Consider the following 144179-nt stretch of genomic DNA (forward strand, 5'->3'; position numbering starts at 1 on the left):
CTAGTGTTATTTTGTTTCTGTACTATTATTGCCTTAGTCGGCTTAGTCTCAGTGGTTTTTAGTATGTTCTTAGTGAAGAAATACTATAGTAAGGTACTAAGGTGTTCTTGTTTTAGTTTTAGTTATGGGTTGGTTGTAGTAGTAGAATATTGTAGATCTACACTAGTGTTTGTGTAGATCTAGGTCTAGTGTAGTAGTTGTAGTGATTTAGTTAGATAGTTGGTTTGATCAGTTTGTGTTAGTTAGTTGGTTTGGTTAGTTTGTTGGTGTTTGTAGTGGCGTAGAATTAGAGGTTTTAGTTAGTTGCTGGGTTCAGTTGTAGTGGTTAGTGTGTATATATATTAAATTATATTATATTTTATTATTGATTTATTTTTATGTAAATAAAGTTTCGTTTTGTTTATTTATCTTAAACTAAAGTTTCGTTATCTTGCTTTCATTTAGTATAGTCTAGTTGTCTGGTTGCTTAGGCGACTCTAGCCCCTTGGTCGCAGACTGAGGTGTCACAGATTCAGCCCACCCATTAGCGCTAACATCTGCCTACTGTATAAAATTTAATGTTGAGCAGAGAAAAGGTTTCGCTTAGCGCTTCCTGACCTTCTCACATAAAAAACACTCCCAAGGTCAAGACAGACCCAATAAAAACAAAGAAGGTTACCATGGCCATTGCAGTGCTAAAGAACAAAAGGGCTAGACATGGTGTCAGCAGAAATGCTAAAACATGGGGGGGGGGGGGGGCAGTGCATTGTTAACAGAATGACTGATCTCTTAAATCTCTGTTGGCAAACTTCCAAAGTCCCCGATGACTGGCAAAAAGGAGTGATTGTAAAGCTTCCTAAAAAGGGCAACTTGGCAGACTGCAACAACAGACAACTGGAGGGGCATTACTCTCCTCTCTGTTTCGGGCAAAGTTTTCAGCACTATTCTGCTGAGACGGCTTCAACAGTTTGTAGATAAGAGGCTCAGAGATGAGCAAGCAGGCTTCTGAAGAGGCAGATTATGTGCAGAGCAGATCTTCGTTCTACGAAATATCATAGAACAAAGTCTCGAGTACCAATAACGGCTAGCGATCAGTTTCAGACTTTAAGAAAGCGTTTGATAGTGTCCACAGAGAATCACTACGGAAAATAGTTAAAGAATACGGTATCCCAGAAAAATTCGTCCAGATACTACGACACCTGTACAGTCAATCTAGTTGCTGCATTAAAACAAGAAGGATCAACCGAATTTTGTTTTAGCATCGAGACAGGGGTGCATCTTATCTCCCTTCGTCTTCCTCCTAGCCATCGATTACATAATGAGCAATGAATTAGATTGCCTTTGGTATTCCATGGCGTGAACAAAACCGAATGACGGACTTGAACTTCGCAGATGACGTTGCATTACTCGGGGCTACTAATAAATGCATACAAGAAATGACGAAGAGCAGGGCCGCCGCTACCTATTGTGCAATGTGTGCATCGCACGCAGGCGCCAAATGTAAGGGGCGGCCAAATCATTATTCCAAGGTTCCTTTTTTTTTTTCAAATTTAGTAAATAAAATGTAAAAAAAAAAAAAAGAAATATTTTAATTAAATTCTAGTCATTCCATTATCCGTTGAAAACTTAAAAAAAAAAAACTATATTCGTACATAGGATATTATTTTGGAATCTTTAGAACAAGATAGAGCAGCGCGCGAGGGATTCCCATGGATTTTTCCATAGGCGGCTACTCATTTCTGGCCTTGAATTTTTCGCGGGTTTTTAATATCTGTTTTGAGTCAAATAGCCCGCCATGTAAGTAGATCTAGTGCCAGTAATTAAAAAGTCAAATCTATAGACATTTTGAATTTTATTTTAAATGGATGTTAGTTTAGCGTAGAATATTATTGACATCAAGTTCTTTTGAGTTCTAGGAAAATTCATTTTAATGTTCTTTTCGTAGTAATACTTTTTCAAATCAGTTAAAAACTATAGAATATCTGTTTTTTTTTCCTATTAATATTAGATCTATTGTACCGGTTTATTTAATTATATATAAGTATTTAAATCTCTTTTTAGCGTTTTATTTTTTATAATGATACAGGTATTCTATGTTGCATTATTATTTATATTATTCTGTTGTGGATTATTGATCATCTGTATCTTTTTAAGGGGGAGGGACGTCCTCGTATAACTTGGCGCCACACCTTCATGGAGGACCTCAGAACAGTGAACACTAGGTGAGAGGAGGCTTCAGACATTGCCAGTGACAGATCTTTGTGAAGACAGCTTTCCGCCCAATACGCCGAACGGGGTCCATCAGTTGTTACACTTGCCATATTCTTCCAAGCCAACACAAAACTTTCAACACAGTTCTTCATAGCATTTAATGTCTTCGTATCTTTGAATGTTTCAAAAATTGCCTATAAGAATAGTCTTCGTTTATTTTAAACTTTTTATAATGACATGTAGAGACAATGTTTTTTTTAGCCTCTTAATCGTGATAAAAATCAGAAGTTGTATTAATTTATATAGATATTTAAATGTATTTATTTGTAACATATTTGCAAGTTTGATATGTATAATCTGTGGGCTCATCTGATTTCTGTAGGTGTCCGCGTGAATGTTATGAAGGCAATGTAAGTAGGCCTATTGGAGGAAGAAGAAATACTAACTTGCGCTTTGTGGATGACATACGAAGAGCTAGCTGACTAGGTGAAGCGCATAGACAAAGACTTCTGCAGCATATGTTTTGCAACTGGAGGCAAGTGTCAGTAGTTTTAAATAACTAAAAACTATCATTTCAGATTAAGGAACCAAACCTGAACTATTGGCCAGAATTGCACAGTCCACATGAGCACTTGAAAAACTCAAAACAACATGGAAAGACAAAGGCATAGACTTGACACTAATATCAGACTGATATGATCCCTAGTCATGGACACATTATTGAATGCTTGCAAATCTTGGCAATAATTGCAGTACTAGAGAGGAGAATCCTCGCAATGGAATTGAGATACTATAGAACAGTGATTAAAACTTATTAGAAACTCATGGATCTAGTACTTAATTAATTAATAGGATATTTGAAGCTTATTGGAAAAAGATTTCTGAATATCCAACTGTAGAAATGAAATACCAAGTTAGAGCGCTGAATCTATATGTTCGTCCGTCTTATAGGAGTGATTCCCCTTACGTAGTTTATATAAGGGCATGTGGACCGTATTTAGTTGCCACTTGCTCATGAGTTACCAGCTTGACCACTGGAGCTGTGTTGTAAATAGTATTTTTTCTGTTAGTGGTCGTGTGTTTTGGGGTACTCGGGAGAAGTGTGCCCTGCTCTGGAGATCTTTGGGCTAAGTATATCTTTAGTCATTATTGTATTTTATATAATTATAATGTATTAATTAGTAGATATAGCTTCAAATGATTTCCAGGCAGTATAATATGTTTTACCCTGATGTTCTGCATCCTGGGGTACTCCCAAATGTGTCATTTTTATAGCCTTGTCTCTGAGGGATTCAACTCTGTATTGAATCATCAGATAGGCTTTACCGAACGGATGTCTATAGGTGGGATTCTATGAAGCTTGTAGGCTCATAGGTTTCCTTGAAGCTTATATTTCATCATGACCCTTTTGTTGTTGTTTTTTGGCTAAAAATGGCTATGTCAGCCTGACGCCTGTGACCCCGGAGTGGCCAAAAGTGGTCATGTGTTGACCTGAGATGTGTGATTCCCAGAATGTTACGATAGTGTATATAATATATTATATGACTAAGGCGGTGTGCCATACTATCTACTGAAAGAAGTCGAAACATGTCTTGACCCGACCCGATATATGAGAAAAAAAAAGCAGTATTTCTCAACCTTCGGCGAAAAAAACAACAAAAAACGGTCATGTTGAGGCCTTTCTTTTGCAAGCTTGGGTGTCTGGGGGAGCGCTGTAAGCTTCCCCAGTGGGTTTGGGGCAAAGCCCCGACTCTAAAAGCGTTTTCTTGCATTCTTCACTGCAGAAACGCATTCTCTTGACCTAAAGTTCATTATTCATCGTATTAAAAAAGGACCTTTTGAGTAATGTTGTACGTGAAAAGTATTTTAATTTGAATTTATAGGCCCTTAATACATTGCAAATAAAACCGATTTTTTCCTTGAAAAGATAAGATATCCCACATATTTAGATTAAGGCTTTGAGGATCGCCGCCGAAAAGAAAAATTCGTTAAATAATATTCAATATTCAAGCATAAATTGTGAGTTATAGTCCCAAATTTATTTAACTAGAAAAATATCAGATTGAGTAAAGGTTGGAAAAAAAGCGACTAGGAAAAGATTATCTGGGTTTAGTACTCATCTCAATCGTGACTCTTATACTGAAAAATTTCGTTTGAATTCTAACTTTTCCAAAGCAAAGTCTTTCTTAAAATAAGCATGATAAATTCATGTGAAATTACATAAACTCTGTCTGGAAAGTGGTAGAATGAAAACGATTAATCCTCGCTCCTTTTTTGTAATTTCTGCTAATGATTGCATTTGGCATTAAAGAATAGGGGTGGGGCGACTCGATATAAGAATTTAATTTGTAGCATATATAAATTATATTAGTGACAGATTTTTGTTTTGTTTTGTAATTTCTTAACTTAAATACAAAAAGAAAAAGTATTGGTTTGTCCGATTTGGGAAAGGCGATGACATGTATCGCCCCTCCCACCAGGTACAACCCTTTTTCATTGTATATTTACTAATCATCAAATTTGAGATTAGAGTGTGGTGCGACATAATATACAAATGGGTTCACATATCAATACGTAGTTTATATTCTTTAGCTATTCAACTAATTTTGTTCACAAACTATGATTTCTCCATAAAAGTAGGAACGACCCCCCCACACACACACACTCAAAGGGTTTAGGTGGGAAGGGCAGTAGAGGTATTCGCCCCCCCCCAATCGGCCAACAGGGGAACGACATAATATAAAGATGGTTGAAATATCAAAAACAAGTTTTAATCATATAGATATTTAATTGATTCTGTTAGCAAGCTGTGATTTCTACAAATAAATTGGACAGCCCCCCCCCCATTCGAAAGTTTATAGGGGGGCGGGCGAATTGATGCCATCGCCACCTCCCGACCCCACCAAATAGGCCAACATACTAGAGGGGGGGACGAAATGTGAGCTTGCGCTCCCAGAGCTATATTTTTATGTATTCTATTTTTTATAGGCTAGTGCCAAATTTATTATTTGTACTTCCGCTTTTTGTGTAGGTTAGGGCGGGATGTATATAAAGTGATCCACGTTGTTTTAAAACATTTCAGTGTACAGTTGACCAGTGGTCAGTATAGTATGTCTGTGTGACAGCCGAAGATCTTTGTGGTCAGTCGTGTAATTATTTTTTATTTCTGTACCTGGGACGGCCTGCTATTGTTGCTGCTTTTAGCTACTGCAATTACACTGCTGTTTTAACTGCTGATTATAACTGCTATTACTCTGCTGTAACCTCTTGCGGTAGATCTAGAATCTAGTGTTATTTTGTTTTTGTGGTGTAGCTTTAGTGGCTTAGTAAACTTAGTTATAGTCTGTTTCTGTTCTTAGTGAATGCTAATAGTAAGGTACTAAGACTAAGGTATTGTTGTTTTAGTGTTAGTGTTATGGGTTGGTTGTAGTAGTAGGATATTGTAGATCTAGACTAGTTTATTGTAGTGTGTTTGTGTAGATCTAGGTCTAGGGTAGTAGTTGTAGTGATCTAGTTAGATAGTTGGTTTGGTTAGTTCGTTGGTGCTTGTAGTAGTGTAGGTTTAGTAGCATCGGGGTTAGTATTAGTTGTAGTGGTTAGTGTATATATTATATTTTTTATTATTGATTTATTTTTATGTAAATAAAGTTTCGTTTTGTTTTATTTATCCTAAACTAAAGTTTGTTATCTAGCTTTCATTTAGTTTAGGTTAGTATGTCTGGTTACTTAGGCGACTCTAGCGCTAACATCTGCCTACTGTTGGTAAATTTTAATATTGAGCAGCAGATAATAGGTCTCTCTCACTCGCGCCTGCCTGAGCTGCTCACAGAAATAATCTAAAAATAGTTTGAAATATAAATAATTAGTATATTCTATTAACATAAGTAATAAATTCGTATACAAATTGTGTGAATTCTATATTAAAATTCGTCCGCCCCCCCCCTTCGGGAGGGGGTGGGCCGTGTAGGGGGAGGACGATCGCCCCTACCGCCCATCCCCTGGATCCACCAGTGCTTGAAATTTGGGGATTGTCGTCTGCATTATTTTTTTGTTTTGTTTAATAGAAGAGGGGGATTTAACTGCAAAACCCCATTGGCTGCGCTAGAGCAAGTATTAAAATCTCACCAAAAATAAACAAAATCAAAGCAAAAAAAATCAGTCCCTAAATTTCGACCACCAAACCCACCCTGGCTGCGCCCATGATATTTATATATATATGCCTGGTCGTACGGTTTGTGCGCTGGACTGTCGTTCGGATAGATCGATGGTCTAGGGTTCAAACCCTGCCCGCTCCCATCCCCCGTCGTCCTGCGGGAGGTTTGAACCAGGAAGTAAACTATTTTCAATTCTGAAGGAACATCCGAGACATGCTGGACAAACACAAACAAACATTCTTCATTTCTTGTTTGTGTCATCATATTTGTCTTTTGTGTTGGTTTATTATGCCATGAATAAAGATTTTAAAACAATTTTGGTTCTTCTTTGATTAAGTTTAATTTTAGAATGAATGAACAGAGCATACAAGTCTTGTATAGTACATTATTGTTTAAATATGTTGACATTATAGCTACATTTATGTAGATCACACACTGATTGTACCAATGTGGCTTCATTTCTACTAAGCCATTGAGCTGCATCTGAACAAAAAAGGCATAATAAACAAAAAATTAGTTATGAATTGAAGAATAATAAAGATCATCCCTAATTAATTAAACCAATATCGACGTGATAATGGGTTATGATGGTCATCCCTAATAGAAACCCAATAAAATTTATGTGAGCTTGCGCTCCCAGAGCTATATTTTTATATATTCTATTTTTATAGGCTAGTGCCAAACTTATTTGTACTTCCGCATATTTATATAAGTTAGTGCGGGATAGTATAAAAGTAATGTACTACATGCTGTCTTAAAACAGTTGAGTGTACATTTGACCAGTGGTCAGTACCATATCTGTCTGTGTGACAGCTGAAGATCTTTGTGGTCTGTTGTCTAATTATATTTTCTAATTATATTTTTATTCCTGTACTTGGGACGGCCTGTAAGTGTAGAAATACTTTATATTTTTTACTAGATCTATACTATGTGTAAGATAGTGTCCACCGAGAATCACTATGGAAAATAGTTAGAGAATACGGTATCCCAGAAAAATTCGTCCAGATCCTACGACACCTTTACAGTCAGTCTAGTTGCTGCATTAAAACAGAAGAGGGAACAACAGAGTTTTTTACAATCGAGACAGGTGTGAGACAGGGGTGCATCTTATCTCCCTTCCTTTTCCTCCTAGCCATCGACTACATAATGAGGAGAGCAATGAACCAGACTGCCTTTGGTATTCCATGGCATGAACAACTCCGATTGACGGACTTGGACTTTGCTGATGATGTTGCACTACTCGGGGCTACAAATAAATGCATTCAAGAAATGACAGAGAGGCACCCAAAATTGGCCTCCGCATTAACTTGGATAAGACTAAAATTATGCGAGTGGGATATAAGGCAAAGGGTGTCCCCGTCAGACTTGGCGAGTTAAAGCTTGAAGAGCTGGACAAGTTCACGTACCTTGGCAGCATCATAACAAATGATGGAGATGCTTACCATGATGTAGCGTGCCGAATAGGAAAGGCAGGGAGCATTTTCTAAAGGCTGCAGCCTATTTGGACTAGCCAAGCCATTGGACTCGAGACAAAAATACATCTTCTCAACACAATCGTCATTCCAACTGCTACATATGCATGTGAGACGTGGAAGTCATCTGTCAAAATTGAGAAAAGACTAAATGTGGCTCAACAGAGATGGCTGAGACGGATTTTGGGAGTCAGTTACACAGACCGGATCTCAAACAAGGAAATCATATGCCGAACTGGAAGTCGAACACTTAGTGAGGTTGTGACTGAGCGTCGCATGAGGTTTGCGGGACATGTTCTACGTCAAAATGAATTACGTACACCAAGAGTTGCGATAACATGGAAGCCAAAACGAGGAAAGCGCAAACAGGGACGTCCTCGTATTACCTGGCGACACACTTTCATGGAGGACCTCAGAACAGTGGACACCAGGTGGGAGGAGGCTTCAGACATTGCCAGTGACAGATCATTATGGAGACAGCTTGCCGCCCAATGCGCCGAACGGCGCGGGAGGACCTAAGTCTAAGTCTAAGTAAGTCTACTTGGACTATTTGGCATAATAGTTGGCAACATGCTGTATTGAAGATGGCGGCGTCCATCAGTCCTAATAGAATATAATATAGTTTTGCATTTATGTTTTGCAGGCTATTGTTACTGCTTTTAGCTGCTGCTGTTGAATATTACTGCTTTTAGCTGCTTATAACTGCTGCTTTTAGCTGCTGCAATTACTCTGCTGAAATAGCTGCTGATTATAACTGCTGTTGTAGATCTATTCTAATTCTAGGGAATCTAGTGTTATTTTGTTTCTGCTATTGATAGTTTTGTTATTGTTTCTGTAGATCTATTCTAGATCTAATTCTAGGGAATCTAGTGTTATTTTGTTTCTGCTATCGATAGTTTTGTTATTGTTTCTGTAGATCTATTCTAGATCTAATTCTAGGGAAGCTAGTGTTATTTGGTTTTTGTAGTGTAGATCTAGGTCTAGCCCTAGACTCTAGGGTAGTAGTTGTAATGATTAAGTTAGATAGTTGGTTTGATTAGTCAAGTTAGTGTATATATTATATTTTATTATTGATTTATTTTTGTATGTAAATAAAGTTTCTTTTTGTTTTATTTATCGTAAACTAAAGTTTGTTATCTTGTTTTCATTTAGTCAAGTTAGTATAGTTAGTTGTCTGGTTACTTACTTAGGTGACTCTAGCCCCTTGGTCACCATACCGAGGTGCACAGATTGAGCCCACACAGTAGCACAAACATCTGCCTACTGTTGGTAAATTTTAATGTTGAGCAGCAGAGAATAGGTCCTCCCACTCGCGCCTGCCTGACCTGCTCACATTTACATTACTAAACCATTGGGGCCAGCATCGGCATGATATTGGCCCAATAAGGGTTATCCCCAATTGAGCGCTAATAAATTTTTCAATTACTAAACCACTGGGGCCAGCATCGGCATGATATTGGCCCAATAAGGGTTATCCCCAATTGAGCGCTAATAAATTTTTCAAGTACTAAACCACTGGGGCCAGCATCGGCATGATATTGGCACAATAAGGGTTATCCCCAATTCACTGGCGGATCCAGGGGGGGGGCGGTAGGGGCGATCGCCCCCCCCCCACTCGGCCGACCTCCCCCCCCTTCGGGGGGGGGGCGGACGAATTTTAGTATAGAATTCACACAATTTGTATACTTATGTTAATAATATATACTAATTATTTATATTTCAAACTATTTTTAGATTATTTCGCCCCCCCCCTCTAGTATGTTGGCCGATTTGGTGGGGTCGGGAGGGGGCGATGGTATCAATCCCGCCCCCCCATAAAGTTTCGAGTGGGGGGGGGCGGTCCAATTTCTTTGTAGAAATCACAGCTTGCTAACAGAATCAATTAAATATCTATGTGATTAAAACTTGTTATTGATATTTTAACTGATCTTTGTATTATGTCGTTCCCTGTTTGCCAATTTATCCCTACTGCCCTTCCCTTTTGAAGGGGGGGGGGCGGTCCTACTTTAATGGAGAAATCATAGTTTGTGAACAAAATTAGTTGAATTAATATATAGATTAATATTATGTCGCTCGCCTTCTTGTATCTTGGCCGTTTCGGTGAGGTTGGGGGAGGGGGAAATTGCATGTACTGCCCTTCCCACTGTAGCCCTCTGAGTGGGGGGGGGGCGGTCCTATTTTTATGGAGAATCATAGTTTGTGAACAAAATTAGTTGAATATCTATATAATATAAACTACATATTGATATGTGAACTCATTGTATATTATGTCGTACCACACTCTAATCTCAAATTTTATCATTAGTAAAATTTAAATGAAAAAAGGGTTGTACCAGGTGGGAGGGGCGATTCATGCAATCGCCTTTCCCCCATCGGACAAGCCAATACTTTTTCTTTTTGTATTACAGTTAGGAAATTACAAAACAAAAACATCCGTCACTAATATAATTTATATATACTATAAATAAATTCTTATATCGAGTCGCCACACCCCTATTCTTTAATGCCAAATGCAATCTTTAGCAGAAATTATTAAAGGAGCGAGGATTAATCTTTTTCACTCTACCCCCCCTCCCATTTCAAGACAGAGTTTATGTAATTTCACATGAATTTATCATAACTATTTTAAGAAAGACTTTGCATTCAAAAAATTAGAATTCAAACGAGATTTTTCAGTATAAGAGTCACGATTGAGATGAGTTCTAAACCCAAATCATTTTTTCATAGTCGCCTTTTTCTAACATTTACTCAATCTGATATTTTTCTAGTTAAATAAATTTGGGACTATAACTCACAATTTATACTTTGATTTTATTGAATATTATTTATCGAATAATTTTTTTTCGGCGGAGATCCCCAAAGCCAAAATCTAAATATGTGGGGTATCTTATCTTTTCAAGGAACAAATCGGATTTTTTGCAATGTATTAAGGGCCTATAAATTCATATTAGAATATTTTTCAACTACAACATTATTCAAAAGGTCCTTTTTTAATAGTATGAATAATGAGTTTTAGGTCAGAAGAATACGTTTCTTCTGTGAAGTATGCAAGAAAACTCTTTTGGCGGCGGGGCTTCGCCCCGAACTCCATTGATAAATAATGAGTTGTAGATGTCAGGAGAATGCGTTTCTACAGTGAAGAATGCAAGAAAACGGTTTTGGTGTCGGGGCTTCGCCCCGAACTCCACTGATGAATAATGAGCTGTAAATGTCAGGAGAATACTTTTCTGCAGTGAAAAAAGCAAGAAAACGCTTTTGGCGTCGGTACTTCGCCCCAAACTGCATTTATAAATAATGAGTTGTAGATGTCAGGAGAATGCGTTTCTACAGTGAAGAATGCAAGAAAACGCTTTTGGCGGCGGGGCTTCGCCCCGAACTCCATTGATGAATAATGAGCTATATGTCAGGAGAATACTTTTCTGCAGTGAAAAAAGCAAGAAAACGCTTTTGTCGTCGGGGCTTCGCCCCGAACCCCACTTGAAAACCTTATAGCGATGCCCCAGTTGTTTTGTTTTTCACCAAAGGTTGAGAAATGCTGCTTTTTAAAAATTCTCATATATATATATATATATATATATATATATATATATATATATATATATATATATATATATATATATATATATACGCACGTTTATGCATAGGGTTAGGGTTTACTGGGCATTAGGGTTAGGGTTTGGAAAAAAATCGCCCCCCCACTCAAAAGTTCTGGATCCGCCAGTGCCCCAATTGAGCCCTAATGAATATTTCATTTACTAAACCATTGGGTCCAGTATCGGAATGATATTGGCACAATAAGGGTTATCCCCAATTGAGCCCTAATAAATATTTCAGTTACTAAACCATTAGGGCCAGCATCGGACCGATAATGGCACAATAAGGGTTATCCCTAATTGAACCCTAATAAATATTTCAGATACTAAACCATTAGGGCCAGCATCGGATTGATAATGGCACGATAAGGGTTATCCCTTATTGAGCCCCAATAAAAATGTCAGTTACTAAACCATTAGGGCTAGTATGGGCTTGATTACGGCGCGATTCTGGAAATCCCTAATGAATCCGGAAGTGGTTTTACCCATTCTGGGCCGATATTGGCACGATTAGGGTTGCCCCTATTGGCCCCTAATGACGCCAATGTGCAAACGGTACCCGCTCCCATTAGGGCCCAGATGGGGCTATTTAGGGCTGCAATTAGGACAATGGGGGATAACCCTAATCAAAACTGATATTGGGCCATAATGGGCATGTTTATAGGGTATATATATATATATATATATATATATATATATATATATATATATATATACTAGACATATGTTACCCGCGGGTCTTTATTTGCGCATTACTGTCGATATAGTTACTGAGAGTGTTTTGTAAACAGTTAAACGAAATAATAATGTAATGAGTAAAGAGCGAATGTGTCGATGTAAAAATAGTGTGAATGAAGCTATCAAATCAAAATAGCTAATAGGCTTAAATCCATTTTTCAAATTAAAACATTTGCTTGTAGGCCTACATATATTTGATTAAAATTTGAGATGAATAGACTTAATTTTGTATGTTCATGTGTTAAAGTATAAAGTAGATCTTGAGGTAGACATAGATCTAAATCTACACTAATCTAGAGTTAAAAATTGGCTTTTATAGAGTTCATTCTGTGTTGCGCATGCGTGACCTTTTTTCATGAATGAATATAGGCCTATCTCAACACGGCTACGCAGCTTTATTTAGCGAACAGCGAACGAATGTATTAAAAATGCTTTAGAAAAACAAATTTGAATGTTAATTTGATTAAAATATGAAATGAATGGACAATAATTAGTATGTTTATGTGTTAAAGCATAAAACTATCTTTGCGAAAAGAAGTTTTATCCTCTTAGAGTTCAATAAGAGTTTTAGACCTAGGCCTAGGAATAGACTCAGTATAGACATGTGTTAAATGTGTTAATCACTGTTAATGTGTAACCATTTGGTAATGTCTAATGAAAAAATGTTCGCCAGACATTACCCGCGGCCTGCTGGTTTGTGTTTACTAATCTAGTGGATTGGATTTAGATGTATGTTAAACTTAACTAATGATCCTTTCAAGTTTTTTCTCTTTCGCTACGAAAATAAAATTAGGTTTGCGAAAATGGGATTACCCGAAGCCGATACAGTCATATCTATTAAAAACGAAAAGAGCGAGAGCTTTGTTAAATGAATGGGATTATAAAGTGAACAATTCAACGAAATAATTTTTAGTCCGCGATTCATGAATGAATATAATAGATCTAGGCCTATCTCAACTCGGCTTCGCAGCTTTCGTAGACGAATGTAGCTTTAGAAAACCAAATTTGAATGTTTATTTGATCAAAATATGAAATGAATGGACTTTAATTAATATGTTTATGTGTTAAAATAAAACTATCTGTGCGAAGAGGAGTTTTATCATCTTAGAGTTGAATTAGAGTTTTAGATCTAGGGATCGGGAGTATAAAGTAAACAATTAAACGAATTAATTTTTAGTACGCGATTCATTACGGTATTGTCTAATGAAAGAATGTTCGTCAGGAAATCTGTAGTCACAGATATATAAGGAACTAATTTATGTAAAAAATGCTTTTGAAACACAAAATTGAAGGTTAATTTTATTATATAATGAAATCAATGGACCTTCCTTTGTATTTTCATGTGTCAAAGTAAAAAACTATCTGCGCAAAGTGTATTTCTTAAAATTATATCTAGATCTAAATCCTTTCGATCTTTTCTCATGTCAACATTGTAGACATGGCCTAGATCCATAAAATACTATAGCTGTAATAGAGTCTGACAACTTTATTTTTTTTGAGGGTCTTAAGTTTTAGGGCTACAATACATACACTACGGTCTAAGTTAGTACCCAAGGGACATTCCTGCCTAGTCTTATCAAGATTGGTCGAGCGGTTTTCGTGTCTATAGCCTAAGTAACATACATCTCACATTCTACTTTATAATATAGATATATATATGAGAATTAAAAAAAAAGCAGCATTTCTCAACCTTTAGTGAAAAACAAAACAACTGGGGCAGCGCTATAAGGTTCCCGACGACAAAAGCGTTTTCTTGCTTTTTTCATTGCTGAAACGCATTCTCCTGTCAAGTACAGCTCATTATTCATCAGTGGAGTTCGGGGCGAAGCCCCGATGCCAAAAGCGCTTTCTTGCATTCTTCACTGCAGAAACGCATTCTCCTGACAAGTACAGCTCATTATTCATCAATGGAGTTCGGGGCGATCGAAGCACCGACGACAAAAGCGTTTTCTTGCATTCTTCAATGCAGAAACGCATTCTCCTGACCTAAAGCTCATTATTCATACTATTAAAAAAAAGACCTTTTGAATAATGTTGTACTTAAAAATATTCTAATATGAATTTATAGGCCCTAAACACATTGCAAATAAAACCGATTTGTTCCTTGAAAAGATAAGATACTCCACATATTTAGATTTTGGCTTTGAGGATCGCCGCCGAAAAAAAAATTCGATAAATAGTATTAATTCAAGCATAGATTGTGAGTTATAGTCACAAATTTATTCAATAGAAAAATATCAGATTGAGTGATTGAGTAAAGTTTGGGAAAAGGACTCTATGTAAATATCATTTGAGTTTAGAACTCATCTCAATTATGACTCTTATACTGAAAAATTTCGTTTGAATTCTAACTTTTCCAATGCAAAGTCTTTTTAAAAATAATTATGATAAATTCATGTGAAATTACATAAACTCTGTCTGGAAATAGGAGGGGCGGTAGAGTGAAAACGATTAATCCTCGCTCCTTTAATAATTTCTGCTAAAGATTGCATTTAGCATTAAATAATAGGGGTGGGGCGACTCGATATAAGAATTTAATTTATAGTATATATATAAATTATATTAGTGACAGATTTTTATTGATTTGTCCAATGGGGGAAATGCGATTGCATGTATCGCCCCTTCCACCTGGTACAACCCTTTTTCATTTAAATTTACTAATGCAATCGCCCTCCCCCCAACCTCACCGAATCGGTAAAATACCAGAAAGGGGGCGACATAATATAAAATGTATATATTAATTCAATTAATTTTGTTCACAAACTATGATTTCTGCATAAAAACGGACCGCCCCCCCCCCACTCAAAGGGTTTATGTGGGAAGGGCAGTAGAGGTATTCGCCCCTTCCCCCAAGCAATCGGCAAACATGGAACGACATAATATAAAGATCGGTTAAAATATCAAAAACAAGTTTTAGTCATATGGATATTTAATTGATTCTGTTAGCAAGCTTTGATTTCTACAAATAAATTGGACCGCCCCCCCCCCACTCGAAAGTGTATCGGCGGGGGCGGCGGCAATGATACCATTGCCCCCTCCCGACCCCACCAAATCGGCCAATATACTAGAGGGGGGGGCGAAATAATCTAAAAATAGGTTGAAATATAAATAATTAGTATATATTTTTAACAAATAATAAATTCGTATACAAATTATGTGAATTCTACAATAAAATTCGTCCGTCCCCCCAGGTGGGGGGGGGTCGATCGCCCCTACCGCCCCCCCCTGGATCCGCCAGTGATATAGATATATATATGCCCTATGTATATGTATTATTAAATATATTATATAATATATATAGACAGTGCTTTTTTTTAAAAAAATAATATAGAGGTATGTAATTAAGTATAAATATTAATAAATAAAATATAAGTGTATTTTACAGAAAACATATACGCCTATGACAAGTGGCATAAAGACAATTTAAGCGGTTTCATCATTTTGGAAGAAAAATAAGAGTTAATTTTCCCCTTCTATTTTTAAACAAATCACAGAAACATTCTACAATTTTATTTAACATAATAAATACCAATAAATGTAAATACAAAATCATATTTGATAGAGTTCTTCATTATTCACACGATATTATTGCAGTATGTTCCTTTTGACTTGCTAGGTTTAGACAAAGCTTCGAATTAGGCTTGGATATATTATTATGATTTATGTCATAGAGCAAAACTCCAGCAGGATGTCAATTATTGGCAGCGGTCAATGTTTGAACCTGAGACCACAGAGAAGACAGTCCGGAGCGATGGCTGCCTAGCTGGTCGTGCGGTTTGCGCTCTGGACTGTTGTTCGGACTTATTGATGGTCCCGGGTTCACCTTCTGCACTAGCTAGGATGGCGGTGTGCATAGCAGGGTTTTAACCATGGATAACTTATAACAGTACCATTGTAGACAAGGGAGATCAATCTTTAATTGTAACTTTGTCAACAACATCACGAACACTAGAAGTAAAGTGCGAAGTTCGAGCGCATTAAGCCCGCAGGCAGCAATTTTCAAGTTTGGATTTTTATAGCACCGTAACGGTCTTACCTATGACAAAACTGATGGTATTTTTGAATTCCTCGTCTTTTTTTCTATAAAAATAGATTGGATTTAATGTATCACTAGGCTTAGTTAAAATTAAATATGAAGTCAAAGAGGTGTAGGGTAAGTATCGACAAGCGTACTTTTCCACGAGCGGATTTTTCCCCAGTTAGTAAGCTCGATCGGGTTGATGGAAGGTTCGAACAGATCAAAGAAAATATATCTAAAAACATGTTTTGATATTTAATTTTTACTATAAAGTCATTTTCTTTTTACTCCAGCGCAAGAACACCATCCATTGCACCATTTCCCACCCTCCACAACTTCAAATAGTCTCTTTGAGCTGATGAGCCATCAGACTTAAAAATAGCCCTAAGCCCATTACCCATTTCCTTCACTACCGGGTAGTAAAAAAGAATAATTCCACACCTCCTGAGTTTGACCTCACCATGAACTTAGTCTTTACAAGAAAAAGAGTCTTTACAAGAAAAAGGAAATAGTATGTGTCGGAAGTGAAGAAAAAAGGTGCATGCGCAGTAGCAATATAGTCTAGTAGTAATTTGGTAAACATTCAAATAAAAAAGTTATAGCAATAAAAAGTGAACTGTTCGAACCTCTTGTCAAATCGGGACTGCTCGAACTTCGCACTTTACTCTATGATCAGATCTTACCCTAGGCCCTAGATTCTAATTTCTAGATCTATCCTCCGGTTCATCGTATCATTAGATTTACCTAGATAAATGTCTACAGATGTAAATAGATGTAGATATACTTAATAATTATAATTATTTATTACAAGTATATATATATACTTAGACTTATACTACCTACTCTGACTCTGGTAAAGATCGTTACTTATAGATATACTAGTATACTATGAAGTATAGAGAGTCTATATTTATATTCTATAGAATATAGACTAGATCTAGTAAGCTAGTATAGTAATAACATATTAATATACTTAGATCTATATTGTCATAATATAGTATTATAGGCTTATTTAGGTCTAGTATAGAGTATAGACATATTAGTTATAGTATAGTATAGAGTCAATAGAAATAGAGTTTTTATAGAGTATTATAGAGTAGAGTATATCCAGTTCCAGATCCTTTACAGTACTAAGTGTAAGATTTAGATCTAGTGAGTCATCTAGATATCTTGATCTAGAATTCTAGTAGAATCTTATCTAGACTATATTAACTATATAGATCTAGATCTAATAGTGATACTATTCATCACTATTGTGTAGATCTAGACACTATACAGCTGCACAATACTTTTCCTTTATATAACTTTATAATTATATAGATCTACATCTCTAGTATTTTAGTAGAAAGAAAATAATCTAGAATCTAGAACAAATAAGATCTATACTTCTATAGATAGATAGATTTTAGTTATATTAGTATACACTATACAGTATTACTCAGTATACAGACTTAATATAGATCTAGATTTAATAGCTCTAGATCTTCTTATCTTATCTTATATAATACAGACGTTACTTCATAAAAGAAGATGATTACGTCCTACGCGTTATGCATTTAGTCATGCATATTAACCAATGACTTAAATTCTGCCAAGTCACTGGTTTTCCTGGCTAGCTCAGGCAACCCATTCCATGCTCTAATAGCACTAGGGAAGAAGGAGTATTTGTACAAATTTGTCCTAGCATATGGGACGAGGAATGTGCCTTTATCTTTGTGTCTTTCAGAGTATTTTATTAAATTTTGTTTTTGTATTTGAAGATTATGGTTCAGTGTTTTATGTATGATTGCTACTTTACTTTTGAGCCTTCTGTCCTGAAGGCTTTCTAAATTTAGTGATTTTACTAATGGTGTTACTCTATTCAAATGTGAATATTCGTTTGTTATGAATCTCACTGCTCTATTTTGTGTTTGTTCCAGTTTCTTAATGTTTTCTTGAGTTGAGGGGTCTCATACGGAGGATGCATATTCTATTATTGGCCTAACCAAGGTTAAATAACATTTTAGTTTTATGTTCTTATTTGATTTATAGACATTTCTTTTAATAAACCCTAATGCTTTGTTGGATTTTTTAAATAGTTTCATCAATATGTGGATTCCATGACAGTTTTTCATTTATTATAACACCTAGGTATTTTGCGTTTTTAGTCTGTGTTACTGGTTTGCCATGAATAAGATAAGTGGCATTAATTTGTTTTAGTTTTTTTGTTACTCTTAACAACTGACATTTTTCTGGGTGGCAAGACATGCTCCAATTTGATTCCCATTTCTGTAATTCATCTAATTCTCTTTGTAAAATATCTGTGAATTGTGTTATTTTTATTGTTCTATATATTATGCAATCGTCTGCAAATAATCTGACTTTTGTTCCTGAACTAATGCAATTTATTTGGTAAATCATTTATGTAAATTAAAAATAGTAGTGGACCCAAGACTGTTCCTTGCGGTACACCTGAGTTTACTGTTGATCGGTGTTGATTTAGAGTCATTTATTATTACAGTTTGTTCTCTCCCTATCAGAAAATCTTTAATCCACTGATGCAGTGGACCATTAATGACGAAATATTTTAATTTTTTAAGCAAACTATGGTGGTGAACTTTGTCAAAAGCCTTAGAAAAATCTAGTAAGATGGCATCTATTTGTTCACTATTATCTAAACCTTTTGAAAAATCATCAATTAGTCCTATTAGTTGTGTTTCACATGATCTATATTTCCTAAAGCCATGTTGGTATGGTGTGAGGACATTATGTTTGTCTAAGTGGTTTATGATGTTGCTACATATTATGTGTTCTAGGATTTTACATGTGATGCTGGTAAGTGATACTGGTCTGTAGTTTCCTGGGTCAGATTTTTCTCCTTTTTTAAATAGGGGGGTGACATTAGCTTCTTTCCAGTCCTTTGGTACTCTGCCCTGGTTAAGCCATGCCTGAAAGAGTATTTTGAACACTGGGGCTAGCTCATTGCTTAGTAAACTTAGTTCTTTGAGTAATCTAGCTGGAATACATCAGGTCCAGATGCTTTATTTGGTTTGGTGTTGGATAATAGTTTTTGAATTCCATTTTCTTGTACTACTAAATCTTCTATGTTGTCTACTTGGTTCAAATTAAGTAATATGTCTTTGTCTCCTGGGGCTGAGAATGCTGATATGCAAAGTATTTGTTTAGGATGTTTGCTTTAGTTTCATTATCATTATGTATTATGTTATGTTCATCTTTTAATGGCGCTATGCCTGTTGTTTCCATTTTCTTAGACTTAATGTATGACCATAGGTTTTTGTTGTTATCTTTAGATATTACATTGTTTATGTATTCACTCTGCAGCTGTCTGCTTACTTTTTGGGTTAGGTGTTTAATTTTTATATACTTTTTGTAAACTCTTTCTGCCATAGTTTCTTTAAATTTTCTATATAGGTTTTCCTTCTGTTTACAAAGCTTCTTTAGTCTATTATTAAAACAGCATTTATTTATTTTGTTTGATGTGTATTTAGTTGGTATATGATTTTCTATAATGCTTTTAAGATAGTTTTTAATGAAATTCCAGAGGTCATCGACTGGTTGGTTAATGTCTTTTTCTAATAAGAATGTTTGTTGAAAGTTTAATGCAGCTTGGTGTAGTTGTGTTAGGTTACATTTATTCCAGAGTAAGATTTTTCTTTTGGGTTTTGTATTGGCTACTGCTTTTATCTGACTGTATTTTTATGATCTCATGGTCTGATAGACCAGGGATAATATCATAATTAACTATATATGATTATTAGATTATTATAGATTATCTTAATCTAGACTAGGTCTAGTAAATTTAAGTATTAAGAGTGTTTATATTATCTTTTTATCTTATCTTATAGGCCTAAAATACAGATGTTACTTCAAAAAAGAAGATTAGGCCTTTAATATATATATGTCCTAAGCATGTTCATAGGTCAATCAAGTCATGTATGTTAATCAATGACTGTTCTAAAGTGTATCTAAGTCCTAAGTCCCCAAGTTAAGTGATTTTATTAATGGCAGTAATGGTGTAACTCAAATCAAATTGAAATATTCGTTTGTTATAAATCTCACTGCTCTATTTTGTGTCTGTTCCAGTTTCTTAATGTTTTCTTGAGTAGAGAGGTCCCAAACAGAGGATGCATATTATTGGCCTAACCAAGGTTAAATAACATTTTAATTGTATGTTCTTGTTTGATTTGTAGAAGTTTCTTGTAATAAACCCTATAAAATGCTTTTTGTTTTATTTTATGATAGTTTTTCATTTTTATAAAACCTTTGTATTTTGTGTGACTGGTTTACCATAATTAAGATTTGTCTAAGTGGTATTTATTTATTTTAGTTGTTTTTTTGGACATTTTATTCTGGGTGAAAAGACATTCTCCAATTTGATTCCCATTTTTGTAATTCATCTTATTCTCTTTGCAAAATTTCTTTATCTTTTTTGTTTTTATTGTTCATTATATTATGCAATCATCCGAAAATAATCTGACTTTTGTTCCTGAACTAATGCAATTAGGTAAATCATTTATATAAATTAAAAATAGTAGTGGACCTAAAAGACTGTTCCTTGAGGTACACCTGAGTTTACTGTTTGTTCTCTGCCTATCAGAAAATCCTGAATACATTGTTGCCTAAATATTAAAATTTTTTAGCAAGCTATATATGGCGGTGAATTTTGTCAAAATCTAATAAGATAGCATTTATTTGCTCATTATTATCTAAACCTTTTGAAAAATCAATTAGTCCTATTAGTTGTGTTTCATATGATCTATATTTTCTAAAGCCATGTTGTTATGGAGTATGGACATAATGTTTGTTTAAGTGGTTTATGAGACATTATGTTTGTCTAAGTGGTTTATGATGTTGCTACATATTATGTGTTCTAGGATTTTACATGTCATTACAGTGATGCTGGTTAGTGTGTAGTTTCCTGGATCAGACTTCTCTCCTTTTTTAAATAGGGGAGTGATGTTTGCTTCTTTCCAGTCTCTTGGTATTCTGCCCTGATTAAGTAATGACTGAAAAGGTATTGTTATAACTCTGCTGCTGTCATGCTGATGCTTATGGTGCGTATTATTACACCATTTAACAAAAGTGATAGAGGACATGTTGATACTAGCAAGAAAAATTATTGAGATCCGGCTGAACTGATCACCAAGAGAGCTATCTGGCGCTAAGGGCCATCCTTCATGCTACCAGATAACTGGATTAAGGACCTTGGCTAATGTTTCAGTGGTCAGTCTTAAGATTTGAGTTGGAAAGGACTGGTGGAACTAAAGACAAAACTCCTGTGTATTGATGGCTGAAGTCACTGTCTGTGTGTTTTATAACTGTTAATATACACAATATCTATTGTTCACGTTCTTTCATTGAGTCATTGCCTTATATTTATTTTGTATTTTGAACACTGGTGCTAGCTTTTATTGGTTTAATGTTTTTTAATAGCTTTTGGATCCCTTTTTCTTGTACATATATGAGTTTTTGAGTTTTTGGCACATCTGCACAATTTAGGCCATGTCGTGGTTGTACATATATATCTCCTATGTTTTCGAGTTATTTAAATTAAGCTTTATGTCTTTGTCTTCTAGGGAGAATGAGAATGTGGATGCTAAATATTTATTTAGAATGTTAGCTTTAGTTTCATTATTATTATGTGTTAATTTATTTCTCCTTTAATTGTGCTACTCCTGTTGTTTAATACCTACTGCACCTACACCCTGATCTCCAGATACAGTTTGGAAAAACTTTTGAATGCGAATACTAAAATGCTTCTGGAAATACGGCAACAGAAAAATGGGAACAGCTTAAGTCCACCATACAAAAGACTTCCCTAGAAATCTTTGGGAGAAAAATTACAAAACAAAATGATTGGTTTAACTCTAAATCAGCTATACTAGCACCTATCATCAGAGCAAAGAGATATGTACTCTCTACATACAAGGTGAAACCTATTAATCTATTACCTCTGAAAGAAGCTAGAGCCACTGTGCATAGGACAGCACAGATCTGTGCCAATGAATACTGGGTAGAGCTCAGTGAGAATATTCAGCTCGCAGCTCAAGCGGGCAATATAAGTGGAATCTATGAAGGAATCAAAAAGGCTCTCGGACCTTCCCAAAACAAGTCAGCACCTCTCAAATCAAACACTTTGGATATTATCACAGACAAGAGTGAACAAATGTACAGATGGGTTGAATATAACTCCAAACTCTATACCACTACAAGCTCAGTCCCTGCTTCAGCCCCTAACCCTATCAACCAATTACCCACAATGAATGAGCTAGACGAAGTACCCACCCAAATAGAACTCAACAAAGCCATAGACAACATGACTGCCAGCAAAGCTCCTGGATGCGATGGTATCCCCCCAGATATTCTGAAACAGTGCAAAACTACACCAAGCCGACCTCTACACAAACTGCTTTGCAAATGTTGGCAAGAAGGTGCTGTGCCACAGGACCTGCGGTATGGTAAGGTCATCACCCTATACAAGAACAAAGACTTATTTGTAATTAGGAACATTTGTAAGCCTAAAACTTTTCTGTGACTTGGCAGAGTTCAAGTCTCTTATTGACATGCATGACTCGATTAACACATGTACCGGTATATGTGCAGGACACAATGTTCTTTTATTTTGAAGGAACATCTGTAATCTATAAGTTAAGAATATAAGAGAAACACCTGATATTACAGCTATTGATGTTAATTTAGAACATTTCATGCTTAGTTTCTCTCAGCCTTTTTAGTGAAGTAGAAATATAGAGCGATTTCATTTTTTCTAGTCTGCTAATAAGGTAGTAAACATCTTATTATATGTGTTGAAGACATCTACATAAAATAATGACTTTTTTTTTTACTTGTTTGTAAATTAAAAAAAAAAAATCATCTAAACTAATAGTTTAGTTTCATTTAATCAAAATTTCTTAAAGCCATGTTTTTGATTTGTTTAGGTTGCTTATCATGGTTGTTAAAAATGTCTAAACATATGGATTCCAATAATTTACAAGTACTGCTGATAAGTGCTAATTATCTATAATTTTTGGATCGAATAAAAATAAGCCCTCTTTTCAGTCTACTAGATACCACTAGCGGATCCAGAACTTTGGAGTGTGGAGGGGGGGGGGGTGGCGTTTTTTTCCAAACCCTAACCCTATGCATAAATGTGAGTACAGCATATATATATATATATATATATATATATATATATATATATATATATATTTATATATATATATATATATATATATACACATATATATGCGAATTTAAAAAAGCAGTGTTTCTCAACCTTCGGCGAAAAAAACCCAGTCATGTTGAGGTCTTTCTCTTACAAGCTTGGGGTCTGGGGGAGCGCTGTAAGCTTCCCCAAATGGGGTTCGCCAAAAGCGTTTTTTTTTATTTTTCACTATAGAATTGCATTCTCCTAACATCTACAGCTCATTATTCATCAGTGGGTTTTGGGCAAAGCCCCGATGCCAAAAGCATTTTCTTGCATTCTTTACTGCAGTAACACATTCTCCTGACACTATTCATCAGTGAGGTTCAGGGCAAAGTCCCAACGCCTAAAGCATTTTCTTGCATTCTTCACTGAAAAAATGCATTCTCCTGACCTAAAGCTCATTATTCATTCTATTAAAAAAGACCTTTGAATAATGTTGAAAAGTATTCTAATAAGAATTTATATGCCCTTAATACATTGCAAATAAAACCAATTGGTTCCTTGAAAAGATAAGATACCCCACATATTTAGATTAAGGCTTTGAGGATCGCCACCGAAAAAAAAATTATTCGATAAATAATATTCAATAAAATTCAAGCATAGATTGTGAGTTATAGTCTCAAATTTATTTAACTAGAAAAATATCAGATTGAGTAAAGGTTGGAAAAAGGCGACATGGAAAAGATTATCTGGGTTTAGAACTCATCTCAATCGTGACTCTTGTACTGAAAAGTTTCGTTTGAATTCTAACTTTTCCAAAGCAAAGTCTTTATAAATTATTATGATAAATTCATTTGAAATTATATAAATTCTGTCTGAAAAGGGGAGGGGCAGTACAGTAAAAACGATTAATCCTCGCTCCCTTTTATAATCCCTGCTAATGATTGCATATGACATTTAAGAATAGGGGTAGGGCGACTCGATATAAGAATTTAATTTATAGCATATATAAATTATATTAGTATCAGATTTTTCTTATTTTGTAATTTCTTAACTATAATACAATGGGGGAAAGGCTATTGCATGTATCGCCCCTCCCAACTGGTACAACCCTTTTTAGCGGCCCCCGTAAGGGAAAAAAAGCCGCTATTAGGTTTGTGCTAAATGTCAGTCTGTCTGTCTGTCTGTCTGTCACACTCAGATCTCAAAAACTAGAAGAGATATGAAAAATATTATTTCATCATTAAATGCGGCTTGAAAAGTTTAGGTGCAACGGCTACTTTTGGTTTTCTAAAAGCAAACCGTTTAATTTATAAAATTAATTATGCAAGCGATTTTTTCATAAAAATACACCAATTCTAAAACAATTAGGTAAGTGTAAGGGAGGCAATGTTACAATATGCTAACAAAGATGGACAATTCTTGTCTATTTTCAGTATCACTAAGTCAAATATATTTATAAAATGTACAGGAAATGTTTACAACAAATATAAATAATAGTTAAATGTGTTTTTTCTGGTCAACTAGCTGCTAAAATTAAAAGAAAACATTTCTGTTTGTTTATTAAGGCTAATAATGCACTTTGTATGTAAATATCACGCACATTTTTTAAAATGGACTTTTTATGCAGCGACTTTCGTGCAGTAGCGTAACGTCACAACATGTCGAGGTGCTAAACCAATTCCTTAAACTTTAAAAAAAAAAACATTTTATTTATTTTTTGTTTAGTGCTCCCATCCGAATAAAAGAAGATTATTTTTGTGTGTTTTGTCTGTTGGTCGGTCTGTTCGTCACGATTAGATTAACATTAGAGGCTATTGTAAATCTGATTTAACCTTTAATTTTTCATTCAGAAATATTGCAATAGTTTTAAGTATCTATAATAGATTGTTCCGGATGTTTTGTGAAAAACAAATCAATGCCAATGAATATTTGTTTGCTCTTCTAACTTATATTAGATTTTATTTCCATGCTTAAACGTTGCAAGAAACACACGATCTTTAATATATTGTTCCGGTTTTTTAATCTAAATAGCATATAAATGCTAAATAAAAATATCTATACTGATTTATATTTCATTAACTATAAAGTTGTTCCGGATATTGTTTTATAAAAAATAAATTATGTCAAATGATTGTTTGAAATCGCATAATTGACTAATATTACACATATTCTTTGACACTACGTCACTATAGTTGATTTATCAATATCAATTGTTCCGAATTTTTAATTTAAAACAACTTTTTAAAAAAAATATCGACAATAGGTTATTCAGGGTTTTAAAATAAGAAAGTAATTTACTAGAAACGATTATTGAAAATCAATTTTTAGACTTATTTTACACTTAATTTTCTTGCCGAAGCATAATAAAAGTTGTTTAATCGGTAAATAATGTTCGGGATTTTATTTCGAAAAAGAAATCGACTTAATTTTCTTACAAATCTTCACCAAAAATGATCCGAATTTTATATGAAAAATTTAATAACGCTAATAAATTTTTGAAATCCCTCTTCTAATAAATAAAACAAATAATTTTCTCATTTAAGAAAATTGGTTGTTCCGGATTTTTTATGAAAAATAGTTTAACTCTATTTATGTAAAATCGCAAAGTATGGTTTGAAAAAAATCTCCATAAGGCTATGGTACATCTAATTTTCATAACAGACCATCCCACAAATTTAATTAACGGAATTTGATTAATCTGGAATTCTTATTTTCTCTCACTATAAATATATAAACATCCGGAACAATCTATTATAGAAACTTAAAACTAATGCGATGTTTCGGAAGGGAAATTAATTTTAATCAGATTTTCAATAGCTTTTAGTCTTTTTTTTCCTCGCTATTAACATAACGGACAGACAGACTGAGAGATAAAACAAAAAAAGTGCCTTTAATCCTTTTATATATATATATATATATATTAAGTCTAACTAGCCCATCAAATGAAAAGCTAAAAGAACAAACTCGGTGCACCAATGTCTATGATCCCTCGAGGAGAAGCTGCTCGTAAAGATGACATTTTTTAGTCTAACTAGGACGTGTGACGTAATGGAATTTTTTTCCTTTGACGTTATATGGAGTTAATTTTTTAAATGAAATGCTAAAAGATCTCACTCGGTGCACCAATGTCTATGAACACTCGGCAAGCTGCTAGTATAGATGATATTTTTTAGTCTATCTAGGACGTGTGACATAATGGAGTTTTTTTCCTTTGACGTCATATGGAGTTAATTCTTTAAATGAAATGCTAAAAGAAATCACTCTGTGCACCAATGTCTATGACCCCTCAACAAGCTGCTCGTATAGATGATATTTTTTAGTCTAACTAGGCCGTGTGACGTAGTGGATTTTTTTCCTTTGACGTCATATGGAATAAATTCTTTAAATGCTAAAACAACTCGGTATAGTAATGTTTATTAAACCTCGTAATGTTACTCGCATTTTAAAAAGACATAATAGCTAGATTTAGATCTAATCTAGATTTTTTTGCACTAGATCTAGATTTTTTTTTACACTAGAGCTAGATTTCTAACACTAGATCTAGGTCTAGATTTTTTTTTCTTACACTACAGCTAGATTTTTAAAACTAGATTTAGATTTAAGTTCTAATTAAAATCATTATAGAATCTAGATTTAGAATTTCTTGGTCTAGTTTAGAATGTTTGTTGTTTTTACATGTTTCGGATGTTCCTTCAGAGTTGTAGTCCAAACCTCCTGTAGGACGACGGGGGATGGGAGCGGGCAGGGTTTGAACCTGGGACCATCGTTGAATCCAAACGACAGCCCAGCTTGCAAACCGCACTACCAGACAGCCATGATTTAGGCTAGATCAAGATCTATAATTTTAATTTCTAGGACTGAAGTGTAGATTTTTATTTTTAAAGTCTAGATTGTCAATATGTCAATATTGCAATGTTATAAAATACTAAAACTAATCTACTATTTTAATATAGTAGATATAGATATTGAGAGTGCTAAATTAGTAGTTTAATTTAGGTAGATTTACATCCTCATTGTAGTTTCATTTAGGCCTAAATGAAAATGCTCAATACCAAAAGATTATCTAAAATCGCTCTTCTGACATATTGTACATATCCGGTAGTTGTCAGTCCGTAATGTGTAGGTATATTATCAATAGTAGACTATTAGTTTGTAACCAGTTTGTCATTAGATTAAGAGCAATGCCTGGTCGTGCAGTTAGGGCGCAGGACTGATTATCTCTACAGTCTTGGTTTCATGCCCTGCTCGATGCCATTCTCAGTCAATCAGCGAATATGCGGATCCGACAGAGATCCGTCTCCCACGGGGGCCGCCTCTGAGTTTGTGTTGCAACACAAACTCTCTTTGTAATCTTGTTCATTTTATATTTACTAATCATAAAATTTGAGATTAGAGTGTGGTGCGACATAATATACAATGTGTTCACATATCAATACGTAGTTTATATTACATAGATATTCAACGAATTTTGTTCACAAACTATGATTTCTCCATAAAAATAGGACCGCCCCCCCCCCCACTCAGAGGGTTAGAGTGGGGAGGGCAGCACATGCAATCGCCCTCCCCCCTTACCCCACCGAATCGGCCAAAATACCAGAAGGGGGGCAACATAATATAAAAATTATATATTAATTCAACTAATTTTGTCACAAAGTATGATTTCTTCATAAAATAGGACCGCCCTCCCCCCCATCCCCCAGAATTGATGCCATCGCCCCCTCCCGACCCCAGCAAATCGACCATCGTACTAGAGGGGGGGTCGAAATAATCTAAAAATATGTTGAAATATAAATAATTAGTATATATTATGAACATAAGTAATAAATTCATATACAAATTGTGTGAATTCTATACTAATATTCGGTCGGCCGAATGGGGGGGGGGGGCGATTGCCCCTACCGCCTGGGTCCACCAATGCTAGATAATCTACATTAATAAACTGAAGCCTGAAAAATTATTTTGAATTATGTTGGTAATATGTTGTGTTTTTTTTTCTTTGAGAAAAATAGCTGGAATGTCATCTGGTTCAGAAGCTTCCCAAGTATGCATAACACATAAACAAAAAACATGCAAGCGCAAATTTCCTGGTCCAGCAGGCGTTTTACCACCTTCTGTAAGTGTCACTTGTTACAAAGCTTTTATCAACTCACTCTAATAAAAGCTTGTACACCTTATTTCTTCCAAATCAAATCTCAGATCAAGCTGAAATTTGACACAATTATTTCTTTTACCTGACAAAACAGCAATAAAAAAAAATTACCAAACGGTTAATTAACTATTGGTAATTAATTATTTTGTTTCTATCAAACAAAGGAAAAAAATGTTGAATTAGTCCCCTTTATACTTTGTTGAGAGAAATAGTCACAGCTTTTAAGTTTGAAACTAACAATAGATAACTATGAAAATTTTATTTTCATAAGCACTTTGCTGGCACAATGGTTGGCGTGTTGACTTGGGGAGGATTGAGCTGTCAAGTTTGAACTCAAGTCATTCAATTTTTAAATTGTTTAAATTATAAATGCATTTGAAAAGCAATCATGTTAATATTCACTCATATGCCCCCTTCTTTCTCCCTCCATCCCTTACCAAACTTGTCCAGACAAGTGATAGGATCATAGCATATTGAAAAAGCTAAAAGCTTGAAATTGTGCTAAACAAAAACAATTGGTAAAAACTATGATAAAATAAGACAAAAATAATAGATGTCTGACTGAGGAAAAAGATGTGATAAGAAGATTTACTAAAAGTCCCTGCAGCTTCCAACATTGAGGAATATCCTATCTTTACTTGAAAATAGCATCAGCTGTGAAAGCATTGAAAAAGGACAAATCTGCTGGAGTGGACAATATTCCTGGTGAACTTCTAAAGTCTGGAGGAAAAAACATGATTAACACCTAAAGTCTGGAGGAAAAAACATGATTAACACCAAGCCCTTCATTCATGGAACAGTACCAATAAAAATAATAAGAGGCAGACAGATAAAGGATGGGAAGATAACATAATAGAATAGATAGGCCTGTCATTGAATAAATTCTATCCAAGGCAAAAGACAGGAATGGAGAAGATGGTCAACAGATCTTGTGTGATGCCCCAACAGTTCAACAGACTTAAGGATAGGTGCAGGTGAATTTTTAAAGAATAATCATTTAAAAAATTAAATTTGGCTTAATAATTATATTGCAAACACACGTCAATGGGAATTCCAGTATGTATTGAGTTGAAGGATGTAAAAAATTTTCCTTTTCTATTTATCATTTATTAAGAATAAACTGACATCTGGACACATTTCCTGAACACCCTAGTTACAGGCTAGAGCTAATCAAGCAAACTTATAAGATATGACCTCTAACAGTGTTGGCATGCTGTCTTAACAAAGTGCATTAATCTCTTCTGTTTTAATGTGATCGCATATCTATATATAAACAATGTGATGGACTAAACAAATAAAAACGGGAAAGGGGGGGGGGGTTTCAAATTTAAAGAAAGCACTAAATTATACTTTTGCCTATCAGGCCTACTATCCTGAAATGATATCCGCCAGGAGCCGGAGCTCAGCTATGGTGCAAACCTAATCAATATATATATATACCGGTATATATATATATAGAGAGAGTAGCTGTACACACTAACTATGCCCATTTGTTCCCAGGCTTAAAATTGTTTTTATGGCCGGAACATCCCTTCCTTATCTTTTTTTTTTTAAATTTAAATAAACAGGCCACATCTTGATGAACTCTCCTAACACACTTTTTAGCCTATAAATTAGTGTATTAGTTACAATTTTTTGACCTAGAGAGCTCAGAGGGTAAGGGTAAACAATGTTATATCTAATGAACGCATAGTTAACACAGGGGCGCCCCAGGGTCTGTGACATCGCCATTGTGGTTCATTTTGTACACCAATGATTTTCAATCCGATAGTTCTTGTTGCTCCTTCACAAAATTCGCTGATGATGCGGCTCTTCTTGCCCTGCTCTCAGAGAGCTCAGACGTAAATGAGTATTTCAAAGAAATAGAACACATTGAAAAATACTGTAAAGATAATTTTTTTATTATTAAATGTAAAAAAAAAAACAAAGAAATGATAATCGATTTTCGTAGGGACAAGAAGGAAAATGATATTGTTTCTGTAGCTGGAGAGACTATTGAAATTGTGCAAACCTTTAAATACCTTAGTACTATCCTAGACAATAAACTAAATTTTACTGCAAATACTGATTATATCAGCAAAAAAGGGCAGCAAAGATTACGATTACTAAGAAAACTGTCCTCGTTTAATGTTAGTGAAAAGGCCTTGGCTATGTTTTATCACGCTCACATCTGCAATATTTTAAGTTTCAATATCACTGCCTGGTATGGCAATCAGCATTAAAAATAAAAATAAACTTTATAGAATCCTAAATGCTGCTGGCAAAATCATTGGCAAAAAACAAACCCCATTTGGGCAGTTGTTTGAGACAAACATCTATAAAAAAGCTAACAAGATCCTCGAAATAAAGAATCACCCTTTGTGTCAGGATTTTGTGATTTTACCATCACAAAAGAAATACAAGACACCGATAGCAAAGACAGACACAAACACTCTTTTGTTCCCCTGGCAATCAATTCATTAAATAAGAACAATCTGGTATAAACTTTGTCACATGTAAATTATGAGTGAGTCTGGTGTGAATGTACACTTTGGTTTCTTATAGTTATAATGTTTTTTGTTTGGTGTAATGCACAAATTGTAAGACAAATTTCCTTACGGATAATAAAGATGATGATGATGATGATTATTATTATTATAATGTTTTTTGTTTGGTGTAATGCACAAATTGTAAGACAAATTTCCTTACGGATAATAAAGATGATGATGATGATGATTATTATTATTATAATGTTTTTCGTTTGGTGTAATGCACAAATTGTAAGACAAATTTCCTTACGGATAATAAAGATGATGATGATGATGGTGGTGATTATTATTATTATGTTAGAAATGAACGAGTAGTCATTCTCTGGCGCTGCCAGGGTCGAGTTTCGCTAAAGAGAAACAAAATTCATCGTAGTCCCTTTAACAGTTTCCACTGAGGAATTTTCTGGTGATGTGGCAGGTCTGCAGCAGTACCGCCCTCTGACAGGCAACGAAGATTTTCCTAGGAATGTTAAGGGCCTTGAAGGTGTCTGTGAGGTCAGTTGTTATTATCCCCTCGGTTGATATAACAATGGGGTATATTGTTATTTTGGACAATTTCCATAGACGCTTAATCTCCAAGCCTAGGTTCCCATATTTTCTTTGTTTTTCTATCTCAGTTTTTCTTAAATTATGAGACAGTGGTACGGCGATATCGATAATGGTAGCGGTTTTTTCTTTTTTATCGATGAACAGCAGATCCGGGCGATTGAAATCTACCGTTTTGTCGGTCAGAATAGGCCTATCCCAGTACAGCAGATGATCAGTAGACTCGAGAACCTCTTGCGGAGAGTATTTATAATAAGGGGGAGTGTCCTTATCGATCAATTTGTACGTCAAAGCCAGGTGTTGGTGTAATAATAATAATAATAATTAATAATAATAATAATAATTAATAATAATAATAATTAATAATAATAATAATTAATAATAATAAATAATAATAATTATTAATAATAATAATTATTAATAATAATAATTAATAATAATAATAATTAATAATAATAATAATAATGAAATTTAATGGTCTCTTTTTATAAAGCTTGTATCAACTCACTCTGTCTGTCTGTCAGGTGAAAAGTACACATTATTTCTCCCACACCCAATCTCAGATCAAGCTTAAATTTTGCACAAATATTTCTTTTACATGCCTATACAAGAATCAATAAAAAAACAACAATTAGTTGATTAACTATAGTTTATTAATTATTTTGTATTGTATCTGGAACAAGGAAAGAAATTTTCCTTGACTGATGTAGTAGTATAAGTTTAATTAGTCCCCTTAATGGTTTGTAGAAAAAAAATTTAAATAACTATCAATTACTATATTACCTATTTTCTTAAGCAATCCCCTGGCAAGGATTGGCTTGAGGATGCTGATGAGGCCTTAGCTCTCAAGTTCAAATTCAGGTCGCTCACTTTAAAAAAAAATAAATACATTTAAAAAGCGATGACCCAGATACCCCCTTCTTCCCCCCCCCTTTTCCCTTTTCAACTGGTCCTGACAAGTGATAGGATCATAGCATATTGAGAAAGCTAAAAGCATGAAATTATGCTTAACAAAAAATAATTGGTAAAAATATTTGTTATTGTTAATCTAGATCTATTACAAATTAATTACATGACTGATCCAGACTAATTGATACAATTACACTTAGTAAAAGCTTTTTTTTTTTAAAAGGTATTTTTTTATATATTTTGCATTGTTGTTTATTTTCTCACCCCGAGCATTGTAATTTTTCCTACATAGACCTTTGACTTTATCTAGAGAGGTTCACTTTTTAGAGCCCTCCATATGCACATATGCTTTTAGCCCATGACTTCAAGTATCACTGTTATTTATCTGCTTTCCCCCCCCCCCTCAACCAAAACAAAAACATTAGTCCTACATACAATCTCTGACTTTTCTTCAGCTTCTCATCACCAATGTTGTTTTTTGACCATTACCCCCTCTCATAAACACAAACAACTGCTTTATTGTTCTTGGCTTTTTTTTTTATTGCCTAACAACTCTTAATTTTTGTAGCCTCATCCAATTGATCGACCCATCAACACACACTTTTCAGCTTTTGAATCTATGAATAGTTTTAACTTTTATTTTTAAAAAAATACTTTGATCTATCTTTCTACTGTTATTAGGATTGGTGTTACAGCCTCATTTGACATTGAGTGTTATTTGTTCACCTTGGGTCAAGAAGGCGAAAGCACCAGAAAACCTCTGAGTAGAAAGAGGAAGTGAGAATTTTTAAACTCAATTTAAGCAGTCTTTCTTCGGTACTTGGAGCAGTACACATGCATTAGAGTTCCCATTGTTACCCGCTGTGATGCGGACATGATGTATTATTATAGTTGTACTTAGTTTGAGATATACTTATTCTAAAGGATTTATCTTATCTTATCTTATATAATACAGACGTTACTTCAAAAAAGAAGATGATTTAGTCATGCATATTAACCAATGACTTAAATTCTGCCAAGTCACTGGTTTTCCTGGCTAGCTCAGGCAACCCATTCCATGCTCTAATAGCACTAGGGAAGAAGGAGTATTTGTACAAATTTGTCCTAGCATATGGGACGAGGAATGTGCCTTTATCTTTGTGTCTTTCAGAGTATTTTATTAAATTTTGTTTTTGTATTTGAAGATTATGGTTCAGTGTTTTATGTATGATTGCTACTTTACTTTTGAGCCTTCTGTCCTGAAGGCTTTCTAAATTTAGTGATTTTACTAAAGGTGTTACTCTATTCAAATGTGAATATTCCTTTGTTATGAATCGCACTGCTCTATTTTGTGTCTGTTCTAGTTTCTTAATGTTTTCTTGAGTTGAGGGGTCCCAAACGGAGGATGCATATTCTATTATTGGCCTAACCAAGGTTAAATAACATTTTAGTTTTATGTTCTTATTTGATTTATAGACATTTCTTTTAATAAATCCTAATGCTTTGTTTGATTTTTTTGTAGTTTCATCAATATGTGGATTCCATGACATATCATTTTGTTATCAACTGTGATGCTGATGTAGCTACACCTAGTTATACATTAGATTGTGTTGTGCATCTTGGAAGTAATTATTTATCTAACCAGTGATTTGTAACTCAATGCTTGAAGTAGATGCAGTATTTTATCCTGTGTTATTTTTATTAAATAAAAGTAATTTTGTCTGCTGAAATTGAACTCAAGTCTGTGCATAATAGTTATGTTTGTCACATACTAAATGTTTAGCGCAGCGATGCCCAAACTACAGCCCGCGGGCCAGATCCGGCCTGCGACATGCTTCTATCCGGCCCGCCAAAGCATTGGAATTAAATGTAAAAAAATATATAAATAAATAAATCAAGCATTTAAAAAAAAATTAGAATTGAAAAAATATTCTCTTTAAGTTAGGATTCTCACTCATTCTTTGATGAATTCCATCTTTATGTTTGGTATTCTAATAATCATAGTAAATATTTTTTTTATTGTAGAACACAAGTGTTGTTTTGTTTTTTTCAATGACGATAAAACTAGACATCTATTTTTAATTCTTGGAAATTTCCACTACTGTCTTGAGCTAGCGGTGTTCTTGACACCTTGTGTGTGCAACACAGAGCATATTGATGCATCGTTTCGTGTTCTTTTGATGTCAAAGCTATTGGTACCGTATTTTTTAACGCTTGTGATTGCCAAGTTACGACTAGAGATTGGGGGATTGACCAGAATATTTAACAAAAGAAAACAAGAAAATGAGTCTGCGATAAGGGCCATCTACAGAGTTGCTCACATCTTAAGTAGAGCAATGAAGACTTTTTCCCAAGGCTAATGTGTTAAAAGTGCTTGCTAGCAGTGATGGAAGAAATATGTCCTGAAAAGAAGAATACAGTAGAAGCTGTCAGCCTTTCTCGCATGACAATTACAAGGCGAGTGGAAGATATGGGAGTAAATCTTCAGTCACAATTAAAAGACAGAGCAGCAGAATTAAAAATGTTTTCATTGCTTCTGACGAGTTTACTGACATAACTGATACCTCGCAACTGTTGGTATTTATTCGAGGTACAAACAGCAATTTTGATATAACAGAAGAGTTAGCAGCTATGAGGAGCATGCATGGGACTACAACTGGAGAAGACCTGTTTAAAGAAGTGTCAGCCATCATAGAGGACCTTGCTCTTTCTTGGAATAAATTAGTTGGAGTGACTACTGATGGCGCTAGAATAATGGTTGGATGTCACAGCGGAATGACAGCAAGAGTTATTTAAAAAGTTGTTGAGTCAAATGGAACTGAACCCCTGCAGCTTCACTGCATCATTCACCAACAAAATCTCAGTCGAAAGGTTTTGAATCTGGACCATGTGATGATGATTGTGCTCAACACTGTAAATTTCATTAAATCACAGACGTTGAATCACAGAACTTTCAAAGATTTTCTGACAGAAATAGAGTCTGAATATGAAGAGGTTCTATTTCACAGTGAAGTGCGCTGGTTAAGCAGAGGAAAGGTGTTAAAACGTTTTTTTGATTTGAGAAATATTTATGACCGATAAATTAAAACAAGTGCCACATTTTAACTACCCCTCATGGTTGTGGGTTTTGGCTATTTTATGTGACATCACATCACATCTAAATGAACTCAACACCAAACTACAAGGGAAAGACAAATTGATTTTGCATGTGTATGCAGACATATATGCTTTCCAAACAAAATTGCAACTCTTCATTCAACAGGAGGAAAGGGTGTATCTTGTCCACTTTCCAACCTGTACCACTCTACAAAATGATAAGCAGCTAAATATGTCTTTCCCTAAAGAAAGAATGATCCAACTTCTGAGGCTCTTGATGAATAATTTTAGAGAAAGATTTGTGGATTTTCAGAATTTATAAAAGGAAATCCGTCTTTTTGAAAATCCGTTTGCTGCCGATGTGTCAAGTGCTCCGACAGATCAGCAACTGGAACTGATTGACTTACAAAGCCAGACATCCCTGCTTGACAAATTTCAAGTGATGCAGACCATTGACTTCTACTCCATGTTACCTGCAGAAGCGTTTCCAAATCTTCGAAAACAAGCACTAAGGATGATCACAATGTTTTCAAGCACTTATTTGTGTGAACAAACTTTTTCAGTAATGAAACGGGCGAAAACCAAGTTACGTAATCGCCTCATGGCTGAACATCTAGATTCAGTGCTCTGAGTTGGTGTTTCATCTATGCAGAAGATGGTTTTGGATAAACTTCATGCATCACATTAATTTATGTAAGTAGTTCCACAAATAAAACTATTAAAAATAGCTTATTGTATTTTTTTTTCTTTTTGGTGTTATGGCCTGCGACACGAATGCCGAAAATTAAAATGGCCTGCAGAGCAAATATGGTTGGGCATCACTGGTTTAGCGCAACTCAATAGTCACAGCTCAAAGACTGTAGCTAAGACACAACACACAGACATTCAGACCATTTTACATTTTGGTGACCAGTATTTTATATTTTGATGGCCAGTAAGTAAACAAAAATCCAGATATTTATAGATATTTTAATTTTGTTACTACATATTTTTCAGAAATAAAAAATTCGCATACCTTTATGGGATCTGAAAGAACTGAATAATACAATATCAATTTGCTCATCTTTCATGAAATTTTGAAGTGACCAATTGTATTTAGTTACATGATTTTTCAATGTTTATGGATTAAATGTATAATTAAATTGCATCTTTCAGCAAATTTTTTTAACAGAAATTTTTGTTTACATTTCCTTTTTTCCATAATCCTTTAATACTTAATTGAAAAAAAAATGTAATTATAAACTTTTGTTGTCAATTCATTTACATTAAAATACATTAAAATATATTAGATAATATAATTAAATGTAAAAGTTATTTTAGTTTTAGTAATTCTACACCTTGCACATTTTTGTTTATCCAAGAAAAGTCTTTTTTTTTGTATGAACTTGAGTTGAGAATTTGTTCTATTCTTAATTTATTGAAAGTATAATATTTTTAAAAACATTTCAATAGCAATATTTATAGATACCTGTTAAAGTGTCATTTAAAAAAAAAAAAAGGAAAATAGTTGTCAAAGGAAACAATCCAAAAGTGTTCTTTTCAAATAAAAAAGACCTATTTCCAACATATTTATTTTAAAATTTGTGTCAATGGGACAGACATTTAAGAAATGACATACTGTTTGTAATCTTTAATTTTTAATATCTATAGTTTAATTTATATCACAATGTATTTTCATACAAGTTATCAAATAAACTATTACCAATATTTTATTGATATATTTTTTTAAAGTCATTGCTCTTGCTTCTCCAGCAACAAAAACAGGTACCAGACCTTGCATATAAAAACAAAGCGCCTTTTAGAATATCATAAGAATCTATTGCACCTATGAACATATCTTTTTAAACACAAGAAAATTTTGTTGCTGGTTGTGTGTATCATTAAACAGTAGAATATGAAATTATGCTTCGTAATCTTGTTTTAAAACAATATGTAGGTGTTTACAAGAAAATTGATATGGTATTTAATTTTTTAAACAAAAGATTGTGCTTTTAAAGAAACATATGTAACATTTGTATTTATTTTGAGCAAAATGAAAGTGATATAAAATTGAATTTTCAATATGATTTTTAGTTTTTGAGGTATGTTCCTTGTTCACAATAAGTTTTAAAGGTGTGTAAATAACATGTATGCTTAATTTAAAAACAAAATTGTTTGGTTTTAGAAGACCACCTATATTGAGCACAGTGCAGGTGATGGTGTAATCAGATTTTTAGCAGCACTGGAATAACAACTTTTCCTAATGGAACAACTATTGCACACAGTCAAAACAATTAATAAAGATAAACACATTGAAAAAAATATGTTAATGTAAAAAAAAAATTGTCATATAATAAACCTTTAAATCCATACAGTGCCAATATGCCCTATATCAAAACAACCTTGGTGCCAAAATGTATGTGCTCAAATTTCCTGTTTTGGGCTACTTATAATCATTTACAACATTGCCCTTTTTTATTCTAACTATATTTAAACAGTGTTTAAAACAAGGAGAAAAAGGAATTTTTTAAAATTCAAAAGCCTTATCAGATCTTAGTTAATCTAAATATTACATGTATCTTTAAAATCTACACAATCTGATCGCCTGGCTTACTTATTACTTTTCAACCATTTTATTCATAAACTATGCATAATTAGGCCTAGTATCCATTATACATATCACATACATTTACACTAGCTGATTACAAAACAAGTTATTAACCTTTTTTTTCACACACCATTTTTCTCATGTTTTCTATGTTTCTTATTACTAACAGTAATATACCTTTGCATCTGACTGCCTAGATAAATTTCTAGTTCACAATATTATTTGAAAATAACATAGGAATTTAGTTTGTAAAAACTTTGTATTACTTGTTTTTCTTAAAGGTCAAATTCTTTTTTAGGCTACAATTTATTAACATTAGTTATACTCAATATATATTCATTGTTTTAAAAACTGATTAGCATACATTATTTTCTAACTTTGTTTGTTTTAGTTTCCAGACTATGTTTTAAAGGACACTTTGAATAAAACAGTTGATGTCCTACACATGGCAAACAATAAGAAACTGAAGTCTGAAGATGAAGTACCGGTATTAAAAAAATTTCCATTTTAAAAAATCTAAAAATAGATAAATACAATAGATGAGCAAAAAAAAAAAAAAAAAAGCAGTATTACTATTATTATTATGTAAGTTAAGTAAAATACCCTTTCAGACCTTGCAGTCCATTAAACAAGGTTATATGACCAGCTCAATAATCAACTGCCTTTACTTTCCCCAAATACTGTCAGGCAGGTGTGGACTGGGTGTCAAATTTGGCACGGGCACTACCACAAATTGATTGCATATGATATGCATAAAACTGAACGTAGGTATGTGAATGTGGGTTTCTGTAACATATTGTATTTCTACATGTAAATATACTTTAGGACTAAAGGAATTCTCAATTTAAAAAAAAAATCTACAGCGCAATTGCAATCTTTGGTAGCCCCCACTGGTCCATTTAGGCACCAGCCCACCAGGAATTAGCCCAGTTGCCCATATAGCCAGTCCTCCCTGATGTCAGGCATCCATTAGAGTTGAGTGCACTCAGGGGCATAGTAAAATCCTAATATTCCAAATATTGAAAATCCCAGTCTTCACAGAAATTTAAAAACAAGGTCCTCCATACATGCACCTGTTTATCTATGTAGGTATCTATTATTAAAAATAATGCCTTAAAAAAACACTTTGTACAGTTTCATTTAAAAGTGATTATTTCTATGAGCATTAATATATAAAGGACATGACTATGTAATTATCTGAATAGAAATAATATAATGGCAACAGTGAAGTTTGTTTTGTCACGCACTGAGGCAATAACTAAATCTATTATTAATGTATCAATGTGTAAAAATTTGAAACGACTTTCCTGGAAGATCAAACCGTAATATGATGTACAAAGACATGTGAAGGTAGAAGTTTAGAAAAGTTTAGAAATAGCTGAGTGATTTCTATTAAGACAGGCTCCCCTAACAAATAATAATTTACTCTTTATCTTTATAATTTCCTCATTTTCTTAGATCAAACCCAGCACCTTTAGCTTATCGATATTGCACATCACCACAAATTTCACACATACTTAAATGGAAAAAACACTGTTCAAAATCAGTTATCAATTTCAGTGTTAGAAATTATTTTTTTTTCTAAATAAGCTTACATTACATTCCACTCTGACAGAAGTCCAGCCCACATCTAATGTCACTCACTCAGACACAGCATCTATTTAATTTTATTAATGCCATTATTTATTTCCCTTTTCCTATAACGCTAAAATACCACTACCACCCCTTTCACATTTTCTTATTTCCTTTCCTTATCTCCCCCTCCAGATAATGAGAAACTTTCTTAATTCTCTCATCTCCCCTTGTTCAAATTAATCAGTACATCCTTTGGAGGAAGGCTAAGACACACGACCAACTGTACTTTGCCCCTCTCTCCCTTCATGACAGTTAGAAAGTCTCTCCTCTTTTACCTCTGTCCCCTTTTCGCAACCAGCACAGAGTTCTGTGGGCTACTTCAAAGGGTAACTTTCATGGACCTCTGCTAAGATGTGGACCTCTGCCGAGATGTCTATGGTGTATTCCCTGGGGCTGTCTTGTAGACTAGTGCAGGGGTCGGCAACCTTTTGAGTCGAAAGAGCCAAAAATTACAATTTACAAAATTTTAAATTTTAAAGAGCCACAAAGTTTTTCTTGCAACAATAAGTTTTATGAAAAAAAAAGTTTATTATATATAAGTAGTGTTTTTTTCACAACAAATTAAATAATATATATAAAGCATTATTAGATAATTATTATTTTTTATTTCGGTAACAACTAAAGCAGTTAAACATTTGCTTACAACACTAAGTTGAACTTCAATAACAAACAATTGAGCAAACAAATTTAATGGGACCGCTGGCTTCGCATGGTTTTAGAAAGTTTAGATACATTTGGCTCATAACTTGTTGTTTTTAGTTTCAAACACGACTCTAAATTTTCAATTGTTAATAGGCTTCTTACTTTGCTTTTAATTATATTCATGAAAAAAAAAAAAACGCTTTCTCTCACAAGTATGTTGATCCGAAGATAGTCAGCACTCCAAATGCCAACTTCTTCCCTCTTGGTAGCAATCTGGAAGATTATTCCATGCGCCAAATCAACTCGCGGCATTTCTTTTAAAGCTGTCCATTTTTGTTGTGTTACATACATACATTTCTGGAATTCCAACTCTTGCTTTTCAACTCTGTAAATTTTCTACCCCATAAAGCTTTACTTTCTAAATCAACCAATTGCATTTTTAGAGATTCAGTATCAATTCCAAATGGATCAATGTGGATTTCTTAACTATTTATGTTGAGAGGATTCACTAGGAATGCTAAAGGTTTTGTTGGTTTTAAGCTGCTCAAATCTATCAAGAAATTCATCATTGGTTTTACAAATGTACTGAAGTAATTCGTGTCAAAAGTTGCTCTGATTTTATCGCGATACTGCTTTGGACATTCAAAATGAAGTAACTTACAGCTCTGAATAAATTCTGCAAGAAGAATTAGTATTTCTTCAAAACAAACCAACTATTCTACCAAAACATAGGATGGGTTTCCCTTTCCTTGCAGTTTTAGATTCAGCTCATTTAATTTCTCTGTTATATCAACCATAAAATAAAATGTTTGCAAATATTAGTCGTGCTCTAATACAGGGAGATTAATGCCTTTATCATTTAGGAATGTATTTATTTCATTCAAGCACAAAGCAAAATGTTTCAACCTTTGGAAAGCCATCGCACTTTATTGGGAAGAAGTAGCTCGGAATACTGAGTCTCCATTTCGTTTAACAATTCTTTAAACTGGCAATTGTAGAGTGCTTTTGACAAGACGCTGTTAACAATCTTGATTACCTAATTCATTACTGCAACTATTTCAGTCCAAATCGTTTTGGGCACAAAGCGCTTCTTGGGTGTATTATTCAGTGAAACATAAGAATTTCATCGTTTATTTTGCTTTGAAAAATCGTTGTTGCCCTTTTATTTTTTTCATGTCATATTTCTGGCTCCTTCAATTGCTGTTGAACCAATTTTATTTAAATCGATCTAATTTTTTCCAATGTAATTTTACATGGCATGCACTATATCTTTCCCTCTAGTTTGTTCCAAGAGAGGTTGCAATCCTTGAAGTTCCTCTTTTGGACCTTGGGAAGACATTTACCTAACGAAATGGGCAACTTGTGCCATGTCTTTATGTAGGAAGATTAGCAAGTTATAGGACAAAAGAAAATTGAATATCTTCCACCTGTAAATATGTTACATTTGAAGACATTTTAAATATTCTACCTTGCAGTGTTTTCGTAGATAGTGACAAATCTTTGATTTTTTTATCAAGATTTCTGGTTTGATTTTGAAATCACGGAACAGTTCTTCAGATCCTTGTAGGAAGCAGTCTTTGACATACTCACCATCTGTAAATGGTTTGCCTTTTTGTGCATTTTCGAGTGGTACCGCAAAGCCAGCCAGATTAGCATTACTTGTAGATTGCTTCTAAGTTTGAGAAGATAATTCACTTCTAACTCATTTACTTGAAACAACAAACTTTACGTCACAGCCAAAGCACATAGTGAAGTCGCAGCGTCCAAAGCGACTTGAACGCTACATAGAAACATCCGACAATGGCGTCATTAGAGAGCTTCTGACGGACTGACAACAGATTCAGAACTATTTAAAAAAATGTTTTGATAAAATAAATAATATTTGCATCTGTGTTAAAGAGCTGCAGCTTCACACCCAAAGAGCCGCATGTGGCTTGCGAGCTGCAGGTTGCAGACCCCGGGACTAGTGTCATGATTCCATTCTCTACACCTTGGTTAAGCTCCAGCCTTGCACCCTCTCACCTTCTGATCTTCATCCTCTGAACACCTGCACAGACAGACTTTGAGACACCTTCTCTCAGGTCACCATCAACATGTCATGTTTCTCAGCTTAAGCCTCGTTTCTCTTATCAAGAGACATTTTGTCATGGAAAATGTCCTTTCATCATGCCCTCTCCTTCACCATCTCTTGGCCATCATCCTTCGGTCACCATATCACCCAAAGGTATCTGCCTATGTATTAATTACAAGCCAGCACCAGATATCAGAGCTTCACCTCACAATTATGCCTGAACTGCTCTTAGCCTTTGTTCAAACCACCTTCCACTAGTCAGTTTGCAATGTGCCAAGCCTAATGACCATTCAGCAGTAGCAGCCAGCAAGTGATGACAAAATCCTAAATTATATCATAATTTTGACATTGCATTTTTTTCTCTTTATTTCCAACTCATTATATTTATGAATAAATATTTGCATTTTCTGTTTATAAAAAGGAATAGTTGATTGCCTGTATCATTATATCTGTGCCTATTAGAATTCATAAGTTAATGTGCAAGTGTAGCTCACCTAAAAATTAGACCCTAGACATCCTACAGCAAGCAGACACATCATACAACACACTACACTTGTCACTTCAACCATTTCTCTATACTATAGTTTTCATTCTTACATTCACTATTTAATAAATAGTTTTTAAATGAGATATCTCTTATATCTATTTAGGATGTCAACTCATACTTGACAGCTACAGATGATATATTTACATCTCAAGTATGGAGATCATTACTAATTGATTTAGGGCCAAATGCTAGCACAGTACTTGATACATTCTCAATCAGAGCTTCACTTTTGAAGGTAAAGTATATTTTAAAAACAAAGAATGTTTTTTTACATAGAACTATTACTTTACTTTTAAAACCCATTTCTACATGTATAAATGTTATTTTTATAATAAAGTATAAATGGAAGCCAACAATCAATCACTTTCTTTGGTACTGGAGAAATTCTTGTACCTCACAAATAACAGATAAATGTAGCCCCTTTTCATTGTTGATCATGAAAAATATTTATCAATCAAAATTATTTATAAAAATATCTGAAGATTAAGGAAAAGTATAGAATTTTACATGACTTAACAAACACAACTAAGATCACAATATTATTGGGGGGGGGGGGGGGGGAGGGGGAGGGGGGGGGGCGTGAGGTAAATTTTTTTAAGTCTCAAAAAGTATGTGCTGTGGTCTTTCTAAATGTTCTCGATCCCATTTGCTGTCAGATGTTGTTCTCTATATCAGTAAGAGCTAGCATTTCACTCATTCTTTATCCTACACAAAAAATTACATTTGACCATAGGAACCTCCTAGTGTGTGAGATTTGTCCTAGAGCACTCTACGTTAAACAATATAAATTGGAAAGCACATAATATATTTATTATATTTTTGAAATTTTATGTCCATAATGGAGTGTAGGAAACTTCTGCAAAATGAACAAAATGAATTCTATTAGTTATTAGGCTAGTTCCATCACATTCTTTTTTGAAAGCTCTTCTTGCTTGTCATCTATTTCTAGAGGATCAATTTAGAAAACAATGAGGCTGTCATTATCTTAATTTTTTGCACTTTTTATGAGCATGCACAATTTATGCTTTGTATATACGTAGTCAAAAGATTGTTCCAAGTTTGTCTTCTCAAATTGTTTGTCACACCATCCATGTCATAAGAAAATGAGGGCTTGTTAATGTTTAATAGACAGTTGGTATGATGACCCTTTGTTCTCAATTGTTTACCCTGATAGCTCATTGACAAATAAGGTTTACCGAAAATAGTTCAGATTACGAAAGTTTTATGGAGGAATGGTTAAATTGCTAATTGCTATGACACACTGGAAAATTGTAGAATATTTTAATAATCTAATTTTAAAATGTAGTGTTTTTAATCTTTTCCAGGCCTGTAAAAAATTACTTCATCGTGGAAAAATACCTTTGATGTTTGGTATTATAGAAAGCATAGACATGCAAGGCTCTGACATCAGTTTTGTTATACGAGATCCTTCAGGTATATTCTAATGTATAATTTTAGTTTTAGATAATCTAGATATGGCTTTTGTCTTGTAAGACAATGGATGCACCCTGATGAGTCACTGGTTTTGGTCTGGTCAGGAGATGAAGCAGAATCTGGTGTGACTGATCAAGCCATTTATGGAGCTGGAGAGTTTGCCACAGTACCTGCATGAATATACATATGTTTTAGGGCTGATAGGGCCACAGTACATGCATGAATATACATATGTTTTAGGGCTGATAGGGCAGCTTTCTTTTTCTTTCTCTTGACAAAGGCAGCTTCATTTCTATTGCTGTCAGTGAGGCTCGTACCCTAAAAATATGTTTATCTAGACCAGATAGTACCGACTTCCCAGAGATTAACTATTTGGAATAAGTCAGTAATGAAGCCAAAAGAAAAATCTACATTGGTAACCACCAATCTAAAGACCAATGAGAAATTCAATGTAGAGTATGTGCTGGTACCAAATGATCTAACATGCCTGCTAAGATTATCAACACTGAAAAAAATGGAACTCATTCGATTTATTGCCAAAGTGGAAGCCACAGGAAACAAACATCGAAATCTTGACGTACTTTGTGACTTGGGGATTGCTACATTGAAGATAGACAAAACAGTGAAGCCCAAAGTTCTACCATGTAGATGAGTTACGATAGCATTAAATGAAAAGGTCAGAGCTGAATTAAATTCATTAGTTCAATGAGTAATTCTGGAAAGAATAACTGAACGGACGAAGTGGGTTAACCAAATGGCATTGATAGAGAAATCAGATGGCAGGATCAGAATCTGCATTAAACTACTAAGGGAGCATTACAACCTAACAACACTAGATGACATTTTGGCTGAAATGGGTTGCGCCAAGATATTTAGCAAAGTCGACATTCAGGAAGCTTTTTGGCATATCAGACTAGATCCGAACTCATCAGGTCTCACTGCAATTGCAACTCCATTTGATAGGTACAAATGGAATAGGCTTCCTTTTCATCTCAAAGTAAGCTAGTAAGTTTTTCAAAGACATTTGAATGATGCGTTGGGGGACTAAGAGGATGTTTTAACATGGTTGATGATATAACGGTAATTGGCAAAGGGGACCCAGTAGAAGAGGTTTGCAAAAATCATGAGGAAAACCTATCAAAATTACTTAACAGACTAAAGGAAAAGAACATCATACTGAATGAAAAGAAATCAGTTTTCCAAAAATCAGAAATTGTAATTTTTGGGGCAAATTTTGTCCCAGTCAGGGATAAAACCAGACCCAAACAAGGTGAGAGCCAAAAGAAATCTAAGAACCCCTGAAGACATTACATAGGTTTGTGGAATGATAAAATATCTGTCAAGATTCATACTCTGTCTTTCAGCAGACCTACAGCCAATAGCAGAACTGACTAAGAAACACAAGCTATTCATGTGGTTAATTGACTGTGAGAAAGGCATTTAACTCTTTCTCTCCGTTATTATTTTTCCACGTTTCGAAGGACTTTTTTATTTGGCTCATTACTATTTCAATCCCCTGTTATGATTAAGCTTCAATAACAGTCGATTGTTATCAGAAAATGTTTTAACTCGTATAGAAGTAAAGGGGAATGCATGCTCTTTTTATATAACACAAAGTCAAGTTTATAAAATTAAACATTAGTTTAATTTAATGAGGTCAAATCAACGATGGTATCGTCGATTTGGAGAGAAAGAGTTAATAGTGTCAAACAGAAGATATCTAATCATGGAACCCTAAGAGCTGTACTACTGCAAGATGACAAACCCATAGTATATACATCAAGGTCACTCACGGAGCCTCAGAAAAAGTGGGCACAAATCAAAAAGGAACTATTGGCTGTAGTAATAACTCTAGAAAAATTTGACCAGTACACATATGGCAGATCCATAATAATACAGAATGATCATAAACCATTGGAAAATATTGTTATAACTATGCCATGCGCACCGCCATCTAAGCTAGAAGGTGCGCACTGTGATAAACTAGACAGAAAAGGATGTCAACATTAGGAAGAGAGGAGAACGATTTCCGCCCAAGTTGAGAGCCAAAGTGAAAAGATTGTGCCTAAGAAAGATGATGTTTTATGAACTTGTGATGTCGTGTAAATAAAGATATATGTGCCTCATTGAGTTGCCTCACTTAAGTTATTACAATATATTCAATAAACCCCTCAGTTGTGCACCTAAAAGACTTCAAAGTTTGATAATTCGTTTGTACCGATATGATGTTCAGTACCAGTGTACCAAAGGAAACAGATTGCAGAATATGATGTTCAGTACCAGTGTACCAAAGTGAAAGTGAAAAGATTGTGCCTAAGAAAGATGTTTTATGAATTTGTGATGTCGTGTAAATTAAGATATATGTGCCTTGTTGAGTTGCCTCACTTAAGTTATTACAATTGGTGTCAGAAGTGGGATTATAGGCAACTCAACGAGAGGAGGTAGGCTTTGATTACAATGACATATTTGAAGCTATTACATCAGCTCTCAATTAAAGAGATAAGACAAGAGCTTTGGGACCGAGGTTTAAAATCCCTCGGTAGCAGGGAAACGCTTACAGCTCGTCTGAGGCAAGCTCTGATCAATGAAGAAGAAGATCCGAAGACCTACACATTTGAAATTGAACTTGGGATTGTTGAGTTCATTGGCAAGATCCAGGACTTTTTGGATGCATTTGATGAACAACTGAACATGAGCAGGAACATAATGTTGAACAAAGTTGATGAAAGTGTATTGCAAGTAGAAGGCCAAATAGACCAAAGTGATAAAATTGAGTCGCAAGCAAAAGGACACACGAAAATACAAAAGAAGGTCCATTGATTTCATTATATAATAAAATTAACCTTCAAATTTGTGTTTCAACAGCATTTTTATCTTATCTTATGTAAAATGTTGTACATGTTTCGGATGTTCCTTCAGAGTTGAAGATAGTTTACTTCCTAGTCCAAACCTCCCGCAGGATGACGGGGGATGGGAGCGGGCAGGGTTTGAACCCTCGACCGTCGATAAATCCGAACGACAGTCCAGCACGCAAACCGCACGACCAGGCAGCCATCCAATACAGACGTTACTGCGAATTCAGATTTCCTGATGAATATTCTTTCATTAGACAATACTGTAATGTTACACATCTTTCCATTCCTAGGTCTAAAACTCTAATTCAACTCTAAGATGATATAACTTTTCTTTGCAAAGATTGTTTTATACTTTAACACATGAACATACTAATTATAGTCCATTCATTTCATATTTTGATCAAATTAACATTCAAATTTGTTTTTCTAAAGCATTTTTACATGAGTGCAACTTTAATTCTTAATATCATGTAAAATAAGGTCAATTAGTTATTTTTAGCTCCATTCATAATATTTTTATTTCATTCATGAATTCATGCACTCGCTTTAACTTATAACATTATTAATTTCTTTAATTGTTTCTAATGCACTATGTCAGTGACTACATCAGCAATATGCAAGTTGAAGACTAAACTACATGCAGCACATTTAGGGTATTTTGCAATGATGAGAAGGGCTAGGGACACAGTTTTCTGGCCGGAAATAGCGTCAAGAATAAAAGAAATAGCTAATGCATGCCAACTTGTCAGCAAAGTAAACTGGCAAACCAGAAAGAAAGTTTAATGCAGCATAATGAGGGTTTTAAACCCTGGGATAAAGTTAGAATAGATTTGATACAAATATTCAACCAACAATACCTTCATGGTTCACTACTATTCAAATTTTAGAGAAGTTGAACATTTGCACACGACAAGTCAAGTTGTTATAAGAAAACTGAATAACTTATTTGTCAGATATGGAGTCCTCAAAAATTGTATTAGTGATTTTGGACCTCAGTTTTCATCTGTTGAATTTACCACATTTATGGAATCATGGGGTGTCCATCATTTAAAATCCTCACCAGTACATCATCAGTCAAACGCAAAGCAGAGGCAACTGTGAAAAAAATTAAGAATTTGATGAAAATCCAAAGAAAGTAAATCAGATGCTTATGAAGCCCTATTAGAGATCATAAACACACCCAGGCAAGATACCAATTAAATCCGGCTCAGAACGAGAGAAGTGCAAGAAGACACTCGAGATATGAATCTTCTAAACATTGGATAGAAAGTATTCTACCAATCGCATAATAATCCAACATGGAGACAAGGTAGAGTATATAAGTAAGTTAATGAAAGTGCTTTGGAGGTGAAAATGGTTTCAAGTACCAAAGGAACAGAAGATACAACCAGACACCTCTAAAAACATAGACATTCTCCAGACAAAGTGAGTGTGTTGACATTTTCCCAGCAGTAGAGAATTAGTGTAGTGATGCTCCATTAAACACCCAAGACACTTATCAGTACTTTCTCTGCAATCTAGAGCTACTCTCTAGAAGCCTCCAAGATATGGGGACTATGCTTAAGAAGAACTGCACATATTTACTATATTGTAAATAGTTTTGTTGATTTCATTTGATTGAATTGTTTAAAATTAATTTTTTTTTTTATGGAGGAGATGGAATGTTATGCCCCTTTTAGTAACTCACATAATATTGTATATTACCCCCCAGGTTATGTTGGGCTGTAGTGGCAGTAGGGGCTGCCTAAGGTGGATTAGGAAGAGCATTCAAAAAGGATATGGTTTACGGTTTCATAAGAGTGGGCCCAGTGTCTACAAAGGAGAAGTTGTGTGGAATTTATTTTGTTACGATGGTAATTTAACAGAGGTGTATGTCCTGCTCTTAGTTGGAAGATTGTATATTGCTCTTTGCGGGGGGAGGAAGCTAATACTGTCCAGTTTGTCTGGCATGGTCATTTCTTTGCACATGGCTCTGCCTGTGTTTCCTGATGCCCATTGGTTGAGACACTCCTCTTTGTGATTGTTGACTAACATTGACCTTAGGGTGAGGTAGTTAACAGGTCTATCTGGTTGTTCCATAGATGATCCTGCCTTTGATAGTTTATTTCCTTTGATGCCACTATGTCCAGGGAAAGACTGTAATGTGATATTAATATTTAATTTTGACATCATATGATGTATTAACAGGAGTGCTGCTGTTAAGTGCTTGCAGAGTGGATTGAGAGTCTGTAAAGACAACAATATCAGATTGTGATTATACTCCTTCATATAATTTGTTTTGGACTGTCTGCAATGCCTCAATTTCTGCTTGGAAGTTTGAGCAGCAATCGCTACAGGGTGCACTTATTTCAAAGTGTTTCCAAAAGACTGTCAATGGCGTGGATGAAAGTGGGGATAAGCTCCCACTTTCCAAGAAATGCTCCCAAGGCTTGCATCTCTAAATGCCTCCCACAGTCAAATCCAGCTCCTGGCCTTCATGTGTGATTTTCCCAAAACTCTGGCGGAACCTATTCTTTCAAACTGACAGGAGAAGGGATGAAAGGAAGAACACTGGCGTTTCAAAACCAGTTTAACTTCATGTTGATAAGGCACGTCAGTCTGAATAATGAAACCCATCTTGGAGAAGGAAAACTCTGACTCCAAACCTCCACTTTGTGGTGATGTTCCCCCGTGTGGGTATCGAGCTTGAAAATGACTATTTGTAATAATAACCCCACTGCCTTTCCACTTTCATTTCACTAAGGCGAGTAATAGTGGACCTTCCCCCCCCCCCTCTAGGTGCTTTTTGACGGAGGTCTGGATTGCACTACTTTAGATGGAGGTCTGTCTCACTAAACCCATCATGAAGTTTTTCTGGAACTGGTGAATGTGATAGCATGAAGGGGCCTTGATCCAGGATGTGACGATTCCACAGGGCATACCCAGGGCACAGTTCACCTTAAGCTTTCTATTGCAAAATAGTTTCATTTCAAGAGCTCTGTGGATGGCAGAGAATGGACCATTGGCCAACCCCACCTGTCCAATGGATATTCCAGTTACAGTTTTTAGACCCAGGTGTTCTTTTACGTCAGTATTGGAGCAAATTGCTAAGACCAAAACTTCCTTTAATTTTGGGGATTATATAAAAAAGCCTGAGGAAACACCCAGCCTACACTAAATAGGGGAGGGACACTATTCTGTGAGACAAGATGGCTGATTAAACAAGCTGGTTATTTGTTTATATTATGAAAGTGTTTTCATTTCATTTCAAGTATCTATCATAACACTAACAATCAGTGGATCAGAGTTTACATGTGTGGTTCATCTTATATGGACATCACAATGAAAGAAAACTAGAAAAATCCATTGCAACTGGAGAGCTTTCATAAGCTACAAAGCAGAAAGGGAAGCACTAGAACTAGAAGCTACCATGCTAGTAAATCACCCAAGTACCCCGCACAGTCAGATTGTCTTCCTAACCGATGCAAAAACAGTTCTCCAAAGCTTGAAAAACTCTTGATTCCTCCTATGTGAAACAACTCAGGACAGCACTTATAAAGTTCAACAACAACAGCAAAAGAAACTATTTCAATGGATGCCAGCTCATATTATTAAACTAGAAAGAAATTAGAATCAGACACACTTGCAACTGAACATTGCACTCTGTCCAGAAGAAATGAAGAAGCTAATAGTGAATAGAGTAAAAGATAAATGGACAAGGTCTCATCAGAATCTCATGAAAGACGACACCTATCAATGTCTAATCTTTTGCCTCAGAACCAGACACAACAGACAGCATATGTTCTGGAAGCTAAAAATTGGAACTAGCTAAATCTGCCCTTTAGGGATGTCACCATAGAATGCTGACCATGTCATTCAAAACTGCATTCTTTATCAAGAGGCCCAAACACCCCTATAGAAAGAAAAATATTTGGAGAGCTGCCTGATTTGGAAACCACTGCACAGTTCATCTTATATATTGGTTTAGTCATTTGAATGCTCTAAAATAACAATAAAAACAAGAGAAGGAAGAAAAAGAAGCTTTTTATGACTTATATTACATCTAATTTTCTTCCAAAATCATCAGGAAATATCATTATCTATAAAAGGTTGTTCTGGATTTTTTTATATTTAATTTTTCATTCAAAAACACTTCAAAACTCTCATTTTTAGTAATATATTATTATGAGTATTTTATATAAACATTCAAAACTTCTTTTAAAGTTAAAAACAAATGAATGCCAAAAGATTCATTAAATTCTCTCTTCTGAATTGTATAACAATTGACTTTATTGTCGAAATGTCTAGATCTAATTATCAATAAGTACCTTGATTCATCACTCAATTAAATCACTCAATTAAATGATTTGTTTCAGAATCATGCTAGATGATTGGTGCACATGTTATAAGAATTTCCGCTTTAATGTTTATTTGTCCTTATGATTGATTCATTAAAACTCTTGTGTTTACAAAGAAATATTTTTGTCTTGTGACTAAAAAGAAAAAAATCTCTTTTTGACATCTTTGGAAATTATTTCATTTATAAAAATACCTTGAGTCCTCACTTGGTCAACGGTTTCGTATGAGATTTATGCTACATGAACTACTATTGGACACAGTGGTGCAAATGCATGTTAATTAGCCCTCATGATCCTCTCATATTTACAGGCATTTTTAGTCTAACTAAGCCTTGTGATGTACAATGAAAGAGATTGTTTTCCTTTGACATCATTTTGAACAATTTCATTAATAATAGTTCTTCAATCCTTAATCGGTTAGATGATTAGTTTGAGAACCATAATGAATGATATACAGTATAGGATAGGTTGTTCTGTTTCTTTTTTAGGGAATAAAAAATTAGCACCAAACAATGGTTTTAAATCGCTCTTCTGAATTATAAAACATTAATTAAGGTCCAAACTTCCATGATCTTTTTTCTTTTTATAAAGGTTAGGAGGATATCACACACATAATTTAGACAAAGTTTGTGTGATAAACTCTCTTTGTAGCCTTGTTTGTTTGTTTTTTGTGTGTAATGCACATGTAATGCATAGGACAAAGATATATTTTTATAAAGCTTATATCAACTCACTAGGCCTGTGTGTCTGTCTATCAGTAAAAAATCTGTACACATTATTTCTCCAAAACCCATTCTCAGATCAAGTTGAATCTTTGTAAAATTATTCATTTACATAAATAAGACATGAATCAATTAAAAAAGAAGTAACCAATTAGTCAATTAATTACTGGTAATTAATTATTTTGCTTGATACCCACAAAGGAAACTAAACCTTCTGTATTCACAGAAATGACTAAATTTGTTGCGTTTAGTCCCATTAAATAATTGTTAACACTATTTCTCCCTCACACATTCTCCAATGAAGCTAATACTTTTAACAATTATTAGTTGTATCTTACAAAACATGAATCAATAAAAAACAATTACCAATTAGTCAATTAATTATTGGTAATTAATTATTTTGTTTGATATTGAAAAGGGGAAATAACTTGTGCATTATTGATAGATATAGTTGTAAGGGCAAAGTTCTTCCACCTTAAGATAAGCTTTTTTTTTTAATGATTTTTTATATTTTGCTTGTTAATATAAACTTCCAATATTATTCTAATATCTTTAATAATTCTTATTTCAGGTAGAATGAAAGGCTCATTGCATTGCGATCTCATTAAAGAACCTGAAACAGCTCTCCATGCTGGATCAGTTGTTATTTTACGACAGGTTTGTTCAATAAGGTTTGTTCAATAAATATTATAATCTGAAAAGATCTGTTTATAATACAAAAAAAGAATTTTTACATTATTGTTATACAAAATCTAGATATAGTGAAAGAATGTTGTTTCATTTAAAATAAATTTAAAGAAATTATTTTATATTAGCTATACAAGTTTTCATAGCCAGAGTTTGTGAGGGTAAGCACTCATTATCTGTAAAATACTTCTAGATGACTCACATCTGAAATAGCCTCTGATGAATAGTAAATCCAGCACCTTGTCTGCTTGTGTGGCTTAGATATTAAGACTGTGAAACTTCTTACTGGTGGTAGGGTTAAAGGTTACCCAAGTTCTCTAAAACTGGGAGCTTTCGGTAGATGGAGCTCAACAACCTAGTTAAATAATTCATCTAGGATAAGGGTACTGCCTTAGGGAGTCCTTTGGGACTATCAACTATGGTATTTCTTCTGACTGCTCCTGCAATTGATTTATTAATTACCTTTGGGTCACACCAGCAAGTTCAAGAGAGGGACTATAAAGAACCATATATATTTTATATTGTTTGCCATTGTTCAAAAAAATGCATTTTAAAAAATGAGTAACTGAACTTTTAAAGTCCCTAGTTAGTTACGGTAGTAAGGAATAACTGATTGAAAATTAAAATTTCTGAGATGTTCTAAAGCTTGTTTCTCAAACCAGTGATGTCACCCTAGAGGAAATAAATTTAGTGTGCATGGGGAGAAAGCATGGCTGCCTGGTCATGTGGTTTGTGCACTGGACTGTCGTTTGGACTTATTGATGGTCCTGGGTTTAAACCCTGTTCGCTCTCATCCCTGCGTTGTCCTGTGGGAGGTTTGGACTAGGAAGTAAATTATCTTCAACTCTGAAGGAACATCCAAAACAAGTAAAACATTTTACAAAACAAACAAAGAGTTATCTAAAGAAAAAGTTGTTTGGACAACATGAAAGAATGGACCAGACTTTCACTTGATATTCTGCAAAGTACAGCTACTGACAGGAAGAGTGGAGAGATTTGGATATGCAAACAGTCACTACACCCTTATGACAAAAGTCAAGGGAAAGATAATGATGATACTAGAAAAGATTATTTTTTAGTATTGGAGAAGCCAGGAAAGTTGAGAAATTTTGTTTTGCAAACTGTCATAGCACCCCTATGATGAACGTCAAGGGACAGTTGAGATCGGAGAGGCAGCAGGTTTCCCCTTCAGCCAACAAGGAGGTGCTTTTATCTCCCCCAGTCAGTTTTCCTGCATTCTGAGCTACAAAAATTCATTTTTCTGGCATCTCTTTATGCAAGTAAAAAAAAAATTAGGTCTGATAAAGAGACAGCAATGACTAATATGATTACACAAATGAGACTTGAGGTACATATAGTGCACTTACATCAAAAAATTCACTTTGTATCAAGTAAGATGCTGTGGCTAAGCCGTAAAGTGCTTGGCTTCCAGACTGGGATGAAGACTGGGATTTTTAATTTCTGGATCTTCGGGTACCTTTGAGTCCACCCAGCTCTAATGGGTACCTGACATTAGTTGGGGAAAATTAAAGGCAGTTGGTCATTGTGCTGGCCACATGACACCATCGTAAACCGTAGGCCACAGAAACAGATGACCTTTACATCATCTGCCCTGTAGACCACAAGGTCTGAAAGGGGAACTTTACTTTTTTTACTTCAAGTAAGACATCTTCCATTGACACAAAAATCCTCATTATTAAGATGTTCAAGGAAACTCTTACATAAGAGACATTTTGAAATGTTTTAATTCAAACAATTCTGAGTTGAAATTGATGCAAAAATGCTATATATTTGAAAAGATCCTATTTAGAAGATGAATGTAATTTACAATATTTGATTTTATAGTAAGTATGCAAGTATAACAACAATGAAAAAAAAAGTAAAGCATTCATTTGAGACGCTGCTATCTATTTGGCAGATGATGTAAAGGTATTTGTTGCTATGGCCCACAGTTGATGAGGGTATCATTGTGCCCAGCACAACGTTTAACCACCTTTACTTCCCCAACTAATTTCAAGTACCCATTAGAATTGGGCACCCTGAAAATCTCAAAATACCAATCATCACTTGGTTTGTAATCCAAGTGCTTTACTAGTTAACCACCACACCCCAATAAGTAATGAATGAGTCTTTCATTGATTCAATCACAACTCTGGCTTTGTGTGTGTATATGTGGAAAAGTCAGAGTTGTGATTGAAATATGAGTAATTGAATCTTTTAATTTGTCCTTTTTTAATTTTGAAAAAAGGCTTTTGTGATGCCCTTTTGTCACTAACTATTTATTGGTATCTAAATGAGGATCTTAGGGTAAAACATTTTTTATTGGCAGATCTTAGGGTAAAACATTTTTTATTGGTAGATCTTAGGGTAAAACATTTTTTATTGGTAGATCTTAGGGTAAAACATTTTTTATTGGTAGATCTTAGGGTAAATTTTTTTTTATTGGTATCTTATTGAAGATCTTAGGGTAAAAAATATTTAACTTATTATACTACATTCTACTTTGGTGAATTTTGTGAATACAGAGCGAGAAGGTGAAAATAGTAAACCTGAGTTAGGTATGACTGGAAGTAAGGTCATATGAGAGCTCAAGAGTTTAGTCACTTGATGATATGACTTGATGAAGTTTCTAGTCAGTTGTTGTAGCAAGTAAGTTTCTAGTCAGCTGTTGCAGTGAGTTAGTTTTCTGGTCAGTTGTAAGTCATGTAGCAAATAGTTGATGAAAATAAGTTTTGTGAAGTCAAGTAGTGGACTTAGTGATATGAACATGTTTCAAGTGAAGTTGGTTAACAAAGTGTATATGTTTATATATATTTGTGAATAAAAGTGATCTATGTAAATTATATTAATCTTATATTATTATATTAATCTTCCTGGAGATTGGATTTATTTTATGTTAAATAAGCATCATATTATATCATGCTTGCAAGTAGTTCCTAGTTCCTGTAATTGTTGTTAGTCCAGTCTCCGAATTGTAATGTTGTGTACAAAAAAAGTGCATTCAAAATGAATAGTCATTATATTAATGAAGGTATTTATTGAAGATCTCAGCAGGGTAAAAAATATTTATTGGTAGATCTTAGGGTAAAACATTTTGTATTGATATCTAATTGAAGATCTTAAGGTAAAAAAAAAGTGCTTTATCTGTTTGCTTTATTGAAATTAATTTTTTGTTAGTGTGTGTATACATATTTTATATTTTTTACTAGTGTTTTTTTGTTTGCATAAATTTAATTTTCTTATTTTTCATTTAGTACAGTTCTTATAGTTACATCTGTAATTTTCTCCTGATTTGGATAGAAGGGGGGCAGGCTTAGACACTGTTGGACCCAGGGCCGCTTTAATGCCATCAAATAGAGCTTTGCTATTTCCTGAGTGGAGACTGTCTTCGATTCTGTTGCAGGTATCCCTCCAAAAGTTGTTAGCACATTTTCTAGCCATTTGTTTCGCCTCTTTATTAGCACTTTTGAAGGCCTCCAAAGATTTTGGATTAGGCTTTGTCTTGTGAGCGAGGTGTGCAGATCGCTTTTTCTCGATGCAAGGTTCCATATGTGCTAGATTCGCCTCAAACCAGTCTACATTTTTGTGTTTTTGAGGCCCAAAGGTGGTGATTGCCGAACTGTAGATTACTTCTCTTAATTTCTCCCATCTGATAGAAATGTCTTCTTCATCCTTTAACGAGGGGATTGAACTGTTCAGGAGCTCGCCAAAGAGTGCACACTTCTCTGGGTCACCTACATGGTTGACATTAATTCGCCTAGTTCTGGGTTGAGTGGAAGTGTAAGCCTTCTTAAGAAGTAGTTTGATTTTGCTTAGCACTAGTGAATGGTCTGAGTTGCAGTCCGCACTATGGTATGAACGGGTGTGGATGACACTTTTCAGATCCATCCTTCGGGTGATGCAGAGGTCAAGCTGGTGCCACCTTTTTGAGCGTGGGTGCTGCCAAGAGACTTTATGGCATTCCTTGCCAGAGAAGAATGTATTTGTTACAAACAGTTCATGAGAGCTACAGAACTCGAGTAGCCTTTGGCCATTGTCATTGATTTTGCCAACACCATGAGGTCCCAAGCATTTTGGCCATGCATCATTTCCATCACCAACACGGGCATTAAAGTCTCCATTTATATAGAGGTGCTCAGACTTTGGAATACTTTTAATTACATCCTCTAGAGCTTGAAAGAATCTGTCTTTGTCCTCTTCTGGTGCAGCAAGTGTTGGTGAGTAAGCACAGATTATATTAACTTTGCCTTGCGGTGATGCAAATTTCATGTGTGCTACTCTTTCATTGCCAATGGGAAACATTGCAATGCAGGGTACGAGACTGTTTCTTATTGCGAAGCCGACGCCATGTATTCTAGGGCTTTGTTCTGGTTTTCCTTGCCAGTAGAATGTATAGTTGCTTTCTGTAAGAGATCCACTGTCTGCCAGTCTGGCTTCTTGCAGCCAGGCCACATCAATGTTTAGTCTGCTGAGTTCTCTGTTGATGATAGCTGCTTGACGCATGTCAGTGACGTGTTCAGGGTCAGTATTGAAGCCAGGACACATTGTCCATATGTTCCAGCTTGCTAAACGCATTAATGTTGAGGGTTTTCTTTTGATTGTATTTGCAGGTGCGGGTGAGCAGCTTGCTTTTTGATTTTGTCTTAGCACCAAGCACCCAGTGGTGCGGCAAGCTGTGGCGGGATAGCACTTTATTGTCCTAGGGCTGCTCGACTTAAGGCAGGCAGTAGCTATCCAGTGAGGCTAAAAAGCCCCTCCTACCGTCAAGAGTGGTCCCTGGCGTTCCAGCTTACGCCAATCAGCTAGGAACTTATCACCGGTAACTACCACTCATCGTGTTTTTTCAAAGACATTACTGTCAAAGATGGAGTGACCTCTCCATTGATGGGGGAAAGCCTGGGTGGTAAATTTGCGAGTGCTGGGCTGCCCACACGTCAGCATACGCCTCTCTTCCATACTGACCGGGTCCAAAGGGATGGCGAGCCATCACAATTTGGGGACAGGTGGCTGCAGGAGTTTGCCAGAGAGCAGTAGTCTTACTACTGTCCCCCCGCCTACGGGGCTCCAGGACCGGATTTTCTGTTAGGGTTTACACCCTTAGCCTTAGACCTTACAGGGACACACACACAAGGCAGTGCGGCTATTGACCTATAGCTAGGGGTTTGGTTTGTGGGCAACAGGGCGTGTCTGCACGCCGACGGGCCATGCCTGCCTCACATCTTGGGGCAAAACCTCCTCCGAGACCCTTGCAGTTTAGCCTGAGGCTTCGCAGCCTCAGTTTCCATCTGCCACCACGAGGAGGTAGTGCATAGGAGAGGCTATGTACTGGCAGGAGAGACTTACAAAATTGCTCCCCTATCACAAATGCTAGCCAGCGGTGGCAACAAGTCAAGCTACCACACTAGACGCTTCACACAGCCATTGGACAGGCCATTACAGATCAAACCAAGCAGCTAGAACGATGGACAGAACACTACCTTGATGTCTATGCCACACAGAATACAGTAGACGATGTCACCCTGGCTTCTCTACCAGATCTTCCAGTACTGGAATGCCTAGATGAGCTTCCGAGCCCTAGTGACCTCAAAAAAGCAATTAACTGCATAAAAAATAGAAAATCTCCTTGGAGTGATGGTATCCCAGTAGTGAAAGTCAACAAATCACTCCTGCTCCCTGAACTCTATATTCTCCTCTGCCGCTGTTGGGAAACAGGTCATGTCCCACAGGACATACGTGACGCAACTATAGTCACAATATACAAGAACAAAGGGGATCGGAGTGACTGCAACAATTATAGGGGTATCTCTCTCCTCAGTATAGTGGGCAAAATCTTTGCTAGAGTGGCACTATCCAGGCTGTAAGTGATAGCTTCTAGAGTCTACCCAGAGTCTCAGTGTGGATTCAGGAGTGGTAGATCCACTATAGACATGATATCTTCTCTACAACTACTGCAGGAGAAATTCAGAGAGAGAGAGATAGACCCCTTTACATTGTTTTTGTTGATCTGACTAAAGCTTTTGACATGGCTAGCAGAAGTTGCCTTTTCAAACTCCTGAGGAAAATAGGTTGCCCTCCCAAACTACTGAAGTTAATTGAGTGTTTTCACCAGGAAACTAAATGTATTGTCAAATTCAATGTAGCCCAATCAGCACCTTTTGAGGTTTGCAGTGGTGTCAAGCAGGGATGTGTGCTCGCACCTACTCTGTTTGGCATATTCTTCTCCTGTCTACTGCATTATGTGTACAACGACATAAACGAAGGTGTGTTTCTCCATACAAGATCCTCTGGAAAATTATTTAATGTATCAAGGCTGCGGGCAAAAACCAAGGTTAGGAAGCTACTCGTCAGGGAACTCCTGTATGCTGATGATGCAGCTATTGTGGCTGATTCTGATATTCAGCTACAGTCCCTGGTTGACAAACTATCTGCTGCTTGCCAGAAGTTCGGTTTAAACATCAGTCAAAGCAAGACTAAGATACTTGTCCAAAACACAAACACTGCACATCAAGTAAGCATTAATGGCCAACCGCTAGAAATTGTTGATCACTTTTGTGACCTTGGCTCCATCATATCCAACAACACTCTACTGAATAAAGACATAAACAACAGGATAGCCAAGGCAATGGCCACCATGTCACGGTTGCAGAAAAGAGTCTGGGACAACATATTGCTGACTAGCAGTACTAAAACCCTAGTCTACTGGATCTGTGTGTTGAGCATCTTGCTGTACGGAAGTGAAACATGGTCAACCTACTCATGGCAGGAAAAAAAGCTGAATGTCTTCCACCTCCGATGCCTAAGGCGGATCTTTAAAATAAGGTGGCAAGATAAGATAACCAATGAGGAAGTGCTACAAAGAGCAGGATGCCAGGACATCCGCTCTGTTATCAGCAGCAGACGCCTTGGCTGGCTTGGCCACGTTCGTAGAATTCCAGTAGGTCGACTTCCACAGGACATCCTGTATGGCGATCTAATAGAAGGCAGGAGAGCTGCTGTTCGCCCACTTTTACGTTATACGGATGTATGCAAACGCGACATGAAGCTCTTCAAAATCGACAATGGCAACTGGGAAGAGGTGGCACTGGACAGATCCACATGGAGAGAGAGCATAAAGGAAGGGTCACAGATTGCAGATGTCATACACAACAGAAGCAGAAAGAAGGGTGAAAATGCAATGGCGCCTGGTGATTATCTATGCCCAACCTGCGATTGCAGCTGTGTATCAAGGATTGGCCTCTTTAGTTACACAAGAAGTTGCAAAGGGAAAAGATCGTCTCTCGAGACGTAAAATGCCACAGATATAGTTACATACATCAGTATTATTAGTATTAGGCTTACTTAGTTTATTAAAAGTTGATTAAGTATTGTTTATCACATTTCTACAGCTGGCATGCTACAAATTCTTTGTCTTAGTCAATTTAGAATTGTTTCAATCTATAGCAGTCATGAAATTTCTTTAAAACAAAAGGGCATTTTTTAAATATTTCAGTGATTTATATATTTACTAGCGGGATATTACTTATTACTGCGAACCTTACTTATTTTATGTATTACCAATCTAGTAGATTGAATTTAGATCTATGTCAAACTTAGCAAATGTTCCTTTCATGTTTTTATCTTTTACCACGAAAATAAAAGTAGTTTTGTGAAAATAGGTTTGCCCCTTAATCCGATAATTCATATATCAAATATAAAATACTATGGAAACAGGTTTATCGGAGTTATTAAAAAGTTTGGTACTTTAATAGAGATACAGTTAGGTACTTTTTGTCTGTTTTTATGGCCCTGCGGTTGTGGTAGGGACATTAAACATATTCTCCAGTCTTCACCATGATCTAAGGAACATTTATGCCAAGTTTTATCAAGAATGTTCATTTGTTAAAGTATAAACCTGTCTTTGCGAAGATTAGTTCTATCATCTTAATTAGACTTGAATTAGATCTAGGGTTCGAGAAATTTTAAGTTCTGTACATGCATAACCTTTCAGTCTTGTCTTATGAAAGAAGCGCATGATGAATGGGATTATAAAGTACGTCAGGACGTCTAAATTCGCAGATATTAGGAACAAATTTATGTAAAAATGAGTTTGAAACACAAATTTGAAGGTTAATTTTATAAAATAATGAAATCAATGGTATATATTTTGTATTTTCATGTGTCTAAGTAAAAAAACTATCTTTGCAAAGTGTAGTTCTTAAAATTAGATCTAGATCCTTTTGGTCTTGTCTCATGTAAACATGGCTGTATGACCTAGATTCATGAATAGTAATATTTTCATAAAGTTCGGCAACTTTTCTTTAAGTTTCAAAAGTGAAAAACCTTTCAAGGCTGTTAAGTACCTTATATTAAACATGCTTAACCAACCATACATTTTTCAAATGCACTTAATTTTTGTACTTTGAATTTACTTAGGTTAGTGTGATCAGTCCATCACTTCGTACACACTACTTGAATGTAACACCTGCCAATGTTGTTCAAGTTTACACTACCAATAAGAAGTACGGAGTCATTGGATACTCATTTGTGGACACTAAATTAAATTTTACTAATTCTGCTGGTAAAATTCTTTCTCTCATTGATTTTATTAAAAACTCAGAATATGAATTAAATCTACCAGTTAAACCAGTTGGAGAAAAGGTAACAGCTTTTACTTCATCAAATTCATCACTAAAATCAGCCTTTACAGAAACAAAATACACCAAGTCTGAGATTCACACTCCAAACTCTAATGCTTACACCCATTCAATAAGTTTTGAAAACACAGACTGTAACTTGTTTCCTTTAGATGATGATGATACTATTCTTCAGATGTGTGATGCTGTGTATTTAAATCAGTCCCATAATAAAGCAAAGCTGAATACTGCTCCTCATACATGTGCATCAAATGCAGGATATAATGACTGTAAACAAGCTTCTTTAAATACCATGTCAAATAGAATAACAAGAAGGCTTGATGGAACACATTTGGATTTAAATACACCTCAGCACATTCCATTCTTAACTGCTTTTAGAGTTACTTCAACAGAGAAAGAAGTTAATGAGGGAATTGATGTACTCAGAAAAGTAAATAAACCTGACACATCAACTCATGCTGCTGATACAAATATTCTTAAACAGATAGAAAGAGAATCTGGAGTCCAGCTGAAACATTCAGACCAAACATTCAAATCTCAAGAATTATTTCCTTTATGGGAAAATGGTAAGTCTTGACTTTCTTTGAGCGATATGAAAGTATTTTTTACCTATACATAACTTTATTGATGCAATACACGTTTGTAACAAAATTAGTCTAAATAATATAAAATAAATTATATATCCTGCTCATTAATATTTAACTCATACTTATATTGTGTTGAACCCCCACTGTAATATAAAATCAATCATTAGTAATTATAAAATGGGAGAGAAGGCGGTAACCAATTTAGCTCAATTACCCTCTTCCATTCAAATCCTACACAAGAAAAATATAAAAATACTTTTAAAAAAAAAAGGGATTATATAAAGCGTAGTTGTATCAAATAGTTTGGATCAGTCATTTGTAATAAATCTAGTCTAACAATAATAAATCTGTCCATGAGAACTACTTTTACCAATTGTTTTCTTTATTACAATAATCTGGAACAGTTGGGAAAAGGGAGGGGGAGAGAAAGAATGTGAATGTTAACATAGTCATTGTTTTTTTTTTTTTAAAGTTTTTTTTTTTTTAAATTGCAAGACCTTAAGTCAAACTTGAGGGCTCAAGCCTCATCAAGCCCACTCATTAACCACTATACCAGTAATTGCTTATGAAAATAGGTTTATAGTTCTCTGTTATTATCTTCAAGCTTTAAAGTTTCAACCTACAAAGAATAATGAGTGCTAATTCAACTTATACCTCCACATCATTCAAGTACAAATTCTTTCCCAGACAAAATAATGAATTACTAAAAGTTAATTAAATAATTTGTTAATTTTTTTTTTTTATTGATTCTTGTGTTATCAGGTAAAAGAAATAATAGTGCCAAATTTCAGCTTGATCCAAGATTGAGTGGAAGTAATTATGTGTACAAACTTTTCACCAAAGTAAGCTTATATAAAAAGGGGGGGGGGGAGTCGGAATTTAGTGACTGATTTTTTGCTTTGATTTTGTTTATTTTAGGTGAGATTTTAATACTAAACCATCACTTGCCCCAGCACAACCAAAGAGGTTTTGAGTTTAAAAACCCCTACCAGGGGGGTTCGAGTTTAAAAACCCCTACCATGGGGGTTCGAGTTTAAAACCCCTACCAGAGGGGTTCGAGTTTAAAAACCCCTACTAGGGGTTTCGAGTTTAAAACCCCCTACCAGGGGTTTTGAGTTTTAAACCCCCTACCTGGGGTTTTTGCAGTTAACTCCCCCTCTTCTATAAAACAAAACAAAAAAAAAATGCAAACGAAAATCCCCTAATTCCAAGAGCACAGTTAAGGAAGATTTTGATTTTTAACCCCGTCTAAAATTTACGATAAACCCCCTCTTTAATATAAAAAAAGCTAATTACGCACTCAAAATGTTATGAGCGTAGCTAAATGGGTTTTGGCTCAGTTTTTAGTTTAAACCCCACTTCAGCGGGGTTTGAAGGTAAAAAATACCTCTTTAATAATAAAAACAAAGCAAATTATACATTAAAAATGTTATGAGTGTAGTCTAAGAGGTTTTGAGTTTAAACTCCCCTCCAGTGGAGTTTGAAGCTAAAAAGTACCTCTTCAATATAAATAAAAGAAAATTACTCACTCTAAAATCTATGAGCGTAGTCAAAGGGGTTTTGAGTTTAAACCTCCCGCCAGGGGGGTTTGAGGATAAAAAATACATCTTCAGTGTAAGAAAAAAGCAAATTACGCACTCAAAATGCTATGAGCATTGCCGAAAGGGGTTTAGAGTTTAAGCCCCCATTCAGAGGGGTTTGGTGCTAAAAATACATCTTCAATATAAAAAAAAAGCAAATTACACAATAAAATTATTTGAGCGTAGCCAAGCCATTCGGGGGTTTTGAGTTTAAACCCTTCTTCTACAGATGGCTTTTTTTTAAAGTTTAAAACCCCTCCAGATGGTTTTGAGTCTAAGATCCCCTACAGAGCATTTTGAGGTGGAAAACCCCCAACAGAAGATTTTGACGATAAAACTTCTCTTTTCGATATAAAGTTAAAGCAAACTACAGTCACTTAATTCCAAGAGCGTATTCAAGAGAGGTTACACATTTTTACCAGTGGCAGGGCTCCATTAATAAACTGCAGTGAATAGTTATCTACCGAAATCGAAAAACACTAAATGTAGCTCAACAAAGATGGCTAAGACAGATTTTAGGAGTCAGTTATAGAGATCGGGTCTAAATCAAGGAAATCCTATGCCGAACTGGGAGTCGACCCCTTAGTAAGATTGTGAGAGAACGACGCATGAGGTTTGCGGGACATGTTCTCCGACAAAATGAATCACGCATAAGAAGAGTTGCAATGATATCCTAGTACAACTTGACGCCACTCATTCATGGAGGTCCTCATGGTAGGTGGGAAGAGTCTTCAGACAATACCAGTGACAGATTTTTATGGAAACAGCGTGACGTCAAATGCTCCAAACGGCGTGGGAGGGTCTAAGTCAGTAAGAATAGCACATTAGGTTTTTGAAATAAAACTTTTTAATAGCAGGAAAATGCAGTGTAGATACCTCAGAATATGCATTTTGTTGGCTTTCAATACCAGAAATAGTGCTTGGCGGCGGGGCTTCGCCCCGCGTTGGGGAGCTCCTAGCGCTCCCCCAGTCCCCCTTGCCAGTAATGGCTTGGAGTCTACAATTTTATGGAAACAGCTTGATGGCAAATGCGCCGAACGACGAGGGAGAGTCTAAGTCAGTAAGAATAGCACATTATGTTTTTGAAATAAAACTTTTTAATAGCAGGAAAATGCACTGTAGATACCTCAGAATATGCATTTTGTTGGTTTTTAATATCAGAAATAGTGCTTGGCGGCGGGGCTTCGCCCCGCGCTGGGGGAGCTCCTCCAGACCCCTTTGCTAGTAATGTCGGGGAATCTACAATTTTTTCACTAACTCATGGAAGAACCTATTCTAGGGCACAATAAACGTCTTTCAAAAGAATGAAGGGTCAGAATGTAATAAAGATTATGTACACACACACATAAATACATATAATTTTTTTTTCGCGGGAAGGGGGGGTTCGGGGTGGGGGGGGGGAGAAAAAAAATCACCCCCCCCCCCGAAAAAAATCCTGGCTACGCCCATGTGTGTATGTACACTTAACTAATCCACATTACATTCAGTCCCTTTATTCTTTTGGACGTTTATTTTTGTTCTGAGATACCGGTATCATTCTATTAACAAATTGTACTGGCAGGTAAAATAACAAATCAGCTTTTCACTACGCTCTATTAATGGAGCCAGGCAACTGGTACAAATTGGTAACTATAATTTTGCTTTAGTTTTTTATTGGAGGTGGTAGGTTAATCACAAAATCCCCTTTGGCTTTGCTCATGAGATTTAATGATTGTAGCTTTTCATTTTATTAGAAGGAAGGGGGGGGGGTTAACCTCAAAACTCCCCTTGGCTAGCTCATGAAATTTAGTGACCCGTAGCATTGCTTTTTCATTGGAAGAGTAATTTAAACATTTAGACTCCCTTGGTTACAATTTTGGAATTTGATAACTAGTTGTCCCTCAGTTTTTTATTTGAAAAAAAGTAGGAGGATTAAACTCCAAACCCCGCTTTAGCTACTCTTATGTAAGTTAGTTTATTTAGTGGAGAGCATTTTATATAAAACCACTCTTAGCTATGCTCTTGGAATGTACTGGTTGTAGCTTTTCTTTTAATTTTAATTGAAAGAGGGTTTTAACCTCAAAACCCCTTTCTCAAAACTCTTTGGCTACATTGATGGAATTTAGAGAATGTAGTTTTTCTTTAGGTTTTTATTGACCGGGGGTTGTAACTCAACCTCTTCCTCCATGGCTTCGAACATGGAATTTGGTGACTGTAATTTTCTTTAGTTTCTTTATCGAAAGAATAGTTTAAACTTCAAAACCCCCTGGAAGTGGTTCTTAAACATAAAACCCTTTAGAGGGAGTTATAAAACTCAAAAACCTCTGGAGAGGGATTTTAAACTCAAAAGCCTTTGGAGGGATTTTTTAAACTTAAAATCCTCTGAAGGGAGGGCTTAATTTCGAAACCTCCTTGACTACTGTCATTGAGTTTGGTGACTGCTTTAGTTTTATATTGATGAGGTTTTTCAATATCTTTTCGAGATCTAAATGGGACGGACAGACCACACAAATCTAATAGCGTCTATTCCTCTTTCATTGATTGTATCCTTAAAAAAATATCTTTATATTTTATTGAACCGTTATAAGTTTTACTCATATACTGTTCACTGTGTTATAAGCAATCAGCATACTTGTTATTAATAAAAGATGTGTACATTTAAACCCGATTATATATTTATATACTCATTGACAAATAGTGATATACACATCACTTGGTATCCAACGTGGTGAATAGATCAGATTTAACGCGGATGGAAGTCTCTTACAGAATTAAAATGAGTCTAACGGTCACAAAATAAGTCATTAGATATATGCGAAAATGTTTGTTAGTAAAAAAAAAATGTCCAGAAAATCGTACTTGTCTTTAAAATCGTTTGGCAACCTGCTCCATGCTCTAATGGCATGGAAGAAGATCACGTATACGAATTTGTCCTTGAATAGGGAATGCAACCAATGTGCCTTTATCTTTGCCCTTTATTAGATTGTGTATTTATTAGTTTGTATTCATTAGTATTTTATCTATTAATAGCCGTATATGACCCGCGGCCTGCGGACCTAAGTTTGGGTATTGCTGATCTATTGGATTGGATTTAGATTTTCTCAAACATGTAGAATGCTCCCTTCACATTTTTTTATTTTGGTACGAAAATAAAAGTACTGTGTGAAAATGGGTTTGCCCGTCCAGCCGACTAATTCATGCCAAACATAAAATACTATGGAAACGGGTTTACCAGATTTGTAAGAAGTTTTTTTGTCTTTTAATAGAAATACAATTAATTTAAACTTAATTGAAACTTTTATTGACTGTATTGAGAGGACCTACATAAAGGTGAAGAGATTCGAGTCACAAATTAGGCACATTTTAAAACCATCAAAGATAAACAAATATTCATAGCTTGTGTTTAAACGTATAGTTTTTACAAAGCTTATACAAACTCACCTCTGTCTGGCCAAAAGTTTGTACACGTTATTTCTCCGACACTCAATCTTGGATTTAGCTGAAATTTTGCACAATTATTTCTTTTACCTGACAACACAAGAATAATTTTTTTTTATTAGTTAATTAACTAATGATTTACTTTGTTTGGTATCACAAACAAGGGAAATAAATAGTACTTGACTGAAGTAGTAATATAAACTGCCGACTTAGGCTTAGCCCGCAGGTCGTTCCCCCTTTTTTTTATTAAAAAAAAATTAATTTAACAAATTTAATTACACGATGGATCCAAACTAATTGATTCACATTAATACAAGCTTTATTATTATTATTATTATTCGTTCTCATTTTACATGTCTTAGGGTTCAGATCAGTAATCTTTTATATGAGATGTATTTGTATTTTGGGTTTTTGGCACATCGGCACAAAATTTAGGCCATGTCGTGCCCGTAATTCCTCAAGGGTTATTCTCCCTTCATATCACAATTAATTTATACAGTTAAGATTAAAAACAAGGTCTATTCACAGTTAAGATAGTAAAGATAGTAAAAATGTATTTATTTAATAAAAATCTGTTGTAAATATTACATGTTCACAATTTGGGTTCCTGACATTGCTTGATTTAGGTCTCTCTTTGCTTCTCTGTCTGCCATTTCGTTTTCCTCAATGCCCACATGGGAGGGGATCCAGATGAAGGTGACATCCCTATGGTATCTGAGATGAACCGCGCAGTGGTTTCCAAATCAGGCAGTTCTCCGTATATTTTTTTTTATAGGAGGGTTTTGATGCCTGAGTCTTGTTCTGTCCTCTTGATAGAGTATGCAGCTTTGAAGGACATGGTCAGCATTATCTGGTGATGCTCCACAATGGCAGGTTTCTCTAGTCCCCACTTTTAGCTTCCGGAACATATGTTGTCTCATTCTGTTGTGTCTGGTTCTGATTGGAAAAATTATGTGTTGGTCATGTCGAGATTATTATAGACGTCCTTTTTCTTGTAATTGGGATGTGAGCTTGCCCAATTCTCATTTATTCTACACTCTATTATGTTCTTCTGGGTAGTGAGGGATTTTCATTTGTTTGTTCGTTATTCCATCATTGGCCTTCTAATTCAATGTGTGCTGGAATCCACTGGAGAACAGTTTCCTTGCTTTTGATGTTTAGGTTTACAAGAGCTGCCCTGAGTTGCCTTATGCTAAGGTTACAAGAGCTGTCCTTAGCTGCTTTATATAGGAAGTATCCGAGTTTTTCAGGCTTTGAAGGACTGTTTTGGCATTGGTCAGTAAGACAATTTGGCTGTTTGGTGTACATGGGTAGTTTATTAGTGTGGTAGATGCTAGTTCCAGTGCTTGCCTTTCTGCCCTATGGCTGTCTGAGAGATCGCCAGTTGCAATTTTCTTTTCCAGTCTTTCTCTGTTGGACCATTCAATTCGCATGCCAGCTCCTCCGTTTGTGTTGGATTTTTGAGAGGATCCATCTGTGTAAACTCTGACCCATTGGTTGTTGCGTTAATGGGTTTTTAGTAATGAGTGTCACTAATTCCTTGAGCTCTGTTTGGTTGTGATAGGAATTTTTTTTACGTTTTCGATGCTGTCTCTTATAGGAGGGAGGGAACTTTGGCCTCAGGGAGGAAAAGCATTATGCTATTTTCGTTGACTTAATAGTTATATTTCCTAATTGGTATTTATTTTTAAGGTTCTGTGATTCCTGAACAAAATGAGTTCTTTTTAGCCAGTTTTGTGTGCCAGTCTTGTGGATTTTTTATTTCAATGGTGCCTCTCTATATTTTGGTGAATTGTGACAGGGTTTTTTTTCTCTCTTCTTTCATCCAAAGAAACCTGGGCAGCTATTTCCTCCATAGCTCTAATTGTTGTTGTCTTTATAGCTGCTGTCATAATCCTTAGGCCCTATATCTTGTAGCCTACCTTGTCTATTTTTTGTAAGTTGGTTTTGGCTGCTGAGACCCAAGCTGTGGTACAATATTCTAGAGTGGGTTTGGTGTAACTGGTGTATGCCTTCTTTAGAATGCTGTGATTAGTTCCCCAGCCGCCGCCAGCTAATATTTTCATAAGGGATAATCTTTGGATGCCTTTACTCTGTATTTTTCTATTTGTTTTTTCCAAGTTAGTCTCGTGTCATATGTAACCCAAAGATATGTAGGACTGTTATTTTTTTCTAGAGTTTCCTTATTTAGTGTTAATTTTATTGTTAGCTGTTTTGTTGATAGTGAGAAGATGGTGTATGTTGTCTTTTTGGTGTTGATGGTCATGCCCCAGTCTTTGGACCACTCACTGATTTTGTCGAGAGCTTCTTGTAGCCGAAATTTCGATGTTTCTCTGTAATATTTTATTTAATATTCATAACGTAAGGTATACGGTGTGTGCTCGAGTTTTAATCCCCTACCCCCACAGTCCCACCAAACAAATGTACCATAGGCTATAAGAATGACAATTTAAAAAGGGTACTTACTATTTAAGTATTACAAGCATTACAATGTATTTCATAAATATTCATTCATGGGTCTATCATAACAATTTTATAGGCTATACTCTGACAAGATTTATACGCTGGCTTTACCAGGATTTTTTCTTAGGTAGGAGAAATTGGGGAAATTCCATTTTTGTCTAAATATATCATTCATTAGTTATTAAGAGTTAAAGATTCGCTGTCATCAGGTTCATAAAGATGGAATATTCTTTTTTTTTTATTAATCATTATTTTATATTTTACTTAAAACATTTTCCTATTTTAAAACGTACTGATTTCATTTACTTTTTGTTTCAGATATAACAACTGATCTTTTACTCTCACAATTGTCTGAAGATTTTTAATGTGCTGACAACTACTTTCAATACTGTATTTTTCTGTTATTAAAAGCTATATATATCAATGGGCTTTGTTGCTGAACATAAAAATTATATATGTGTCAGATGCGAATAGCCCAATTTTCAGTAAAAGAAATTACAAAAGGCATTTCTGTATAGAAGAAGTTACGAAGGCTATATAATATACAACCACAGACCTATATATACTACAATAAATATAGTTTTTTTTCTATTTCTATTTATGATTTATTTAGGTAGGTGCTGTTTTGCTATTACATACCAAGTATTAGAGTTTAGAAAAACCCAGGTTCATTTCTTGTGCAACGCTATTTGCTAACGACAACGCATATCATCTCTCCATTAGTTTATTTAGATCTATAATCTAATTCTAGTCTAGATGACTAGATCTATATATAAAAATCGAATAGATCTAGTAGGCCTAATAGTATAGATTCTATCTTGAGACTAGATTGACGAGTCTAGCCTATGCAATGCATATAGTCAGTTTTTATTAGAATAAAGTCTAGATATTACTAAAGTTTATTAATTATTAGATATAGACATAGGACATAGATCTTATAATACTGTAATACATTTACTATACTCTATACTTAATCTACTAAACTAGAGATCTAGGCCTATCTATAGATCTATCTATAATCTAGTCAATCTAGATCCATACAATATTCATTATAACACTTCTACTTGTTTAATAAGTTAGTAATTTGACTTAAATCTATTATAGTTTATTAATAGATTTACTTTTCAATGCCTAGACCTAATAATAAAATTGCTAATGATATGCCTAATGACTGATTATTTTATTTTTTTATAGTAATAGGCCTACTGTATCTAGGTCTAGATTCTACTTAAATCTAGTCTTAAAATAATGACTGTCTAAGACTCTAAATGATTGAGACTTTCACATATAGGTGTTGTTAATAATACGGCATGTCGGCTTAAAGTAAGCTGTATACATATATAAAGTGATTTTTTTTAAATAGATGATGTACTTAGTGATAGATTGCCTAAATTTCAACTACTAATAAATTAACAATTAACGTTGAAATACAAGAAGAGTAATAATTTTTCTGGACATTGAAAAAAGGTGCCGATACCCGTACCGGTGCGTACCGTCACAAAAATATATGTATATCTCAATCTTCTTTCATTTAATTTTATTTTTTTTTGCGGGGTTATTGCTACTTAATACATTGATACCAGATCGATTCTAAGGCCTAAGTATACAAGCAGGATCTCGAGCATTGGATACATTTATTTTTTTAAATACTAAGTTTTATGGAAGAGGCAATATATATGTTGTTTCAAGTTTGTAACTTCTTAAATTCAGGCTAAAAATATCGAAGCCTACATTTTTACACTCATTGACTGACTCATAGTGTACCTTAATTATGTACATTTGCAAAAACACAAACTCTCTTTGTAATCTTATCAGTTAGACCAGTGATGCCCACCTTAATTCGGTCTCCGGGCCATTTAAATTACCAACACTCGTGTCGCGGGCCATATCACCAAAAAGGTGCCAAAAACGAAATTAAATTGACCTCATACTATTTTATTAGAACCCCGTCGATCTAGTACTTACATCAATTAATGGGATTTTTTTTAGATGTATAATTGTTTACGCATCGGAAAATGGCTTCTATTCTCTGCTTAAAATGTGAACAACAATGTAACTGGCATTACTACCGACTCATTTTCATTTTTTTGTAGGGGGGATTTTCTACACTTTGTGCTGACGTTCAGGGGGGACCGGATGGAACCACGTTGCGGGCCGGATATGGCCCACGGGCCGTATTCTGGGCATTACTGAGTTAGACTTTCAAAACTATTAAAAATAAAAAAAAAACTTAGTGATTATTTTTACTGTATAATTCTATTATTATTCCTTTTTAGAATTAGGATATAAACAAAAATTTGCCATATGACTTTGTCTAACAGAAAAAAAAGAAACTTACGTCTATTTAATAATTTATGCAGTTATTTATATATAAAATATATTGAACTAACATGTACATTCATCATAATGCAGCCATGCAATTTTTTGTTTACAAACATAGCATTATTTACGACCAATATTTTACAAAGGCTGCTTGGAGAAATCAGGTATACCCATTAGGAGAAAAAACGACCCCTTTACCCAAGAAAAATTTAAGAAACTAGAACAGACACAAAATAAAGTAACATTTATAACAAACTAATATTCAAAATTGACTAGAGTAACACTTTTTAAGTAATCATTTAAAGTTTAAAATCATTACAATTTTTTTTCAACAATTATTTTGTGTATCAAATTGTGTATCGGAAAATGCCGGGTACTTGAAATAAGCTAGTTCTAAAAAAAACAACACAGATCTTGGGTAAAATACTCATGAAATAAAGTACTGTAAATGTGTAGTTTCACGCGCTAGTTTCAGGTCTTTTATTTTTATAGCATCTATCGGGTTATATCCCAACTACCCGTATTTTTGTGCAGAATTTTTTTTCTCTATCAGGCACACTTAAAATTATAGTATAATAATGTCAGTTTAATTTAAAAAGATATATAAGGAAAAAAGCAACTTCCGGCCCAATTTGTGATTCAACTTTTTAATCAAAGAAACGAAATGGACTAGTCCAACATAGCCCATTGTGTTTATTTGTTTACTATATTAAACTGTTGAATTTTTTTAATATGAAATAATAAGCTTCTCATTTTTTGGGTTTAAAACTAGAATTATATATTGGGCCGGAATTACCTTTTTCCTTACATATCTTTTGCATTTTTCAGTTCTTTTTAAATTAAACTGACATTATTATGCTTTAATTTTAAGTGTGCCTGATAGAGAAAAAAAATTCTGCACAAAAATTGGGGGTAGTTGGGATAAAACCCGATAGAGGTTATAGAAAGAAAAGACCTGAAACTACACAAAAGTACTTTATTTGACGATTCTTTTACCCAAGATCTGAATTATTTTAGGACTAGCTCACTGTAAGTACCTGGCATTTTCCGATATACAATTTCACACACAAAAATAATTGTAGAAATAAAAATTTGTGTGACTTTAAAATAATAATTTTTTAAAAGGTGTTACTGTAATAAATTGTGAATATTCGTTTGTCATGTGTCTGTTTTAATTTCTTAATGTTTTCTTGAGTTAAGGGGTCGTGTTTTCTCCTGGTGTTTATACCTGATTTCTCTTATCAGCCGTTGTGAGACATTGATCCAAAATAATGCTAAGCTTATAAATTAAAAAAAAAAACGCATGTTAATACACGTATGAGCTTTTTTTTTTTAGATGAAATCCATTGATTATAGTTGCTTTGAAAAATTGATCTCACACAAGCCATGGACCTTGTCATAATAGTCATTGATCTATAAAATCTAGTTATAATCTGTAATCTATATAATCATAAATATTCACGTTGAATTCGAATTGTAACTATAGAATCAGTATAGATCTACTTCTAGAATATATATATATATCTAGGTTATAAATATAGTAGAAATAGAATCTAAGATAATCAGAATTGACTCTAGACTGTAACTCTAGGCAGTCTAGATCTAGAGTCTTGATTTTAGACTAGATTTCAGTCTAGTATACTATATAAACCTATATATATATACGCAGCCATCGTGGACATCACCAAGGCTTTTGACACGGTCAATGGTTTATTGAGGATTTTGGCCAGGTTCGGATGCCCAACTACGCTCCTATCTATTCTCAAGCAGTTTCATGTGGGACAGATTAGACACAATGGTGACCTGTCGATCATTTCCCAATAAAAAATGGCGTAATGCTGGGTCAAATGAGGCAACGATTGCATGGACATTAGGTTTCGTTCGGACGCAATATGTTCAATCTTCGACGTCAACTATCCCATACAAAAACAAAAGAAATGGTCATAACAGAGCTTCTCTAAGCCGATAATTGCGCCCTGCAAGCCCACAATGAACGAGCTCCCCAGATCGCAGTCAACGAATTCGCATACACTGCCGTCTCTTTCTGTTTATCTATAAACGTCTTGAAAACAGAGGTCATGTTCTAGAAATGACCCAATGAAACCTACTCAACCCCAAAGATCACCGTAAATGGACGTCCCCTTAACGTGGTAGACCACTTCACATATCTAGGAAACATAATATCGAAGGACACCTCGCTTTCAAGGAAGTTGATAACCGTCTGGCCATGGCCAGTAGTGCTTTTGGACGCCTCCAGAAGTGAGTTGGCGAAATAAATCGCTCCACCTGCCTACAAAAAGTGTCTACCAAGTAGTGGTTCTCTCAACCCTTCTATATGGATCTGAGACATGGATATAATTCAGAAGACTCGAAGACAAGCCTTATTATTATACAGAAAACAACTAAGACTACTTAAACGCTTTTACCAAAGATGCTTGAGCTCCATCATGGACATAGGGTGGCACTATCATTAAATAGGAACAATTTGATATAAACTTTGTCACATGTAAAGTATGAGTGAGTCTGGTGTGAATGTACATTTTGGTTTCTTATAGTTATAATGTTTTTTGTTTGGTGTAATGCACAAATTGTAAGAGAAATTTCCATACGGACAATAAAGATTATTATTATTATTATTATTATTACAGCATCCTGGTGAAGACTAGAGCAGTGGTTCCCAAACTTTTTTGTCTCGTAGACCCCTTGCCATGTTTTATGATTTTCGGAAGACCCCTTACATATTTTGTTTTGCATTTTTAAATTCATTTACACTTTTTTGAAAACTAATTTCCAACTGTAGAGAATTATAGAGTGAAAAAGTAGTTTAAAGCAACATCATAAGTTATAGAGATCTATCTTTTTTATTGATAAGATTCAAATTTAAACCAATTAATATTTATTACTGGAATCACCAAACACGCTGGAAATGTGTTGTTCTTTTTTATAGCAAGTTTATCCTTTGCTATGGATATTATATTTCATATAGGAATTTCTTGTTCTATGAAGTAGTCCTTCAAACATTAACTATTAGTTAATTAATTAATTAATTTGCCTTAATTGTAAAAGTTTTCGCAAAGAGCAGTTTCTCGTGTATTTCTTGATCTTTCATGTGTGGCTCAAATATTGGGGCTGGGGAACTGTTTTTACTAAAAGGAGAAGGAGTGAAAGTGAGTAACTGGCGCCTAAACCTGTAATATATAAGATAAGATAAACCAGTGAGCTTTTGGCAGGAAGGGCTCATTAGCCTTGGCCTTCTACCTACCTAGCAGAAGGAAAAATAAATTCAAAACTCTGCTGCCTCGCAGTTATACCCAAATATGGGAAAGGTTTCTTGGGTCATCCCTGAAAAAAAAAATAAGGAGCAGACATAAAGCCTGCGACGCCGCTGATCCCAAACTCGTGTGCAAAGAATTGCATAAGAAGCTTTCAATTGTACAACTCATGCCACCTATGAGCCCATGAACTATATTGTTGCTTTAAAAAATTATTTTAATAATAATCAGACGTAGGTTTGTGTACGAAAATTTTCGTTTTACGAAATATCATAGAACAAAGTCTTGAGTACCAACAACGGCTAACAATCAGTTTTGTGGACTTCAAAAAAGCGTTTGATAGTGTCCACCGAGAATCACTATGGAAAATAGTTAGAGAATACGGTATCCCAGAAAAATTCGTCCAGATCCTACGACACCTTTACAGTCAGTCTAGTTGCTGCATTAAAACAGAAGAGGGAACAACAGAGTTTTTTACAATCGAGACAGGTGTGAGACAGGGGTGCATCTTATCTCCCTTCCTTTTCCTCCTAGCCATCGACTACATAATGAGGAGAGCAATGAACCAGACTGCCTTTGGTATTCCATGGCATGAACAACTCCGATTGACGGACTTGGACTTTGCTGATGATGTTGCACTACTCGGGGCTACAAATAAATGCATTCAAGAAATGACGGAGAGCCTAGACAGAGAGGCACCCAAAATTGGCCACCGCATTAACTTGGATAAGACTAAAATTATGCGAGTGGGATATAAGGCAAAGGGTGTCCCCGTCAGACTTGGCGAGTTAAAGCTTGAAGAGCTGGACAAGTTCACGTACCTTGGCAGCATCATAACAAATGATGGAGATGCTTACCATGATGTAGCGTGCCGAATAGGAAAGGCAGGGAGCATTTTCCAAAGGCTGCAGCCTATTTGGACTAGCCAAGCCATTGGACTCGAGACAAAAATACATCTTCTCAACACAATCGTCATTCCAACTGCTACATATGCATGTGAGACGTGGAAGTCATCTGTCAAAATTGAGAAAAGACTAAATGTGGCTCAACAGAGATGGCTGAGACGGATTTTGGGAGTCAGTTACACAGACCGGATCTCAAACAAGGAAATCATATGCCGAACTGGAAGTCGAACACTTAGTGAGGTTGTGACTGAGCGTCGCATGAGGTTTGCGGGACATGTTCTACGTCAAAATGAATTACGCATCTTCATCTGTTTTGTCAGGGTGGCAAAGACATCGTAAAGAGATTCTGAAATGAACGAATAAAATGTTAACACAGGTGCAAAGTGTTTTTATTTTTTTTTACTGTATATATTCAAAAACTGTAATTGAAATAAGACAAGATGAACTTTTCACCTAGGGCGGTAAAATATTAAATTTGACAAAAAAAAAAAAAGAGGAGAAAAGAATAACAAAGAATAGAAGTTATACTAAATACGAGATCAAATGTTTTTTAAAAGAGGCTGTTCTGTCTAGAACAACTAAGCCATTTTCACGATCAAAATTGAAGCGGTTAAATAATAATAATCAACCCAATATGTTTTAGCCGACATATCGAAAAGTACAAGATTAAACTTTCTTTCCTTTTTAAGCACTATTTAAACTCTTTTTTTTTCTTGGTGAATTTCTCCTTCGCGCGAAACTTGCAATTGTAGACATTGTATAAAACAAATATTTTTTAGCGGCCCCCGTAAGGGGAAAAAGCCGCTATTAGGTTTGTGCCAAATGTCCGTCTGTCTGTCCGTCTGTCACACTCAGATCTCGAAAACTAGAAGAGATATGAAAAATATTATTTCACCATTAAATGCGGCTTGAAAAGTTTAGGTGCAACGGCTACTTTTGGTTTTCTAAAAGCAAACCGTTTAATTTATAAAATTAATTATGCAAGCGATTCTTTCATAAAAATACACCAATTCTAAAACAATTACGTAAATATAAGGGAGGCAATGTTACAATATGCCAACAAAGATGGACACATTTTGTGTATTTTCAGTATCACTAAATCAAATATGTTTATAAAATGTACAAGAAATGTTTACAACAAATATAAATAATAGTTAAAGGTGTTTTTTCTGGTCAACTAGCTGCTAAAATTAATAGAAAACATTTTATTTTTTTTTATAAAGGCTAATAATGCACTTTGTATGTAAATGTCACGCACATTTTTTAAAATGGACTTTTTATGTAGCGACTTTCGTGCAGTAGCGTAACGTCGCAACTTGCTATGGTGCTAAACCAATTCCTTAAACTTTTTTTAAAAAATCAGATTTTATTTATTTTTTGTTTAGTGCCCCTCATTTGAATAAAAGAAGCTTATTTTTGTGCGTTTTGTCTGTTGGTCGGTTTGTCCGTCACGATTAGATTAACAAATAACACCAGACGAAGGCTATTGTAAATCTGATTTAACCTTTAATTTTTCATTCAGTAATATTGCAATAGTTTTAAGTATCTATAATAGATTGTTCCGGATGTTTTGTGAAAACCAAATCAATGCCAGCGAATATTTTTTTGCTCTTCTAACTTATATTAGATTTATTTCCATGCTTAAACGTTGCAATAAACACATCATCTTTTATACATTGTTCCGGTTTTTTAATGTAAATAGCATATAAATGCTAAATAAAAATATCTATACCGATTTATATTTCAATAACTATAAAGTTGTTCCGGATATTGTTTTATAAAAAATAAATTATGTCAAATGATTGTTTGAAATCGCATAATGGACTAATATTACACTTATATTCTTTGACACTATGTCACTGTAGTTTATTTATCCATATCAACTGTTCCGAATTTTTAACTTAAAAAAAATTTATGTCAAATAACTTTATTTTTTTCAAAAATATCGACAATAGGTTGTTCAGGATTTTAAAATAAGAAAGTAATTTACTAGAAACGATTATTGAAAATCACTTTTTAATTTATTTTACAGTTAATTTTCTTGCCGAAACATAATAAAAGTTGTTTAATCGGTAAAGAATGTTCCGGATTTTGTTTCGAAGTGTTTAAAATCCCTCTTCTAATAAATAAAGAAATAAATTTCTCTTTTACGAAAATTGGTTGTTCCGGATTTTGTATGAAAAATATTTTAACTCTATTTATGTAAAATCGCACTTCTCTTTTACACTACATTTAACTTTCTAGCTTAAACGTTAGAAAATCTTACTATCGTTAATATTATGTTCCGATTTTTAAGGAAAACAACTTTCTTACACGAAAGTATGGTTTGAAAATCTCTCCATAAGGCTATGGTACATCTAATTTTCATAATAGACCATCCCACAAATTTAATTAACGGTATCTCACTATAAATACATAAACACCCGGAACAATCTATTATAGAAACTTATAACTAATGCAATGTTTCGGAAGGGAAATTACATTTTAATCAGATTTTCATTAACTTTTAGTCTTTTTTTTTCTCGCTATTAACATGACGGACAGACAGACTGACAGACAAAACAAAAAAAAGCGTCTTTAATCCCTTTATATATATGTTATATACATATTTAGTCTAACTAACCATCAAATGAAATGCTAAAAGATCTCACTCGGTTCACCAATGTCTATGAACCCTCGAGAAGCTGCTCGTATAGATGACATTTTTTAGTCTAACTAAGACGTGTGACGTAATGGAATTTTTTTCCTTTGACGTCATATGGAGTTAATTCTTTAAATGAAATGCTAAAAGAAATCACTCGGTGCACCAATGTCTATCACCCCTCAACAAGATGCTCTTATAGATGACATTTTTTAGTCTAACTAGGCCGAGTGACGTAATGGATTTTTTCCTCTGACGTCATATGGAATAAATTCTTTAAATGAAATGCTAAAACAACTCGGTATAGTAATGTTTATTAAACCTCGTAATGTGACTCGCATTTTAAAAATACAATAGCTAGATTTAGATCTAATCTAGATTTTTTATACTAGATCTAGATTTTTTTTAAACACTAGAACTAGATTTTTTACACTAGATCTAGATTATTTTTTTTACACTAGAGCTAGATTTTTTAAAACTAGATTTAGATTTAAGTTCTAATTAACATCATTGTAGAATCTAGATCTAGAATTTCTTGGTCTAATTTAGAATGTTTGTTGTTTTACATGTTTCGGATTTTCCTTCAGAGTTGTAGTCCAAACCTCCCTCAGGACGACGGGGGATGGGAGCGGGTAGGGTTTGAACCAGGGACCATCGATGAATCTAAACGACAGTCCAGCGCGCAAACCGCACTACCCGACAGCCATGATTTAGACTAAAAAAAATTTTTACAACGTCAAATGAATCTTTGAAACATTATTACTTTTAACAATCAAAACAAAATCACGTCTTGGATATTCCTTGCGAATATACGGATCCGACAGGGATCCGTCTCCCACGGGGGCCGCCTCTGAGTTTGTGTGTCAACACAAACTCTCTTTGTAATCTTGTTTTTTTTTTTCATATGAAGCCGACATGGACTGAATACTGTTTTTGTATGTAAAAATTTACAAAAAAAAATGTAATGTAGGTACCACTCTATTTTGTTTTGTGTGTTCGGGGTGGCGGTGAATAAAAAAGATAATGGAATTCTTGAGAGAGCGTTACGCAGCCAGAGTGATAACAAAAAAGGAGTCAGACCAAAAAGCAACATAGAGCTACAATAATTCATGGGTTAAAAGAGAAGCGTTAAAGTGGGGGAGGAACTCAGCCAAAATACATTTGTGTTAGCGTTTGAAGCGTAGGATTCAATTTATAATTTAAAAAAAAAAGGTATCCATCAGAAAAGCATTAGAGAGCCTTTCAAATATTTCGATATTGCGAAGGCGTTTTAAAGCTGGCAGTCCCTATTAAAAGAAACATACACTAGTGACCTAGTGTACACTTGCCAAAAGTAAGATAGTTGAAATGCGGGCAGTTTTTTTTTAAGGTGAAAAAACTACTGGGGAAGAGTACGTCCAAAGTATTCTATATACTCATTGAAGCACATAACATAGTGGCCTACAGGAACTGTAGCAATCCTAACACAGCGTGAAGAAACAAGTTCCTTTCATTGTAAGTGCCTATAATTGTAAAGCATTTAATAGTAACATATGTACAAGGCTAACATTTATATACTAGTAACTCCACTAGATGTTCTTCCTTGCCCATGTTTACAACACACCCCTGACTTTCCACAAGTCCCCTAACTCCAAGGTACCCAACACTTGACCATGTGTCACGGTTACACATAGTAACTATGTCACAACAGTCCTCCCAGGGCAGAATTTTTTTTTTATCGTATCAAAATTTCATGAACCCAATAGTTTGGGTGTACATTAATAATGTTTTACATCGACAAGGAAAAAAATGACATGTTATACAATGGCATCTTCTATTACGAGAAAACTGTTAATGTCAATGACGACTAATAAATCTTCAATAATATGTCATTGAAAGGAACATTTCCAATGAACTATCTCAGAAACATAAACTCTGCATATGTCCTGTTATATTATACAACTTGTATAAAAAATCCACGCATTTGTTTTTTTTTTTTCTATGTAACAATAATCTTTTGAATGGAAACATTGGAAGGTGAAAACTAGCCAATTAGTTAACACTTTATGATACATCAAATACATCTTCCAAATTAAGGGAATTGTTGACTTTGTGTTTCCTACATACCAGTTCCTCAGTCGACATCGACGACTACAATCAATGCAACAAACAAAAAGAATATTGCTATATTAAAGTACAAATTTCACATCTCTGAATGAAAAAAATAATAAAAATTTCAGAAGCGTAATGTTAATTCAATCCTGACAAGACAAAATTTAAAGTTATCCTACAAGGTATTTGTTAATTTTCTCATTATCTGATGAATGAATGAACCTAAGTCCAGCGGTCCCTAGACACATCTTGTCAACACGTCAGCTATCACGTTGTTTTGTCCTGGAATAGTTTGGACCGTAAAGTCTTGAAGTTTTAATGTCCATCTAGTAATCCTCTGAAAGTTCATCTAGTAATCCTCTGGTTGACTAGTTTATTTGTATTGATATAAGCTTGAGGGGCGTGATCTGTTAGTAAGATGAATGATTTCCAAAGCAAGTAACGGGATAGTTTCGTTATGCAGAACACAATAGCTAGAGCTTCACGATCTATCGTGGAGTATTTTTGTTCTGCTGCTAATGTAGTAAACTGGTGTAACGTTGCGTAACACTTCTGCATTAAAGTGCCTCCCACTGCTGTGGAGGATGCATCTTTTGCCAAGTAGAAGGGTTTCTGATGTCTGGAAGCTGGAGTACTATGTCGTCTAAGAAGGCACTTTTAATGCTTTGTAGGCATTTCTGTAGTCTGGAGCTTCATGTGATCTTGTTTGGCATGCCTTTTTTTTGTCAGTTCAATTAGAGGTTGTGTAATACTTGTGAAATTAGCCAGGAACCGTCTATAGTAATTACATAAACCTAAGATGCTTCGGACTTGTCCCTTTGTGGTAGGTATTGTTAATTTGAGTATCTTGCCTATGTTGTCTTGTATTCTGTGCCCTAGAAATTCAATTTCTGTTCTGGCGATTTTAATTTTACTAGGTTTTATTGTAAGCCCGTCGTCTTGTAGTATCTGGAATACTTGTTGCAGACCAGCAACGTGTTCTTCTTATGTGTTGTGGAAGACACATATGCCATCAAGATAGAAAATGACAACTGGTCTTTTCCCTAATAGTTTTGCCATCATTCTGTTGAAGGTCGCAGTACGTTACTAAGCCCGCAGCTCATGTAATTCTATTGGTAACAACCAAATGGAGTAGTGAATACTGTAAGTGGCCTAGTATCTTCCTCTAGTGGAATTTGCCAATAACCTCTGGCTAAGTCAAGAGTAATGAAGTATTTTGCACCTCTAAGTTTAGGTATAATGTTCTCTATGTTAGAGATTGGGTATGTATCTTTCACTGTAATGGCGTTTAGTTTCCGGTAGTCTACACATAGACGCATCTTCCCGGGTTTTTTTCTTTTTGTTTCACTAGGACTGCTGGAGCTGAGTATGGAGATGTAGATGTATCTGTTATTCCCATTTTTAAAAGCGTTTCAATTTCCCTTTTCAGTATCTCTTCATGGTGTAAGGAAACTGGATATGGTTTGGCTCTTGTGGGCTTCGTATCAGTCAATTGGATAGTGTGTTTTATGGCATTGAGCTAGCAGTTTGTCAATATTTTGCTTAATTAGATACTGTATGTGTGATGTGTCTATATCTTTCACAGTTTCACAGCTTTCAATAACTGGGCATGATAATTCATCTGTTTCCTCTATTGTTTCTATCATCATGACTCTCCGACTGTCTTGCGTGTCTTGCATAGCGTTCGGTGAAAGAGTAAATGGTCTGGGCATGTTGATGTGAAATACTTTGTCTCGACCTCTGATGTTTATAATGTAGTCGACCTTCGAAATCACCTTTGCGACTTGGAATGGGCCCTCCCATTTGATAAATAGCTGGTTATTTTTGTCAGGCAGCAGAACCATGACATTATCACCAACTTGTAGTGTTCTCAACTTTCGTCCCTGATTTAGCTTTCTCAATAGTTTCGGTTTCTCTTTATTTGCTTGCTTTTGAACAGTTTCGCTTCGATTATATTTTGTCTTGTCTTGATGACAAGATCGTATCCTGTCAGTACGTCGTGTTCTATGTTCCTATTAACTAGAAAGTCTCTGTATAGCGACATGGGTCCTCTAACAGGTGAGCCATAGAGCATCTCGAATGGTGAGAAGTCCGTTGTTGTGTGTGGTATTTCTCTGTAGGCGAACAATATGGGGTTGATCAGCTTGTCCCAGTCTGTTGTGCTACTTTGTTCAGCATTGTTTTCAGAGTTGAGTTCAGGCGTTTACACATTCCATCTGTTTGAGGGTGGACTCGAGTAGCATATTGTTGTTTAATATTCAGAGTCTTGCAAAACTGCGCCAATTCATTTGATTTGAACTGAGTGTCTTGATCGCTCAGTATTATACGAAGGTAACCTGTTCTTGAAAATATTGTTATTAGTGCGTCTTCAGTCTTTAGCATTGTTTTCAGAGTTGAGTTCAGGTGTTCGTACATTCCATCTGTTAGAGGGTGGACTCGAGTAGCAAATAGTTGTTTAATATTCAGAGTCTTGCAAAACTGCGAGAATTCATTTGATTTGAACTGAGTGCCTTGATCACTCAGTATTATACGAGTGTAACCTGTTCTTGAAAATATTGTTGTTAGTGCGTCTTCCACATCTCCGGAAGAAATTCTTTTCAATGTTATAGCTTCTGGAAACCGTGTACACATGTCTAAAACAGTCAGTATGTAGCGGTGGCCTCTACCGGATATTACTGGCATGGGTCCAAAAATGTCTACAGCTATCTACCGAAATGGCATTTCAGTTAGGTTTGCTGTTTGTATTGGAGCTTGCATATATGTTCCCTTTGCTCCCTGCATTTGGCAAATATGGCAAGATTTTATATAGGCCTTGACTTTTTGAACGAAATGCCAGTGAACGTATTGTCGTGTCCCCCCAGTCCATGTTTACTTACATCACATTCAATCTCTACGTTCTTGTTGACACCATATTATGCCAAAACTGGAGGGTTTGTAGATAGATGTTTCAACTCTTCGAAACTCTTTATTTTGTTCATGATTCCAATGAAATTCTTCATTTTTTAGAAGCTTTCGTATTGGAGCATTTGCATGACTAGGATTAAGAATACATTTTGCTAGGTACTGAATTAAACCTAGAAATCTTCTGATTCCATCTTTGTCTTGGGGGATCTGGCATGTCAATAATTGTTTTTATCTTTGCTGGATCTGGTTCTAAACCTTTCTCTGACAAGATATGACCCATATATGGTACTCTGGTTTGCCTTATCTTGCACTTGTCATAGTTCAGCTTTAGATTGTACTCGTTGCTCTATGCATGACTTGTTTCAAAATGAGGTCATGATGCTCAACATCTCTACCCGCTACTAAAATGTTGTCTATGATGACATGCTCCTTCAATACCTTGAAGCATTTCATCCATTATTTTCGGATAAATTTCTGGCGCTGATTTGATTCCGAACGGTAACCGTAACCATCTACCATCTTCCCAGAGGTGTGTTGAATGTTATGAGAAAAGAGGATTCTCTTTCAAGCTTTAGTTGCATAAACCCTGGCTTGGCATCGAGTACTGAGAATATCTTCGAATCTGGAATGTTAGTGATCACAACTTGAATAGTTTTCTTAGTCTGATGTTCCCGTCTGATTGCTTTATTGAGATCTTTTGGAATACATATTCTAACTTTGTCATTCCTGAACGATACAACCATGGAGGTAACCTTTTAAGTAGGTCCATGTACTGGAGAAATAAATCCATCAGCTTGCATTTCTTTCAGTTTTTCTTCAACTTTCTTGCGTAGCGATGCTGCTAAGCGACGTAATGGATTGATAACTCTTTAAGCATTTTCCTCTAACTAAATCTTACAGTGTTCCAGTTGTTTTCAGCTTTTCAAGAAATTGTCTTTGTAATTTGTTATCTGCCTTGGATTCTTTGCTGTTTGTTCGTTTTAGTAGTCCTAAGCATTCTGTGTCACCACTTAAAAATTCTTTCTTGGCTAAGGTCTACTACCTCAAACCTTGCTTTCACCTCTTAGGTATTATTTTTCATAGGAAGCACCACTGCTCCTAAAGTCTAAATGAGGGGGTATAGTGTAAGACTTGAGTGACTTTGCTGAATATGCAAGGTTAACTTTGTCTTTGAGTTTTTCAAACTCTGATTTGATGTTACACCTTGCACCAGTGTCGATACAGAAAATTAATGTCTTGCCATGTACTACTAGTTTTACAGTTCACTTGTCTTCAACGACATTGATCTTCTCAATTTTACCCTTTTTATACTGTTTTATACTTGCAGTACTAAAAAATTCAATATTTTCATCACTGTGGCTGTCATCTTCTACCAGATTAACGTTGTGTCTTTTTCTGCACATTTGAAACCAGTGGTTTTTCTTTTTACAAAAATTGCATGTGGTTCCTATTGCTGGATATTTTCTTTTTCTGTGGTTCTTACCGCATTTACTGCGTTGTCTTTAACATTAGACTTCTGCTCGAGTACATTGTGTGACTGTCTATTGATTGATAGAACTTCTTGGCCCCTAAACATTTTCACTTGGCTTTGCTACATCTCATAGTGTTGTCCAATTTCTAAAGCCTTGCTAAGGGTCAACTTCTGTCCCTAATCAAGTAGTCTTACTTGTACCTTGTCGTGTATGACTCCGTATTGTGCATTTATTTTATGTTTCTTGTTATGTGTTGTGATCAGACAGGTCACCACTGTGTCTAATCAGGCCTTTTTGTCCCACAACAAACTGACTGAAAATGGATAGGAACGTAGATTTGTCTACATTAGGATACTTGGTGTGTAATAGTAAAACAGCACCAACCTAAATAAATCGTAAATAGAGCGCATATACTGTGATGGATGTTTAACCTGTATTGAAGTCAACTGTAGATGATTGTTAGATTTTAATCAATTACTCAGCAAGCGTTTGGGTTTCTTGCTCGGGTGTATTCAATGTAGTTGAACGACAGCACATAATCAACACACATCGATTTTAACTAGGGAAAAGATGTGGTCAACACTGATGAACAATGAATAATAAGTTTAAACCAATAAAAAGGCCACAGTCAGAGTCTCTGTCAAATAAACACGTCTTTACCCAAGAGAATCCTATCGCTAACTGATTTTCCATTCTCTAACTCAAAATATCCCAAGCGTCACTAGTCCCTTTCAATATACGTCTCCTATGGTGTGTCTCTAACTAACTAATAATATAAACTAGGTGCCTAACAATACCTTTAGTTATTGTAGTATATTTAGGTTTGTGGCATAAATATATATATATACAATCTCTAGACTGGACATGGAAATTTTTTAACACTACAAAAAATGTCGTGAAAATATTTTTAAAATTTAAAACAAGGCGTTGTTTTGTAAAGTAGTTATAAGAAGTAAAGTTGTTTTTTTCAACTTATGTAACATATAATTTAATTTTTAGATCTAGATCTAGATCAAGTAATTGAATATCAAAAATAAGAGTACTCTCGTGTCATAATTATTATTTTGCAATTTTTAGATATATAATCTAGAAAGATCTAGGTAATCAATCTATTTAAATGTACATAAGATTTTATAAACCAACAGACATGAATTATTTCGATCTAGGATTTTTGAAACATTATATCAATGGGAACTAACAGGAAATGGCCTTGTTTCATATATTAGTGTGTATATATAGTTATGTGATTAATAGCCCATTCTAAACAAAATCCGAGAAATGATTTTGCATTATTTCAAAACTTTGAAAACTAAAGATCATTACTTTTCTAAGACAGAAAAGATTGATTGGGCCGACTTCCATTAGAGCTTGAAAAAGAGGTACGTACATAATAATCTATATATATAGGTCTGTGAATCGAGCAATGACGAATAAGAATTAGTTTCCGGTTTCCAGTCTAGATATAATATATAAGTCTATGGTTTGTGGTTTTATTAGCGGCCTCCGAAAGGGAAAAAGACGCTATTAGTTTTGTGTGAAATGTCTGTCCGTCTGCCCGTCCGTCCCGTTTAGATCTCGTAAACTAGAAAAGATTGTGAAAATCCGACATCATAATATTGTTATAAACCTGGTGGTGGCACAGATGGGGGTAGTGGTGTGAGTGTAGTCAGCCGACGCAAATCGCCCCAGGCCAGCGCTAGACGAGCGGTCAACCGTGACGAGTTACGATTGTCAGCCGAGACGTCAACACGGCGGTTCGGGAAGGATCGACGGCGGTCCGGGAAGGATCGACGTCGTGAATAGAGCTCAGGAGCGTCACGAGAGTTGTAGTCATCTGACCACCTAGAAACGTCGAGCTGCGTTCTGTCCGGTTCGAGAAGGCCAGTAGGGACCCTATATAAGAGCGGAGGTGTCGCAGTCAAGACGGTTCAGAAAAGAGGTTCACGGCAGGGGTTCAGAGCCCGGTTCACTACAGTCCGTTCGACTACAGCACAGTTCAGCGGTGTGGTTCTGTACGGAGCATTACGACGGTTCAGTGCGGAGTACTGTCAAGTACAGTTGAGACGACTGGCGTCTTGATCTTGGTCTGCGATCGAGTCCGACACAACGAGCCTAGTGTGTGAAGTCAGTCCTGAACTGTTGAACCCAGTGCAAGCCCGGAACGAGACGGAGAGGCCAGTGCAAGAGTTGATACTGCGGAACGGTGTTATCGGAGAGATATTTGTACAGTGTACGTGTTGCAAACTGTACAGTATTGGCTGTTATTTATTCAAATATTAAAGTGTTACGTTACTTTGGAGCCCTGAGTTGTCAAGTTCTTTAAGTTGGTGGTGTATGGTGCAGTTTGCAGAGAGCCTGGATAGTGAGATTCGTAACAATATTTTAGTCCATTCAAAGTTGTGATGCGACGGCTACTTAGTTCACAGAATTATGTAAAGACTTTCTTTAAGCATTTTCTCAACTCATCTGACATCCTTTTCCACCAAGATAACTGGTTAATCTGTACTTCTAATTGAGAATTGTTGCATAATATATTTAATTCTTATGCAAGAAAGTATAATATGAAGGAAAACACCTTAGATAACAAAAGAGTGGTATTGGCCTGCATGAGCCAATTATCACTTTAAAAATACCCTGCACAGGCTGGAGGGAATATAATATGTTTTATTTACAACATAACAACAATATTGTGTAAATATTCACCTATAAATTAGCTTTAAATAAAATAGCACATGGATTCTTACAATTAAAATAGACTTACATAACGTTTAAAAATAAATGATTAATTACTTAAAAACTTACTGTTAAATGTTTTTTACAGCTTCTGGCACTGTGTGCAAACTCCTTTGAAAACAATAAGAACATATTGTGGCAGTATCTGGGTAAATACTTGATTCCACACATTGAATGGTAGCAATTAGAGCCCTTTGGGTACCTTTCAACATCCTTTGTGTACTTCTTTGGTAGTTAAGAGAAAAGTTAAGATCTAGATCTACAGTGAATAAATAGCACAATTTGGTACCTACTGGAATGTGTGAGAATAATGAAAAAAGAATATAGAACCGATTAGAATGTCTAGTCCAATCTAGTACAGTTGTTTATATCTAGGCAAGATATGAGTTGTGATTAAAAGAGCTAGATCCAGTACATGAGTAGGGGCTATGTTAATGGGCAATGGCTGTAGATAGTAGTATTGCTCATCAGAAACATTAAATCTGTTGTGTATAAATAGGAATAGATCTAGATACAGATTCTAGATCTTATAACTTTATTATAAGTATAAGAGTCTAGGTCTATTATTATAATATAAAATATAGATATAAACTAGATAATAGATTAGAGTCGTTAGTAAAGATAAAGTAGATCTTCAAATAGTTTAAAGAACGATCTGTGACACTCACACTGTGAGCCAAGCACTTCCTTACTTCCATTCATGATTCACATATGATTATTCATATGAAGAAGCTAAGGCTAAGTAAGACGAAGTTTAAGTTAACAAGTCAGGAAGTCAGATTTAGATTAAAATTAATCATACCATGATATAGGTAAGATGAAGCTGATCATCTAGACTTGAAATTATCGTAGATCTAGTCTAGAGTCAACTAGAGCTAGATTCTATATAATAGGGGGCTTATATAGATTCTATATGAATATCTTCATTTTCTGGGTTTATCAGACACACAAATATGATGAATCTAGCGACTCGACGTTCATAATATGCTAGGACAAATTTGTACAAATACTTCTTCTAAGAATACTATGTTGTCCTTGATTTGATGATTCTGAAAACTACCATTTCTGAAGACTTGAGCATTATTTCTATAATTTAAAAAAATCTTTTCAGGAAATATTGTGTTTATAATATTAAGAAAGTGAAGATAATATTGTTCTTACTAATATTATTGACTTATTAAAATAGAAAGCAAATCATTACCAATATTCACTTGTCAATAAATGTTAGCATTACTCAATTTTTAGTTACGTGTTCAGATTATTAAATTTTATTATTTAAATTATAGCAACTTTCTCTTTCAATCCAGCTTAAGATACATTCCTGTATAAAGTCTATAATTAGTTAATGTCGATGTAGTATTGTTCAGACACTTACAAGTTTAATCATCTATACTTCACAAAAAAAAGTATTTGAATGGTTTTCATTTGTTTGTACATCAAATATGTATTAATATAATTATCATTTTTAGATGAAACATTAAATACTGAAGATGACCATTTCAATTTCTGATGTAGGCCTATTCTCATTTCATCAAACAAACAGAATATTATCTGAAATTTCATCCCTTCATTGTAACTGTAACTGGCTTCATAAAAAAATGGAGTGATGACTGGGTTGACTATACATTTTTGTATAAATAATGCATCAATGAATGTAGATTATACTGTTCTTTTCCTCATCTTGAAATGTGTGGACTGATATTTTGCTGTTGCATTTTGTTTTCATAAGTCAATGACACATGATATTCTAAATGATAAAGATCTTCTACTCATTACAATAGCACATTTACATGCTGTTTGTCTAAGTGGAAGCAGATAAAATTTGTTCCTCTATTTGCTGTACAATCTCAAAATTCATGAGCAGCTGAGAAAAAAAATAAAAGGTTATAAATATATATATTTGCTAATAACAAATGTAAGACTACTTTAAGTTACAACAATGGACAGCATCTTTAAAGCTGATTTGAATGAAATCACAATGGATAATTTTTTCTATAAAAATTAGGCCTGCTTTACTGATTTTTTTTAAAATGTAAATAAAGTTTATGCATAGGATTAAATATAACATTATAACATGTACTTAAGGTGATTTTTTACCTATTATTTCACAATGGCAAGTAATTTAAAGTGATACATGTATGTTTTTAAAATTTACAACACACAATGTTATTGGAGAAAGTAAATAAAAATCTCACTTGTAGTAGATCCCCTTCAATTTGAAAGCTAGTGACAATCAAATCATTCAATTTGAAAGCTAGTGACAATCAAATCATTCAATTTGAAAGTTAGTGACAATCAAATCAGGTTTTTGGATGTAGTATGCTCCTCTAGTAAAAAAAGAAAAATGCATTACAAAAAGTTTTCGTTTTAAATAAAATTTCTCTTGGGTGACTTGAGTAGAAATATGCTCATGTGACGATCACACTTGCTGGGGATTATATTATCAAACTTGATAATTCAATGAAATGAAGAAAGAAACATCTCTCTGTATTTTCTTAAAACTTCTTTAATAATACTTCTTCAACTTCCACATAAAATGACTTCTCAATTCAATAGCAACTTGACTTGATACTTCTTGAATAAAACTTTTAAATACATGAAACTTCACTAAGCATAACTTCAACTAATATAACTTAAATTAAATGGACCCGCTAATATCATAAAACTTGAATAAACCTTTACTAAGAGAAGACTTAAGCGATAACTAAGCGAGGACCATCGCTCTACAAAACTACTTTTATGCGAGGACCCCGTCTAACTGACTTTCCCCTAATTTATAATTTATACTTTCTTTGATCGTACGTTCCAGAATCATGGAACCTTCTCAGATAATTATTTTAGTAGCTTTGACCTTCTAGAAGCTGACGTGTGCTATTTTTTCATTAACCCCTTTCTTTGATTGGATACCTAAAATTAACTTGACACTTGCACTGGTTTGAACTCGCTTCTAGAAACTGGTCGAAATAGGTCACTGACTCGACACGTGACAGCTCACACTAAGCAGTGAAAATTGTCTGTCCAAATAAACTATTGAAACTACTGTCAGCTTCACATTAAGTTTTACAGTTCTTCCTCTAAGACTTTTAGGTACCGGTATTATCTATCGAGATCAGGGTAAAACAAGGATGGGTTTTGGCCATCAACACTATTCGGAATTGTTTCGTCTGTACTCTCAAAGCGCCTTGGAAGATGGAGTATATATCCACAGTAGATCGGATAGAAGGCTTCTTAAACTGTCTTGACCAAAACGAGGAGACGATATATCCTGATTAGGGAACTGATGTTTGACGACGATGCGGCTCTCACTACCGTTCGCAGTAATGATTACAAAGGCTAGTCAATACTTCGACAGCTGCATGTCAATAGTTCAGTCTTACAATAACTCTCACCAAGACAGAAAAGAGGGGATAACATCATCAAATTCCATTTCAGTGAGGGCTTGAGAGACTCAAATCCTCTCTTGCAAAAAGCCCTGTATAGAAACCTTGCTGTATTGCGTAGTGCATACATGTCACCATACAGATCGAGAATTTTTGGTTTCTCTGACCTGTTGAGACGCAGATAAGCAAGTCTGATGCAGTCAAACAGAATATGAGGCACGGGGGCACCGGGATTCGAAATTTGGCCATAGCTGTGAGAAACACGAGGCAGCAGGACAGTGGCCTGTCCTGCACTGTGTTATAATAACTTGCCATAAAGCATCACAGAATGTACTTTTTCTATTTTATCATCGACATCATATATAGGCCAAACATATTTTTCTCACATTTTTCAAATTTGATAAAACTTAACATCTAGACTTATTACCTTTACTTTAGGCCTACACATAATATATGACTTTTTAAAAACGTATAAACGAAAGGTCATTTTAGCCTATTATAGTAAGAGCATATAGATCAAAATGTACCGGGTTATCCTTCTGAATAAGTCTTACTATTTGGTTTATATATTTATATATATATATAGGCTATGCTCTCACAAGAACCTCAATTCAATCAATGTCGTAAACAAGAAAATACACGAAATACAGGCTTGGCTAATTAGTCTATATTGGCTGAGAAAATCAATTATAAAGCTTTACAGTTATAGATCTAAGTCAGAAATTTATTTGCGCACACTTACCTCTGTAACTTCTTCTTTAACAATTCAGCTTCCATTCATGATTCGCTGTAAAAGTGGTGGTAAAAATCTTCGGGAATGGTTTCTTTATAAAGTAAAAAAAAATCTACCGGAAGTCAATTTACCATGCAACCAAGGACGCCTCCGTGAACGGGACTTGTTTATTGAAAAATATAGGCTTAGTGCGTAGTCTATGAAAAAAACCCAACAACAACAAAAAGCTGGTTGGGATGGTGGACACATATCTCGAAAACGATGCTAACCATTTCCCATGAAATGTGACAGTTTATGTTGAACTTTAGAAACAAAAACAGTGGCAACATATGGTTTGATCGTTTTCATTTTTCGAATTGTAATAATCTTTCAAATTAAACTTGGTTTGCAGGTCTAGGCATTATATATTTTGAACACCAGTACGTCCTCAGGTATATCCGCATATATTAATTGAAGAGTTAAATATATAAATACATTGTTTCAAAATCTGTTAAGAAATAAAAAGCAGCGTAGAGCCAATCTAATGTTTTGCTATTGACTTTAGAAGCTGACGAATAATCAGAAACTGTATTTAGGACTTTTTAAAAATGTTATTATCATTTAGGTTTTCCTGAGTAGAGGAATAGATACTCTTTGTATATGGGCATAACATGGCCTAAAATTGTTTTACATGTTTCGGATGTTTCAACGAGCAGAGTTCTCACAGGACCATCGAATCAACAGTCTAGAGCGCAAACCAAACGATGTGCTAAATTAACATATTCATAACCGGAGGGGAGATAAAAGTGATATTATAATTAATAGACCAAAAGTAGGTATGTGGGGGGTTGTTATAAAGTGGGCCGTTCCAAGTGATCGTAAGTTCCAGAAGCGGCCTTAGGTGCTGGCAAGTGGGCCCGCGATAGGAGATTCCCTTGTGACCGTCAGGTTCGAAAACCAGACCAGTTCTCATAAACTACAACTTGTTGCTCAATATTTACTACCATTTAAAATGTAAATTTTTAAAATGATGTTTTTGGCTTCGAAATGCTGTTCATTTTCGGTAAAGACAGCATCTTATAAACTGTACATTCTAATCGGCTATTACGTTACGTGGAGGTGATCAAACGGAATTTAAAATCAGTGAACAACGATACTGACCAATGGGAAGACATAGCCCTGGACCGCACTAATTGGAGAGAGACGGTGACCAAGAAAGCTATGGACAGCGAGAAAACATGGGCCTCAGCTATTGAAGAAAAGTGTGCTGTACGAAAAATGGCCTGCTCCTCTACCACCAAAGCGAAAGCTACCTTGACCTTGTGGGCGGGAGTGTCTCTCGAAAATAGGGATCCACAGTCATATGAAAAAGTGTTCGAGATGAACCATAGTCGTTCTACGACTGAAGGAGGCCAATATATTACCGTTTAACGGTTCACCTTGGCATAAAAAAACACGTAGCCAGAAGCTAACAATCAAAATCGTTTATTTCGTAAATAAAGAGTCATACAGTACTGTTATGTCACATTACAGAATAAAAATAATTGGTACGTTTAAAGTAAATATACTGTTACTATAGTCCGCCATAGGGAAAAAAGGGACGAAGGTGCGTGAGAAAGATTCCTTGTTTTGTACTGTTGCCTAGCTCGTAGAGTTTGCCAATCAGCATCCAGAAAGTTTGACGATGACGTACTCATTTTGTCTCCACTAGGCTACTGTGCATATACGTCGAGTGGTCGTGTAAAAACCCATTTGAGAGAAACAAAAACAACAACAACAAAAAACCGCGGATGTATTTTTTTTCATTAGAAAGTTGGATCTGCGAAAGACAATGGAGCACTGTACACTTTGTTCTTATACCAAAGACTAAATGCAGTATTTTCTTTTCCTAGTAAGTTGTTTGGCACGAGAGCTACTGGAGGACAATTAGCTAAACGAAAGCTGCTGCAACTGGAAACATCTTGATAATAAAATTCAGCAGCACGAGGATTCTGTCAATCACGTTAAAATTTTTATAAAATGTTTTAAATGTTTCGGATGCTCCTTCTTTGTCTAAATCTCCAGCAGGACGACAGGGAATGGCAGCGGGAAAGGTATGAATCCGGGACCATCGGTTAGGGTTACATAAGTCCGGAACCCTCGAGACGACCAAACAACAGTCCATCGCACATAACGCACGGCCATACAGCCATCCTTACTTATAAGTACGTGTCAGCGTGGTTGGATTGAGCTCTGGGAATGTCCTATGGTAGCGCAACGGATGACTTGATGCTAGAACAAAGTAGAAAAGAAAAACTGCATTGGCGCCCAGTCTTAGCAAGTATTTTAGCATTCGTTCAGTACCTTGCCAAAAAAAAAACAGCGCATTTCTTGAAAGAACAGAAAAACTTTATGCGCTAAACAACAGTCAGTTTTTAGGCTTGGTTGAGATGCCTGACAAATTCGACCCAACCATGCAACATGATGCAAGAACATCTTCGGCGAATTAAGAACGACGAAGCTCACGACCAGTATCTCGGATATAGGATTCAAAAGGAGCCTAAAGACCTGATGGTATATTTTCCCGTCATCCTTAACTTCACGATTGATGTTAGCCACAAAAATCACATATCTTTTACACAGCGTTTTATGAACGTATCAGATCCAGAAGTTAAGGTGGAGAACACTTCGAGTTTATGTAGCTAAAAGGTCAATAGTACAGCATTTACGTCAGATAGCATGGTTTGTTACAAAAATAAGGCCTTCAGCGTTAGGGTCTGATGATCCCTTTAGCGTGATGTGGTACGATATATAGATCTATAGTCTTTCCTCATGGCTCAGGGCCCCGCATATGACATTCGCCCAAACCCCCGCACTGCTAAGGACGCCTCTAAGCGTAACAGATACTAGAATTTACGGGCCAAAAGCTATGTGCGGAACAACTGGTTTATATCTTTTGTGCTATATTCAACAAGTCCTTGCAAACGCACAAAATACCTTCCATTTGGAAGACGTCTGAAATAATTTCAGTACCCAAAAAGAAGATCATTGCTTCCAACAACAACCTACGTCCCGTAGCACTTACATCAATTCCAATGAAGTGCTTGGAGAAAATGATTTTAAAACATCTACTGAAAGAAGTCGAAACACGTCTTGACCTGCTCCAGTTCGCTTACAAACCGTCAAGAAGTACAGAAGATGCAATACTATTTATACTGAATTGTCTTATCTTATCTTATATAATACAGACGTTACTTCAAAAAAGAAGATGATTACGTCCTACGCGTCATGCATTTAGTCATGCATATTAACCAATGACTTAAATTCTGCCAAGTCACTGGTTTTCCTGGCTAGCTCAGGCAACCCATTCCATGCTCTAATAGCACTAGGGAAGAAGGAGTATTTGTACAAATTTGTCCTAGCATATGGGACGAGGAATGTGCCTTTATCTTTGTGTCTTTCAGAGTATTTTATTAAATTTTGTTTTTGTATTTGAAGATTATGGTTCAGTGTTTTATCTATGATTGCTACTTTACTTTTGAGCCTTCTGTCCTGAAGGCTTTCTAAATTTAGTGATTTTACTAATGGTGTTACTCTAGTCAAATGTGAATATTCGTTTGTTATGAACCGCACTGCTCTATTTTGTGTCTGTTCTAGTTTCTTAATGTTTTCTTGAGTTGAGGGGTCCCAAACAGAGGATGCATATTCTATTATTAACCTAACCAAGGTTAAATAACATTTTAGTTTTATGTTCTTATTTGATTTATAGAAATTTCTTTTAATAAATCCTAATGCTTTGTTTGATTTTTTTGTAGTTTCATCAATATGTGGATTCCATGACAGTTTTTCATTTATTATAACACCTAGGTATTTTGCGTTTTTAGTCTGTGTTACTGGTTTGCCATGAATAAGATAAGTGGAATTAATTTGTTTTAGTTTTTTTGTTACTCTTAACAACTGACATTTTTCTGGGTGGAAAGACATGCTCCAATTTGATTCCCATTTCTGTAATTCATCTAATTCTCTTTGTAAAATATCTGTGTCTTGTGTTGTTTTTATTGTTCTATATATTATGCAATCGTCTGCAAATAATCTGACTTTTGTTCCTGAAGTAATGCAATTTGGTAAATCATTTATGTAATAATAATAATAATAATTTTATTTATAAAGCGCTGTTAACAAACAAAATGTAGGCTCAAGGCGCTGTAACAACATTACAAACATAAACACAACTGCCGAAATAACAGTTAATCTAAAAAAGTTTTAAACAAGTAGGTCTTAATGTTCTTCTTAAAAGTGGTATAGCATGTTGTCTGTCTGAGATCAATGGGGAGTGAGTTCCAAACCTTTGGTCCGTGAACTGAAAAAGCACGCAGACCGTAGCTTTTGAGGGAGAAACGTGGCACTACTAAAAGCGTTGAGTCCATTGAGCGCAGGGTTCTCTGGGGGACATATGGAGTAATCAGTTCGCTAAGGTACAAGGGCATCTCATTGTTATATATACACTGATGACAAAGTGTGGCGACCTTGTAATCGATTCTCGCTTTCACGGGAAGCCAATGGAGCGTGCGCAAGAGGGTAGTAGCAGAATCTTGTCTAGTTTTTTTAAGGACTATTCGAGCGGCGTTGTTCTGTATACGTTGCAGCTTGGCTATTTTGTCATCAGGTATACCTGCTAGCACGGCGTTGCAGTAGTCAAGGCGGGAGAGTATGAATGCCACAGCTAGCGTTTTTGTTGACTCCGTTGTTAAATATGGTCGGATCTGGCCTAATCTGCGCAGCTGCAGATAAAGACCTTTGCAGAGCTGATTTATGTGTGGGTCGAAAGATAGTGTTGAGTCAAAGAAAACTCCAAGATTCCGCACTACATGGACAAAAGGAACATGGCAGTTCGTGATAAAGAGAGAATCTGTGCTTTCAACTTTTGAGACATTGTTCCTAGTGCCAATCTTAATTATTTCTGTCTTGTCTTCGTTCATCTTGAGTTTATTTTCAACCATCCAATCGCTCACCCTTGCAACGGTACCACTGATATTCTCTGCCAGATGGGACACCTCTGAGGGTACTGATGAATCGTATAACTGTGAGTCATCGGCAAAGAAATGGTATAAGATGCCGGTTGGCCGTATGACACCGCTGAGTGGATATGTGTACATAGTGAACAGTACTGGGCCTAGAACTGATCCTTGGGGTACTCCGTACTTCAAAAGTAAGCTTGTTGATTCCGTCCCGCTAACAACGACACTTTGGGTGCGTTCCGTCAGGTAGGATCCAAGCCACTTTAGGACGACTCCTGCTAAACCAAAAGTTGCAGAGAATCTGGCCATCATAATTTCATGGTCTAGCGTATCAAAGGCTGCGGACAAGTCCAGCATAGAAAGAATTGATATGTGGCCTTTGTCGGAATTGTGAAGTAAGTCGTTTAGTACCCTGACCACTGCTGTCTCTGTGCTACGGCACTTCCTATATGCAGATTGAAATTCTTCCAAGAGACAGTACTGTTCAAGATGAGAAAGAATTTGCACTAACACGATGCGCTCCAGAAGCTTTGACAGGAAGGGAAGATTTGAAACCGGGCGATAGTTTTTTAGACATTCCGGGTCAAGACTGGATTTCTTTAATAAGGGCCTGACAAGTGCATGCTTAAATTGCTGTGGTACAATGCCTGAAGTCAGTGAAGAGTTCACAATGTTGGTAATTGTAGGTACAAGCTCATCTAAACATTCAAGGAGCAAGGAGGTTGGAATGGGATCAAGGTCACATGACTTATTTGGCATCTTCAAAATAGTACTTTTGACATAATCTTCAGATACACGCTGAAACTCGCAAAAAGGAGTATTTTGAAAAATTGGAGAGTGGTCAAGCTGTGATGAGAGGGATGGCATGTCATTTCTAATCTGCTCAATCTTCCCAATGAAGAATCTATTGAAGGAATCAGGAAGTTCAGATAATGGGATAGATGACGGCAAACGTTCGTTATTTGCTCCCCCTAACATTTCAGCGGTGATCCTGAATAGCTCCTTTGAAGAATCAGAATTTTCGATTTTTTGTCGAATATGACTAGCTTTTGCGTCTCTAATCATACGGTTAACCTTGTTTTTTTCTCGTATGTATATTTGTCGATGTATCGTCTGACCTGTCTTTTGAAATGTACGTTCGGCACGTCGGCGAATAAGTTTGGCAGTCTTTATGTCTTCCGTCAACCAGGGTGCAGATGGCCTAACTGAGACTGTACGAGTGACAAGAGGTGCATGGCTGTCCAGCAACTTTTTCAAGCAAGAATTGTAATTGCTGAGAACGTCTGTGTTGATCTGTTGCAACAGCAAAGAGGCCACATCCATTTTGAAGGAGGCAATATCTATGGCTTTAAGTTTACGGGAAGTCACGTTTTTCTTTGGCCTTTTTGCTTTTGATAGGCGCATTTCAAAGTTTACGAGAAAATGATCTGACAAGCCGCGGTCTGAGACATTGAGTTTGGCTACAAGCTCACTTGCATTTGTAACAATCCAGTCAAGAGTATGGCCTTTGACGTGTGTCGGAACATTTATCAGTTGGTCTAAGTTGCGATCCTTTAGCGCATTTTTCAGCGACATCGCGTATGTCTCATTTTCACTGTCAAAATGCAAGTTCACATCGCCTATGACAAATAGATCTTTTGTTGATATGTGACTGTCAAGGAGGTCTTGAAATTCTTCAATGAAAACTTTTGTTGTCAGTTTATTTCTCTTGCTTGGTGGTGGGCGGTACAGGAAAATAAAAGTCAGTGTTCTACTGTGGTGGGAAAGGCGAAACTCGCACATCTCAAAGGTCGTGTACGTTGAGCTTTCAGGTCTTATTGTTACATACTTGGCTAGACTATCTCTGTACAGTATTGCTAAGCCCCCTCCGCTGCCTGTTTTTCGAGGTAGACTCTTTAAAATAAAGCCTGGGGGCGTTAGCTCAATGGTTCTTGGCTCATCACCAACTTCTTTAAACCATGTCTCACTAAGGAAAACGATGTCGTAGCTATCATCAGTGATGGTGTCTGCAAGCTCAAGGGTTTTGTTACTGCATGACTGGGCGTTGAGGTGCATTATTTTAAGCAGACTGGAGGATATAGTCACCAGAGGCGTAGCACATTTTGAAGACACCGGAGGAGTAATATGTAATAATATATATAATAATAATAATATATGTAAAATAATAATATGTAAATTAAAAATAGTAGTGGACCCAAGACTGTTCCTTGAGGTACACCTGAGTTTACTGTTATCGGTGTTGATTTAGAGCCATTTATTATTACAGTTTGTTCTCTCCCTATCAGAAAATCTTTAATCCACTGATGCAGTGGACCATTAATGCCGAAATATTTTAATTTTTTAAGCAAACTATGGTGGTGAACTTTGTCAAAAGCCTTAGAAAAAACTAATAAGATAGCATCTATTTGTTTACTATTATCTAAACCTTTTGAAAAATCATCAATTAGTCCTATCAGTTGTGTTTCACATGATCTATATTTCCTAAAGCCATGTTGGTATGGTGTAAGGACATTGTGTTTGTCTAAGTGGTTTATGATGTTGCTACATATTATGTGTTCTAGGATTTTACATGTGATGCTGGTAAGTGATACTGGTCTGTAGTTTCCTGGGTCAGATTTTTCTCCTTTTTTAAATAGGGGGGTGACATTAGCTTCTTTCCAGTCCTTTGGTAATCTGCCCTGGTTAAGTGAAGCCTGAAAGAGTATTTTGAACACTGGGGCTAGCTCATTACTTAGTTCTTTGAGTAATCTAGCTGGAATACCATCAGGTCCAGAAGCTTTATTTGGTTTGGTGTTGGCTAATAGTTTTTGAATTCCATTTTCTTGTACTACTATATCTTCTATGTTGTCTACTTGGTTCAAATTAAGTAATATGTCTTTGTCTCCTGGGGCTTAGAATGCTGATGCAAAGTATTTGTTTAGGATGTTTGCTTTAGTTTCATTATCATTATGTATTATGTTATGTTCATCTTTTAATGGCGCTATGCCTGTTGTTTCCATTTTCTTAGACTTAATGTATGACCATAGGTTTTTGTTGTTATCTTTATATATTATATTGTTTATGTATTCACTCTGCAGCTGTCTGCTTACTTTTTGGGTTAAGTGTTTAATTTTTATATACTTTTTTCTGCATTAGTTTCTTTAAATTTTCTATATAGGTTTTCCTTCTGTTTACAAAGCTTCTTTAGTCTATTATTAAACCAGCATTTATTTATTTCGTTTCGAGTGTATTTAGTTGGTATATGATTTTCTATAATGCTTTTATGATGGTTTTTAATGAAATTCCAGAGGTCATCAACTGGTTGGTTAATGTCTTTTTCTAATAAGAATGTTTGTTGAAAGTTTAATGCAGCTTGGTGTAGTTGTGTTAGGTTACATTTATTCCAGAGTAAGATTTTTCTTTTGGGTTTTGTATTGGCTACTGCTTTTATCTGACTGTGTATTTTTATGATCTCATGGTCTGATAGACCAGGGATAATATCATAATCAACTACTAATCCAGGTCTGTTGGTTAAGAAGAGATCTAATGTGTTGTTTAATCTAGTTGGCTTTTTAATGATTTGATCTAAACTTACGTTGTGTAAAGTTTCTATGAAAAGCTCATTTATGTCCTTAAGGTTTTGGTGTTTTTCTATGGTTAGTGTTTTCCAATTTATATCAGGTAGGTTGAAATCACCCATAATCCAAAAAACTGCATTTTTATTTGTCTCTTTAAGTTTAGTAATCTGATTACATAGTTTCTGCATGTATTCTAAACTAGAATTTGGTGGTCTGTAAATGCTGCCTATTATTAGTGATGTTGACCATTATCTTGATACTCAGAGACACTACGCCAGAGTATTATTCGTAGAATTTTCATCTGCATTCAACACAATTCAATCATATCGCATGATACAAAAATTATCTGATTTGAACGTTAACAAAAACATACAAACTTTCTTATCAAACGCCCACAATATGTAAACGTGAACGTGCATGTGTCAGGCACGAGAGCAGTGGAGCGCCGCAGGGGTGCGTTCTGTCACCAGTATTGTATACCATATACACAAATGACATTCAGAGCCTATCAGCTGACACCACCATCATAAAATTTGTTGACGACACAGCAATCATAAAGGCCATATTGCAGAAATTCAGATAAACAACCAAACAGTAGAATAAGTACAAGAATATAAATACCTTGGTACAATCATCAACAACAAACTGAAATGGAATGAAAACTGTCAAAACCATAAACTTATATATATACTACTCTAGACTGGACATGGAGATTGTTTAGCACTACAAAAAATGTGAAATTTTTTTTTAGAAAGTTGGATCAAGGCGTTGTTTTGTAAAGTAGTTAAAAGAAGTATAGTTGTTGTTTTTTTCAACCCTAACCTATGTAACATATAATTTAATTTTTAGATCTAGATCTAGTAATTGAACATCAAAAATAAGAGTACTCTCGTCTCATAATTATTATTTTGCAATTTTTAGATATACATAATCTAGAAAGATCTAGGTAATCAATCTATTTGAATGTACATAAGTTGATTTAAATCAACATGAATTATTTCCATCTATGATTTTTGAAACATTATCTCAATGGAAACAAACAGGAAATGGCTTTGTTTCATGTATTTGCGTGAGTATCCGATAAATGATTTTGCATTATTTCAAAACTTTGAAAACTATAAAGATCATTACTTTTTCTAAGACAGAAAAGATTGATTGGGGGCGACTTCCCTTAGAGCCTGAAGAAAAAAAAAGAGTTTACGTACATAAAAATCTCTATATGTATAGGTCTGTGAATCGATCAGTCGCGGATAAGAATTTATTTCCGGTTTCTAGTCTAGATATAGTATATAAGTCTATGGTCAAAACCTTTACACAAAAATTCACCAACGACTCTTCTATCTCAGAAAGCTAAGAAAATTTAACATCGACAAAACATAATTTAACTTTTCTATACAGCAACCATCAGCAGTCTAATTAACTTTGGAATCACCTGCAGGTATGGTAATACTTCACTGGCACATAGAATTAGACTAAATATACTAATTAAAAAAGCATTGCATATCACTCGAACACAGCTACCATCTCTTGAAGAGCTTTTCTATGAGATGCCTTTCCAAAACACTCAGGATTCTTAAAGATAACCCGCACCCATTAAACCTCTGTGACATAAGATCTAAACGAAGTGGTCGTCTCCTTTCCATTAGGACTAAAACAGAAAGATTAAAAAATTCCTTCATTCCACTGTTGGTCAGAGTTTTACAAGATCAGCTGTCATCATCCAGAAGTACATAGAAGTCAAATCCATAAAGCGCTGGTTGTGTATGTGTTTCGTGTGTGAGTGTTGTTCGAATTTTTCATCTATATTGTTTTTGTACAGTAGTTACGCTGAGGTTGTCAATTGTAGTCAACTGAATTTCCATTTGATTGGATCAATTAAATTTTCTTATCTTATAATAATTGGCAAGCGACGAAATACGGGTTGTTTTCTTGGAACTGGAAAAAAAAGGGAGTGAAGTTCCTGCCAGAAAACTTGTGGGAGAGCGGAAAGATGCGAAGGATGCAATTTATATAAAAAAGGGAGGGGGTTATCCTACTGTTTTATTGAAAGTGGATAAGAAAATAATAGGACAGGGGTTTACTGATCAAAATAAATAGTATATACTTTGTAGTATATACTTTGTTAACAAATCAACGGGTGGAGCAGGTGTTGAATGCTAGTACTTTATAAAAAGAAATCTCATTTATTTATTTTGTTTTTTAAAAGAAATGCCCTTTGGTCAAGTTCCAGTGTTACAGATTGGTCACAGAGTATTTGCCCAAAGTGTTGCTATTGAGACCTACCTTGCCCGTGAACTTGGTAAATTCTATATGTATACATTTTTCTTATTATATTATTAAAATGGTTTAGTCACAGTATATAGTATTTTGTCTCTAGAAGTCTATTTAATTAAACTGGCAAAAAAATGGCAAAAAAAAAAGAGATTAAAACAAACAAACAAAAAACAACAACAACAAAAAACAACAACAAACAAACAAAAAACACAAGATTACAAAGAGAGTTTGTGTTATCACACAAACTCAGATACGGCCCACCATAGATTTCACCAAAGGAAAAGGAATATTCAAGCCACAATTTTGTTTTGATCCTTAAAGTATTAACATTTTAAAATTGTAAGACTCTTATAATACTTTTGGAATAAGAATTTGAAATAGCGCTGCGTTAAATGATCACCTAAGAACAGCATAGAAACCTTCTAGATACGCAACTCTCCCCAACAATTTCTCTTTATAAATATTTGAGTAGACGGCTAGGAAATTAAAAAACGAGCCGGCACAACTAAACGGTTTCCCATGCAGGTCCCTAACTCAGACCGGACCTGAATAGGTAGCTTTGCTGACTGGGTTTAGACTTATACTAGATCTAGAAATCTAGATATAGATCTACTTTATAGATCAAGACTATATCTAGAATATAGAAAATATCTATAATCTACATATAGACTAGATCTATAGTTCTAGACTAGATCTAGAATATAGAAAAGATCTATAATCTACATTTAGACTAGATCTATAGTTCTAGACAGGATCTAGAATCTAGACTAGATCTAGAATATAGATTAGATCTATAATCTATATATATATATAACCTAGATATAGACTAGAATTCGAATGACTTTACACGTTCAATCTTAAAATTGCTACATCTAGGCCAATATTATGATCAGAATAAGTAGGCCTTCTGGTACCTTGTAATGGTGTACTAAACTGTTCGCATCGGATTCACTTCTTAATGTGATACTATTGTTTTCATAATGAATTAATCTGCACCCCTAAGCTGTCAGAAGATTTCCATTGTGACCTTAGATGCAAATGGTTTGTTTCTTGTCTTGCTTGCATAATTAATTTAAAAAATTAAATGGTTTATTTTCGGAAAAGAAAAAAGTAGCCGTTGCATCAGAACTTTGAATGATCTAAAATATCATGATTTCCTATTTTCAATTTCTTTTCAAGTTTCTGAGATCTAAACGGGACGGACGGACGGACAGACAGACCTCACAAAACTAATAGCGGTTTTTTCTCTATCGGGGGACGCTAAAAAAAGAGATTTAAAAGATGTGATCACTTAAACTGTAGTAAAGAATTTTAGTGCATCTAATTAACCCTGTTACAAACAATGAAAAATATTGTAAATACCAAACTTAAACTAGATGATGAGCAAACAGGAGACATACATTTTGCGTGAAAGGCATGGTCCTAATGGTGCAAGCTAAGAAATGGTACATTACTTTCATCGACTGGAAACAAAATTTAATTCTGAATACTACTCAAGCACAATGGTTTCCCATACAAAGATCTTCAATATAATCAGGAATTTGTTTTACGATTGAATTGGTCTGTATAAATAGGATTTTTAAAAAAATAATCTTTTCTCATCGATTAGATCCAAAAGCATTACAAACCATTCAGCAGCAATGACAATTAGGTGGACGTTCTGTCGCATTTTTTGATGCTTTGAAAATTGAAATTTGCTTTTAATACAATCCTATCATGCAGCCCTCATCCCTTGCAAATAAAATCTATTGTGGAAAGCCGCCACTTAACACTAAAACTAACCAAACAATGACATTTTGATGGGGTTGGTTTTGGTTCCATACATCAACTATTTTGATAGTCATTTCTATTCTAGGACTTTACGGTCAAACAAATATAGACGGCTTGATGATAGACCAAGTTGTCCAGCTCAATCAAGAGTTCAGAGCCAAAGCTATTACTGCTATTAAGGAACAAGATATCAATAGAAAAGTAAGTTTTTCTATTCATAATTGTATTTACTTTCAAATAAAGATAATTCGTATGTCAGACCATTGAAAGTACCATCAAATGTAACTTGAATTACTGTTACCTTCTATCTTAAAATATTTTGTCATTTAGCATTACATTAAAAAGTTACCTAAAATATATCATCAACTTTTTGTTATCTTTCTCTTACACACTGAAAACATGGAATAAGAAGATAAAGCAGTGACCATTGACTCAGCACCAATTGAATTACACTAAAACAAACCATAAAAGTAAAATTTTATAAAATTTGATTACGTCCTGCAGTGTAACTGAGCTGTTTATTTTCTGCGTGTGTCCAGCCTGTAATAAGGTCATATTTATTGTGTGTGTACTCAGTACTTAAGGAAAACCATGCAAGACGTGTTTGTGCTTGTTCACTGTCTACTATTATCTTTTTCAGTATTGGTATTCTAGTAGAGTTATTTCATTACAATTTTGCCGATGAAAGGCCGTTTACTGCGTTTTAGGCATGTGGCAAACTCCTATCACAAACTCTATTGCTCACATCTGCAATATTTTATGTTTTAATATCACTCGGCAATCTGAGTATTAAAAATAAAAATAAACTTTATAGAATCCTAAATGCTGCTGGTAAAGTCATTGGCAAAAAAAAATTCCATTTGGGCAGCTGTTTGAGACAAATATAAAAAAAAAGCTAAAAAGATTCTAGAAATTAACAAGATTACAAAGAGAGTTTGTGTTACACAAACTCAGAGGCGGCCCCCGTCGAAGTCGGATCCCTGTCGGATCTGCATATTCGCAAATAATATTCAAGAGGTGATTTAATTTTGATGTAAAATGTTTTACATGTTTCGGATGTTCCTTCAGAGTTGAAGATAATTACTTCCTAGTACAAACCTACCGCAGGACGACGGGGGATGGGAGCGGGCAGGGTTTGAACCCTGGACCATCCATAAATCTGAACGACAGTCTAGCGCGAAAACATCACGACCAGGCAGCCATCCGATGGTCAAAAGTAATAATGTTTCAAAGATTCATTTGCCGTAAATTTAAATTTAAATTAAATAAAAAAATAGTAGATTAGTTTTAGTATATTAAAACATTACAATATTGATCAAAACGTTTGGAAATGAAAATCTACACTTTTTTTTTTACACTTTAAGTTTAGAAATTGAAATTCTACATCTTAATCTAGTCTATTTTAGTCTAAACTAGATCTACAAATTCTAGATATAGACTCTAAAATAATTTTAATTAGAATATAGATCCAGATCTAGATATACTGTAATAAAAATCTAGATCTAGTTTAAAAAATCTAGATTAGATCTAAATCAAGATATCATTCCTTTTTTAAACCCGAGTCACATAACGAGGCTTAATAAACATTACTATACCGAGTTCTTTTTTCATTTCATTTGAAGAATTAATTCCATATAACGTCAGAGGGAAAAAAAAACACTACGTCACACGGCCTAGCTAGACTAAAAATCGCCTTCATCTATAAGAGCCATTTATCGAGTGTTCATAGACTTTGGTGCACCGAGTGCGTTCTTTAAGCATTTCATTTAAAGAATTCAATATCAGGTGACCGAGCCTCGCTCGGATGAATAATTTGTTAAGGAAGGATATTTACCCGAAGTTATTTTGGGAATATTGTTGTAATTACGAAAATGAACTATCGGGTAAAGACTATCAATCCGAAGAGTTGCTTTTTATTTCTTTCAGTTCTCAATGTAATTGTACATGGCGATTAGAATAGAAAGTCCCTCCAATAGTAGGCCTATAGAAAACCACAGCTCACATCTTAACGTTTTACATTGTAGAACTATTGGGCTATTATAGGCTTGTAAGAAAGTCTTTGCAGTATAACTTCTAAAATGGATACTTCATGACATTTAATACTGCAATTAGTATATTTATTATGGCTCTGAGACATGGACACTTTACAGGAAAAACTAAGACTTCTTGAGTGCTTTCACCAAAGATGCTTGCGCTCCATCATGGACATACGGTGGCAGGACAGCACTACATACAGCGATGTCCTTGCCAACGCCGGTATGGACAGTATAGTGGGACTTCTTATGGTCCGACAGTTTCACTGGGTAGGGCACGTATCCCGAATGGGAGACGAACGAATGCCAAAGGCAGTCTTTTTTTGTGAGCTAAAAGGTGGTCGACGTAACAGAGGCGCTCCACGGAAATTCTTCAAAGACCAGCCTAGTCGTCAACTTTCCTTGGCTGACAAAGAAGAGAGCACCTGGTTGCATGCGGCCTCAGAACGAGACAGCTGGAGGTCTCTCACGAAGGCCGCGAGATACACATTTGAGACCAAAAGAAAATCTGCTGCCGAGAACAAACGCAGATGGCGAAAAGAAAATCTAAATCGGCCACCTGCGGACAATGGTTATGCTTGCCCTGGATGTGGCAAAATATGTAGGTCACAGTTGGGGCTGCACAGCAAAGGGAAATACTGCATTCCTCACTTATCTTCGGACTCGAATTTCATACCATTTTGCAAGAATATCGCTGTTTGTATTGTGGTCTTTGGTGAAGTCGTTCAAGAAGTCTTAGTTGCTTTCTATAAAAAACTCATGTCTCAGATCCACATAGAGGGGTTGAGAGAATACTGGTTGACACTGATTTTTGTAGACAGGCGGAGCGATTTATTTCGCCACACTCTCGCTTGGAGGCGTCCAAAAGCACGACTATCCATGATCACATATCAACCTCTCTTTAAAGCAATGCGTCAATTGATAAAATGCTTCCCAGATAATGTGAAGTTATCTACCACTTTAATGGATGTCTATGCTCAGTGATCTTTGGGCTGAGTAGGTTTTATTGGGTGACTTTTGGAACATGACTTCTGTTTTACCGAGGTTTATAGGTTAACAAATAAAAAAAAAAGCAGCAGCGTGATGAAAATTCGTTGACCGCGAGCTGAATATCATCAGGGCCAGCCCTAGGCCTATGCTGTCACAGTGGTGGACTCCGAAGGTTCAAAAGCCCCGCGCTAATTCTAGGTGTAAATTATTAAATTAAACCATTATAATTTATAATATGGTTCCCGTGGTCTCCTTGTTTTCAAGGAGCTCCTGGAAATCTCCTGAAACTCATAAAAATGTCCTTAAAAAGACAAAATTGTCACTTTGGGGTGTCAATCAATATGGTAAACGCCAGTCCTACGCGTGATATAAAAAAACGGCATCGTCAGCTTTCATTTAATAAAAATGTAATGCAAATACGAATTTATTTTCTAATACAAAATCTTATTTTTCACTTATTATCTTTATCTCTACCCTTACTGGTCCGCGCGCAATCCTCACATTTCACATAGGGCCCCGCAAATGTTAGGGCCGGCCCTGATTGTGCAAGTAAGGCATAGATATGCTGTGTTATGACCATTTCCTATGTTTTGGTATTGGACAGCAGACTTCGAAGCTTAAACACATTGCAATAATTCACCAGCAAAATAATAACAAAGTAAAAGCTACCTACGGGTGTAAGCAATTAAAGTGTAAACAATTTATAAAGCCTTTAAAACACAATAACTAATCTTACATTAAGATATTTAATTTCATTATTTTTCTTCCATAAATTCCTAATGGATCAATGTACAATAAGATGGTGCGCAAATGTTTAATTACGCCAATTGAATCATTAAAACTTTTTCTTGTTTGCGAAGAAAAGTCTTAGTGTACTGTTGTGAGGCTAGTGACGTAAGCGGTGTCAAGTTTTTTTCCCCATTGACGTCATACAGAAAATTTCATTCATAAAACATTCTAGCCAAAATAAATTTTTCGATAATGAGCCATTTTCAAACCGATATAACGGTCGACCTCGAGTTTTCCCGATGTGGCCAGTGAGTTGAGAATTTTTTCTCACTATTATGCACATACCGTGAACTTTTAAAGAAAATCGTTAGAGCCGTTTTCGAAATAAAATTTATATATATATATAAATATAAATATATATACATACATACATACATACATACAAGAATTGCTCGCTTAAGAGTATAGGATTCCATATGACGTCAAAGGAAAAAAAACACTACGTCACACGGCCTAGCTAGAATAAAAATCGCCTTCATCATTACGAGCCTTTTATCGAGTGTTCATAGACATTGGTGCACCGAGTGCGTTCTTTTAGCATTTCATTTAAAGAATTCATTCCATATGACGTCAAAGGAAAAAAAACACTACGTCACAAGGCCTAGCTAGACTAAAAATCACCTTTATCAACACGAGCCATTTCTCGAGTGTTCATAGACATTGGTGCACCGAGTGCGTTCTTTTAGCATTTCATTTAAAGAATTCATTCCATGTGAAGGAAAAAAAACACTACGTCACACGGCTTAGTTAGACTAAAATATGTTTTCATTAATTCAAGCAATTTTTTCGATGGTTAATAGACATTGGTGCGTTCTTTTAACATTACATTTAAAGAGTCCATTCATATGACGTCAAAGAAAAAAAAATTCCATTACCTCACAATAGGCTAGTACCGGTACCATAAAAAAAATGTCTTTATTTACACGAGATATTTAACGAGGGTTCATAGACATTGGTGCACTGAGTTCTAATAGATATTATTTAAAAAGGATCAAAGCCACATTGTTTTTGCGTTTTGTCTGTCAGTCGGTCTGTCCGTTATCTTGATATAAAAAAAACAACTAAAAGTTATTAAAAATTGATTAACCTTTATTCTACGTTTCAAAACAGCGCAATAATTTTTAGGTATGAACACAATTGAAAAGTTTATATAATAGATTGTTCCGGATGTTTGTATAAATAGTAAAAGAAAAAGAGAATTTCAGATAAATGAAATACCGTTAATTAAATTTTTTGGATGGTCTCGTATAAAAATTACATGTACTACAGCCATGTGGAGAGATTTTCATACCTTACTTTGGTGTTTGGATTCTATTTTCCTTAAAAATCGGAACATAATATTAACGATAATTAGATTTTTTAATGTTTTAGGTAGAAAGTTAAATGTACTGTAAGAGAGTAGTGAGTTAAAATATTTTTCATAAAAATCCGTAAAAACATTATTTCGTAAATGAAAAGATTATTTGTTTATTAATTAGAAGAGGGAGTTCAAACAATTATTTGGAGTTAGTAGATTTTTAAATAAATTCGGAAATTTCTGGCGACGATTTATAAGAAACAAAATCCGGAACTTTCTTTATCGATTACAAAACTTCTATGTTATGTTTTAGCAAAAAAATTAAATGTCTAAAAAGTAATTTTCAGTAATCAATTCTAGTATATCTGGTATACATTTTTCACATGTAAATTATGAGTGAGTCTGCTGTGAATTTAGCTTTTATGTAATGCACACATTGTAAGACACATCTCCTTACGGACAATAGAGTTTATTATTATTATTATTATGATAGAAAAAAACGAGTATTCATTCAGGGTCGAGTTTCGTTAAAGGGAAACAAAATTCATCGTCGTCCCTTTATCAGTTTCCACCGAGGAATTTTCTGGTGATGTGGCAGGTCTGCAGCAGTACCGCCTTCTGACAGGCAACGAGAATGTTCCAAGGAATGCCAAGTGCCTTGAAGGTATCTGTGAGGTCAGTTGTTATGATTCCCTCGGTTAATATAACAATGGGGTGTATTGTTGTTTTAGATAACTTCCATAAACGCTTAATCTCCAAGCCTAGGTTTCCATATTTTCGTTGTTTTTTCCAGCTCAGTTTTTCTTAAATTGTGAGATAGTACATTCAAGAATAAATGTAACCTAACACAACTTCACCAAGCTGCATTAAACTTTCAACAAACATTCTTATTAGAAAAAGACATTAACCAACCAGTCGATGACCTCTGGAATTTCATTAAAAACTATCTTAAAAATTATAGAAAATCATATACCAACTAAATACACTAAAAACTAAATAAATAAATGCTGGTTTAATAATAGATTAAAGAAGCTTTGTAAACAGAAGAAAAATCTATATACAAAATTTAAAGAAACTAAGGCAGAAAGAGTTTATAAAAAGTATTAAAAAAATTAAAGACCTAACCCAAAAAGTAAGCAGACAGCTGCAGAGTGAATACATAAACAATGTAATATCTAAAGATAACAAAAAAAGCTATGGACATACATTAAGTCTAAGAAAATGGAAACAACAGGCATATCGCCAGTAAATTATGAGTGAGTCTGGTGTGAAAGTACACTTTGGTTTCTTATAGTTATAATGTTTTTTGTTTGGTGTAATGCACAAATTGTAAGACAAATTTCCTTACGGATAATAAAGATTATTATTATTATTATTATTATTAAAGATGAACATAACATAATACATAGGCTAATGATAATGAAACTAAAGCTTACATCCTAAATAAATACTTTGCATCAGCATTCTCAGCCCCAGGAGACAAAGACATATTACTTAATTTGAACCAAGCAGACAACATAGGAGATATAGTAGTACAAGAAAAGGGAATCCAAAAACTATTAGCCAACATCAAACCGAATAAAGCGTCTGGACATGATGGTATTCCAGCTAGATTACTCAAAAAACTAAGCAATAAGCTAGCACCAGTGTTCAAAATACTTTTCAGGCATCTATTAACCAGGGCAGAGTACCAAGGGACTGGAAAGAAGCTAATATCACCCCCCCCCCTATTTAAAAAATAAAGATCTGACCCAGGAAACTACAGACCAGTATCACTTACCAGCATCACATGTAAAATCGTAGAACACATAATATGTAGCAACATCATAAACCCTTAGACAAACATAATGTCCTTACTCCATACCAACACGGCTTTAGGAAATATAGATCACGTGAAACACAACAAATAGGACTAATTGATGATTTTTCAACAGGTTTAGATAATAGTGAACAAATAGATGCTATCTTACTAGATTTTTCCAAGGCTTTTGACAAAGTTCACCACCATAGTTTGCTTATGAAACCTAAAATATTTCGGCATTAATGGTCCATTGCATCAGTGGATTAAAGATTTTCTGATAGGGAGAGAACAAACTGTAATAATAAATGGTTCTAAATCAACATCAATAACTGTTAATTTAGGTGTACCACAAGGAACAGTCTTAGGCCCACTATTATTTTTGATTTACATAAATGATTTACCAAATTGCAATAGTTCAGGAACAAAAGTCAGATTATTTGCAGATGATTGCATAATATATAGAACATTAAAAACAATACAAGACACATAAATTTTACTAAGAGAATTTGATGAATTACAGAAATGGGAATCAAAATGGAGCATGTCTTTCCACCTAGAAAAATGTCAGTTATAAAGAGTAACAAAAAAACTAAAACAAATTAATTCAACTTATCTTATTCATGGTAAACCAGTAACACAGACTAAAAATGCAAAATACCTAGGTGTTATAATGTGGTGAAATAGTTACTATTTGTTTATGTTTGTGTAACGTCGTGAGAATGTGTTCACAACATTGATCTAGTGTGCTACTGTCCAAGTCTCTTTCGTCAGTTCATGTGTCGTTCTAGTTTAATAAAGCCTTGTTTTAGGTTACTCTTCAGTGTTCCTTTATTTCTTATTACAATTTATTAAACTAGAAATTTTCAATTCTATGGATCTATGTGCCTCACGTATCTTTTTTGGATTTTCGTTCAACACTATTCTCAGTCTGTAAGTAAAAGTAATTATACAAATGGAACGGCTATTTAGGCCAAAAGAGCTAGACATAGAGCCTAGCTCGCCATCGGCTGCCGAGAAGTGGCTGCACTGGCTCAGAACATTTGAGAATTTCATCTCCTCAGTCTCTCACTGTGAGATTGACAAAAAGAAATTACTGGAAAACTACGTTTCTTCGAGCGTATTTCAGTACATAAGTGAGTGTACCACGTTCGAAGAATCAATCAAAGTTCTACAAAATGTCTACGTGAAGCCTAAAAGCGAAATTTTTGCACGGCACATGATAACTCTTTGTCGACAAGAGAACGGACAAACCGTTGACTCCTTCCTACTTAAGCTTAAAAGTATGGCCAAAAACTGTGACTTCAAAGCTGTCACCGCTGAAGAACACAGAGATATCTTCGTAAGAGACGCCTTCATTACTGGACTGGCTTCAAACAGCATAAGGCTGCGACTCTTAGAGAAATCTACTTTAACTCTACAGTGCGCCTATGAAGAGGCAAGACAACTTGAATATGCCCATAACCATGCCATGGCGTATAACATCTGCTCTGAAACTCCCTGTGGAGCTAGCGCCGACGAGGAGAGCCTTTCTCCAACGACAAAAGTAGAACACGAGGTGAGTGCGGCGACTAGTAAAAGATGTTTCTTTTGTGGAAACAGCCCACATCAACGCTTTAGATGTCCGGCCCGCGACGCTACATGCAACTTGTGCGGTAAGAGAGGCCATTTCCAGAAAGTCTGTAGATCGACCAGACAGACACTCAAATCTATAACCTCAGCCATAGTGAAAGCAGATGATGAGACGTCTCGGACTACAACCGTTGGATCCTCCTGGGCATCGACACCAGCGTCCGGTCTTACTAAATCTACTATTTCAATACTCGTCAATGGAGTACCATTGAAGGCTCTCGTAGATACGGGGAGCAGTGAAAGCTATATATCTTCTTCAATTGCTAAAAGGTACAGATGGAAATTAGAAACGTCCAGAAACAGAATCTACATGGCCTCTACACATCTTTCTCGCACTACTCACGGCCATATTTTCGCAAAAATAAAGTACAAAGATGAACAATACGAAAGTGTTAAGCTCTCACTACTAGATGGACTAGTATCTGATGTAATCTTAGGGCTAGATTTCATCAGCCAGCATGAAAAACTGATGATCCCATTTGAGGGAAAACGGAGCACTCTCCAGGTCTGTACGCTGAAAGCTGCACGAGTTGAAGCCCCTCGCCTCTTCGCTAATCTTGCTCCTAACTGCCACCCCATAGCCACTAAATCTAGAAAATATTCTATGCCTGACTCCAAATTCATTCAAAATGAAATCAAGAGACTCCTATCTGACAAAATTATTGAGCCTTCCACGTCCCCGTGGCGAGCCCAGATAATTGTAACAACTAATGAAAGGCACAAAAAGAGAATGGTTATCGACTATAGCCAAACCATCAATCGATTCACTTACCTCGACGCGTACCCCGTGCCAAAAGTTGATGAACTGGTGCAGGAAATATCTAAATACTCAATGTACAGTACATTTGACCTCAAAAGCGCTTACCACCAGATACCTATCAGGGATGATGAAAAGCAGTACACGGCGTTCGAGGCTGGCGGAAAGCTTTATCAGTTTTGCCGCATTCCTTTTGGAGTGACAAACGGAGTCGCTGCATTTCAAAGGACGATCAACACAATAATTGAGGAGGCAGGGCTACAGGACACGTTCGCTTACGTGGATAACGTTACCATCTGCGGACTTGACCCCAGTAGCCACGACCAGAATCTACAGAGATTTCTCAATGCCGCTAAAAAGTACGGTATCACCTTCAACAATGATAAAAGTGCTATTGCGACTAATAAAGTATGCCTCCTAGGCTACGAAATCTCACAAGGGCAATTAAGACCAGACCCCGAAAGATTTCAAGCATTGAGAAACCTACCTCCACCACAAGACATGAAATCACAAAAGCGGGTGATTGGACTACTGTCCTATTATTCTCAATGGATCCCAAATTTCTCCAACAAGATCCATTTATTGGTAAACAACAAAGCCTTTCCTCCCCCTGAACAAGTTCAAGAAGCTTTTAAACAGCTAAAACACGAACTTGAAAACGCTGCTGTGTCGACGATAGATTACAATCGACCTCTAACAGTCGAAACAGATGCCTCTGACATCGCGATTGCCGCCACTCTTAATCAAGAAGGCCGTCCTGTCGCCTTCTTTTCAAGAACACTCACGAATAGTGAACGCAGACACTCAGCAGTAGAAAAGGAAGCACACGCTATCGTAGAAGCCCTGAGAAAATGGCAACATTACCTTATCAGTAGACTCTTCACATTGGTTACAGATCAACGCTCAGTGTCTTTTATGTTTGACCAGCAGAACAAGGGCAAGATCAAAAACGAAAAGATACAAAGATGGCGACTGGAGCTTAGTTGTTTCCAATATGACGTCGTATATCGACCCGGGAAACAAAACGCTGCGGCGGATACCTTTTCAAGAAACCACTTTGCGTCAGCAATGACTGGAGAAGACCTCAAACTGTTACACAACAACCTCTGTCACCCAGGGGTCACGAGACTCCTCCATTTCGTTCGGACTAAGAACTTACCTTTTTCCTGCGAGGACGTCCGCAAAGTGGTAAACCAATGTAAAACTTGCGCTGAACTGAAGCCTAGATTCTTCAAACAGTTTTCAGGCACCCTCATCAAGGCTACCCAACCATTTCAGAGAGTAAGCATCGATTTTAAGGGGCCACTCCCATCTGCTACTCACAACAAATACTTATTAACAATGGTGGATGAGTACTCACGCTTCCCATTTGCCTACCCATGTCCCGATATGTCCTCATCTACTGTCATAAAGTGTTTAAATCAGCTGTTTTCCTTAGTTGGGATGCCAGAGTACGTCCATTCTGACAGAGGTACGGCCTTTATGTCGAGGGAGGTGCAATCCTTTCTGCACGAGAGGGGAATAGCTACAAGTAGAACAACCGCTTTTAATCCTTTATGCAACGGACAAATTGAACGACTAAACAAAACTCTATGGAACGCTGTTACTTTAGCACTGAAAGACCTCGATCTCCCGAACTCGAGATGGGAGCTTGTCTTGAACCAGGCCCTATACTCGATTAGATCATTACTATCTACGGCAACAAACGAAACTCCACACGAGAGAGTTTTCCGGTTCAACCGGAAATCCTCCTTCGGGATATCTATCCCTACTTGGCTATCTAGCCCAGGTCGAGTGTTGCTGAGAAGAGAGAACCGATCTTCAAAGTATGATCCTCTCACGGAGGAAGTCGACCTGCTGATGTGTAACCCCCAATATGCCGTCGTACGGTTGCCCAGCGGTAAAGAGGAGACGGTCTCTCTAAGACGCTTGGCTCCCACCCCCTCCCCATCCACAACAACAAGTGAACCTTCGTTCTTCCCTCAGGGTGAGGATAATGAATATCCTCCAGAAACTCAAAACACGGAAGTACCAGTAAACACCCCTACGGTGATACAAGAAAGGAAAGAACCCCTGGTAGGCTCTGAGGACCTCCGAGCGCTTCCTCTTGAAAATACCCCAATTGACGCTCAGGAACTCGCTAGTGACTCCCAAACTGTAGAACAGGATAGTCAACCCCGTTACAACTTAAGAGAGAGAAGAACCAGACCGAACTATAGAGTCTAGAGTTGTTCCTCTATTGCACTACTTATGTTCTACATAAACTGACATTGTTTATCTCTTGCTACTGATACTAGAGTTTACTTTTCACTTACTTACGTACATGTTTACTTACTACACTATTTGTTAATACTTAAAACAGAAACTATTAATTGTTTATAAGTCATACAACAGATACTGGTTTTTAGGTTTCTTTGTATCACCATTCACTATTGTTTACTAGAGAAATTAATATTTCGACACTATTTATTGATCTATTGATAATCTATTGTATTACAGGCACTGGAATTCTCTCTTCATTTATGCTATTGGCCTACTATATTACTATACTTGCTATTTTAATTCTAGGCGGGGTGAATGTGGTGAAATAGTTACTATTTGTTTATGTTTGTGTAACGTCGTGAGAATGTGTTCACAACATTGATCTAGTGTGCTACTGTCCAAGTCTCTTTCGTCAGTTCATGTGTCGTTCTAGTTTAATAAAGCCTTGTTTTAGGTTACTCTTCAGTGTTCCTTTATTTCTTATTACATATAATAAATCAAAAACTCTCATGGAATCCCCATAGTGATGAAACTTTAACAAAAACAAACAAAGCAGTAGGTTTTATTAGAAGAAATTTCTATAAATCAAATAAGAACATAAAACTAAAATAAATGTTATTTAACCTTGGTTAGGCCAATAATAGAATATGCATACTCCGTTTGGGACCCCTCAACTCAAGAAAACATTAAGAAACTGGAACAGACACAAAATAGAAGTGAGATTCATAACAAACGAATATTCACATTTGTCTAGAGTAACACCTTTAGTAAAATCACTGAATTTAAAAAGCCTTCAGGATAGAAAACTTATAAGTAAAGTAGCAATTATACATAAAACACTGAACCATCTTCAAATACAAAAACAAAATTTATAAAATACTCAGAAAGACACAAAGATAAAGGCACGTCCCTCATCCAATATGCTAGGACAAATTTGTACAAATACTCCTTCTTCCGTAGTACTATTAGAGCATGAAATGGGTTGCCTGAGCTAGCCAGGAAAACCAGTCACTTGGCGGAGTTTAGGTCATTGGTTAATATGCATAACTAAATGCATGACGCGTAGGACGTAATCATCTTCTTTTTTGAAGTAACTTCTGTATCATATAAGATAAGATAAGAAGGGTTTTTCAGTTCCCTCATCTCGATTTCGAACTTTTAAAAAAAAAAAAACTGACTTTTATTTTGCCCTCATCAGATATCGCACACTTTTATTTTGCCATCATCAGATATCGCACACTTTTATTTTGCCCTCATCAGATATCGCACACTTTTATTTTGCCCTCATCAGATATCACACACTTTTATTTTGCCCTCATCAGATATCGCACACTTTTATTTTGCCCTCATCAGATATCACACACTTTTATTTTGCCCTCATCAGATATCGCACACTTTTATTTTGCCCTCATCAGATATCACACACTTTTATTTTGCCCTCATCAGATATCACACACTTTTATTTTGCCCTCATCAGATATCGCACACTTTTATTTTGCCCTCATCAGATATCGCACACTTTTATTTTGCCCTCATCAGATATCACACACTTTTATTTTGTTCTCATCAGATATCGCACACTTTTATTTTGTTCTCATCAGATATCACACACTTTTATTTTGCCCTCATCAGATATCGCACACTTTTATTTTGTTCTCATCAGATATCGCACACTTTTATTTTGTTCTCATCAGATATCGCACACTTTTATTTTGTTCTCATCAGATATCGCACACTTTTATTTTGCCCTCATCAGATATCGCACACTTTTATTTTGCCCTCATCAGATATCGCACACTTTTATTTTGCCCTCATCAGATATCGCACACTTTTATTTTGCCCTCATCAGATATCACACACTTTTATTTTGCCCTCATCAGATATCACACACTTTTATTTTGCCCTCATCAGATATCACACACTTTTATTTTGCCCTCATCAGATATCGCACACTTTTATTTTGCCCTCATCAGATATCACACACTTTTATTTTGCCCTCATCAGATATCGCACACTTTTATTTTGACCTCATCAGATATCACACACTTTTATTTTGCCCTCATCAGATATCACACACTTTTATTTTGTTCTCATCAGATATCGCACACTTTTATTTTGTTCTCATCAGATATCGCACACTTTTATTTTGCCCTCATCAGATATCGCACACTTTTATTTTGCCCTCATCAGATATCGCACACTTTTTTTTGCCCTCATCAGATATCGCACACTTTTATTTTGCCCTCATCAGATATCGCACACTTTTATTTTGCCCTCATCAGATATCACACACTTTTATTTTGCCCTCATCAGATATCGCACACTTTTATTTTGTTCTCATCAGATATCGCACACTTTTATTTTGTTCTCATCAGATATCGCACACTTTTATTTTGTTCTCATCAGATATCGCACACTTTTATTTTGCCCTCATCAGATATCGCACACTTTTATTTTGCCCTCATCAGATATCGCACACTTTTATTTTGCCCTCATCAGATATCGCACACTTTTATTTTGCCCTCATCAGATATCACACACTTTTATTTTGCCCTCATCAGATATCACACACTTTTATTTTGCCCTCATCAGATATCGCACACTTTTATTTTGCCCTCATCACATATCGCACACTTTTATTTTGCCCTCATCAAATATCACACACTTTTATTTTGCCCTCATCAGATATCGCACACTTTTATTTTGACCTCATCAGATATCACACACTTTTATTTTGCCCTCATCAGATATCACACACTTTTATTTTGTTCTCATCAGATATCGCACACTTTTATTTTGTTCTCATCAGATATCGCACACTTTTATTTTGCCCTCATCATATATCGCACACTTTTATTTTGCCCTCATCAGATATCGCACACTTTTTTTTGCCCTCATCAGATATCGCACACTTTTATTTTGCCCTCATCAGATATCGCACACTTTTATTTTGCCCTCATCAGATATCACACACTTTTATTTTGCCCTCATCAGATATCACACACTTTTATTTTGCCCTCATCAGATATCGCACACTTTTATTTTGCCCTCATCAGATATCGCACACTTTTATTTTGCCCTCATCAGATATCACACACTTTTATTTTGCCCTCATCAGATATCGCACACTTTTATTTTGACCTCATCAGATATCACACACTTTTATTTTGCCCTCATCAGATATCACACACTTTTATTTTGTTCTCATCAGATATCGCACACTTTTATTTTGCCCTCATCAGATATCGCACACTTTTATTTTGCCCTCATCAGATATCACACACTTTTATTTTGCCCTCATCAGATATCGCACACTTTTATTTTGCCCTCATCAGATATCGCACACTTTTATTTTGCCCTCATCAGATATCACACACTTTTATTTTGCCCTCATCAGATATCACACACTTTTATTTTGCCCTCATCAGATATCGCACACTTTTATTTTGCCCTCATCAGATATCGCACACTTTTATTTTGCCCTCATCAGATATCACACACTTTTATTTTGTTCTCATCAGATATCGCACACTTTTATTTTGTTCTCATCAGATATCACACACTTTTATTTTGCCCTCATCAGATATCGCACACTTTTATTTTGTTCTCATCAGATATCGCACACTTTTATTTTGTTCTCATCAGATATCGCACACTTTTATTTTGTTCTCATCAGATATCGCACACTTTTATTTTGCCCTCATCAGATATCGCACACTTTTATTTTGCCCTAATCAGATATCGCACACTTTTATTTTGCCCTCATCAGATATCGCACACTTTTATTTTGCCCTCATCAGATATCACACACTTTTATTTTGCCCTCATCAGATATCACACACTTTTATTTTGCCCTCATCAGATATCACACACTTTTATTTTGCCCTCATCAGATATCGCACACTTTTATTTTGCCCTCATCAGATATCACACACTTTTATTTTGCCCTCATCAGATATCGCACACTTTTATTTTGACCTCATCAGATATCACACACTTTTATTTTGCCCTCATCAGATATCACACACTTTTATTTTGTTCTCATCAGATATCGCACACTTTTATTTTGTTCTCATCAGATATCGCACACTTTTATTTTGCCCTCATCAGATATCGCACACTTTTATTTTGCCCTCATCAGATATCGCACACTTTTTTTTGCCCTCATCAGATATCGCACACTTTTATTTTGCCCTCATCAGATATCGCACACTTTTATTTTGCCCTCATCAGATATCACACACTTTTATTTTGCCCTCATCAGATATCGCACACTTTTATTTTGTTCTCATCAGATATCGCACACTTTTATTTTGTTCTCATCAGATATCGCACACTTTTATTTTGTTCTCATCAGATATCGCACACTTTTATTTTGCCCTCATCAGATATCGCACACTTTTATTTTGCCCTCATCAGATATCGCACACTTTTATTTTGCCCTCATCAGATATCGCACACTTTTATTTTGCCCTCATCAGATATCACACACTTTTATTTTGCCCTCATCAGATATCGCACACTTTTATTTTGCCCTCATCAGATATCGCACACTTTTATTTTGCCCTCATCAGATATCACACACTTTTATTTTGTTCTCATCAGATATCGCACACTTTTATTTTGTTCTCATCAGATATCGCACACTTTTATTTTGCCCTCATCAGATATCGCACACTTTTATTTTGCCCTCATCAGATATCGCACACTTTTTTTTGCCCTCATCAGATATCGCACACTTTTATTTTGCCCTCATCAGATATCGCACACTTTTATTTTGCCCTCATCAGATATCACACACTTTTATTTTGCCCTCATCAGATATCACACACTTTTATTTTGCCCTCATCAGATATCGCACACTTTTATTTTGCCCTCATCAGATATCGCACACTTTTATTTTGCCCTCATCAGATATCACACACTTTTATTTTGCCCTCATCAGATATCGCACACTTTTATTTTGACCTCATCAGATATCACACACTTTTATTTTGCCCTCATCAGATATCACACACTTTTATTTTGTTCTCATCAGATATCGCACACTTTTATTTTGCCCTCATCAGATATCGCACACTTTTATTTTGCCCTCATCAGATATCACACACTTTTATTTTGCCCTCATCAGATATCGCACACTTTTATTTTGTTCTCATCAGATATCGCACACTTTTATTTTGTTCTCATCAGATATCACACACTTTTATTTTGCCCTCATCAGATATCACACACTTTTATTTTGCCCTCATCAGATATCGCACACTTTTATTTTGTTCTCATCAGATATCGCACACTTTTATTTTGTTCTCATCAGATATCACACACTTTTATTTTGCCCTCATCAGATATCACACACTTTTATTTTGCCCTCATCAGATATCGCACACTTTTATTTTGCCCATTTATTCCCCGTTGCTCTCTTTTCTTTGCTCTAGCTTCTTCTTTTTGTGTTTCAGTTTTTTTTTTGTTCTCCGTCTTCTCCTTTTCAAAAGCAAAACTTTCTCAATCAATGGCCGACCATTTTTCTTTCTCTTTTTCTTTCTTTTTTCTTATTTCCCTCTCTAATTCTTAATCCATGGCTGCTATCTGTTTCTCTCTCTTTGAACCAATCTTTCCAATAATTTTCTACATTTCTATCCTTCCAAGTAAAAAGACGCAAACCTTTTTCCTTTAACACTGCTATTGTCGGAATCCTTTATTACTTGGCTCGTTAAAGGGTTACTTAAATAACAATAAAGTTATACTAGGTTATATTCAACTTGAACTCAAGATAGCCCTGGAAATATAATACTTTAATATCCAGTAGAGCACAAAAATGAACGCCACTCTCAAAAAATATATGTACATAAGTATCTGTCCATGAAAAACAACTGACTACCAATTTCTCTCTATCATTTAATTTAGTAATTTAGTTGTAGTTGGTTGGTTAGTGTTGATTATGGTAGTAGCATAGGTGGAGGGTTTTTATTTGGGCTTAGACTTAGTCAACTTTAATGTACATATATTTTATTATTAATTTATTATTTCCCTGATGTAAATAAAGTATTGTTTTGTTTTTATTAATTTTCAAGTAAAGTTTTGTTCTTGCTTTCTTTTAGTTAGTTAGTTTAGTCTAGTTGTCTGGTTGCTTAGGTGACTTTAGCCTCTGAAGTGTCACAGATGAAACCCACCCAGTAGCAGAGTGCAGTTACACAAGGTTAAAATGAGTGTCAATTCTATTTTATAATTTTGTTGTCTCTGACATTTTATCATTTATTATTGCACAGATTAACATGTAAGATTTTAAAATAAGAAACAGATTTAACATCAACTGAACATGTTTTCCTTAGTAAATTTTAAAGAGCTCCTAACGGAAACTGTTTAACATTATAGTATATGAAAAAATGCAACTTTAAAAAAGTCTATTGATCGGTACAAAAACTTGAAGAGAAAATGTTATTAAGTTTAACATTCAAAATTCTACAATAACAAAAATAGACATGCATTAGGCTAAAAAAAAACAGTAAAAGGCTTAAATCAAAGGCTGGTAGAGATTCATTGCAGTTCGATCGGTAGGCCATTATACAAGCAAGTACTTCCCAGTTTGAACTCCTTCAAAATGAACTTTGCCGCCTGTAGATGTATTCTAGTTTTCGTATTTCTGTTAAAATAAATATCTTGTCGTCTGACTCAGTATAAAAAGAGATCAATGCATTAACCTCTTGTTCTTTTCTTGAATAGTGATTCCGGCATCTTGAAATTACTCTCCTGACATTTTTTTGTTGTTTAAACTTATTTTTCTGTTACAATGACTTTCTAACTTGTCACATATTTCGTATAGTAAATGTTGAAGTGCTCTAGCCACCACTTGGCCAATAATTAACACTTTTATTTGAAAATGCTCTTGATTTGTTATCTTTTTCCCAAAGACATCTTCTCAAAACGAATTAAAGCAATGAAAGGTATACATGTATTTACAGACACCTGCAACTCTTTCAGAACGATGGCAAAGATTTTCAATCTCTGTCATACAATCATCAAATCTTTCAATTTCTGTCATACAATCATCAATTTTTTCTTCCAGCAGCACGATGAGCGATTTGTTCATAGACATTTCATTGACACTCATTGATTAAAATCATTAAAATATCCCATCGATTAGTAAAGGCGGCAAAGAAAGAATCTTTTTTTCTAGAGTACCAAAAATTGTTATGTAAAAAGCATTTTTTGATCAAGAATTTTGACTGTATAAGCTTGAGTAAACGGTGTACACATCAATTGAATGTTCTTCTCTATTCTCAGTAATACTGCCTGCACTCCTTCATGAATTTCACTCATTGTAGCTGCATTGTCATGCCATGACATATCAATACGTTAAGTCCAACCCTTTCAATGCGTTTTAAATGATCAGATCGGATACCGTCAGCTTTTGGTCCACTTTAAAGAGAAATATCCTACAAAATTTCTGTAATTTGAACATTAACATTGTTAATATATTACAACTTCAGAGATCTATGTTAGGTATGCTGTACTAAACGATACCAGAGTAGTCTGCAGCATTTATGTCTCCGATAAGTATAACCTTTAACATGTATGAATGAGTTTTGGTACTTCGTTGGAAAGTAACTTTTTTTTTTCCACGCTGCCTTGCAATCTTAAAAGTACTGGGTCATATTTGGATAACATTTCCACAATATCATTATTTTGTAGCCTAAGTACTGCTGCCAAAATGTTTTAAATTTGAAAGCCTGATTAATGTTCTTCAGTCTTCTTGTGAGTTTCTTATTTTGAACATGTCTACTATTTGTCAGAAAAAATAACAAAAAAAAAAAAAAAAAAAAAAGTCCTGCTAATGATTTTTTTCTCCACTAAGAAAAAGTGTACACAACCATTCTTATGTTTTTTTATCTTGCTTCTGTAATATTTGTAAGTTGGCGTTTTTGTTTGTTGTTGTTTTTTGCAAAAGTGCAAAAGTTTGGTCCGCACCCTCCGCACTCGACTAGTGACGCCCCTGACTGTAGGGGGACTAAGGGGACTTTCTACTCTTATCGCCATGTACATTGATATTTAGAAGTAACAGTTAGAAGTAACAGAACATAAAAGCAATTGTTTGAATCGGTAGTCGTTTCCAAAATGATTTCGGGTAAATATCTTTCCCAAATCAATTCAAGCGAACGAGGCTCGATCACCTGGTACCAAATTTAAATTTGGTTAGAGAAAATATCATGAACGGACTAATCGTCTTCGGGTATTAGCAAGTACTAAACCTAGGATTTAGAATCTTTTTTTTTCTTCTTTCATTGCATGTAGAATTGATTAAGGCAATCAAAGAATTTGAAGTGCCAACATTTTTTAGTTTTTTGGAAAAACTGTTGAAAGAAAATCAAACTGGGTTTTTTGTTGGCTCAGCCGTAAGTTTTTTTTTGTTCTGACTACTTCTTCTGTTAATGAATAAAAGAATAGAATCTTAAAAAAATATTCCTATATTTAAACTTACTTTTTAAAATAGTATCTTAAAAATAGTTAAGCTTTCTATGACAATTTAAAATGTCAGGCATTGAAAAGGCACTAAAAGACAAAGACAAGAAAGAGAAAGTGACAGAATAATTTGACATTTCATGTATTTCCTAATTATGAAACAAAACCTGTTTAATCTCTCTCCCCAGTTGACGTATGCTGATATCAGCACTTTTGATAACATAGTTGCTTTTTCCATTGAAGGACCTCTTTGAACATTGGCGAGTAACGAGCACCCTATGGCGCTTCTAGAAAACCGTAGAATCGAGGTACTCATTCAACAATTACATAACTAACAGTGTGTCTCTGTAGGAAGTCATTCAGAACAAGCGTGTGGCATAGGAATAATGAAATGATGACGTAATCAGACGTTTTGTATAACTACTTTCTAAATTTTTTAATAATAAAAACATTCTACATTTCTGAATAAAAATACGCATGTTTCTTTTTCTTCTTGTTTTTATTATTATTTATTATTATTATTTGAAATGGTGATACCTCAAGTTTGTATAACTATCCCCCCCCCCCATGACAAGAGATTCTTCCTTGGAATTTTCAGGGTTTTTATTATGATTATTATTATATAAAAAAGTGAACGCTAGTCATTAATGTGGGAAGCTTGGTGGAGAGACAACGTACCCTTGAACTTGGCTTGGCTTGGCTACCTATGAAGGGGGCTTGAGGTTCGACACCTGACTCGAGCAGAGTTGTGTTTACTGAGCGCCTAAAGGCAACACGGAAACCTTCTAGATACCCCCCTCCCCCCTTCCCCCCCACACACAGGTCCACAAATGAGATAGAACCATACCGCTCTGCATGCTATAAGCATGAAAGTAGCGCTATATAAAAGCCATAATTTATTTATTTATTTTCTGTCAGTGTTAGCATTAAGATTCGTTAAAAGGATACAAAATTTACTGAAGCTCAATTCTCTGGCATTAGTTTTCTTATTTTGTTCTTTGTAATTTTCAGTTTTAGTGGTACTGTGGTACTGTCAAAGATTATTTATAAGATAGTGGTACTGTGGTACTGTCAAGGATTATTTCGATTTTGCGTGCTTGTCAATAAAAAGTAATAGATAAACTTCCAACTAACATTCGAATGCTGGCAAGGTCAATAATGTACTGAAACAAGCAAGAGCAATTTATAAACATTTAATATATAACATAGGGAATCCGTCACTGTCGTTGCTCAACTAAATACCTAAGTTCAAAACATGAACCAAACTCTTGCCTGTCTCTAAAGACACAAACCTATGAACTGTTTTCTTTATTCCAGAACTAATCCCAGTCTTTGTTTTTTTTTTATGATCACGTTATTGGCGATGTTTTTGGCAGACTTCAAGAACAAGTTTGGCAACGGAGCAGATCTAAAAAATTAAAAGTCTACAGTACTGTAGTCCTATCTTCACTCTTATATGCATCGAAATCCTTGACCTTATATTCCCGCCACATCAAAAGCTAAACTCCTTCCACCTAAGAAACATTCATCAGGCAAACTAATTTTTATGGGTAGCTGTGTATTGGAAAGCGTTACAAAGACACCCTTAAGAGCTGTATAAGGAGTATGATATTGACATTCACGGCTGGGAAACACTAGCTCTCTATGGCACCTCATGGCATGAGATACGAGGCAAGGGGAGCGGTCAGCAGAAGCAGAGCTAACAAATAGCTGAGAGAAGAAGCAGACTTACCTGCAGTAGACCCAACTTACCTGTGCCATGTGTGTGGCCGCTTTTTTTAAAGCGTGGATTGAATTTTTCAGTAATCTCAAGTTCATAGGAATTTAGAAATGTGCTCATCTTCGACGACGAAGGAGTAACTAAAATATTGTCCATGAATCTACGGAAATGTAGGCACTAGAAATTTAGTCTCTTATAATTTAGGCACCGGAATAACTTCTAACAGTGAATGGTAATAATGCTTTTTACATTACAGGCATCACTTCAATGTCTGTCCAATGGCTGTGTTTAGCGTCTAGTGTGGTAGCTTGACTTGTTGCCACCGCTGGCTAGCATCTGTGAAAGGGGAAACAATTGTATAAGTCTCTCTTGCCAGTACATAGCCTCTCCACAGCAAGTCCTATGCAGTACTTCCTCGTGGTGGCAGATGGAAACTGAGGCTGCGAAGCCTCAGGCTAAACTGCAAGGGTCTCGGAGGAGGTTTGGCCCCAAGATGTGAGGCAGGCATGGCCCGTCGGCGTGCGGACACGCCCTGTTGCCCACAAACCAAACCCCTAGGTATAGGTCAATAGCCGCACTGCCTTGTGTGTGTGTCCCTGTAAGGTCTAAGGCTAAGGGAGTAAACCCTAACAGAAAATCAGGTCCTGGAGCCCCGCACACAACAAGTCGCTCCGCGGCCTAATAACTTTTCACACCTATCCCCCCCCCCCGCAGGATACGCATCGCTCTAAGAATAGCATTGCACTCGGGCTGGACAGATACATATTCGCTTAAGACTTTACTCTCACGGTAGGCAACGAATATTGACCATAAATCTGACCTGACGCCTGACATCTCCGGTACATCGATACATGTGAGAAAATCAGCTAGCTTTCTTCCCCACCCGTTAAACGAAAAGTCCCATTTATATATATAGAGAGACCAAAGCATTCCAAATTAGGCCCGCTAGGATTCATAGTCTCCTCTGTTAGGAAGTTTAGTTGTGAGATTTCATTAGGGACAAACGGGTAAGTGTAAACCTTTTACTATACTCATTTTATCTTATAGGAATGTGTGAGTACACATTAGTACACAACCACGTTCCCCGTCATTACATTATGACTTTATTATGAATGTATCTTGTACTATTTTATGTCAATGCTATATCTTCACATAGTATTATTAATGCCGCTATGGTTGTCTACATTTGAAACTATAGTCATTATATTTAATTTGTTATGTTTCATCCATTCCTGTATTTTAGTGATTGATGTAAACAATACCCTTTAGTGAATCTAAGTACTGTCTAAGAACTTAGATCACAGTGCTCTAAGCTTACAGAGCCCATGTGAAATTAGTTATTTCACATTTCTGTTGTATATCCCTCATACATGTTATTATGTCTCCCACCCTTGTGAACTTATAAGTTCCTTGGATGAATGTAATTTTGATTAACTATATCAAACCCTTATTACTGTAGCCATATCCCTAATATTTTATTTTCATCTTATCCTTTAGTATATAATATGCTCATTCCCCATTTTACTGTAACTGATTACTTATCGTCGTAATCAAATTTAATGGATAAATCTTGACTAGTATCATCCTACGTTGTACAATAGCACATTTAATGAGGTTATCTCACTTATATCCTTTTGTTATTGAGTTATATGCGCATGCTTTAAGATCTTATAACTAATTGTCTTAAATGCCCTATTGGGATTGATACCAATGCCTACATCTGAATGATTGCAAGGCATATGGGAATCCCTACTCAATGTCTTTAGGAGGTTCCTAATTGTCTGTCTTATCCCCAGCCTGGTTGCTACCCTGATTGCTACCCCTGATTGCTACCCCTGGTTACTACACACGATTGCTACAACTACCAGATCTCCATAGAAAGCTGTAACCGAGGCAGACCACACCAGATACACCCCCCCCCCATTACATACCTGTTAGCAAGAAGGCATTGCCTACTGTCCTTGGCCCTAACATATTGCCCAGTGTCCACAGTGTCCTATACTTCCCAGTATCATCTGCCCAGTACCCGGCCCGAACTGTCCACTGCCCAATAGTTATTGCCTAATGCCGACAGATTAGAGCAACCTTCGCAGCAGAAGATAAACTGGTGTTGAGTTAGCACGGCTCTCTACGAGCTAGAGATCACAGCTGAGAGATCGTCCCACTACAACTTAGTCTGCAGCACCAACCATCTCTATTGCTAAACAGGCAGCGGCCTCACCCTAGAGCCAGCTTGCCTACAGCATAGAGAATATCCCGAGCCGACGTCCTAAGACGGAGCCGGATGACTCATCCTTCTGAGTGCCAGTCCTACGACCGCCAGAAGACGACCCACGGGCTAGCAGATAAGAAAATAAGTAGCAGACATAGGAACATTCTTCTCCTCCAATCACTCGATAATTAGCAATCCATGATGAACAGTTATTTTAGATATTAGCACCTTTACTTCTTTTATTTTCTTAATTATAATTTTATTTAATCATTTATCTCTTGTAAACTTTCATTTATTAAATTATTTTATTTATAAACGTATAATATTGGTCTGTTCTTACTGTTAGTTGCGGTGTGCCTGTACAAAATCTTATATGTGAGCGGGATAAAATTAATAAAATTTCCCCTAGACATAAATAAACAAGCCAAATAATAACTAATTAACATCTCGTCACACACCGGAAGAGGACAAAGACATATTCTTTCAAGCTCTAGAGGACGTAATTAAAGGTATTCCAAAATCCGAGCACCTCTATATAAATGGAGACTTTAATGCCCGTGTTGGTGATGGAAATGATGCATGGCCAAAATGATTGGGACCTCATGTTGTTGGCAAAATCAATGACAATGGCCAAAGGCTACTCGAGTTCTGTAGCTCTCATGAACTGTGTGTAACAAATACATTCTTCTCTGGCAAGGAACGCCATAAAGTCTCTTGGCAGCACCCACGCTCAAAAAGGTGGCACCAGCTTGACCTCTGCATCACCCGAAGGATGGATCTGAAAAGTGTCATCCACACCCGTTCATACCATAGTGCGGACTGCAACTCAGACCATTCACTAGTGCTAAGCAAAATCAAAATACTAATCAAGAAGGCATATACTTCCACTCAACCCAGAACTAGGCGAATTAACGTCAACCATATAGGTGACCCAGAGAAGTGTGCACTCTTTGGCGAGCTCCTGAACAGTTCAATCCCCTCGTTAAGTGATGAAGAAGACATCTCTATCAGATGGGAGAAATTAAGAGACGTAATCTACAGTTCGGCAATCACCACCTTTGGGCCTCAAAAACACAAAAATGTAGACTGGTTTGAGGCGAATCTAGCACATATGGAACCTTGCATCGAGAAAAAGCGATCTGCACACCTCGCTCACAAGACAAATCCTAATCCAAAATCTTTGGAGGCCTTCAAAAGTGCTAATAAAGAGGCGAAACAAATGGCTAGAAAATGTGCTAACAACTTTTGGAGGGATACCTGCAACAGAATCCAAGACAGTCTCCACTCAGGAAATAGCAAAGCTTTATTTGATGGCATTAAAGCGGCCCTGGGTCCAACAGTGTCTAAACCTGCACCCCTTCTATCCAAATCAGGAGGAAAAATTACAGATCAAACCAAGCAGCTAGAACGATGGACAGAACACTACCTCAAAGTCTATGCCACACAGAATACAGTAGACGATGTCGCCCTGGCTTCTCTACATGCCTAGATGAGCTTCCTAGCCTTAGTGACCTCAAAAAAGCAATTAACTGCATAAAAAATAGAAAATCTCCTTGGAGTGATGGTATCCCAGTGGAAGTAGTGAAAGTCAACGAATCACTCCTGCTCCCTGAACTCAATATTCTCCTCTGCCGCTGTTGGGAAACAGGTCATGTCCCACAAGACATGCGTGACGCAACTATAGTCACAATATACAAGAACAAAGGGGATCGAAGTGACTGCAACAACTACAGGGGTATCTCTCTCCTCAGTATAGTGGGCAAAATCTTTGCTAGAGTGGCACTATCCAGGCTGCAAGTGATAGCTTCTAGAGTCTACCCAGAGTCTCAGTGTGGATTCAGGAGTGGTAGATCCACTAAAGACATGATATCTTCTCTACGACTACTGCAGGAGAAATTCAGAGAGAGAGAGACAGACCCCTTTACATTGTTTTTGTTGATCTGACTAAAGCTTTTGACATGGTTAGCAGAAGTGGCCTTTTCAAACTCCTGAGGAAAATAGGTTGCCCTCCCAAACTACTGAAGTTAATTGAGTGTTTTCACCAGGAAACTAAATGTACTGTCAAATTCAATGGAGCCCAATCAGCACCTTTTGAGGTTTGCAGTGGTGTCAAGCAGGGATGTGTGCTCGCACCTACTCTGTTTGGCATATTCTTCTCCTGTCTACTGCATTATGCGTACAGCGACATAAACGAAGGTGTGTTTCTCTATACAAGATCCTCTGGAAAACTATTTAATGTATCAAGGCTGCGGGCAAAAACCAAGGTTAGGAAGCTACTCGTCAGGGAACTCCTGTATGCTGATGATGCAGCTATTGTGGCTGATTCTGATATTCAGCTACAGTCCCTGGTTGACAAACTATCTGCTGCTTGCCAGAAGTTCGGCTTAAACATCAGTCAAAGCAAGACTAAGAAACTTGTCCAAAACACAAACAATGCACATCAAGTAAGCATTAATGGCCAACCACTAGAAATTGTTGATCACTTTTGTTACTTTGGCTCCATCATATCCAACAACACTCTACTGGATAAAAACATAAACAACAGGATAGCCAAGGCAATGGCCACCATGTCACGGTTGCAGAAAAGAGTCTGGGACAACATATTGCTGACTTGCAGTACTAAAGCCCTAGTCTACCGGACCTGTGTGTTGAGCATCTTGCTGTACGGAAGTGAAACATGGTCAACCTACTCATGGCAGGAAAAAAAGCTGAATGTCTTCCACCTCCGATGCCTAAGGCGGATCCTTAAAATAAGGTGGCAAGATAAGATAACCAATGAGGAAGTGCTACAAAGAGCAGGATGCCAGGACATCCGCTCTGTTATCAGCAGCAGACGCCTTGGCTGGCTTGGCCACGTTCGTAGAATGCCAGTAGGTCGACTTCCACAGGACATCCTGTATGGCAATCTAATAGAAGGCAGGAGAGCCGCTGCTCGCCCACTTTGACGTTATACGAATGTATGCAAACGCGACATGAAGCTCTTCAAAATTGACACTGGCAACTGGGAAGAGCTGGCACTAGACAGATCCACATGGAGAGAGAGCATAAAGGAAGGGTCACAGATTGCAGATGTCATACACAACAGAAGCAGAAAGAAGGGTGAAAATGCAACGACGTATGGAAGAGAGGCGTGTGCAGACGTGTGTTGCAAAGGGAAAAGATCGTCTCTCGAGACGTAAAATGCCACAGATCACTTCAAAGGATAGACCATGCTGATTCTGGAAAAGTAAAGTACTTGACAGAATTGCAGTTTATTACAATTCAAAAATGTGAAAGCAGTTTGTTGTGTCACATCGAGATAACATTGAAACTTGTTAAACTTTTTAGTACCTCGGTATAGTCTAAAATGTCTTAGACGATAAATTAAATGTCATTGCAAATTTAGTAATATATACCGGAAAGGGGGGGGGCAACAAAGATTAAGACTAGGGCCTACTAAGTGAAGTAGCGTTCTATAGTGTTAGTAAAAAAGCCGTGTCAATATTTTACGATTCTCAATCTAGAGTATTTAAAATTTTCAACATCTATGCCTGGTTTGGCAATCTAAATGTAAAGATTACAAGAGAGGCGGCCCCCGTCGGAGTCGGATCCCTGTCGGATCCGCCTATTCGCAAGAAATATTCAAGACGATATTTAATTTTGATTGTCGAAAGTAATAATGATTCATAGATTCATTTGCCTCTGTAAAAAAAGTTTTTTTTCTGTTTTACATGTTTCGGATGTTCGGATTTAAAAATAATTAACTTCAGGCTGGACGATGGAGGATGGCGGCGAGTAGGGTATAACCCTGCCTGGTCGTGATGTTTGTGTGCTAGACTGTCGTTCGGATTTATCGATGGTCATTGGTTTAAACCCTGCCCGCTCCCATCCCCCGTTTGGACTAGGTCGGAAGTAAACTATCTTCAACTCTGAAGGAACATCCGAAACATTAAAACAAACAAACAACCCGGGACCTTCGAGATAATCAGTTCAACACGCTAACCGAACGACCAGGCATTGCTCTTAAGTAAATAACAAACTTGTTACAAACTAATAGATAAAGAGATATATTACACATTACGGCATGTAATCTCTACCGGATATGTATAATATATCAGACGATCATCTTTCAGCATTGATATAGCGTGCTTTTACTTCAATGTCTCAGCACGGCTATCAACAGAGCTATTGGCATTTTCATTTAAACGTAACTAGAAAAAGGATGTATATCTACATAAACTAAACTTCTGATTTAGCACTCTTAAGATCTATATGATCTAATAATAATAATAATAATAATAATCTTTATTATCCTTAAGGAAATTGTAAAATGTTTTACATGTTTCGGATGTTCCTTCAGAGTTGAAGATAATTACTTCCTAGTCCAAACCTCCCGCAGGACGACGGGGGATGGGAGCGGGCAGGGTTTGAACCCGGGACCATCGATAAATCTGAACGACAGTCCAGCGTGCAAACCGCACGACCAGGCAGCCATTGTCTTACACTTTGTGCATTACACCAAACAAAAAACATTATAACTATAAGAAACCAAAGTGTACATTCACACCAGACTCACTCATAATTTACATGTGACAAAGTTTATACCAGATTGTTCTTATTTAATGATTTGATTGCCAGGGGAACAAAAGAGTGTTTGTGTCTGTTTGTCTTTGCTATCGGTGTCTTGTATTTCTTTTGTGATGGTTAAAGGGTGATTCTTTATTTCGAGGATCTTGTTAGCTTTTTTATAGATGTATGTTATAGATCTAGATCTATAATATAAATTTGGAATAATTTAGATGTAATTTAGATTAGATTTATTTTAAAAAAAACTAGATAATCTATCAATAGACTGAATGCAGTATTAAATTTAAAGAATTAACTCCATATGAAGTCAAAAGAAAAAAATCCATAACGTCACAATGGGCTAGTTAGACTAAATATATACTATAAATTAAGGCGTAAGTATGTATGTATGTATGTATGTATGTATGTATGTATGTATGTATGTATGTGTGTGCCAAATAGAAATCAAAACCGTTTGACCAACCTTGATAAAACTTGGCAGAAATGTTTCTTAGACCGTAGTGTATATATTGTAGCCCTAAAACAAACTTAAAACCGTCAAAAAAAAAGTTGACCAACTCTATGAAAGCATTATAACTTCATCGATCTAGGCCATGTTTACATGAGAAAAGATCGAAAGGATCTAGATCTAGATCAAATTTTAAGAACTACACTTTGCACAGATAGTTTTTTACTTTGCCACATGAAAATACAAAATATAGTCTATTGATTTCATTATTTAATAAAATTAAGCTTCAAATTTGTCTTTCAAAAACATTTTTAATAATAATAATAATCTTTATTATCCGTAAGGAAATTTGTCTTACAATTTGTGCTTTACACCAAACAAAAAACATTATAACTATAAGAAACCAAAGTGTACATTCACACCAGACTCACTCATAATTTACATGTGACAAAGTTTATACCAGATTGTTCTTATTTAATGATTTGATTGCCAGGGGAACAAAAGAGTGTTTGTGTCTGTTTGTCTTTGCTATCGGTGTCTTGTATCTCTTTTGTGATGGTAAAATCACAAAATCCTGACACAAAGGGTGATTCTTTATTTCGAGGATCTTGTTAGCTTTTTTATAGATGTTTGTCTCAAACAACTGCCCAAATGGGGTTTGTTTTTTGCCAATGATTTTGCCAGCAGCATTTAGGATTCTATTAAGTTTATTTTTATTTTTAATGATCAGATTGCCATACCAGGCAGTGATATTGAAACTTAAAATATTGCAGATGTGAGCGTGATAAAACATAGCCAAGGCCTTTTCGCTAACATTACACGAGGACAGTTTTCTTAGTAGTCGTAATCTTTGCTGCCCTTTTTTGCAGATATAATCAGTATTTGCAGTAAAATTTAGTTTATTGTCTAGGATAGTACCAAGATATTTAAAGGTTTGCACCATTTCAATAGTCTCTCCAGCTACAGAAACAATATCATTTTCCTTCTTGTCCCTACGAAAATCGATTATCATTTTGTGAGCGTGCGACCCCAGGTCTATTTGTTATCTATTTTTATCTGTATTTCGATCTGTTTACTTTATATAGGCCAGGCTAGAATAATTTAATTTAGTGTCTTTTCTTCTTGCATAGGTCAGTGCTGTGTGTTTGTAGTTTCCGCTTTTATAACTTCTGCTAGTTTTAGTCTTTTTCTGTTATTTGTGTTTTACTCGTAGAGGAAAAGTAGTTTTAAAAATAGTTAACTAGCCTTAGAGTTGTTGGCACTGTTTCCATTTCTTTGTCCCTGATTAGTTCTACGTATTTTTGTCTTTAGCGCTTAGGTTAGGTTAGTAGTTATTTTCTAATTTCAGTCTAAGTGCAAGTCTAGAAGCTGTATAGGGTCCCTGTACGAGTTTAGAACATAAATATCTTTCTTCTTCCTTTTTGTATTTTTGTAAAATTAAATTTTAAGGTTCTCTTTTTAATGCTGTTTAATTTGGTATATAATGTTGTGTAGTCCGTGTCTTTAGTAATTTTCTAGATTTTATTATAGCGTACGGCTAGGTACAAATTAGGGAAATCAGTAGTCCAGTTTAGTTTTAGGTAATTAGCGTGACGTCATGCTCTCCGATATGTTCGCGCTGACCAGTTATAGCTAGCTCCGGAACCACGTTGAGCCCTCTTTTGTCTTGACCAGTGGTCAGTGCTGACAGTAGTGCCTGTGTAAAGTTAATTTTGTGTAGTGTAATTTCAGCTGGGACCGCCTGCTATAATTCCTGTCGTTACATCTACTGTAACTGTCGTTAAGTCTACTGCCTAACTGTGCGGTAGTACTGTCATTATTTCCACTGCCTAGCTGCCTTTATTAGTATATTATTGCCACAGTTAAGCTGTCTGCTAAACTGTTGTGTTTAGTGTTGATATTTTTAGGTGTAATCTAGTAAAGATAGATAGACATTTGGGTTTCTTATTAGTGTTGGTTAGTTGCTTATTTCTAAGTTTATTTAGTTGTTTCTGTAAAGTTTATCTTTTTTTGTATTCATCTATATTTTTATTGCTTTGTAAGTTTGTTGTGAATAAAGTGTATTTATATTTTGTTTTATAAATTTAGTTTAGTTTGTTCTTTTAGTTAGCTAGATTAGTTTAGTTTAGTCTAATTGTGCTGTCTGGTTGCTTAGGCGACTCTAGCCCCTTGGTCGCAGTCCCAGGTGCACAGATTGGGCCCACCCACTAGAGCTACCACCTGCCTACTGTTATAAAATTTAATGTTGAGCAGCAGTAAGAATAGGTCTCTCCCACTCGCGCCTGCCTGACCTGCTCACAATTTCTTTGTTTTTTTTTTTTGCATTTAATAAAAAAAAATTATCTTTACAGTATTCTTCAATGTGTTCTAATTCTTTGAAATACTCATTTACGTCTGAGCTCTCTGAGAGCAGGGCAAGAAGAGCCGCATCATCAGCGAATTTTGTGAAGGAGCAACAAGAACTATCGATTGAAAATCATTGGTGTACAAAATGAACCACAATGGCGATGTCACAGCCCCCTGGGGGCTGTATTAACTGTATTAACTATGCGTTCATTAGATATAACATTGTTTACCCTAACCCTCTGAGCTCTCTGGGTCAAAAATTCATTAGCCCATAGTATTATGTATGGACTAATCTGCAACGCTTTCATCTTTTCAATAAGTAAATGAAGTTGTATAGTGTTAAAAGCTGATGAGAAATCAATAAAGAGCAATCTTACATAAGTGTTCGGTAAGTCCAGATGTTTGTAGACACAGTTTAAAATATTTAGGATGGCATCGTCTACACCTTTACCCTTTTGGTAAGCAAATTGTAAAGGGTCTAACTTATTACAAAGATCATTCAGAAGAAACATTTTAACCAATTTATCTAAACATTTAGACACAATGGAAGTAAGTGAAACAGGTCTATAGTCATTCATTTCCTTCGGTTTGGAAACCTTTGGCACAGGTACAATTATAGATGACTTCCACACAGGTGGTATCTCATGGTTTAGTAATGAAGTAGAAAAAAATATCTTGGAAAGGTTCAGCTAGTTGTTCAGCACATTCTTTTAAGATTCGCCCTTTTATTCCATCAGGCCCACCAGCTTTCATTGGGTTGACGTTTTTGAAAATGCTACAAACTTGCTCTTTATTAATCGCTAATTCTAAACAGTTGTTAACATTGACATCCTCAAGGGCTTTGAGTCTTAGATAATTAAAATCTTTCGTGTCGAAGCGACAATAGAAATCATTTAACTCGTTGGCCAATGTTTTTTCGTCTCTTGTAGCAAGATTATTTTTAATTTTGACTTGTGCTCCTGCTATTTTGTTCATGATGCCCCATGCCTGTCTCATGTCACTTGTATTAATTGAGTCTTCCAGCTTGGTGCATAAATTCGTTCCTTATATCTGCGAAGTTAGAAGTCCTGATGTACATTCTTTGATTAGACAAGACCGAGCTGTTACACAACTCTCTATTCCTAGGTCTAAAACTCTAATTCAACTTTAAGATGATAGAACTTCTCTTCGCAAAGATAGTTTTATACTTTAACACATAAATATACTAATGATAGTCCATTCATTTCATATTTTAATCAAATTAACATTCAAATTTGTTTTTTCTAAAGCATTTTTCATACATTCATTCGCTATAGCTGCAATGTCGTGTTAACAGACATTCTAATTCTTTCATTCATGTGTTGCGCAAACCTTGCATGCGCAGTGAAAACACGTTGTGATCGGACAGGCAAATGATGCTCTATATGGGTGATATTAAATATATACTAACATAAAAGAAAAAGCTTATTGATTAGCTATTTTAATAGGACTATTCATACTATTTTCACATTTATGCATAATTTTGTTTAATTGTTTGTAATTATTATTATAGCTTTTATATAGCGCTACTTTAATGCCTAAAAAACAGGGTTGGGCGAATTATGGCCCACGGGCCACATGAGGCCCGCCGGAGTGTTTTATGCGGCCCGCGGACACCTACAGAAATCAGTTTTGGCCACGTATTACACATATTAAAAAATGCAAATATATTAAAAATAAATAATTTTAAATATCTATATAAATTATTGAAACTTCTGATTCTTATCACTTATGAGGAAGAGGCTAAAGAAACATTGTCTCTACACGTCAATCTAAAACTTTTAAAGTAAATGAAGATTATTCTTATTGTTAATATTACCAAACATATTTAGTCAAACACACAAACTCAGGCTAGTATTTATTCAATGCTATGAAGAGCAGATGGCAAGTGTAACACTTGATGGAGCCCGTGCTTTGACTGAGAAAAAACAGGGTTTTTTTAAATTAAAGAATAATATCCCAATCATACATTCTTAACGAGACAGTTTGCGCAAAGCTGCATGGAATATCAAACATATTTAAACTTTAGAATCTCATTGATCAAACTCATCAGAACTAACGGTCTTAATTACAGGCAGTTTCCAAGAAAAACTGAAGATTTGGAGAAAAAGCCAATGTTCGGTAACACAATCCGCTGGCCTAACATGTGCGAGGTAATAGAGAAATGGAGTTCAACTTATTCAAGTTTTTCAAGAATTCAATTATTCTTAAAAAGAAATTGTTATGTTCCTTTAAGGACGTTGGATGTGACTATGTTACAAATATTTCCAATGAAGAGTGGAAGACAGACTTCTATTTTTCATTGGGAATGTTGCGATGGGTTGTTTACACATGAAACGTGTGTGCATGTTAAATGTTTTCAAACAAAGCTTTCCAGGCAAGCAAGTGAAAACAGGTTTTGTAATATTCCTCTGCTGAAAGTTGAAACTATTTCTAGTGAAATGGTTGAAAAGTACAAGACTTATTTGGGTTCCATGATAGTGGAATTTGAAAGCATATTTTAAAACGTTAAGAACTTGGAACCGGTTTCCAATACCTTTAGCTCACAATTTTGTGCAGAGCTGATTCAGCTCCCGATGACATACCTCCAAGCAAATTATGACCTAAAAGAGCAGTTCCAGTCATTTCTTCCGCGGGAGTTTTATTAATGCCAGAAGCTGTAAAAAAAAAAAAAATTGGTTCTAAACTTTCACATTGTTTCTGCCAGTTTAGCAATGAACAATCTTTTGATTGAAAATAAGAAAGTGTAAGAACAGATCGATGCTGACTGTAATTTGAAATCAGTCACAAGGATAACAACTAGTAAGCAAGTTTAACAAATCCAGAACATTATGCACGAGTGTAAAGTTAAATACCTCAAATTAAGTACAACTGTACATTCGTGGGGAAATGTTGTGATGTAAAAAGACAATATTCGTAAAATTAGTTTAGGGAAATTGCTAACTCTTGTTGTAAGTTCTCAGTTTAAAAAAATGAAATGTAAATATATAATACAGTATAAATGTGATTTAAAAGACATTATACATAGTTAGCTAGCTTATTTTTCTAAGTTGTAAGTGCATATAATATATGTATATATATATGGGCCCCCCATTTCGATTTTTTTAATGCGGCCCTCTATAGAAAAAGGTTGCCCACGCATGGTATTGAAAGCTCAGAGCGCTATGGTCCATTCACATTTGTTTCCGTGCTGCCTTTAGGTGCTCAGTAAACACAGCTCAACTCGAGTCGTGTTTCGAGCCTCGAGCCCCCTTCATAGGTTCAAGTTCAAGCGTACTCTCGACCACGCTTCCCACAAACTATTAGAATATACTATATCAGTAACCCGCATATTGAGACCCGCGGGCCGCGGGTAACATAAGGCTAGTCTATATTATAAAGTAGAAAGTAAGCCTATAGCCTGTAAGCCTGAAACCTATGAATGTGCCCAATAGAAATCAAAACCGTTTGACCAACCTTGATAAAACTTGGCAGAAATGTTCCTTGGGTACTAACTTAGACTGTAATGTAGGCCTATGTATTGTAGCCCTAAAACAAACTTAAGACTCTCAAAAAAAAAAGGTTGACCAACTCTATGAAAGCATTTTAACTTTATTGATCTAGGCTATGTTTACTATGTTTACATGAAAAGATCGAACGGATCTAGATCTAATTTTAAGAACTATCTTCTTATCTTATATAATACAGACGTTACTTCAAAAAAGAAGATGATTACTTCCTACGCGTCATGCATTTAGTCATGCATATTAACCAACGACTTAAATTCAGCCAAGTCACTGGTTTTCCTGGCTAGCTCAGGCAACCCATTCCATGCTCTAATAGCACTAGGGAAGAAGGAGTGTTTATACAAATTTGTCCTAGCATATGGGACGAGGAATGTGCCTTTATCTTTGTGTCTTTCAGAGTATTTTATTAAATTTTGTTTTTATATTTGAAGATTATGGTTCAGTGTTTTATGTATGATTGCTACTTTACTTTTGAGCCTTCTGTCCTAAAGGCTTTCTAAATTTAGTGATTTTACTAAAGGTGTTACTCTAGTCAAATGTGAATATTCGTTTGTTATGAATCTCACTGCTCTATTTTGTGTCTGTTCCAGTTTTTTTATGTTTTCTTGAGTTGAGGGGTCCCAAATGGAGGATGCATATTCTATTATTGGCCATCTATTCCTAGGTCTAAAACTCTAATTCAATTCTAAGATGATAGAACTTCTCTTCGCAAAGATAGTTTTATAATGAAACACATGAACATATGAATTATAGTTCATTCATATAGTTCATTCATTTCATATTTTAATCAATTTAACATTCAAATTTGTTTTTTCTAAAGCATTTTTACATAGATCTACATTATTTCGCCAATGTTTTCATAAAAAATTGAATTCAGGTCAATTAGCTATTTTTAGCTCCATTCATAATATTTTTTTATTTATGAATTCATGCAATCGCTTTACTTATAGCATTATTATTTTCGTTAATTGTTTCTAATGCACTATATCAGTGACTATATCACCAATATGCAAGTAAGACCGCGGGCAGAGGGTAATATCTGTCTAGTCTATATTATAAAGTAGAATGTGAGGTGTATGTATGTATGTATGTATGTATGTATGTATGTATGTATGTATGGATGGATGTATGTTACTTATAGACATCAAAACCGCTTGACCAATCTTGATAAAACTAGGCAGGAATGTTCCTTGGGTACCAACTTAGACCGTAGTGTATGTATTGTAGCCCTAAAACAAACTTAAGACCCTCAAAAAAAATAAAGTTGTCCGACTCTATTACAGCTATAGTATTTTATGGATCTAGGCCATGTCTACAATGTTGACATAAGAAAAGATAAAAAGGATTTAGACCTAGATCTAATTTTAAGAAATACACTTTGCGCAGATAGTTTTTTACTTTGGCACATGAAAATACAAAAGAAGATCCATTGATTTCATTATATAATAAAATTAACCTTCAATTTTGTGTTTCAAAAGCATTTTTTACATAAATTAGTTCCTGATATCTGTGACTACAGATTTCCTGACGAACATTCTTTCATTAGACAATACCGTAATGAATCGCGTACTAAAAATTAATTCGTTTAATTGTTTACTTTATAATCCCATCCCTAGATCTAAAACTCTAATTCAACTCTAAGATGATAAAACTTCTCTTCGCACAGATAGTTTTATACTGTAACACATAAATATATTAATTAAAGTCCATTCATTTCATATTTTGATCAAATAAACATTCAAATTTGGTTTTCTAAAGCTACATTCGTTTACGAAAGCTACGAAGCCGAGTTGAGATAGTCCTAGATCTATATTCATTCATGAATCGCGTACTAAAAATTATTTCGTTTAATTGTTTACTTTATAATCCAATCCCTAGATCTAAAACTCTAATCCAACTCTAAGATGATAAAACTTCTCTTCGCACAGATAGTTCTATACTTTAACACATAAATATATTAATTAAAGTCCATTCATTTCATATTTTGATCAAATAAACATTCAAATTTGGTTTTTTAAAGCTACATTCGCTTACGAAAGCTGCGAAGCCGAGTTGAGATAGTCCTAGATCTATATTCATTCATGAATCGCGTACTAAAAATTATTTCGTTTAATTGTTCACTTTATAATCCCATTTATTTAACAAAGCTATCGCTCTTTTCGTTTTTAATAGATAAGAATGTATCGACTTCGGGTAAACCATTTTCGCAAAACTAATTTTATTTTCGTAGCGAAAGAGAAATAACATGAAAGGATCATTAGCTACGTTTAACATACATCTAAATCCAATCCACTAGATTATTCAAAAGCAAATCTTTTAATTTAAAAAAATGGATTTAAGCCTATTAGCTATTTTGATTTGATAGCTTCATTCACACTATTTTTACATTGACACATTCGCTTTACCTATTACATTATTATTTCGTTTAATTGTTTACAAAACACTCTCAGTGACTAAATCGACAGTAATGCGCAAATAAAGACCCGCGGGTCGCGGGTAACATATGTCTAGTATACTATAAAGTAGATTTTTCATGTAAAATTCGGAACAATTTTGCGACGATTTGTAAGAGAATTAAAATAATGTAGGTTGATTTCTTTTTCAAAATAAAATCCGGAACATTCGGATGGATAGATGGATGTTTGTATGTGTCGAATAGAAATCAAAACCATTTGACCAATCTTGATAAAATTTGGCAGAAATGTTCCTTGGGTACTAAATTAGACCGTAGTTTATGTATTGTAGCCCTAAAACAAACTTAAGACCCACAAAAGAAAAAGTTGACCAACTCTATGAAAGTATTTTAACTTTATTGATCTAGGCTATGTTTATTATGTTTACATGAAAAGATCGAACGGATCTAGATCTAATTTTAAGAACTACACTTTGTGCAGATAGTTTTTTACTTTGACACATAAAAATCCATAATATAGTCTATTCGGATCTAGATCTAATTTTAAGAACTACACTTTGTGCAGATAGTTTTTTACTTTGACACATAAAAATCCATAATATAGTCTATTGATTTCATTATTAAATAAAATTAAGCTTCAAATTTGTGTTTCAAAAGCATTTTTACATAAATTCGTTCCTTATATCTGCGTTAGAAGTCCTGACGTACATTCTTTCATTAGACATTACCCGAAAGAACTTCTCTTCGCATAGATAGTTGTATACTTTAACACATGAACATACTAATTATAGTCCATTCATTTCATATTTTAATCAAATTAACATTTAAATTTGTTATTCTAAAGCATTTTTCATACATTCGTTCGCTATAGCTGCGAAGCTGTGTTGACATACCCACAACAGGCCTAAATACATTTTAATAGCTCCATTCATTAATCGTGCAGATCTAACAAAAAAGATCACGCATGCGCAGAACGAACTCTCTATCCAAGGCAATATTTACATTAAAAAGAAACTAGATTAGTCTAGATCTATATCTATCTCTAACTCAAGATCTAATTCAAAGATGATAGATCTACTTTATAGTTTAACACATGAACATACAAAATTAAGTCTATTCATTTAAAATTTTAAATCATCATGAAGGCCTACAAGCAAATGTTTTTATTTGAAAATTAATTTAAGTCGATTAGCTATTTTGGTAGCTCCATTTAGACTATTTTTACATTCACGCATTCCGCATTCGCTTTAATTATAAAATTATTATTTCGTTTAACTGTTCACAAAGCACTCTCAGTGACTATATCGAAAGACCCGCGGGTAACATATGTCTAGTATATATATATATGTAAGGATTAAAGCCTCATTATTTGTGCGTTTTGTCTGTCAGTCTGTTGTCCGTCGTGCTTATATCGAAAAAAAAAACACTAAAAGCTTTTGAAAATCTGATCTTTAATTTCCCCTTCGAAACATCGCAATAATTTTAATTATCTATAATAGATTGTTCCAGATGTTTATATATATAGTGAGAGAAAAAGAGAATTCCAGATAAATCTAATACCATTAATTAAATTTTTGGGATAATCTCGTATGATAATTAGATGCACCATACCCTTGTGGAGAGATTTTCAAACCATTCCTTGGTGTTAGGAAGTTGTTTTCCTTAAAATCGGAACATAATATTAACGATAATTAGATTTTGTAACGTTTAGAAAATTAAATGCAGTGTAAAAGAGGAGTGAGATTCTACATAAATAGAGTTAAAATGTTTTTCATAAAAAATCCGATTTTCGTAAATGAAAAGAAGGTTATTTTTTTTATTAGAAGAGAGATTTCAAAGTTATTTAGTGTTAGTAGATTTTTCATGTAAAATTCGGAACAATTTTGCGACGATTTGTAAGAGAATTAAAATAATGTAGGTTGATTTCTTTTTCAAAATAAAATCCGGAACATTCGTTACCGATAGAAAAAACTTCTGTTATATTTCAGCAAAAAAAAAAAAAAAAAAAAAGTAAAATAAGTCTAAAAAGGGATTTTTAATAAGTCATTTGACATACATTTGTTTTAAGTTGAAAATACGGAACAATTTGATATCGATAATTAAACCATAGTGACGTATTGTCCAAGAATATAAGGGTAATGTAAGTCAATGATGCGATTTCAAACAATCGTTTGACATAATTT

General features: G+C 35.4%; 2 protein-coding genes and 1 long non-coding RNA gene across 16 annotated transcripts; 2 read left to right on the forward strand and 1 right to left on the reverse strand.

The window, feature by feature from the left end:
* The first annotated feature begins 2572 nt into the window (after window positions 1–2572).
* Window positions 2573–70143, forward strand: LOC106053748 (homologous recombination OB-fold protein-like). 14 transcript variants are annotated; one of them, XM_056025862.1, is made up of 10 exons: window positions 17716–22623; window positions 28325–28428; window positions 38501–38596; window positions 43108–43239; window positions 44330–44438; window positions 52924–53009; window positions 61452–61596; window positions 62157–62238; window positions 69796–69846; window positions 70038–70143. In XM_056025862.1, the coding sequence occupies exons 1-10, from the start codon at window positions 22332–22334 to the stop codon at window positions 70048–70050; spliced, it is 1110 nt and encodes a 369-aa protein (XP_055881837.1). In that variant the 5' UTR covers window positions 17716–22331; the 3' UTR covers window positions 70051–70143. The 14 variants fall into 14 exon arrangements, with proteins under 14 accessions (XP_055881832.1, XP_055881827.1, XP_055881833.1 ...); XM_056025857.1 differs by lacking the exon at window positions 17716–22623 and adding an exon at window positions 2573–3321 and having other exon boundaries at window positions 28317–28428; window positions 61452–62238; XM_056025852.1 differs by lacking the exon at window positions 17716–22623 and adding an exon at window positions 13400–13439 and having other exon boundaries at window positions 61452–62238.
* Window positions 70144–89426: 19283 nt separating this feature from the next.
* On the reverse strand, window positions 89427–92343 carry LOC129926011 (uncharacterized). The gene is made up of 3 exons (XR_008777701.1): window positions 92182–92343; window positions 90255–90384; window positions 89427–89923 (listed from the first exon to the last, which is right to left on the reverse strand). It is a non-coding gene; the product is annotated as an uncharacterized LOC129926011 (long non-coding RNA).
* A 19985-nt stretch (window positions 92344–112328) lies between these two features.
* LOC129925944 (uncharacterized) lies at window positions 112329–115611 on the forward strand (the record flags this gene model as incomplete). The annotated part of the gene is made up of 1 exon (XM_056027543.1): window positions 112329–115611. A coding segment is annotated over exon 1 (3000 nt), but the record flags the coding sequence as incomplete, so codon positions are not given.
* Between the last annotated feature and the right edge of the window lie 28568 nt (window positions 115612–144179).

Source organism: Biomphalaria glabrata, chromosome 4 (assembly GCF_947242115.1).
Source record: "Biomphalaria glabrata chromosome 4, xgBioGlab47.1, whole genome shotgun sequence".
Classification (NCBI taxonomy): domain Eukaryota; kingdom Metazoa; phylum Mollusca; class Gastropoda; family Planorbidae; genus Biomphalaria; species Biomphalaria glabrata.

Bases quoted from the DNA above. Each gene is read 5' to 3' on its own strand.
- LOC106053748 (XM_056025849.1), top strand. From the start codon at position 22,332: ATGTACAGATGGGTTGAATATAACTCCAAACTCTATACCACTACAAGC. The intron at 28,429-38,500 runs GTAAGTGTCACT...TGTTTGTTTTAG, and splicing joins CAGGCGTTTTACCACCTTCT to TTTCCAGACTATGTTTTAAA. The intron at 38,597-43,107 runs GTATTAAAAAAA...ATATCTATTTAG, and splicing joins AGTCTGAAGATGAAGTACCG to GATGTCAACTCATACTTGAC.